The sequence below is a fragment of the Ranitomeya imitator genome, chromosome 2 (genome assembly GCF_032444005.1).
Source record: "Ranitomeya imitator isolate aRanImi1 chromosome 2, aRanImi1.pri, whole genome shotgun sequence".
In the NCBI taxonomy this organism is placed as follows: Eukaryota; Metazoa; Chordata; class Amphibia; order Anura; family Dendrobatidae; genus Ranitomeya; species Ranitomeya imitator.
In genome coordinates, this window is record NC_091283.1 from 838,888,443 (window position 1) to 839,032,621 (window position 144,179).

The 144,179-nt window shown below is 44.2% G+C and overlaps 1 protein-coding gene and 1 long non-coding RNA gene across 2 annotated transcripts; both read right to left on the reverse strand.

The window, feature by feature from the left end:
• Nucleotides 1–43,547: 43,547 nt before the first annotated feature.
• LOC138667840 (uncharacterized) lies at nucleotides 43,548–93,196 on the reverse strand. The gene is made up of 3 exons (XR_011318950.1): nucleotides 93,057–93,196; nucleotides 51,395–51,451; nucleotides 43,548–45,632 (listed from the first exon to the last, which is right to left on the reverse strand). It is a non-coding gene; the product is annotated as an uncharacterized lncRNA (long non-coding RNA).
• Nucleotides 93,197–97,286: 4,090 nt separating this feature from the next.
• LOC138666875 (axoneme-associated protein mst101(1)-like) lies at nucleotides 97,287–98,941 on the reverse strand. The gene is made up of 2 exons (XM_069755053.1): nucleotides 98,910–98,941; nucleotides 97,287–98,394 (listed from the first exon to the last, which is right to left on the reverse strand). The coding sequence occupies exons 1-2, from the start codon at nucleotides 98,939–98,941 to the stop codon at nucleotides 97,287–97,289; spliced, it is 1,140 nt and encodes a 379-aa protein (XP_069611154.1).
• Between the last annotated feature and the right edge of the window lie 45,238 nt (nucleotides 98,942–144,179).

Genomic DNA, 144,179 nt, shown 5'->3' on the forward strand with positions numbered 1-144,179 from the left:
GATTAGGCGATGCTGGGGAAGGTTCAAAGAACGCTGATAGGTCTGCATACGGCTGGAGTGTACGGGCGAACGGCGGATATGTGAGCAAAGTCCACGCACTTTGAGGAGCAGGTCGGATAACCCCGGATAACTTTTCAGGAAGCACTGCACCACCAGGTTTAAGGTGTGAGCCAGGCAAGGAATGTGTTTCAGTTGGGAAAGGGAGATGGCAGCCATGAAATTCCTTCCGTTATCACTCACTACCTTGCCTGCCTCAAGATCTACAGTGCCCAGCCACGACTGCGTTTCTTTCTGCAAGAACTCGGACAGAACTTCCGCGGTGTGTCTGTTGTCGCCCAAACACTTCATAGCCAATACAGCCTGCTGACGTTTGCCAGTAGCTGCCCCATAATGGGAGACCTGGTGTGGAACAGTGGCAGCTGCGGATGGAGTGGTTGTGCGACTGCGGTCTGTGGACGAGCTCTCGCTTCTGCAGGAGGACGAAGAGGAGGAGGAGGGGGTGCGAACGGCTACAGCCAATTGTTTCCTAGACCGTGGGCTAGGCAGAACTGTCCCAAACTTGCTGTCCCCTGTGGACCCTGCATCCACCACATTTACCCAGTGTGCCGTGATGGACACGTAACGTCCCTGGCCATGCCTACTGGTCCATGCATCTGTTGTCAGGTGCACCTTTGTGCTCACAGATTGCCTGAGTACATGGACGATGCGCTCTTTAACATGCTGGTGGGGGGCTGGGATGGCTTTTCTGGAAAAAAAGTGTCGACTGGGTAGCTCGTAGCGTGGTACAGCGTAGTCCATCAGGGCTTTGAAAGCTTCGCTTTCAACTAACCGGTAGGGCATCATCTCTAACGAGATTAGTCTAGCTATGTGTGCGTTCAAACCCTGTGTACGCGGATGCGAGGCTAAGTACTTCCTTTTTCTAACCATAGTCTCATGTAGGGTGAGCTGGACTGGAGAGCTGGAGATCGTGGAACTACCGGGGGTGCCGGTGGACATGGCAGACTGAGAGACGGTGGGAGATGGTATTGTTGCCACCGGTGCCCTAGATGCAGTGTTTCCTACTACGAAACTGGTGATTCCCTGACCCTGACGGCTTTGGCCTGGCAAAGAAACCTGCACAGATACTGCAGGTGGTGCGGAAAATGGTGGCCCTACACTGCCGGAAGGGATGTTGCGTTGCTGACTAGCTTCATTGGCCGAGGGTGCTACAACCTTAAGGGACGTTTGGTAGTTAGTCCAGGCTTGCAAATGCATGGTGGTTAAATGTCTATGCATGCAACTTGTATTGAGACTTTTCAGATTCTGTCCTCTGCTTAAGGTAGTTGAACATTTTTGACAGATGACTTTGCGCTGATCAATTGGATGTTGTTTAAAAAAATGCCGGACTGCACTCTTTCTAGCATCGGATACCTTTTCAGGCATTGCAGACTGAGCTTTAACCGGATGGCCACGCTGTCCTCCAACAGGTTTTAGCTTTGCCACGCGTTTTGGGCAAGATACGGGCCCGGCAGATGGAACCTGTTGCGATGTTGATGCCTGCTGCGGCCCCTCCTCCTCCGCTTCAGAACTGCTGCCGCCTGCACCCTGTTCCCCCAATGGCTGCCAATCGGGGTCAAGAACTGGGTCATCTATTACCTCTTCTTGTAGCTCGTGTGCAACTTCGTCTGTGTCACCGTGTCGGTCGGTGGTATAGCGTTCGTGATGGGGCAACATAGTCTCATCAGGGTCTGATTCTTGATCAGCACCCTGCGAGGGCAATGTTGTGGTCTGAGTCAAAGGACCAGGATAGTAGTCTGGCTGTGGCTGTGCATCAGTGCACTCCATGTCAGATTCAACTTGTAATGGGCATGGACTGTTAACTGCTTCACTTTCTAAGCCAGGGACGGTATGTGTAAAGAGCTCCATGGAGTAACCCGTTGTGTCGCCTGCTGCATTCTTCTCTGTTGTTGTTTTTGCTGAAGAGGACAAGGAAGCGACTTTCCCTGACCGTGAACATCCACTAACGACGCGCTGCTTTGACATTTACCAGTTTCACGAGAGGAGGCAAAAGAGCTAGAGGCTGAGTCAGCAAGATAAGCCAAAACTTGCTCTTGCTGCTCCGGCTTTAAAAGCGGTTTTCCTACTCCCAGAAAAGGGAGCGTTCGAGGCCTTGTGTAGCCAGACGACGAACCTGGCTCCACAGCTCCAGACTTAGGTGCAATATTTTTTTTCAAACAGTTAGTTAAAAGTGGTCAGACGTGATTAGGAACGATACGTTCTGATTTCTTTCTTTTTTCCTGCTGAATCCAATATTTTTTTTCCCACGACCAGCTGATGCTCCACCACTACCACTACCCTCATTACCAGCTGACAATGAACGCCCCCGGCCACGACCTCTTCCACCAGACTTCCTCATTGTTTTAAAAACGTTACCAAACGAACGGTATTTGTTGCTGTCACACAACTTACACGGTGAGCTATAACTTCAGTATGATTTAGCTACCCCTTTACAGGTGGGTGAGACCACAACGAAAATCAGCCACAATGTTACACACTCTGTTGTTGTTGGCAACAAATGAGATGGCACACACGCAGGACTGTCACTGAAGCGCAAATGTAAATATTTATCTCCCACTGATTTGTGTTTGTTTTTTTTTAAAGGGAGACTTCAGAAAAAAAAAAAATTAAAAAAAAATTATTTTTTACAGAAGAATTTATAAAACAAATAAAATGAAATGATTGTTTCAGGGAGAATTTAGGAAAAAAAAAAAAAAAAAGGCACACAAGCCCAGAGGCCAATATTAATCTCCCACCGATTGATTTAGTTATTTTTTTTGGTAGATTTTGGAACCCAAATCAAGCAAAAAAATTAATAGGCTTTCTATGGCCCACAATTGGGGAGAGAGAGAGAGATGGCACACCCAGGAGTCAAGACTGGCACACAAGCAGAAGGGGCAATATGAATCTCCCACAGATTTGTTTTTTTTTTTTTTTTTTCAGGGAGACTTGAGAGAAAAAAAAATACAAAAAAAAAGATTTTTTTCATGAATAATTTAGAAACCAAAGAAAATAAAATGATTGTTTCAGGGAGAATTTAGAAAACAAATAAAACAAAAAATAGGCTTTCTAGGGCCCACTGAGTGACAGATGACGCACACAGGAGTCAGGAGTGGCACACAAGCCCAGAGGCCAATATTAATCTCGCACTGATTGATTTAGTGATTTTTTTTGGTAGATTTTGGAACCCAAATCAAGCAAAAAAATTAATAGGCTTTCTATGGCCCACAATTGGGGGGAGAGAGAGAGATGGCACACCCAGGAGTCAAGACTGGCACACAAGCAGAAGGGGCAATATGAATCTCCCACAGATTTTTTTTTTTTTTTTTTTCAGGGAGACTTGAGAGAAAAAAAAATACAAAAAAAATGATTTTTTTCAAGAATAATTTAGAAACCAAAGAAAATAAAATGATTGTTTCAGGGAGAATTTAGAAAACAAATAAAACAAAAAATAGGCTTTCTAGGGCCCACTGAGTGACAGATGACGCACACAGGAGTCAGGAGTGGCACACAAGCCCAGAGGCCAATATTAATCTCCCACTGATTGATTTAGTGATTTTTTTTGGTAGATTTTGGAACCCAAATCAAGCAAAAAAATTAATAGGCTTTCTATGGCCCACAATTGGGGAGAGAGAGAGAGATGGCACACCCAGGAGTCAAGACTGGCACACAAGCAGAAGGGGCAATATGAATCTCCCACAGATTTGTTTTTTTTTTTTTTTTTCAGGGAGACTTGAGAGAAAAAAAAAATACAAAAAAAATGATTTTTTTCAGGAATAATTTAGAAACCAAAGAATATAAAATGATTGTTTCAGGGAGAATTTAGAAAACAAATAAAACAAAAAATAGGCTTTCTAGGGCCCACTGAGTGACAGATGACGCACACAGGAGTCAGGAGTGGCACACAAGCCCAGAGGCCAATATTAATCTCCCACTGATTGATTTAGTGATTTTTTTTGGTAGATTTTGGAACCCAAATCAAGCAAAAAAATTAATAGGCTTTCTATGGCCCACAATTGGGGAGAGAGAGAGAGATGGCACACCCAGGAGTCAAGACTGGCACACAAGCAGAAGGGGCAATATGAATCTCCCACAGATTTTTTTTTTTTTTTTCAGGGAGACTTGAGAGAAAAAAAAATACAAAAAAAATGATTTTTTTCAGGAATAATTTAGAAACCAAAAAAAATAAAATGATTGTTTCAGGGAGAATTTAGAAAACAAATAAAACAAAAAATAGGCTTTCTAGGGCCCACTGAGTGACAGATGACGCACACAGGAGTCAGGAGTGGCACACAAGCCCAGAGGCCAATATTAATCTCCCACTGATTGATTTAGTGATTTTTTTTGGTAGATTTTGGAACCCAAATCAAGCAAAAAAATTAATAGGCTTTCTATGGCCCACAATTGGGGAGAGAGAGAGAGATGGAACACCCAGGAGTCAAGACTGGCACACAAGCAGAAGGGGCAATATGAATCTCCCACAGATTTGTTTTTTTTTGGTTTTTTTCAGGGAGACTTGAGAGAAAAAAAAATACAAAAAAAATGATTTTTTTCAGGAATAATTTAGAAACCAAAGAAAATAAAATGATTGTTTCAGGGAGAATTTAGAAAACAAATAAAACAAAAAATAGGCTTTCTAGGGCCCACTGAGTGACAGATGACGCACACAGGAGTCAGGAGTGGCACACAAGCCCAGAGGCCAATATTAATCTCCCACTGATTGATTTAGTGATTTTTTTTGGTAGATTTTGGAACCCAAATCAAGCAAAAAAATTAATAGGCTTTCTATGGCCCACAATTGGGGAGAGAGAGAGAGATGGCACACCCAGGAGTCAAGACTGGCACACAAGCAGAAGGGGCAATATGAATCTCCCACAGATTTGTTTTTTTTTTTTTTTTTCAGGGAGACTTGAGAGAAAAAAAAATACAAAAAAAAATGATTTTTTTCAGGAATAATTTAGAAACCAAAGAAAATAAAATGATTGTTTCAGGGAGAATTTAGAAAACAAATAAAACAAAAAATAGGCTTTCTAGGGCCCACTGAGTGACAGATGACGCACACAGGAGTCAGGAGTGGCACACAAGCCCAGAGGCCAATATTAATCTCCCACTGATTGATTTAGTGATTTTTTTTGGTAGATTTTGGAACCCAAATCAAGCAAAAAAAATTAATAGGCTTTCTATGGCCCACAATTGGGGAGAGAGAGAGAGATGGCACACCCAGGAGTCAAGACTGGCACACAAGCAGAAGGGGCAATATGAATCTCCCACAGATTTTTTTTTTTTTTTTTTTTTTTTCAGGGAGACTTGAGAGAAAAAAAAATACAAAAAAAATGATTTTTTTCAGGAATAATTTAGAAACCAAAGAAAATAAAATGATTGTTTCAGGGAGAATTTAGAAAACAAGTAAAACAAAAAATAGGCTTTCTAGGGCCCACTGAGTGACAGATGACGCACACAGGAGTCAGGAGTGGCACACAAGCCCAGAGGCCAATATTAATCTCCCACTGATTGATTTAGTGATTTTTTTTTGGTAGATTTTGGAACCCAAATCAAGCAAAAAAATTAATAGGCTTTCTATGGCCCACAATTGGGGAGAGAGAGAGAGATGGCACACCCAGGAGTCAAGACTGGCACACAAGCAGAAGGGGCAATATGAATCTCCCACAGATTTGTTTTTTTTTTGTTTTTTTCAGGGAGACTTGAGAGAAAAAAAAATAAAAAAAAAATGATTTTTTTCAGGAATAATTTAGAAACCAAAGAAAATAAAATGATTGTTTCAGGGAGAATTTAGAAAACAAATAAAACAAAAAATAGGCTTTCTAGGGCCCACTGAGTGACAGATGACGCACACAGGAGTCAGGAGTGGCACACAAGCCCAGAGGCCAATATTAATCTCCCACTGATTGATTTAGTGATTTTTTTTGGTAGATTTTGGAACCCAAATCAAGCAAAAAAATTAATAGGCTTTCTATGGCCCACAATTGGGGAGAGAGAGAGAGATGGCACACCCAGGAGTCAAGACTGGCACACAAGCAGAAGGGGCAATATGAATCTCCCACAGATTTGTTTTTTTTTTTTTCAGGGAGACTTGAGAGAAAAAAAAATACAAAAAAAATGATTTTTTTCAGGAATAATTTAGAAACCAAAGAAAATAAAATGATTGTTTCAGGGAGAATTTAGAAAACAAATAAAACAAAAAATAGGCTTTCTAGGGCCCACTGAGTGACAGATGACGCACACAGGAGTCAGGAGTGGCACACAAGCCCAGAGGCCAATATTAATCTCCCACTGATTGATTTAGTGATTTTTTTTGGTAGATTTTGGAACCCAAATCAAGCAAAAAAATTAATAGGCTTTCTATGGCCCACAATTGGGGAGAGAGAGAGAGATGGCACACCCAGGAGTCAAGACTGGCACACAAGCAGAAGGGGCAATATGAATCTCCCACAGATTTGTTTTTTTTTTGTTTTTTTCAGGGAGACTTGAGAGAAAAAAAAATACAAAAAAAATGATTTTTTTCAGGAATAATTTAGAAACCAAAGAAAATAAAATGATTGTTTCAGGGAGAATTTAGAAAACAAATAAAACAAAAAATAGGCTTTCTAGGGCCCACTGAGTGACAGATGACGCACACAGGAGTCAGGAGTGGCACACAAGCCCAGAGGCCAATATTAATCTCCCACTGATTGATTTAGTGATTTTTTTTGGTAGATTTTGGAACCCAAATCAAGCAAAAAAATTAATAGGCTTTCTATGGCCCACAATTGGGGAGAGAGAGAGAGATGGCACACCCAGGAGTCAAGACTGGCACACAAGCAGAAGGGGCAATATGAATCTCCCACAGATTTGTTTTTTTTTTTTTTTTCAGGGAGACTTGAGAGAAAAAAAAATACAAAAAAAATGATTTTTTTCAGGAATAATTTAGAAACCAAAGAAAATAAAATGATTGTTTCAGGGAGAATTTAGAAAACAAATAAAACAAAAAATAGGCTTTCTAGGGCCCACTGAGTGACAGATGACGCACACAGGAGTCAGGAGTGGCACACAAGCCCAGAGGCCAATATTAATCTCCCACTGATTGATTTAGTGATTTTTTTTGGTAGATTTTGGAACCCAAATCAAGCAAAAAAATTAATAGGCTTTCTATGGCCCACTGAGTGAGAGATGGCACACACAGGAGTAAGGAGTGGCACACAAGCCCTGAGGCCAATATTTTTCTCCCACTGATTGATTGATTGATTTTTTCAGGTAGAATTATGAACCCAAATCAACCAAAAAAATAAATAGGCTTTCTATGGCCCACTATTTGTGAGAGAGATGGCACGCTCAGGACTGGCACACAAGCCCAGAGGCCAATATTAATCTCCCATTTTTTTTTTCCAGGGAAAATTTATAAACCCAATAAAAAAAATAATAATAAATAGGCTTTCTATGGCCCACTATCTGAGAGAGAGAGATGGCACGCTTAGGACTGGCACACAAGCCCAAAGGCCAATATTAATCTCCCACTGATTGATTGATTGATTTTTTCAGGTAGAATTATGAACCCAAATCAACCAAAAAAATAAATAGGCTTTCTATGGCCCACTATTTGTGAGAGAGATGGCACGCTCAGGACTGGCACACAAGCCCAGAGGCCAATATTAATCTCCCACTTTTTTTTTTTTTCCAGGGAAAATTTATAAACCCAATAAAATAATAAAAAAATAGGCTTTCTATGGCCCACTATCTGAGAGAGAGAGAGATGGCACGCTTAGGACTGGCACACAAGCCCAAAGGCCAATATTAATCTCCCACTGATTGATTTATTGATTTTTTCAGGTAGAATTTAGAACCCAAATCAAGCAAAAAAATTAATAGGCTTTCTATGGCCCACTGAGTGAGAGATGGCACACACAGGAGTAAGGAGTGGCACACAAGCCCTGAGGCCAATATTTTTCTCCCACTGATTGATGTTGTGATTTTTTCTGGTAGATTTTGGAACCCAAATCAAGCAAAAAAATAAATAGGCTTTCTATGGCCCACTGAGTGAGAGATGACACAGACAGGGATGGCACTCTAGCAGAAATGTCAATCTTAATCTCCCACAAAAAAAAAAAAAAAAAAAAAAGGAACTGTCCTTCAATTACTATCTCCCTGCAGTAATCTCAGCCAGGTATGGCAGGCAGCAATAAGGAGTGGACTGATGCACAAATTAAATAAAAAGTGTGGACAAACAAACAAGATAGCTGTGCAGAAAGGAAGGAACAAGAGGATTTGTGCTTTGAAAAAAGCAGTTGGTTTGCACAGCGGCGTACACACAGCAATGCAGCTATCAGGGAGCCTTCTAGGGCAGCCCAATGAGCTACAGCGCTGAGGGGGGAAAAAAAAAAAAATGTAGCTTCCACTGTCCCTGCACACCGAAGGTGGTGTTGGACAGTGGAAATCGCTACAGCACAAGCGGTTTGGTGGTTAATGGACCCTGCCTAACGCTATCCCTGCTTCTGACGAAGCGGCAGCAACCTCTCCCTAAGCTCAGATCAGCAGCAGTAACATGGCGGTCGGCGGGAACTCCCCTTTATAGCCCCTTGACGCCGCAGACAGCAAGCCAATCACTGCAATGCCCTTCTCTAAGATGGTGGGGACCAGGACCTATGTCATCACGCTGCCCACACTCTGCGTTTACCTTCATTGGCTGAGAAATGGCGCTTTTCGCGTCATTGAAACGCGACTTTGGCGCGAAAGTCGCGTACCGCATGGCCGACCACGCACAGGGGTCGGATCGGGTTTCATGAAACTCGACTTCGCCAAAAGTCGGCGACTTTTGAAAATGTTCGACCCGTTTCGCTCAACCCTAGTTAGCACTGTTAGTTTGCAGCGCTGGAGTCCTGGGTTCAAATCCCACCAAGGACATATCTGCAATGAGTTTGTATGTTCTCCGCATTTTTGCGTGGGTTTGCATAGGGTTCGTGGGTTTGCATAGGTTCATAGATTCATAGGCTGCATAGGTTCTCCGCTTTCCTCCCACATTCCAAAGGCTTACTGATAAGGATTCTAGATTGTGAGGGCCAATGGGATCAGTGCCAATAATATCTGTAAAGTGCTGCGGAATTAATGGCGCTGCAGAAGTGAGTAAAATCAATCAATAAATACATTTCTTACTACAGATCACCATAAAAACATGAATCTGTCAAAGAATGTATGAAAGAAAGCTATCCGGATAACAACTATGGAAGAGATATACGTGACCAGAATCAAAACTTATGACACAAATTTGACAGAACAAGAAACGCAACAAGATGTCAAAAAGCAAGAATTTGACTTGACTTTTGAAAAATTTTAGAATGAATTTTAAAAGATTGTGAAGTGGATTCGATTTCAAACATTTAGAGGAAGAGGCCCTGTACCGCGACTACTGTGTACAGTGAATCTGCGAATGAACATTAAAGAGTTAATTTTGCCTGCTTTGATGAATTCCTGACCACAAATCAGCGTAAAAAATCATGACTGCGTATTCCAAGATGGGACCTCCGAGATACCAGGCCTCTCTTACCACATTGATCCTTATACCCCCAGAACTAATTAATACCCCTAAATTAAAACACAACAATTATTTTCTTTTGGATAATTTGGCCACAGCGGCCATTTTATTAAATAACAAACATAAAAAACTATTTATACATTTGTATAAAACTTGAGGGGAGGGTTCTTGGAGCTAATAAATCTGGCACCTAATAGGCAAAGCCCAAAACCAACATGGAAAAACCCTTCTTTACCCTCATAGTAACATAGTAACATAGTTAGTAAGGCCGAAAAAAGACATTTGTCCATCCAGTTCAGCCTATATTCCATCATAATAAATCCCCAGATCTACGTCCTTCTACAGAACCTAATTGTATGATACAATATTGTTCTGCTCCAGGAAGACATCCAGGCCTCTCTTGAACCCCTCGACTGAGTTCGCCATCACCACCTCCTCAGGCAAGCAATTCCAGATTCTCACTGCCCTAACAGTAAAGAATCCTCTTCTATGTTGGTGGAAAAACCTTCTCTCCTCCAGACGCAAAGAATGCCCCCTTGTGCCCGTCACCTTCCTTGGTATAAACAGATCCTCAGCGAGATATTTGTATTGTCCCCTTATATACTTATACATGGTTATTAGATCGCCCCTCAGTCGTCTTTTTTCTGGACTAAATAAACCTAATTTCGCTAATCTATCTGGGTATTGTAGTTCTCCCATCCCCTTTATTAATTTTGTTGCCCTCCTTTGTACTCTCTCTAGTTCCATTATATCCTTCCTGAGCACCGGTGCCCAAAACTGGACACAGTACTCCATGTGCGGTCTAACTAGGGATTTGTACAGAGGCAAACCACCAGCTCGAGGGCACCATGTAACCCGTTTACCGGGCAAACCAACCCCAAAGCTCCCGAGGTCAAATCCCCGTCCAGAGCCAGTAAACCAAAGCCAGATCAGCCCCATGAAACCAACTCCAAGAACCCCACCCCCCGCCAACCACGAGCAGCACTGAACACCTCAGGCTCGCGAGTGCCCCACCACCGCCATGGCCCTCTCCACCCCTTCTTGTATTGCCAACATCCACAAATCCAAATCAATATCGTTCAAATGAACGCCATCGCTCCTCCAGTAATTTCCAACACCAGCTTCCAACTCAAAGTGGCGAACCGCCATCCCCCCGTTACGAGAAACAAAACTCGCCACAGCCCTGTTTAGCTTAACCCGGGCCCTATTGATACCCTTCATAGAGCGTGCTGCCCTCCACGTTTTTCTGGGCACAATGTCGGACCACACCGTAACCATCCCTGGGAAGGATACCCACAATCGCAAAAGATCATACCGTATATCCCGAATTAATTCTCTCACCGGCTTAGACCCCAAATCGTTACCACCCAAATGTACAACAACGATATCTGGGGAACGATCCAAACTAGCCGATCGGGAAAATTCGGTCAAAAACCCGCGCCACGACATGCCCCGAAAGCCCAACCAACGGACCACCACCGCCTCCCTCTGAAATCCCAATTGCCTACCATCTTGTCTAACATCGGCACGAATCGCCCCCCAATGCACGAAAGAATGTCCGAAAATCCACGCCAGAAGTGGGGTCCGTCCTGCAAAATACAATGATAATTAATACCCCCACTAAACCAGTAACAAATCAATTACGCACATAAGATAAATAACGATTCGACGGCCACCTGCCAATACGACGAATAACCTCCGGACCCAGCCCCAAACCAGCAGCCTCAGATGCTGCCCCAATTCGAAATGAATGCGTCCCAAATGACAACGGATCCAGGCCTAAAATTGTCAACGCTTGTCTCAGAACTGCCGTAAACTGGAACCGCGATAAAAATTCACCCTGACGGTGCCGCAAAAGTGGGCCAGACCTATCTGGATCCAATCCCCAATAATCTTCCAAACACCTATGAGGGCACATCGCCCCCCCAATCACTTTTCCTAAAACCACACGCCTTCCTTTTCCCAACTGATCAGTCTTCGACCGCCGAATCCAAAAAGCAACCCCACCTGACCAAAATTCAATATCCTCCGCCAACAAACACCCAGCTGTGAACCTGCTAGGGGAAACCAGCTCCCCTATTCTCAAGGCCCCGAAAAAGGCTAGCAAAAACGCCAGTCGAAACAGAACAGCCTCATAATCAGAACTACAAACTTCCCCCAATGCCACCCCCAAACGCTCCAACATCCCGAAAGATATGGGCCGCCGAGTATCACAAGTTGAAAAACCCCTCCTAAAACCTTTTTAATGCCTGCCGAATCAAGAAATCCTTAGTGACATCAACGGAACCCTGGAGCTTAAAACCAAAAGCAACACCAGCTATAAATTTATTCAATTTCGACACGGACCAACCCCATTCCTCCGCCGATCCAATTAAAAGCAACAACGCCATCACCCTGTCACCATCCGATTCAACTGAACCCAACTGTTCCAACCACCCTTCCCACAAATGCCATGACGCCTCATAACCTGACCACGTTCTTCCAGACACTGACGACTGTATCAGCCGACCTCCTCGTCCGCAACAACCTGCCACAAATGAAAAGGGCATGTCGTTCCTGCATCTTCCGCTTCTGGAGCCAACTCCCGGAAACGCTCCCACTGCAAACGAGACAGAGCATCGGCTATAGAGTTTTGCACACCGGGAACATGTACAGCTGAAATCCATGTATTCAACTCCAGGCACCGCAAAACTAACTCCCGAACCAATTTGATTACCGGAGGGGATGAAGAAGACAGACTATTGATCACCGACACCACACTCGAATTGTCGCAATGGAAACGTATCCGCCTATCCTTAAAAGTACTGCCCCAAATGAACACCGAAACCACGATTGGAAACAACTCCAACAACGCCAAATTTTTTGTCAACCCCGCTTCGCGCCACCAATCAGGCCATCCCCCAACGCTCCACTTTCCAGCACAATAAGCCCCGTATCCAACACTACCAGCCGCGTCCGTAAAAATTTCACAATCAAAATCGTTCAAATCCTCCTGTTGGATCAGGGCCCTACCATTATAATTGTCCAAAAAACGCCTCCAAACCGCCAAATCCTCCCTGTGCTCTTTGTTCAAGCGTACAAAATGATGCGCAGACCGCACTCCGGCCGTAGCTCTCGACAATCTCCTACAAAATATCCTGCCCATCGGCATAATACGGCACGCAAAGTTCAACCGCCCCAACAGTGACTGAAGCTCTTTCAACGTAACCTTGCGCAGCTTCTCGCATCTCATCACCTCTTGCCGTAAAGCCAACAGCTTCTCCTCAGGCAAGCGACACTCCATCTTCTCCGAATCTATGAGAATTCCTAAAAAACTCAACACCGTGACAGGTCCCTCCGTTTTATCACGCGCTAAGGGCACCCCAAACTGTCCTGCCACCCATTCCATCGTAGCCAACAAATTACCACACAACAAAGAATCCGGGGGGGCCAACAAACAAAAAATCGTCTAAGTAATGAATAACCGACGGAACCTGAGAAACATCCCGAACGACCCACTCCAGAAAAGTACTAAAGGCTTCAAACAGCGAGCAGGAAATCGAACAACCCATCGGCAAACACCTATCCAAATAGAACCCCCCATTCCAAAAACATCCCAATAGCGGGATACTATCGGGGTGAACCGGAAGCAGACGAAAAGCCGATTCAAGATCTGTCTTAGCCATTAGCGCACCTGTGCCATACCTACGCACCCATTGCACTGCAGCATCAAAAGAGGTATAAACCACAGAGCAAAGCTCATCCGCTAACCCGTCATTAACTGACTGGCCCTTCGGATAAGACAAATGCTGAATAAGGCGAAACTTGTTGGGCTCTTTTTTAGGGACAACCCCAAGAGGCGAAACAACCACCCCCTCTACAGGTAAATCACTAAACGGCCCCGCCATGCGCCCCAGTTCAACCTCCTTTGCCAATTTTGCCGTAACCACATCCGGCTGCAGGTTAGCCGACCTCAGGTTCTTTTTTGAAAAGGGGATAGCATGCGCCGGATGAGGAATTCTAAAACCCTCAGAAAAACCATCCCACAACAACCTAGCCTTTTCCCTATCTGGATACATAGTAACATAGTAACATAGTAACATAGTAACATAGTTAGTAAGGCCGAAAAAAGACATTGGTCCATCCAGTTCAGCCTATATTCCATCATAATAAATCCCCAGATCTACGTCCTTCTACAGAACCTAATTGTATGATACAATATTGTTCTGCTCCAGGAAGACATCCAGGCCTCTCTTGAACCCCTCGACTGAGTTCGCCATCACCACCTCCTCAGGCAAGCAATTCCAGATTCTCACTGCCCTAACAGTAAAGAATCCTCTTCTATGTTGGTGGAAAAACCTTCTCTCCTCCAGACGCAAAGAATGCCCCCTTGTGCCCGTCACCTTCCTTGGTATAAACAGATCCTCAGCGAGATATTTGTATTGTCCCCTTATATACTTATACATGGTTATTAGATCGCCCCTCAGTCGTCTTTTTTCTAGACTAAATAATCCTAATTTCGCTAATCTATCTGGGTATTGTAGTTCTCCCATCCCCTTTATTAATTTTGTTGCCCTCCTTTGTACTCTCTCTAGTTCCATTATATCCTTCCTGAGCACCGGTGCCCAAAACTGGACACAGTACTCCATGTGCGGTCTAACTAGGGATTTGTACAGAGGCAGTATAATGCTCTCATCATGTGTATCCAGACCTCTTTTAATGCACCCCATGATCCTGTTTGCCTTGGCAGCTGCTGCCTGGCACTGGCTGCTCCAGGTAAGTTTATCATTAACTAGGATCCCCGAGTCCTTCTCCCTGTCAGATTTACCCAGTGGTTTCCCATTAAGTGTGTAATGGTGATATTGATTCCTTCTTCCCATGTGTATAACCTTACATTTATCATTGTTAAACCTCATCTGCCACCTTTCAGCCCAAGTTTCCAACTTATCCAGATCCATCTGTAGCAGAATACTATCTTCTCTTGTATTAACTGCTTTACATAGTTTTGTATCATCTGCAAATATCGATATTTTACTGTGTAAACCTTCTACCAGATCATTAATGAATATGTTGAAGAGAACAGGTCCCAATACTGACCCCTGCGGTACCCCACTGGTCACAGCGACCCAGTTAGAGACTATACCATTTATAACCACCCTCTGCTTTCTATCACTAAGCCAGTTACTAACCCATTTACACACATTTTCCCCCAGACCAAGCATTCTCATTTTGTGTACCAACCTCTTGTGCGGCACGGTATCAAACGCTTTGGAAAAATCGAGATATACCACGTCCAATGACTCACCGTGGTCCAGCCTATAGCTTACCTCTTCATAAAAACTGATTAGATTGGTTTGACAGGAGCGATTTCTCATAAACCCATGCTGATATGGAGTTAAACAGTTATTCTCATTGAGATAATCCAGAATAACATCCCTCAGAAACCCTTCAAATATTTTACCAACAATAGAGGTTAGACTTACTGGCCTATAATTTCCAGGTTCACTTTTAGAGCCCTTTTTGAATATTGGCACCACATTTGCTATGCGCCAATCCTGCGGAACAGACCCTGTCGCTATAGAGTCCCTAAAAATAAGAAATAATGGTTTATCTATTACATTACTTAGTTCTCTTAGTACTCGTGGGTGTATGCCATCCGGACCCGGAGATTTATCTATTTTAATCTTATTTAGCCGGTTTTGCACCTCTTCTTGGGTTAGATTGGTGACCCTTAATATAGGGTTTTCATTGTTTCTTGGGATTTCACCTAGTATTTCATTTTCCACCGTGAATACCGTGGAGAAGAAGGTGTTTAATATGTTAGCTTTTTCCTCGTCATCTACAACCATTCTTTCCTCACTATTTTTTAAGGGGCCTACATTTTCAGTTTTTATTCTTTTACTATTGATATAGTTGAAGAACAGTTTGGGATTAGTTTTAATCTCCTTAGCAATGTGCTTCTCTGTTTCCTTTTTGGCAGCTTTAATTAGTTTTTTAGATAAAGTATTTTTCTCCCTATAGTTTTTTAGAGCTTCAATGGTGCCATCCTTAGAACCTTCACCGGTGTCACCCCCATGACCGCCTCCCACTCCTGGTTTACCCCTCGCTTTCTTAAAACACTTGGCCACTCCATGTGAGGCCCCTCCACAGTGGGAACAGACATGCTTGAACTTGCATGTACTGCCATATTTGCATTGGCCATCATTGAACTGCCAACACGTCCCTGTTTTGTCCTTAGCCCCTTGTGACCCCTGTCCCCCACTTCCTTGTCCTGACTGCTGACCGCTACTCCCTCCACCCCCATGAAAGGACTGCCCAAACCTCGTCGGAGCCATCACCTTCAACCTCAAACCTATGTCTTTTTGCTCCCACTTTATCTCGGATCTAATCGCCTTCTTTTGCCGAAACTGCTCGTCATAGCGTAACCACGCCTGGCCCCCATACGCCCTGTATGCTTCCCCTATCATAGTAACATAGTAACATAGTAACATAGTTAGTAAGGCCGAAAAAAGACATTTGTCCATCCAGTTCAGCCTATATTCCATCATAATAAATCCCCAGATCTACGTCCTTCTACAGAACCTAATAATTGTATGATACAATATTGTTCTGCTCCAGGAAGACATCCAGGCCTCTCTTGAACCCCTCGACTGAGTTCGCCATCACCACCTCCTCAGGCAAGCAATTCCAGATTCTCGCTGCCCTAACAGTAAAGAATCCTCTTCTATGTTGGTGGAAAAACCTTCTCTCCTCCAGATGCAAAGAATGCCCCCTTGTGCCCGTCACCTTCCTTGGTATAAACAGATCCTCAGCGAGATATTTGTATTGTCCCCTTATATACTTATACATGGTTATTAGATCGCCCCTCAGTCGTCTTTTTTCTAGACTAAATAATCCTAATTTCGCTAATCTATCTGGGTATTGTAGTTCTCCCATCCCCTTTATTAATTTTGTTGCCCTCCTTTGTACTCTCTCTAGTTCCATTATATCCTTCCTGAGCACCGGTGCCCAAAACTGGACACAGTACTCCATGTGCGGTCTAACTAGGGATTTGTACAGAGGCAGTATAATGCTCTCATCATGTGTATCCAGACCTCTTTTAATGCACCCCATGATCCTGTTTGCCTTGGCAGCTGCTGCCTGGCACTGGCTGCTCCAGGTAAGTTTATCATTAACTAGGATCCCCAAGTCCTTCTCCCTGTCAGATTTACCCAGTGGTTTCCCATTAAGTGTGTAATGGTGATATTGATTCCTTCTTCCCATGTGTATAACCTTACATTTATCATTGTTAAACCTCATCTGCCACCTTTCAGCCCAAGTTTCCAACTTATCCAGATCCATCTGTAGCAGAATACTATCTTCTCTTGTATTAACTGCTTTACATAGTTTTGTATCATCTGCAAATATCGATATTTTACTGTGTAAACCTTCTACCAGATCATTAATGAATATGTTGAAGAGAACAGGTCCCAATACCGACCCCTGCGGTACCCCACTGGTCACAGCGACCCAGTTAGAGACTATACCATTTATAACCACCCTCTGCTTTCTATCACTAAGCCAGTTACTAACCCATTTACACACATTTTCCCCCAGACCAAGCATTCTCATTTTGTGTACCAACCTCTTGTGCGGCACGGTATCAAACGCTTTGGAAAAATCGAGATATACCACGTCCAATGACTCACCGTGGTCCAGTCTATAGCTTACCTCTTCATAAAAACTGATTAGATTGGTTTGACAGGAGCGATTTCTCATAAACCCATGCTGATATGGAGTTAAACAGTTATTCTCATTGAGATAATCCAGAATAACATCCCTCAGAAACCCTTCAAATATTTTACCAACAATAGAGGTTAGACTTACTGGCCTATAATTTCCAGGTTCACTTTTAGAGCCCTTTTTGAATATTGGCACCACATTTGCTATGCGCCAGTCCTGCGGAACAGATCCTGCCGCTATAGAGTCACTAAAAATAAGAAATAATGGTTTATCTATTACATTACTTAGTTCTCTTAGTACTATCACATCGACATAGCAGAACAAACCTGTACAGTTCTCCGGAAACTTCTCGCCTATAACTCCTGCCAAAATAAAAAACGCCTGCTGCCAATTCGCAAACGTCTGTGGTATCAATCGCCAACGCCTCTTCTCCTCCTCCTCCTTTTTACTATCCTCTTTCTTACCCTTATCCAGATTAAACTTCTCCAGGGGCAACAGGGAAAAAATCTCTACATATTCATCTTTCCATATTTTTTCCTTAACCTCTTTCTTTAAATGAGCCCCCAACGGCCCCTCAAAACACACATAAACCTCCCCCTTAGCTCTATCATCCAACTTGATCCTATCCCCTTTTTCCTTGTCAGTCTGTACCGACACCGACACCCCCGCCGATGACGCCTGTTCCACACCACTCGCCCTACCGGACCCGACTCCCACTCCCGAACCCGTACCAGAAACCGGCAACCAAGCCCCTAACGGAGACGACCGCACACTATCCCGGCCCTCCCCATCCAATCTCCTCAAAATCTGGGACATACCCGCCAAAAGCTCTCTGACCCCCGGGACCCCCGCGGTGCTGGGCCCCCCACTCCCCAAATCAACCCCACCATACCAACTATCCCCAACCCGAGCACCACTATCCCACCCCGCAACAGAATCATTTTCATACTCACCAAGCTGCGCGGGTGCTGTGTCCCCGCCAGCCGGGCTATCACCGAACTCCCGCGGGTCGCTCCTGGAACCGGAATCCTCTGCGCTGCTGTGTTGCTCCAGGCCCGCGCCCCTGGCCTCCACATCACCAGGGGGGACCGGAGCAGGAGAACTGGAACTTTCCCTGGACCTTCTGGGTGACCTGGACCTGGCCGCCGCCAGCCCGACTCCGGACCTGTCTTCTTGCTGGGCTCTCCCACGAGCCCCAGCAGCTGCCAACGTTCGCCCCCGCCGTGCTGGGCCAGGCTGTGGGGTTGAGGTACGCCTGCCCGTCGCTCTGCCTCTTGCCGCGCCGCCTCTGCCAGGCCCCCGGGGTGATCCAAACCCCGAGGTACCCGCCGCCACTCCGCTGCTGCTCACTTGTCCCACCGCTCCCTGCGTTCTGCTCCTCGTCGCCGGTGACGTCGCCGGCGCCGCAGACACCGCCGCTGCTCGCCGGGTACCGCTCCTACTGGGCGCCGCCATGTTGGAGCCGCGACCCGGAAGTCCTCCAGGCACTTCCGGTGCGGCCTGTGCTCCTCTCTGGGCCTGCGACGCCGCTGCTCCCAACCGCCGTCCAGCGCCAGCAACGCCGGCCTGTGGATTCTTGCCGGAGGACGGGCCGGGGGGAGTAGGTGACCGCTGGCCCGCACGCTCCACAGGGTCCCGAGAGGGGCTCCGTGGCCGGCGGTTGCCGTGCCCTCCGATCTCCGGCGAAAGTCGCTCCGGAGGACGGGTCCTCCTGGATCTGGTCCCCTGGGCTCCCGGACTGCCCAGCAAAGACGACAGCTGGTCCTCCAGCCAGCCTCCCCGCCGCGACCTCGCCATCTCCCTCAGCTGCCCCAGGATATCGTCGACAGAGGACATCCTGCACGTCTTCTCAGGTCAGATATTCCAGCAGTAATGGCCCCTTTCCCGCACTTTTCCCATGACTTGCCCCCCCCCCCACTAGACCACCCCTCTACTCCTCCCCATCCCCAGAACCAATCCCTTCTCCCTGCATTAATATTTAAAAATTGCTCCCCTGCGTTCCCTTGGCAACGCAGTCATGGGGGGCTTTCCTTAACTCCGTTCCTACAGCCCCCCCTCTTGAATATGTCAATGAACGAAACAAAAGAAGCAATCATGTTGTGGACTGTGGAAGACATGTACAGTATGTGACCAGAATGAACACTCGTTTCCAGCAGTTGATACAAATATGAAACAATAAAAAACACAACAAGATGTCAAAAAGCAAGAACTGGATGCCCACATCCCTTATTTGATGCTCTCCTCAAATTTTTAAGTGGTCTTTAGGCAAAGTAGGCTTACAAACAAGTAGATTACAATTGTTCGATTTTACGCACAATACCATCACAGACTTGGGTGCGTAAGAGTAGAAAAATTTGTACGCACAGTACAATCACTGACATGGGTGCATAAGAGTAGAAAATGTGTTTGTACGCACATTACTAACACTGACATGGATGCATAAGAGTTTAAAAATTTGTTTTGACACACATTACTCCCACAGACATAGCTGCAGATTACACAAATGTTTGTTTACGCACAGTGCTATCACTGACATGGGTGCATAAGAGTAGAAAAATGTGTTTGTATGCACAGTACTATCACTGACATGGATGCATAAGAGTTGAAAATGTGTTTGTACGCAGATTACTATCACTGACATGGATGCATAAGAGTTGAAAAATTCGTTTTTGCCCAATGTACTATCAGAGACATGGGAGCATAAAAGTAAAAAAATGTGTTTGTACGCACAGTACTATCACTGATATGGGTGCATAAGAGTTGAACATTTTGTTTTGACGCACATTACTCCCACAGACATAGCTGCAGATTAGACAAATGTTTGTTTACGCACAGTACTATCACTGACATGGGTGCATAACAATAGAAAAATGTGTTTGTATGTACAGTACTATCACTGACATGGGTGCATAAGAGTTGAAAAATTAGTTTTTGCCCAATGTACTATCAGCGACATGGAAGCATAAGAGTAAAAAAATGTGTTTGTATGCACATTACTATCACTGACATAGGTGCATAAGAGTTGAAAATTTTGTTTTGACGCACATTACTCCCACAGACATAGCTGCAGATTAGAAAAATGTTTGTTTACGCGCAGTACTGTCACAGACTTGGGTGAAGAAACAAGAGCAGGGAGCGCACATGAGCAGGACTAGTGAGACCATGAACAGTATAATGGCTGTGACAGACGAGAGACCACTGACCTTCTAGGGTTATGCACCCCAGTATAGAGTGAGGAGGGAGGGCTGTAACACCTTGAAATCGTGGTTCAGTCTGCTGTGAGCACGGTGGTGTGGAATTCTGCCAACATCAGGTATTACCGAGGTGCACACTGGGAGTCACGTGATCGCAGGTCCTGAAGACACGTGACCGCAGGTCCTTTAACTGTGATCAGTGGTGTGTACTTCTGAATGTCTCAGCTGGAGCTACTCCTGCCGCGCACCCTCATAGTGTGAAGGAGAAAGGGAAACAGAGCGGTCTGAACTGACTTGGGTGAAGAGTACACATAGAGTGTTTTTAGAAAACTGCGCACACATATAAACCTAATACCGTCCCTCACTACAGCTGCGTTCTGTCCCTACGCTAAGCAGAGCAGAAATAAAAATAATAACAGCTTTGAACCAGGAGGAACAGGTCCAAGTGGAGGAGGAGGTGGATGTAGCAGTGTGGGTGGAAGAGACAGGGGAGGAGGAATACAACACTATTTATATACTACTTGTTTTTTTTTGTTTGCTTGTTTATTTTTTCCTTAGTGTGTTCCTATTTTTGTTTCTTTTTTACATTTTTTCATGGAACAAGACGTCAAAAGAACCGAGAATGAAAACTAAAACTAGCAATCTAGAACCAGGAGGCGTAGGTATAATTGGAGGAAAAGGAAGACATGGCGATGCAGGTCGAAGAGGCAAGGGAGGAGCAATCCAACATAGTTTGTGTTTTTTTCAGTTTTTTTTAAGAAACTGAATTAAAAGAACATAGAATCAACCCCCAGGAAACTAACAAGTTAGAACCAAGGGGTGGAGGACCAACTCAAGGAGAAGGTGGAAGAGGTTGACATGGCGAAGTAAGTGGAAGAAGAGGAGCTAACCAACACAGTTTTTTGTTTTTTTTATTTGGGGGAGCCACTCAAATTAAATGAATGGCAAATAGAGTTGAACACTGGCTGGGTGCGGCTGGTATAGTTTTCTAGTCAGCCAAAGGTATGGAGAAGTCCTGTGGGATCCATGTCTGGTTCATTTTAATGAACACTAGCTGAAGAGCCTGGAGTTGCCCGGCATAGTAAATAACTGTGGTAAGTTATAACAAATTATATTGATTATCCTCCATCTCATAGTCCTGTGCCCATATACCCATCATACATATCCTCCATCCCATAGTCCAATGCCCATATACCTATCATACACATCCTCCATCCCATAGTCCCGTGCCCATATACCCCTCATACATAACCTCCATCCCATAGTCCCATCTATATATATAATTGTCTAAGGGTTTTTCCGTCTGTCTGTCTGTCTGTCTTTCTGTCTGTCTGTCTGTCCTGGAAATCCCGCGTCTCTGATTGGTCGAGGCCGCAAGGCCTCGACCAATCAGCAACGGGCACAGCGACGATGATGTCATAAAGGATGTAGAAATCCCACGTTTCTGATTCAGCGACGGGCACAGTATCGACGTAGATGTCATAATGGTTGCCATGGCGACGATGTTGTCATAAAGGTTGCCTCGACCAATCAGCGACGGGCACAGTCTGCCGCGAATTCTGGAATCATCATTGTCCATATACTACGGGGACATGCATATTCTAGAATACCCGATGCGTTAGAATCGGGCCACAATCTAGTGCCCATATATCCATCATACATCCTCCATTCCATAGTCCCTTGTCCATATTCCCATCATACATATCCTCCATCCCACAGTCCCATGCCCATATACCTATCATACACATCCTCCATCCCATAGTCCCGTGCCCATATACCCCTCATACATAACCTCCATCCCATAGTCCCATGCCCATATATCCATCATACATCCTCCATTCCATAGTCCCTTGTCCATATTCCCATCATACATATCATCCATCCCATAGTCCCGTGCCCATATTCCCATCATACATATCCTCCATCCCATAGTCCCTTGCACATATACCCATCACACATCCTCCCTCCCATAGTTCCGTGCCCATATACCCATTATGACATCATCTTTGCCATGGCAACCATTCTGACATCATTGTTGCCATGGCAACCTATTTGTGACATCACCATGGCAACCAATATGACATAACCGTCACCATTGCAACCTATTATGACATCATCATCGCCGTGGCAACCTTTATAATATCATCTTCATCATGGCAACATTTATGATGTCGTCGTCACCATGGCGACCATTATGACATCATCGTCGATACACACATACATACACACATACACTCGTTTTTATATATATATATATATATATATATATATATACATATATATATATATAGATAGATTAGTTTCCCCACGTTGGCTGTGGACAGGTGGAAGCATCTGTCTGTGATGACCCCTCGCCGTGCTAAACACACGTTCTGACAGTACAGTTGCCGCAGGGCAGGCCAACACCTCCAAGGCATAAAGGCAAGCTCAGACCGTGTGTGCAATTTAGAGACCCAGAAGTGAAATGGGGCAGACCCATCAGTTAATATGTGGAGACATGTAAGCAGGTAGTCTTCCACCATGTTGTTGTAATGCTGCCTCCTGCTAATACGGACCATATCAGATTGTGGTGCCAGATGTTGTTGTGTGCTCATAAAGTATTGCCACATTTCGGGCCATGCTAACTCTGCCTTCCGAGGAGGTGGTGGTGGTGCCCCAGCTGCATTGGCGACTTTCTCCTCTGCCTCTACCAGCGTGCTCTTGTATTCACACATTTTGCAATCCCGTTCCAATGTCGGAAGTAATGATGGTACGTTGTCCTAATAGCGGGGATCTAGAAGGGTGGCCACCCAGTAATGTGCACTGGCAACAATACGGGCAAGTCAGCTTTAATTGCGCAGGCACAGCAGCATGTATTGGCTCATGTGTGCCAGGTTGTCCAGAGGCAATGACAAGCTGTACTCGGTGAGAGGTGCATTGTCTGGGTACGCTCCAGTGATGCCCGTGAGCTGCTTTGAGTGCCACCCTGCGGTGAACACGGTTGTTCTTCCTCCTCCTTCTGCCCCACAAGGTTGTTAGTATTTGAAAAAACACAGTCACCAGATAAGTATAGCGTTGATGACCAGGTCTGGTTCCAAGTCACCGTGGTCACTTAATTTTCCCTTTTGGATTTGGATTCGCACTTTCACTGATTCACAGAACATTGATCATTGCATTTTATACTGCTCTCTGGGCCCCTAGATCTAATTTTGGGGCAGGGAAATGCAAATCATGAAAGAGATGGTGTCTCGCTGGTGAAGGGTCCATTCAGTGTAGGCCCAACTCGATGGCACTGACGTCATAGCCACCCAGATGTCATCGCTCATCTTGGCTCCTCGTTTGTGTCAAGACTTTGATGTAACAGGGTTCAGTAGGGGTCATTATAGTAGAGTAACGTGTAGCCTGTGGGCCCCAATACGAAATCTCAATGGGGCCCGCAATTAACACAGGTCTTTAATAGTAATGGTCTTTTCATACTGAGGAAAGGGACGTTTGGGGCCCCCCTTGTGTCCAGGGCCCGGGTGGGATTTCTTCCCCTACACTTACAATATGTTACACCCTAGGGTACTTACATTTAATTTATAGGAAATCAAACGGTTAAAACACCAAAATAGCTAAAGTCAAGGTAACAAATCCAATGCAATAGAAACTTTCTAATATTTATGATAACTAAAAAAAATAACATTTGCTTTTATTACTATTATTTTTATTTTTCCATCAAAATCTTTTTTTTTTTTTTTTTTCAAAATGAAACGTCTCCAAGAAAAAAATGTTAACAAGCCAGAAAGACTATTTCTGCCTCCCTCGCATTTATCTGAATCCGAGCCAAGTCTTAATAGCAATTGCAAACCTGTAATGCGGTATTTTTTCATGCAGACATTGATCTCGGCTTTACATTATTTCAGCAGATAATTTTTTTTGTCACACGGGTGATAGGTTGTCGGCTGTGTTCCCCGGCTGCGGAGCTTTAGGGATCACATGCACTGAATCAATAACCCCCTCTTTATAAATTCTTGTATTGACCTTTCCTTAATTGAAATATCACTCAATGCTCTTTATGTTTGGAGATAAAATATTTTAATGCATTATCTTAATTCTTGCAAGATGGGAACGGTTGTTGGATGGTTTTCTTAGACCTCTCGGAATAAATTACGCAAGATCCGCGAGATGGATTTGATCTTTTGATTTTTTTTCGAACATGGTAACGCAATATATCTCATGACTCATGAGCAATGTTACAAGTCTGACATGTCATTGATTAACAGAAACGTATCGTGAGTAAATGAATCAGACGCTGGAACAAACACGGAATTGGATGACGTTTCTTGTTTTATCCTCTGACCAGATCGGTTGTTCAAAAAGATGAGTCAGTAGCGCGGATAATATCCACAGACATCCCGTAATTCTGTTACTGACACGGTCACTTGCTGACCCGTGGATCGGCTGCAGCTCACATTCCTATATGTACATTGTCGCCCTAACAAAGGATTAATCGGGTTAGTATAATCTGTGAAATAAACTAATCTGGCCATCGGATAAGACCCTGATTTCTCCTACACCTTCGTTTACTGTGCTGTACAGATACACATACAGGTGCTCCTCACAAAATTATCACAATATCATCAAAAAGTGAATTTATTTTAGTTCTTCAATACAAAAAGTGAATTTCGTATATTCTATAGAGTCATTACACACAGAGTGATCTATTCCACGTGTTTATTTCTGTTAATGTTGATGATTATGGCTTACAGCCAATGAAAACCCAAAAGTCATTATCTCAGTAAGTTAGAATAATTAACTATAAACACATGTAAAGGCTCCTAAGCGTTTATAAAGGTCCCTTAGTCTGTTTCAGTAGCTCCACAATCATGGGGAAGACTGCTGACTGACAGATGTCCAGAAGGCAGTCACTGACACACGGGGAAGCCACAAAAGGTCATTGGTAAAGAAGCCGGCTGTTCACACAGTGCTGTATCCAAGCATATTAATGGAAAGTTGAGTGGAAGGAAAAAGTGTGGTAGAAAAAGGTGCACAAGCAACCGGGATAACCGCAGCCTGGAAAGGATTGTTAAGAAAACGCCATTCAGTAATGTGGGGAGATTCACAAGGAGCGGACTGCTGCTGGAGTCATTGCTTCACCACACACAGACGTCTCCAGGACATGGGCGACAAGTGTCACATTCCTTGTGTCCGGCCACTCGTGACCAATGGACAACGCCAGAAGCGTCTTACCTGGGCCAAGGAGAAAAAGAACCGGACTGTTGCTCAGTGGTCCAAGGTGTTGTTTTGAGATTAAAGTAAATTTCGCATTTAATTTGGAAATCAAGGTCCCAGAGTCTGGAGGATGAGTAGAGAGGCCACAATCCAAGCTGCTGGAGTCTCCACCATCAGTGATGGTTTGGGGAGCCATGTCATCTGCTGGTGTAGGTCCACTGTGTTTTATCAAGATCAAAGTCAGCGCAGCCGTCTACCAAGAATCACTGGGCTTGATTGGCAGCAAACTAGCCTGACCTTAACCCCATAGAGAATCTATGGAGTATTGTCAAGAGGAAGATGAGACACCAGACCCAACAATGCAGGCGAGCTGAAGGCTGCTATCAAAGCAACCTGGGCTTCCATAACCCCTCAGCAGTGCCACAGGTTGATCGCCTCCATGCCACGCCACATTAATACAGTAATTGATGCAAAAGGAGCCCGACCAAGTATTGAGGGCATTTACTGAACATACATTTCAGTAGGACAACATTTTGAATTTTAAAATAATTTTTCAAGCTGGTGATAAAGTATTCTAATTTACTGAGATAATGACTTTTGGGTTTTCATTCGCTGTAAGCCATAATCATTAACATTAACAGAAATAAACACGTGAAATAGATCACTCTGTAATGACTCTATATAATATATGAGTTTCACTTTTTGTATTGAAGAACTGAAATAAAGTAACTTTTTGATAATATTCTAATTTTGTGAGAAGTACCTGTATACGGTATTTCTGAAACTGCCCCATAAAAGTGCATTGTGCCCTACTGGTTCATCTGACAAACTCCATATGCTGATTTCTCAAACTGTATTTGTTGGATTCATATGGAACCCAACAGAAAAACGTTGAAGTTATTATATGTCCTGCGGTAAGAGAAGAACTCTGTAATACGGAGCTTCACGGAAAATCATACGGCAACCCTCCGACTTTAATGATTCTGACTCCATCCATTCAGTCATGTCTGACCCTCAGATATTCTGTAGGCCAGGTCTCCCCTGTTTCCCAAGACTTCTTTAAAATTGCATAATGTTCATTCTTGATGGCATCCAACCAAGGGCCTTTGGTCTCCTGTGTTTCCTTGTACCACTGATTATTCTGACTACCATCTCCTTTCCTAATTGATTTGCCCTCATCTGAGGCCTCATATTAATTTAACAGAATTTACAATTGAAAACATGAATTTTTATTGCTTGTTAAAGTCTCCGTTTTTTACGCTTTGATACCTTCAGTGGACAATTCATCATGTCGTTTAATCTCTCTATGCCAGTTTTCTGGAGTCAAAAATTAAAACAAATTGGGTTAGGCATTAATTGTGCAAATGATTGAGGCTTTTTACTCTTTTACACTAGCACAGGGACTTTTCTAAAAAGTAGGCAGAGCTTAATAATGGGGGAGGACTTAGTGCCTCTCTACAGATTTGCAAATAATCGATGTCTTGACGACGTGCACTTTACTCCAGAATGAAAACTGAAAAGTCAGTCTTGGTAAATGTAGTGGTATATTATTTCTAGACATGAGCAACCTGAACCGTAAAGTTTGGGGTTTGTACCAAGAAGGAGAGTGATGGGGTGCTACGCCAGATCACCTGGCCTCCACAGTCACCAGACCTGAACCCAATCGAGATGGTTTGGGGTGAGCTGGACCACAGAGTGAAGGCAAAAGGGCCAACAAGTGCTAAGCATCTCTGGGAACTCCTTCAAGATTGTTGGAAGACCATTCCCGGTGACTACCTCTTGAAGCTCATCAAGAGAATGCCAAGAGTGTGCAAAGCAGTCATCAAAGCAAAAGGTGGCTACTTTGAAGAGCCTAGAATATAAGACATAATTTTAGTTGTTTCACACTTTTTTTGTTAAGTTTATAATTCCACATGTGTTAATTCATAGTTTTGATGCCTTCAGTGTGAATTTACAATTTTTATAGTCATGAAAATACAGAAAAATATTTAAATGAAAAGGTGTGTCCAAACTTTCGGTCTGTACTGTAGATTGAGAGTGACAGAGAGAGACACTTTGGCAGCCACATAGTCCTTACTACGATCATTTTACAGCCCGTTTATAGCATCAAAGTACGGGTCACCCTTGACTTATATGGGGTTCGGGTTCAGATTCCAATTTGAGTAGCGTTCTGGTACCCAAACTGAACTTTGGATTAAAGTTCGGTCGAATTTAACAAACCTGAACATCTGCTAGTACACTCATCCCTAATTATTACACACCAGCGACTGAATGACCCGCCCATGCGGAACTGCAAATGTCAGATAACTTCTTTAAACCTTGAGGTCTGAAATTAAGGAAATATTTTCAATATACTAAGACCTAAATATAATAGAGCTCAATTGTTCACGACCAAATTAAAGCTTTCCATAAACTCCAGAGTGCACAAAACTCTCAAAAGAAGTTCTTGGAGCCCTTCTGTTCTTATTTCCGTATGGCGGTTTCTCCTGTTGACTTCCACATGAATCCAAGTTAAAAATATGTTGCATTGGAGGCCACATTATGTAGACATTATCCCATAAAATATTTAAAAAAACCTGTAATACGGACCTTCATGGAAATTCATAAAGACCCACTGATGCATTACCCAGCACTTATTCTGTAGAATGCAGAAATAAAAAGATGATGCGCGTTGATACATTTAGTAATCTGATGGATAACTTCACACGAGTCTTACTTCTGAAATCCTACAAGGTTCTTTTAGTTGAAAACCTGTGATGCCACCAAAGAATTAGAGTAACCACAAACTGCCCTGCAACAATAAAGGATACAGATAACAAGTTTATTAGGAAAAAATGAACATTAAAATTACATATACAATATGTGTGAACCATGGCGTATCACGTAGGGGCTTTCCCTTTGAGAAATCAGCTATGCGAAACGCGCGTCGGGGTTATCTGTGATCCACGGATAAAAACATGTTAGCATTAGTCATTTCTACTTTGAACTTTACATTCACTATTGTCTATTTGACTAGTTGTTAGGGGCCCTTATTAGTATTGTGATTGTTCCTTTGACTTTCTTATGTACTCTTGTTGTTACTGACATAGATGTTGCGGCTCCCTTTGTTGCTCCCCTATCCCATATTGAATTTTGCCTATCCTTGCACGATTTTCCTGTTTCCTCCTTACCAATACCGTTATACTACATACAGTTTACACACAAATATATATATATTGTATATATTTAATGTTAATTTTGTTCCTAACAAACTTGTTATTTTTTTTGGTGGTTTGTGGTTTCTCCAATTCCTTGGTGGCATCACAGGTTTTCAATGTGTCGGGGAGTACTCCACCGTTTTATTCTTTCTTTTAATATAGGGTTAACACCATAAACTATTTGGATATTTTCTCAACCTTGATATCCAAGTTGTTCAATATGAATATTGTTAGAAGGGGCCTTTAAGAAGACTTCTCCAGCTGTGTCCTCTCCGTGCCGCCCTTCACTTTTGCCTTCGCTGGATCTATATAAAGTCGTTTTTCTCGTCAGACTACGAGTGAAATTTTCCGGCACAAATTACAACCATCATATCCCGTCTTGGAGAAGTGTTTTCTGTTTCCAACTTTGAGACAAGTTTGAAGAGATTCGCGTGATCTGCCCTTGACGAATATTCCCAGTTGACTTTCCCAACACGCTGACCCAATAGAGGAAGTCATGTCTTTAAACGTCGAGCATTCTCCAACGCCCGGGGGCGCCTGCCTCTCTCTCGCCTGCGGTTTCAAAGCAGTTAAGCATTAAATTCCGTGCAGCGCACAGCGACCCGGAACATACAGGGTTTTTTATTTTATTTTTAATTAATTGGAAATGTTACTATTTTTTTTTTACTTGGAAACACAAGTGTGTTTTTTGGATTTTTATTTTAACCATTATAAAATGCATTGTAAAAAATCTAACAAATCGCATCGGAAGTTTTGTAATTTTTGCTCTAGTTACACAAAAAAGGAAAAGAATAGTTTAAAAAAAAAATCTTCCTCTATTTTGTAATTAGATCATTTGAGGGTTAAGCAGAGATTTTCCTTCTTTTCATTGCCTCGAAGGCTGAGACTGTCACATATCGGCTCCGCGTGTCAATCACTGATGTGTTATAAATGTTTTATACTGTGAACTCGGTAACACACAATGTGATGTTATTTATAGTTTTGCTGACCTGCAACCATCATCTATATGGAAAAAGCCAATACCATGATTCTGGAGAAGCCAGATTTACTATTTGAGATATTGGTAATATATATGTATATATATATATATATATATATATATATATATATATATATATATATATATATATATATAAAGATGGCAAATAAAAAGGATAAAATAAAATAAAAATGGATGAAAATAGAAAACTGAAATAATTATTATTATTTATTATTATTTATTGTTGTAGCGCCATTTATTCCATGGCGCTTTACATGTGGGGAGGGGTATACATACTAAAAACAAGTACAATGATCATAAACAATACAAGTCATAACTGGTACAGGAGGAGAGAGGACCCTGCCCGCGAGGGCTCACAATCTACAAGGGATGGGAAATAAAATATTACTAAACAAAATCATCTATTTTTTACAGTAAAAGTGTTGTCCCATTATATATTCACTGTAAGTATCCAGTTTCATGTATATGGGTTCAGTTCATTGCTGAAACAAAAAACACGTTAATTTTTGGATTGTAACTTTTATGCATAATTTTTATGTATTTTTAAATACATAACAAAAATAACAAAATGTTAAAACAATAACGACATGCTGCGCTGCTACATTGTTGCACACAAATCATCAGCTTTAACATCGGTGCCTGTTATTATCATCTCATTTTCGTTTCTAACTGTGTTTGGGGGAACACTAGAAAAGTCAACGTAAACCCGAGGAACACAGAGAGAAAATTCACATTTTCTGGAAATATTAGAATGTTCCTTTTAATGGTCTAAATTCCGCTCAGATCGTCGAGTTATGTTGTCTTTCCACCAAAACACCCTGGGTGGTCATCTGCACAGGTTTTTCCATTTTTTTCTTAATTGCCCCTCAACGTCTTTTTCCATTCTGCTCCCCGTCTTCTGGCGCCAAGCACGTCTCTCACATCACTACGTGCATTACCCAAGGTGCTGGATAGGACTCGGATGATGTATGTCATGACGCCACAGGCCTACTTGGGACTGGATGTCCCGGTGCAGAGTACAGAGGAAAGAAAACTCTTCATAGGAGAGGTTGTGGTGTGTGGCTCCATAGCTCCTACAGACTTCAGTGGGGTGTGCTTGAATTTACCTATATGGTTGTAACAGGGACTCAGGTATAGTCTATGTTCCATATATAAGATGTTGTGCACAACAAACCCGAGTTATATCCCACTGGAAAATCAATTGTACACAGTGCAGATTGTAGAGATAATCAAATCTTTTGAAATTTGAATTCATCTGGTTCAGTTCATTCTTTCCAAAAATTCCGCACAAATTGAAGATACTCCAACTGCCTTGAAAATATGTATATAACACAGGTCTCCTAGGACTGAATAAAACCCATTTCAATCTTTTTAATACAAACAAAACTCAAGAGCCCATTTATTAACACAGCACAAGTACTGCACAAAAATCGGTCCAAAAATTATCCCTCTCAGTCTATTATGATCACAGACTGTTCGGAGCAAAACACTGACTGATGGTGTCACCGTCAGAGGTAACATCCTGCCTTGATAAGTAATGAGACAAGTGATGTGTCCTTTATTCCATACTGTATGTTAATATGCTTGCTGGAGCCAAAGAAGATCATTTGTGACCTTCAGTTAGTAGCATTACTGCCCAGATGGATGGTGTCTGTGGTGTGGTGGTACTGCTAGAAGTTCCCACAGTCTTAGCTGTCATATCTTGTTTTGTTTTTTAATACCACCGTGTCCATTGACACGTTTTCATTTCCATAAATTTTATATAGCAATATAATTAGCTTTTTACAATCTTTTCAATCTCAATTATTCAACCCTTGCCAAAACAGACTTAACAAGAAGTTCATGTCTGGAGTATGTGTTCAATGTTTCAGGGCTTCCTCTTGCCATTTCTAATACTGAGCTGTGATGTAATCTCACTATGTTAAATCCTCCTAAATTGGCTGCTGCATTTCCTTCTTCAGCTTTCATACTGGCTATGACAATCCATCCTGATTGGCCTCTCTATATCATGTGATTTCATTGCTACAATGCATTATGGGGAAAACAATGCATTCACACCTGCGGTCATGTTAGTCTTTTGTGACTGATGCAATCTTCTGTAATGAGTAAATAGGCAGACAGCATTTTTTGCGGTGATTTGACCACATCTAATTGCAAATTGTCTGAGTTTACCAGGACCTGCAAATTGCATGAAATTTGACTCAAATTTGATTTGCATCTAATCAATTCGATCATGTCTAGAACATTAATGTCTATATGCAAATTTTCTACTTTACATGAACTTGCACCGAAAGGCGGGGAAGGGGCATACAAATGTCGTTTTTTCTCTGTGATTTACAATGTTACAATGTTGAATTTTCTTTTAATTTAATTGGAAGGTGAATGTAAAATTGTGATCATAGAACAGCAGATTGGTAGCTGGATAGTTAATTCCAGCAGCGCAACTCTAAAAAGCCAAAACCAGCTAGGAGAAAAGGAAAGGACCACATGAAATATTTATTGCGGTGATGCATTTGCAGGTTTATAAGGGATGCAGTTAAGTAGCGAGGGAGAAATGGCTCCAAAACATTCTTTATTGAAATTCACAATTGAAACTTTAATGATTCGAGTGATAAAATCCATTGGAATTCAAGCACATAACAGGATTTGCTCTACAGCTCGGTCATTTCACAACGGTCTGAAATGGAAAATATGCCGGAAAACACTAATATATATTCCGATGTGTCCAAACTCTCAGGACGTCCTTTTTGTTTCCTACTGAACATAATTTGCCTTTAATGAGAATTTTGTATGTGAAGATTGGATTATTTGAATGCAAGCAATCCATGTGGAAATCCGACTTCTGTGGTATATCGACACCATGCGGCACGGCCCCAATCACCAGCGAGCACCTGCTATGAACTTTACAAATACACAGCGTCAAGACTGCAGCCTGATCGAAAAGTAATTGCCAATATACTGTTATTAACATCAGGCCCTTCAAGAAGAAGTGCAGGACTTATTTACAGGCAGAGAACAACACACAATCTCATTTTTATCAGCAATTATCAGGACAAAGAGATCTGCAAAAATTTCTGTACAGCCATGGGAAAGCGTGACACTGCTATAAAGTAACTCCTGCTGGGTGCATGGTCTGCTGGAGCCTGGAGTAGTCTGAAATTCTCCTACTGTCTTATCAGGGGCTGAGTCTGCTGATCTAGCCCTCCTCACGTGCTCTGGCCCCGCTCACACACTCTGGCCTTCACCCTCCTCACACACTCTGGCCCTCCTCACACACTCTGGCCCTCCTCACACACTCTGGCCCCGCTCACACACTCTGGCCCTCCTCACACACTCTGGCCCCGCTCACACACTCTGGCCTTCACCCTCCTCACACACTCTGGCCCTCCTCACACACTCTGGCCCTCCTCACACTCCCAGATATAATACCAGGCACAAAGCCCCCATATATAGTGCCAGATACAGAGCCCCCACATACTGGACCAGATACAAAGACCAAATTCTGTGCCAGATAGAGGGCCCCCAAACACTGTACCAGATGCAGAACCTGCACATACTTTGCCAGATGCAAAGCTCCCAAATACTGTACCAGATACAGAACCTCCACATACTGTACCAGATACAGAGCCCCCAAATACCGTGTCTGATAGAGCCCCCAAATACTGTACCAGATACAGAGCCACCAAATACTGTACCAGATACAGAGCCCCAAATACCGTGTCTGATACAGAGCCCCCGAATACTGTACCAGATACAGAACCTGCACATACTTTGCCAGATGCAAAGCTCCCAAATACTGTACCAGATACAGAACCTTCACATACTGTACCAGATACAGAGCCCACAAATACTGTGTCTGATACAGAGCCCCCAAATACTGCGCCAAATACAGAGTCCCCAAATAATGTGCCAGATACAGAGCCCCCAAATACTGCACCAGATACAGAGCCCCCAAATACTGCACCAAATACAGAGTCCCCAAATAATGTGCCAGATACAGAGTCCCCAAATACTGCACCAGATACAGAGCCCCCAAATAATGTGCCAGATACAGAGCCACCAAATACTGTACCGGATACAGAGCCCCACATACTGTACAAGATACAGGGTCCCCAAATTCTGTTCCAGATACAGGGCCCCAAATACTGTACAGATACGGAGACCCCCAAATACTGTGCCAGATACAGAGCCCTCACATACTCGACCAGATACAAAGACCAAATTCTGTGCCAGATAGAGGGCCCCCAAACACTGTACCAGATGCAGAACCTGCACATACTTTGCCAGATGCAAAGCTCCCAAATACTATACCAGATACAGAGCCCCCAAATACTGCACCAAATACAGAGTCCCCAAATACTGTGCCAGATACAGAGCCATCAAATACTGTGCCAGATACAGAGACACCAGATACAGTACCAGATACAGAGCCCCCACATACTGTGCCAGATACAGAGCCCCCCACATACTGTGCCAGATACAGAGCCCCCAAACACTGCACCAGATACAGAGCCCCCAAATAATGTGCCAGACACAGAGCCACCAAATACTGTACCGGATACAGAGCCCCCACATACTGTACCAGATACAGAGCCCTCAAATACTGTACAAGATACAGAGTCCCCAAATTCTGTGCCAGATACAGGGCCCCAAATACTGTACAGATACAGAGCCCCCAAATACTGTACCAGATACAAAGCCCCCAAATACTGTACCAGATAGAGTACCTCCACATACTGTACCAGATACAGAGCCCTCAAATACCGTACCAGATACAGAGCCCCCAAATACTGTACCAGATACAGAGCCCCCAAATTCTGTGCCAGAAACAGAGCCCCCAAATACTGTGCCAGATACAAAGCCCCCAAATACTGTACCAGATAGAGTACCTCCACATACTGTACCAGATACAGAGCCCTCAAATACCGTACCAGATACAGAGCCCCCAAATACTGTACAAGATACAGAGCCCCCACATACTGGACCAGATACAAAGACCCCAAATTCTGTACCAGATACAGAGCCCTCAAATACCGTACCAGATACAGAGCCCCCAAATACCGTGTCTGATACAGAGCCCCCAAATACTGTGCCAGATACAGAGCCCCCAAATACTGTGCCAGATACAGAGCCCCCAAATACTGTGCCAGAAACAGAACCTCCACATACTGTACCAGGTACAGAGTCTCCAAATTCTGTGCCATATACAGAGCCCTTAAATACTGTACAAGATACAGAGTCCCCAAATTCTGTGCAGATACACAGCCCCAAAATACTGTACCAGATATAGAGCCCCCAAATACTGTACCAGATACAGAGCCCCCAAATACTGTACCAGATACAGAACCTCCACATAGTGTACTAGACACAAAGCCTCCAAATTCTGTGCCAGAGACAGGGCCCCCAAATACCGAACCAGATACACAGCCCCCAAATACTGTACCAGATATAGAGCCCCCAAATACCGAACCAGATACAGAGCCCCCAAATACTGTGCCAGATACAGAACCTCCACATACTGTATCAGATACAGAGCCCCCAAATACTGTACCAGATACAGAGACCCAAAATACTGTGCAGGTACAGAGCCCCCAAATACTGTACCAGATACAGAACCTCCACATTCTGTACCAGATACAGAGCCCCCAAATACTGTGCCAGATACAGAGCCCCCAAATACTGTACCAGATACAGAACCTCCACATACTGTACCAGACACAAAGCCCCCAAATACTGTACCAGATACAGGGCCCAAAATACTGTACCAGATACAAAGCCCCCAAATTCTGTGCCAGATACAGGGCCCCCAAATACTGTGTGGAATACGCAGCCACTAGAGAGAGTGTAAATAACAAATGTGACCCAGCTTACACTTAATAAGGCTCCACAATCCTCGGCACACAGGAAACCACCGCTATCCCGTGTGGTGAAACCTTCCAGGTCTGATTCGGATTAGGATATGGCAAACTTTATTGCACCATGATCATTGATTACCCTTCACATTACAGGGTGGGGTTTGGCTGCCATTTGCCTGGATTTATTCTTTAAAATCCTGATTCTGTTCCAGTTTAATCTTTTGTGTGAAACTTTATGAAAACCAGATTTGTCTTGAAGTGACTCATATTTTGTGGCCATGTTGAAATCATCCCATTCGGCAGATTCCGGCACTTTTAGTCCAAGACTCTAATTTCTTCACATTTTCAACTTTTTCCACCATTTTTATAAAGAGCATTTATCACCTGCCATGAAAGAATATCTGCAGTCAGCATTTTAATTATGTTATTGGTTAGCGATAATTAATCGCATGCATTAAAACGTTTAAACACTTTGGACGCTCTACAAATCTACTTGAGGAGAAATTTATGAATGAAAATATATATTGATCTGATGAAGCTGCAGAAGTCTGAAACACTATTAAATCGGCATAAAATGTTCAGATTGTCTCATAGATTATTCACCATCAGGTTATTTTACTTTATCTGATGCAGCCAAATGCCAATGAGTCTTGTCGGGTGTATATTAAACCGTGTAAACTGGAATCCGTGATATAACGCCCTTCATGTTACACTCACATACAATTTACATTTCTATAAAGGGCATCAAATATAGGAAAAAAGTATCTAATGTCTCATATCTGAGGGCAGGAAAGGAAAGAAGACAAGGTGCTGAGCTCAGGGATATATAGTTTATGATATGGGTCGGTAATTTAAAGGAAAAAGCCTGTGAGTCCAGCATTGCCCACCCACAAATAGCAAAAGCCTGTGAGTCCAGCAATCCCCACTCATCTATAGCAAAAGTCTGTGAGTCCAACAATCTCCATTCACATATAGCAAAAGCCAGTGAGTCCAGCATTCCCCATCCATCTATAGCAAAAGCCTGTAAGTCCAGCAATCTCTATCCATCTATAGCAAAAGCCTGTGAGTCCAGCAATCTCTATCCATCTATAGCAAAAGCCTGTGAGTCCAGCAATCTCTATCCATCTATAGCAAAAGCCTGTGTGGGTCGCCCCGTCTGGGCAGTGGGGTATTCGGAACCGGGTCCGGTGTTCACAGGGGGATGTCACGGTGGCTGCGACCCGGTCCATGGCCCTGGGCGCCCATGTAAAAGGGGAAGGTCTTTAAAGGGATAAAGTTTATGTTCGTGACGCCACCTGTGGTATTCGGTCAGGGTGACTGACGCTGCTTTAAGGGGTCCGCAGGGGTGATGTTATGGCAGAGAGATGGTATAACTACCCACAGGTGAAGTGTATCCCCAGGGTTTCCCGGTGTATAGATGGTGAATGGTGAGTGGCGCAGAGAAGAACGAGGACACAAGGTTGCAGTCTCTTTACCTTTACTGAAGACTTCCACATCCACAGTCCAGAGCACCAGACCACATGGCAGGCAGGGTCTGGCCGGTTTGGAGGCAAGTCCAGAGTCCTCTTGTCCAGGTGGAGAATAAAAGCCTTTCCTCTAGCACCGTGGTGGTGTAGTCCCTTACTGCTAAGCTTCTCATAAGGTCCTCACAGATGTTATCTCTCTCTGTCCCCCAGATTGGATAGGACATACCCGTATGACTGGTGACTTTTATGCGGTTTATAGGGACTCTAGCACCCCCCAGCCTCTATGGTTGTCACCGTGCCTCCTGGGTGTTAGATCGGACAGGTAACGTGCAATTAGCTGTCCTGCCGGTCTCTGATGTAAGTCATAGAGGTCCTTACAACCTCGGTGTTCCGGCTACCGGTCTCTGCACCTCAGAAGGAGGCAGCCTGCTTGGGGCTGGTCCCCTTCTAATATCTTCTCCTGTGCTCCTTCTCCTGAACGCTCGCTGCGAATAATTTGGCCTTTAAAATGTCTCTTTCTGGGAGCTGCAACTCTGTGGGCATGCACAGCTCCGTGGACCCTCTGTCCTCCTCAGACGGCTGTCTGGAACTTTCTACCTTTCCCTACAGACTACCAGTTACATATACAGTTAGGTCCATATATATTTGGACAGAGACAACATTTTTCTAATTTTGGTTATAGACATTATCACAATGAATTTTAAACAAAACAATTCAGATGCAGTTGAAGTTCAGACTTTCAGCTTTCATTTGAGGGTATCCACATTATAATTGGATGAAGGGGTTAGGAGTTTCAGCTCCTTAACATGTGCTACCCTGTTTTTAAAGGGACAAAAAGTAATTGGATAATTGACTCCAAGGCTATTTCATGGACCGGTGTGGATAATCCCTTTGTTATGTCATTCTCAATTAAGCAGATAAAAGGCCTGGAGTTGATTTGAGGTGTGGTGCTGCATTTGGAAGGTTTTGCTGTGAAGTAAACATGCGGTCAAAGGAGGTCTCCATGCAGGTGAAACAAGCAATCCTTAAAACAGAAAAACCCCATCCGAGAAATTGCTACAATATTAGGAGTGGCAAAATCTACAGTTTGGTCCATCCTGAGAAAGAAAGCACTGGTGAACTCATCAATGCAAAAAGACCTGGGCGCCCACGGAAGACAACAGTGGTGGATGATCGCAGAATAATCTCCATGGTGAAGAGAAACCCCCTCAAAACAGCCGACCAAGTGACCAACACTCTCCAGGAGGTCGGCGTATCAATATCCAAATCTACCATAAAGAGAAGACTGCCTGAAAGTAACTACAGAGGGTTCACTGCACGGTGCAGCCACTCATAAGCATCAAGAATAAAAAAGCTAAAAGACATCTAAAAAAGCCGCACAGTTCTGGAAGAACATTCTATGGACAGATGAAACCAAGATCAACCTCTACCAGAATGATTCAAAGAGAAAAGTATGGCAAAGGCGTGGTACAGCTCATGATCCAAAGCATACCCCATCATCTGTAAAACACGGCGGAGGCAGTGTGATGGCGCGGGCATGTATAAACCCGGCGGAGGCAGTGTGATGGCGCGGGCATGCATGGCTGCCAGTGGCACTGGGTCATTGATGGTCATTGTTTATTGATGATGTGACACAGGACAGAAGCAGCCGAATGAATTCTGAGGTATTCAGAGACATACTGTGTGCTCAGATCCAGCCAAATGCAGCCAAACTGATTGGTCGTCATTTCATACTACAGATGGACAATGACCCAAAACATAAAGCCAAAGCAACCCAGGAGTTTATTAAAGCAAAGAAGTGGAATATTCTTGAATGGCCAAGTCAGTCACCAGATCTCAACCCAATTGAGCAGCATTTCACTTGTTAAAGACTAAACTTCAGACAAAAAAGGCCCACAAACAAACAGTAACTGAAAACCACCGCAGTGAAGGCCTGGCAGAGCATCAAAAAGGAGGAAACACAGCGTCTGCTGATGTTCATGAGTTCAAGACTTCAGGCAGTCATTGCCAACAAAGGGTTTTCAACCAAGTACTGAAAATGAACATTTTATTTAAAATTATTGAATCTGTCCAATTTCTTTTGGTCCCTTTAAAAACAGGGTGGCACATGTTAAGGAGCTGAAACTCCTAAACCCTTCATCCAATATTAATGTGGATACGCTCAAATGAAAGCTGAAAGTCTGAGCTTCATCTGCATCTGAACAGTTTTGTTTAAAATTCGTTGTGATAATGTCTATAACCAAAATTAGAAAAATGTTGTCTCTGTCCAAATATATATGGACCTAACTGTATATGGGGAGTCACCTAGTTAATAGGATCAGAAGCTCCCCCTGGTGGCCTGGAGTGTGAAGTGTTGCATGTTTGTGGTACCTGGATGCAGTTATCCTTCCTTGCCTCCAAACGTAGCATCACTCTCCTGAGGAGGAAAGCGACACTACTGCAACGACCAGGACCCTGGGACGCCGCATGTGAGTCCAGCAATCCCCACCCACATATAGCAAAAGCAGATGATTCCAGCAATCCCCACCCATATATAGCAAAAGCCTGTGAGTCCAGCAATCCCCATCCATCTATAGCAAAAGCCTGTGAGTCCAGCATTGCCCACCCACATATAGAAAAAGCCTGTGAGTCCAGCATTCCCCATCCACATATAGTGGAGCGCCCCCAGACACAGGGCCGCGGGGTACTCGGTCCGGGGTTGTCACGGTGGCTAGACCCGGTCCGTGACCCTGCTAAGGGGCGTCCAATGAAAGGTGATGGTGCGTGGTGTAAGGTGCGAGGAATAACAAGGACGCAAGGTTGCAGTCTCTTTACCTTTTTTACTAAAGGCTTCGGGGTCCTCAATCCAGAGCACTGCTAACAGGGCTGGCTGAGACCGGCCGGTCCAAAGGCACATCCAGAGTTCCCTTTGCAGGTAGGAATCAGTGTCTACCTTCTAGCTCCTGTGTGTTGTAGTCCTTCCCTGCTGAGCACCACGGGATAGTCCTCACAACTGTCGTATCTGTTCTTTCTCTCTCCGTCCCCCAGATAATATGGCTAGGACGCACCCGTATGGCAGGTAGGCCTGGAGTTATTCTGGGACCCTAGAGACGCCCCTCTCCCACGATTGCCTCCTATGTCCGTTTAGGTGATTTAAGTCAGACATCCAACCTGTAATTAACTGTCCTGCCGCTGTTTGAAGTAATGCGTGGAGTCTGTTACTTCCTCGGTGCTCCGGCCACCGGCTACGCGCCTCAGAAGGATGTTGCCACAGTCTTAGGGACACAACTCCTTCTGGTTCTATCTCCTTCGTACTATGATCCCACTTCTCACTTCTCCACAATATCCTTCGCTTCGTGTCCTTCCTTGAGATGCCGCCGCAAGGTAGTGCAGGCGCGGCTCCGTAACAATCTCTCCTTTCTGCTAGGTACCTGCCAGATTCCCACTTCTGACAGGTCCTCCCTGGAGCTCTCCCAGGCTTCCTGTCCAACCCCCAGTTTTACCAGAGTGTGAGGAGTGGCCTAATACATAGAGCCTTTTGCTCCCCCTGGTGGCCGGAGTGTGAAGTGTAATGTGTGACTGTGATACCTGGTCAGGTGAACTCCTTTAGTGCCATCAGACATAACATCACTCCCCTTAGTGGCAGAGTGACATTACTGCAACGACCAGGATTCTGGGGCGCTGCAATAGCAAAAGCAGGTGAGTCCAGCAATCGCCACCCATGTATAGCAAAAACCTGTGAGTCCAGCATTCCCCACCCAACTATAGCAAAAGCCGTTGAGTCCAACATTCCCCTGTGATGGTGTGATATGGTGAACAGCAATGTTCACATTGTTCCATACAGCACAGCCCATATTGTCTTGACCAGTTATAACAGGTCCGCCATGAAGTGCAGCTGCACCATTACTTTCAGATAAAAGTCTACTGTTCTGCTTAGGAGCACGTTATGCTTGGAATTGTGGGCCATGCCTGAAGAAACTACAAGTCTTCGTTATTGCTGCTCCTCAACACTTACTGGTTCTCTCCTGTACAAATTTACTCCTTCAAAAGGGATCCAAAAAGTATTGTTTCTCCTTGCAGAGAGTTACATGTTAAGCATGCCAAGATGAGGAGACTTAAAGCCGCAATGCTCCTCTGGAAAATATGCAAATGGTCTCTTTAGAGAGGAAGAGGACTAGAACTCTAGTGCCACCTATAGGAAGTATGCTTGACATGTCACATGTTACGGGTCGAGTTCCCACCTCTGCACAGGGAGAATCTCGACCATCTCTGCTGCGGTCTCCCATTCCTCTCCAGCCGCAGTGAAGCCTGCTCAGCGGAGACGTCGGTACAAGCGTCTGACTCAGCCTGATACTGTGCAGATGGTTACTGCTGCCTTTCCAGGCTCAGCCATTGTAGCCAGTACTGGTGAGCGGCAAGCAGACGTCTCTGGGACTAAGTCCTGCTTTTCCCCTTCTGAGCATGCCCAAGGTAAGACCTCTCATTGGAGGTCAGGGGTCACATACTGCAGCAGCTACCATTGGTCCTCTAGGAAGGTCCTGAAGTTGCTCAGGTTCTGTAGCAACTCCCATTGGTCCTCTAGTAAGGTCCTAAAGTTGCTGCAGCTATAAAAGGTTCGCATGGGGCACTGCCATGCGCTAGTATCAACTAAAGTTATGTGCTCTGCGCCAGTGTGGTCTTATGCATGTGGATCCATGGTTTGGCTGTAATAAGCCCTTAGAATACCGGCACCTCTGGTGAGGAGTTTGTGTGTGTGGATTCAGGGCCCGGCTGAAATAAGCCCCTAGAATACCGGCACCTCCGGTGAGGAGTTGTGTATAAGCTTTGCTGACTGCATGACCACTGTTGACTCTATTTGCTAGCTCTTCCCCTGTGAGGTTAACAGGGCACAGCGTTGTCTTTTCTCAAGTGTCTCTGTGAAGTAAGAGTTCGCTTATACCGCCATATAGTACCGCCATCAACTAGAAGCAGGTTTCTCTCCTGCACGGTGGACCCCGGGTTGCGAACGCACCTACTATTCAATATATATTTACTCGGTGCATTCCGCCAACCCTAACATCACGCTCCTCAAGGAGAAATGATACTTCTTGGATTCCGGTCAGACGCCTCTCATACAGCCAAACCAGACCTCACACTTTGCCCTGACGAGGGGCAGTACCTCGAAACACAGTGTCTGCAAATTGAGATTCAGGTTTGGCTTTTACCCTAAGTCATGTGATAAGGCTCGTTAAAGGATCAACATTGACTTCTAGGATTGCTACTTCCTATAGGTGGCACTAGAGTTCTAGTCCTCTTCTTCTCCTTCAAAAGTGAAACTCACTGGCTGCAATATCGGTCTTGCATGGGACTGCTGCGCACTGCTTACAGGATGATCTTGCACAGGTTCAGTTTTCTTGCCTCTTGTTCCTGGCACAAGTCTCTGCTGCTTCTGACCTGCAGCTGCTAATGGTGGGTCAGACTCTCTAGATTGGAGTCATGGTCCCAGTGCGGCACCCTGAAGCCTCTGATGCTTCTTCCTTGGTCTTTACAGCGTTCTGGTTGCTCCCAGAACGCATACAGTTGGCCATTATCGCCACGCTGTGCTGCAGGTTCTCCTGCATGGTCTTCTTCTCCAGAGAAACTCTCCTCTGCCTGCACAGGGAAGCCTTCACTGATTGCTGCTGCTCCTTTCACCAAACCTATACTTTTTGCTGGCACAGTTACTTCATTCTTTACTGCAATCATTTTCTTTCCATCATCACTTCTCATCAGACAGGATCCGCTGCCAGAACGTTCCCTCTGTCCTTCCAAATCCACTTTAGGATTTTCATCCATAAACTGAGACTGGGAGTTAGTTCCCAATGTAGGCCCGGAAGCCTGGGCCTTGCTTGAGGAGCTCCCCACACAGGATGGCCCCTACCTGGGCTTTCTCCAGACATCAGGAGAGCTACGAACACACAACCTCTCAGGAAGCAATTTAGATTGTCAAAACCTTATAAGCAAAATAAACAGAGGTCCAACATTAACGCCGTACTGACCAAGCCAAATTTTACAATTCTGACCACTGTCACTTTATGAGGTAATAACTCTGGAACGCTTCACCAGATCCCACTGATTCTGAGATTTTTTTTCATGACACATTGTACTTTATGTTAGTGGTAAAATGTCTTTGATATGATTTGTGTTTATTTGTGTAAAAAACAACAACAGAAATTTAGAGAACATTTCGAAAATGTCACAATTTTCACAATTTTTAATCTTATGCCTTGAAAAAAAGTTTTGTCACACAAAATATAATAATAATAATAATAATAATTTTTATTTATATAGCGCCAACATATTCCGCAGCGCTTTACAAATTATAGAGGGGACTTGTACATACAATAGACATTACAGCATAACAGAAATACAGTTCAAAACAGATACCAAGAGGAGTGAGGGCCCTGCTCGTAAGCTTACAAACTATGAGGAAAAGGGGAGACACGAGAGGTGGATGGTAACAATTGCTATAGTTATTCGGACCAGCCATAGTGTAAGGCTTGGGTGTTCATGTAAAGCTGCATGAACCAGTTAATTAATTTTTTTTTTTTTTTTTTAATATAGGCCACACAGGGATCGTTAGGTTAATGCATTGAGGCGGTAGGCCAGTCTGAACAAATGAGTTTTTAGGGCACGCTTAAAACTGTGGGGATTGGGGATTAATCGTATTATCCTAGGTAGTGCATTCCAAAGAATCGGCGCAGCACGTGTAAAGTCTTGGAGACGGGAGTGGGAGGTTCTGATTATTGAGGATGCTAACCTGAGGTCATCAGCGGAGCGGAGGGCACGGGTAGGGTGGTAGACTGAGACCAGAGAGGAGATGTAGGGTGGTGCTGAGCCATGGAGTGCTTTGTGGATGAGGGTAGTAGTTTTGTGCTGGATTCTTGAGTGGATGGGTAACCAGTGTAATGACTGGCACAAGGTAGAGGCATCGGTGTAACGGTTGGTGAGGAATATGATCCTGGCAGCAGCATTCAGGACAGATTGGAGCGGGGAGAGTTTGGTAAGAGGGAGGCCGATTAGTAGAGAGTTACAATAGTCCAGACGAGAATGAATAAGTGAAACAGTAAGAGTTTTTGCAGAGTCGAAAGTAAGAAAAGGGCGAATTCTAGAAATGTTTTTGAGATGCAGGTAAGAAGAGCGAGCCAGTGATCGGATGTGGGGGGTGAATGAAAGGTCAGAATCAAGGATGACCCCAAGGCAGCGGGCATGTTGCTTTGGAGTAATGGTGGAACCGCACACGGAGATGGCAATGTCAGGCAAAGGTAGGTTAGTAGAGGGAGAAAACACGAGGAGTTCAGTTTTTGACAGGTTTAGTTTCAGATAGAGGGAGGACATGATATAGTGAAATAGTTAATAACTAGTAATATTTCCCTTATGTCTACTTTACATCAGTACAATTTTGGAAACTTAAAGGGTTAAAAGCTTTTTAAAGGGACCACCTCACATTTGAAGTGACTTTGAGGGGCCTATATGACAGAAAATACCCAAAATTGACATCGTTCTAAAAATTGCACCCCTCAAGGTGCTCAAAACCACATAAAAGACACACAGGACCTGAAGCAACGTGGAAGGAAAAAATGAACAGATTCTTTAGCATTTTATGGTTTTCTCACGCTATACCTACGGCCAAGCTGTAAACTCTGACTGTCCGGACTCTCCACACAATGGCTGCTGCATGCCCTGCCTCTGCTTTCACTCTGGCTATAGTAGTCCATTCAGATTGTCTATATTGTACCATATGATATGATTGCTGCAAGTTTTTGTTCCTTTTTTGAATGACGCTATCTTCTGCAATGTGTAAAATGGTAGTATCTACTTATGTCGATTCGCACAAAGCGTGGTTTATTGTTTGGATTAATCAATTACAAGTAACTCTTAATAGCTTTCTAAACATAGGTTTCGATTAGAATTATTAATAATAATAATAATAATAATATGTTTATTAATTCTCTCATCTCTAGTTTTGAGGTGAATTGCAGCTTATTGTGGGTTTTTCTACCATATCAAAATATTATATTAAATTTATATCATGAGATATCTACGAAAATGTAAAAGGAACACATCTGTCGAATGTTCTTTCAGGCAGCGTTGCCTAGAGAGGAATGAGAAATGTATTTTCAAAAATGGCTTAAGCTAGAAAGACAAGTGCATGTATTCGTCATCTGTACATAAGCAGCTGTTATAAGCAGAGAGCACAGAAAATATGTAAATTTCAACAGACATTTCGTAGAAATCCATATGAGCATTGATAGTAACGGCGTGTGTTATCCGGCCGGGTGCATTAATGCATTAGACTTCTTCTCACTTCTCTATTGTATCGATTCCCCATTGTTAACCTTTATTTATTGCTTGTTTGGGTTCCTTACACATCAATAAGAGGCTTTTCAGAGAAGGCAGAAGCAACAAACAGCAGCGCTGGCGAAAGGTCAGGAATCAAAGAAGGAGGTGGCATCTTGCCGGGAGCCGTCTGTAATGAATACACACATGGCATGGAAAGGTTACAGGTTTACATGCCAGGTAGAGTCACAACAAAACCAACGAGGCTCAGGATAATTGTGTAATTGTCTGATTTATGACATAATTTATCCTGTCACTTTAAGTTTCAATAACTAAATTACTCATCAGTCACTCAATGTAATTATTCTAATTCTGGAGACAGTGTAATAATAATGGTATACTTGTATGTTATAGCCTTATTATAGTAGTTATATTCTTGTACATAGGAGCAGTATTATACACTGTTCAAAAAAAATAAAGGGAACACTAAAATCCCACATCCTAGATATCACTGAATGAAATATTCCAGTTGCAAATGTTTATTCATTGCATAGTGGAATGTGTTCAGAACAATAAAACATAATAATTATCAATGTAAATCAAAATGAATATCCCACGGAGGTCTGGAGTTGGAATGATACTCAAAATCAAAGTAGAAAATCAAATTACAGGCTGATCCAACTGCAGTGGAAATGTCTCATGACAAGGAAAAGATGCTCAGTAGTGTGTGTGGCCTCCATGTACCTGTATGACCTCCCAACTGTACAACGCCTGGGCATGCTCCTGAGGCAGCGGATGGTCTCCTGAGGGATCTCCTCCCTGACCTGGACTAAAGCATCCGCCAACTCCTGGACAGTCTGTGGTGCAACATGATGTTGGTGGATGGAGCGAGACATGATGCCCCAGATGTGCTTAACTGGATTCAGTTCTGGGGAATGGGCGGCCAGTCCATAGCTTCAATGCCTTCATCTTGTAGGAACTGCTGACACACTCCAGCCACATGAGGTCTGGCATTGTCCTGCATTAGGAGGAACCCAGGGCCAACCGCACCAGCATATGGTCTCACAAGGGGTCCGAGGATCTCATCTCAGTACCTAATGGCAGTCAGGCTCCTCTGGCGAGCACATGGAGGGCTGTGCGGCCCTCCAAAGAAATGCCACCCCACACCATTACTGATCCTTTGCCAAACCAGTCATGCTGAAGGATGTTGCAGGCAGCAGATCGCTCTCCACGGCGTCTTCAGACTGTCACGTCTGTCACATGTGCTCAGTATGAACCTGCTTTCATCTGTGAACAGCACAAGGCGCCAGTGGCGAATTTGCCAATCCTGGTGTTCTGTGGCAAATGCCAAGTGTCCTGCACGGTGTTGGGCTGTGAGCACAACCCCCATCTATGGACAGGCCTCGGGCAGTGCTTCTCCTGTTTCTCCATGCACAAAGGCGGAGGTAGCAGTCCTGCTGCTGGGTTGTTGCCCTCCTACGGCCCCCTTCACATCTCCTGGTGTACTGGCCTGTCTCCTGGTAGCGCCTCCAGCCTCTGGACACTACGCTGACAGACACAGCAAACCTTCCTGCCACAGCTCACATTGATGTGCCACCCTGGATGAGCTGCACTACCTGAGCCACTTGTGTGGGTTGTAGAGTCCGTCTCATGCTACCACGAGTGTGAAAGCACAACCAGCATTCAAAAGTGACCACAACATCAGCCTGAAAGCATTGGTACTGAGATGTGGTCTGTGGTCCCCACCTGCAGAACCACTCCTTTATCGAGGGTGTCTTGATAATTGCCAATAATTTCCATCTGTTATCTATTCCATTTGCACAACAACATGTGAAATTGATTGTCAATCAGTGTTGCTTCCTAAGTGAACAGTTTGATTTCACAGAAGTTTGATTTTCTTGGATTTATATTCTTTTGTTTAAGTGTACCCTTTATTTTTTGAGCAGTGTAGTAGTTATATTCTTGTACATAGGGGCAGTATAATAGTAGTTATATTCTTGTACATAGGTGGCAGTATTATAGTAGTTATATTCTTGTACATAGGGGCAATAGTATAGTAGTTATATTCTTGTACATAGTGGCAGTATTATAGTAGTTATATTCTTGTACATAGGAGCAGTATTATAGTAGTTATATTCTTGTACATAGGAGCAGTAGTATAGTAGTTATATTCTTGTACATAGGGGCAGTATTATAGTAGTTATATTCTTGTACATAGTGGCAGTATTATAGTAGTTATATTCTTGTACATAGGGGCAGTATTATAGTAGTTATATTCTTGTACATAGGTGGCAGTATTATAGTAGTTATATTCTTGTACATAGGGGCAATAGTATAGTAGTTATATTCTTGTACATAGTGGCAGTATTATAGTAGTTATATTCTTGTACATAGGAGCAGTATTATAGTAGCTATATTCTTGTACATAGGAGCAGTAGTATAGTAGTTATATTCTTGTACATAGGGGCAGTATTATAGTAGTTATATTCTTGTACATAGTGGCAGTATTATAGTAGTTATATTCTTGTACATAGGGGCAGTATTATAGTAGTTATATTCTTGTACATAGTGGCAGTACTCTAGTAGTTATATTCTTGTGCATAGGAGCAGTATTATAGTAGTTATATTCTTGTACACAGGGATCAGTATTATAGTAGTTATATTCTTGTACATAGGAGCAGTATTATAGTAGTTATATTCTTGTACATAGTGGCAGTATTATAGTAGTTATATTCTTGTGCATAGGAGCAGTATTATAGTAGTTATATTCTTGTACACAGGGATCAGTATTATAGTAGTTATATTCTTGTACATAGGAGCAGTATTATAGTAGTTATATTCTTGTACATAGGAGCAGTATTATAGTAGTTATATTCTTGTACATAGGAGCAGTATTATAGTAGTTATATTCTTGTACATAGGAGCAGTAGTATAGTAGTTATATTCTTTTACAAAGAGCAGTATTATAGTAGTTATATTCTTGTACATAGGGGCAGTATTACAGTAGTTATATTCTTGTACATAGTGGCAGTATTATAGTAGTTATATTCTTGTGCATAGGAGCAGTATTATAGTAGTTATATTCTTGTACATAGGGGCAGTATTATAGTTGTTATATTCTTGTACATAGTGGCAGTATTATAGTAGTTATATTCTTGTGCATAGGAGCAGTATTATAGTAGTTATATTCTTGTACACAGGGATCAGTATTATAGTAGTTATATTCTTGTACATAGGAGCAGTATTATAGTAGTTATATTCTTGTACATAGGAGCAGTATTATAGTAGTTATATTCTTGTACATAGGAGCAGTATTATAGTAGTTATATTCTTGTACATAGGAGCAGTAGTATAGTAGTTATATTCTTTTACAAAGAGCAGTATTATAGTAGTTATATTCTTGTACATAGGGGCAGTATTACAGTAGTTATATTCTTGTACATAGGAGCAGTATTATAGTAGTTATATTCTTGTACATAGGAGCAGTAGTATAGTAGTTATATTCTTTTACAAAGAGCAGTATTATAGTAGTTATATTCTTGTACATAGGGGCAGTATTACAGTAGTTATATTCTTGTACATAGGAGCAGTATTATAGTAGTTATATTCTTGTACATAGAAGCAGTATTATAGTGATTATATTCTTGTACATAGGAGCAGTAGTATAGTAGTTATATTCTTTTACAAAGAGCAGTATTATAGTAGTTATATTCTTGTACATAGGGGCAGTATTACAGTAGTTATATTCCTGTACATAGGGGCAGTATTATAGCAGTTATATTCTTGTATATAGGAGCAGTATTATAGTAGTTATATTCTTGTACATAGGGGCAGTATTATAGTAGTTATATTCTTGTACATAGGGGCAGTATTATAGTAGTTATATTCTTGTACATAGGGACAGTATTACAGTAGTTATATTCTTGTATATAGGGAGCAGTATTATAGTAGTTATATTCTTGTACATAGGGGCAGTATTATAGTAGTTATATTCTTGTACATAGGGGCAGTATTATAGTAGTTATATTCTTGTACATAGGGGCAGTATTACAGTAGTTATATTCTTGTACATAGGGGGCAGTATTATAGTAGTTATATTCCTGTACATAGGAGCAGTATTATAGTAGTTATATTCTTGTACATAGGGGCAGTATTATAGTAGTTATATTCTTGTACATAGGGACAGTATTACAGTAGTTATATTCTTGTATATAGGGAGCAGTATTATAGTAGTTATATTCTTGTACATAGGGGCAGTATTATAGTAGTTATATTCTTGTACATAGGAGCAGTAGTATAGTAGTTATATTCTTTTACAAAGAGCAGTATTATAGTAGTTATATTCTTGTACATAGGGGCAGTATTACAGTAGTTATATTCTTGTACATAGGAGCAGTATTATAGTAGTTATATTCTTGTACATAGAAGCAGTATTATAGTGATTATATTCTTGTACATAGGAGCAGTAGTATAGTAGTTATATTCTTTTACAAAGAGCAGTATTATAGTAGTTATATTCTTGTACATAGGGGCAGTATTACAGTAGTTATATTCCTGTACATAGGGGCAGTATTATAGCAGTTATATTCTTGTATATAGGAGCAGTATTATAGTAGTTATATTCTTGTACATAGGGGCAGTATTATAGTAGTTATATTCTTGTACATAGGGGCAGTATTATAGTAGTTATATTCTTGTACATAGGGACAGTATTACAGTAGTTATATTCTTGTATATAGGGAGCAGTATTATAGTAGTTATATTCTTGTACATAGGGGCAGTATTATAGTAGTTATATTCTTGTACATAGGGGCAGTATTATAGTAGTTATATTCTTGTACATAGGGGCAGTATTACAGTAGTTATATTCTTGTACATAGGGGGCAGTATTATAGTAGTTATATTCCTGTACATAGGAGCAGTATTATAGTAGTTATATTTTTGTACATAGGGGCAGTATTATAGTAGTTATATTCTTGTACATAGGGACAGTATTACAGTAGTTATATTCTTGTATATAGGGAGCAGTATTATAGTAGTTATATTCTTGTACATAGGGGCAGTATTATAGTAGTTATATTCTTGTACATAGGGGCAGTATTATAGTAGTTATATTCTTGTACATAGGGGCAGTATTACAGTAGTTATATTCTTGTACATAGGAGCAGTATTATAGTAGTTATATTCTTGTACATAGGGGCAGTATTATAGTAGTTATATTCTTGTACATAGGAGCACTATTATAGTAGTTATATTCTTGTACATAGGGGCAGTATTACAGTAGTTATATTCTTGTACATAGGGGCAGAATTATAGTAGTTATATTCTTGTACATAAGAGCAGTATTATAGTAGTTAGTAGAGAAAAAGCGTTTGTGTAAAAGAATCTTATGATGAATCCAAACAATTGAATTGATCATGAACCCGAGTCTTGGATCTTAGACACTTTGGGCTGGAGCTGCCATCAGTTTATCTTGATTTACTGATTGACAGAGCAGACAATATATCATTTATATATCATCTGCTCCATTCCTCAGTTTCTTGACTTGTGACAAACACAAAACTCTTGTCAACATGGAAATCATGTCGTCTCAGTGAGAACAGGCTTCGCTTTTGACTTTGTAGCGCTGTAAACACTGGATCAATGTCACATTGCGAATGGTAAATGGACGTTACTTACAATGGAGGATTCATTCGGAATTGTCAGAAATGATTGTCCGTTTGTTACATGAAGCTTCTCTCCTGACACTTTCCCAGTCACCAGACTCATCCAGTAATGGCTAAGCAGGAATTTTAGGTTATATCGGGGTCCATTAATGATGGGAACAGAAGGCACACACCTCTGGGGAATGGGTTAGCGCCAGAACAGAACCAGAGATTGTTGAGGGCAACATTATTATTATCATTATTCTTATATTAGTAGACTGAAAAAGTTTTAAATGAAATTTTTTACCTTATTTCATAATACAATCTGCATGTATTACTGCTTCTGCATCACTATGCCATAAAACTGCAATCAGAAAGTGAAAAAATATATATTTTTTTAAAATCACAAAATGAAAAATTAATTAATAAAGATATATTGTACCAATAAATAAATATTATTATGAAAAAAAAAAAAACAATAAAAGTACACACGTTTGGTATCACTATGTCCGGATCGATCCTACCTATAGAATTGTACCACTATTGGCAAAAAACAATGCTTTATCATCATACCGCCAAACAAAAGTGGAATAAAACGAGATCAAAAAGACGATTGTAAAATTAATCCTATAGCTAAAAAAAGGCATTTTGTGCCGCAAAAAAAACCAACAAGCTGCCATATAGCTCCATCAGCCAAAAAGTACAAAAAGTTAAAGCTCTCAGAATAAAGTGATGCAAAAATAATTTTTTTTTCTATAAAATAGTTTTTCTTGTGCAAAAGCGCCAAAACGTAAAAAAAAGATATAACTATGGTATTTCTGTAATCGTACTGACCCGAAAAATCTGCCTTATCAATTTTACCACATACGGAATGGCATAAAACAAAAGTTCAAAATAAAAATTTTTAAATTGTTGCTTTTTGTTTATTCTATCTATGAAAAATGGGAACAGAAAGCGATCAAAAAATGTAATGAGCCTGAAAATGGTACCAATAAAAAAGTAAACTCATCCCTAAAAAAAATAAGCCCTCACATGATTCTGTTGGAATTGTAAAAATTGTCACGGTCATTAACGTGCAAACAGCGTTGGGGGTAAAGGAGCTAATATTGTCGCTGGCTGCTGGAAATGGAAACTTTCCCTGACTTTATCTTGCTCGCACACTTGCAGTTTGTCACAATGTTATCTCTGTTGCCTCCTGCTGATTATTGATTGGACGCAGTTGCTGTTCTTATGCGGCCACCATGAAATAATTGGATGCCATTGCACTGCAAGGGGTTAATACTATTAATGATACGAGTGGCCGTCATAATATAATAGTGTCATAAATTCAGTTTGGAATAAAACATATTTTGTCCAGCATTTGAATAAAAATCCCGTCTGATAATAACCTGGAATGTGATGAAACACAAATCGTTTCCACAGGTGGAGTGCGGAATTCTTAATGGGATTTTCATGGTTCATTGAACCTAAATATTATTACTTTTCAAACACATTTAAAATGAGCAAATATAAAAATTAAATTGCATATTCTGAGACCTGCTGAGAACCAGGTTGACGTGTCGTAGATTTTGGCTCCTCAGGAGGCATCCTGGATGAACATGAGCTCAGGCAAGAAGATTTACCGATCTTGTGATCTGATTACAATTTTATAAAAGTATCAATAACGTCCTGATACTGGTCGTGGCTCCTACTAGACAAGATAACAAGGCAGCACACCATCCATTATTATTATTATTACCGCCTTCCACTTCTAATAAGAATGGTAAAGTTGCCTTTTTTAACCCCCAACATTACTATTCTAGGTGGGTCTGTCCAGCCTCTGTGTGAAGACTTCCATTGAAGGAGAACTCACCACCTCTCATGACAGGCTGTTCCACTCATTGACCTTCCTCATTGTCCAAAAGTTTTTTCTAATATCTAATCTGTATCTTCTCCCTTTCAGTTTCATCCCATTGCTTCTCGCGTTTCAATGTGCAAATGAGAATAATGATGATTCCTCTACAATGTGACAGCCCTTCAGATATTTGTAGACAGCTATTAAGTCTCCTCTAAACCTTCTCGTGATTGTTGAAGGTACCACCAGTCGGACCCTCAGTGATGACACATTTATAACCTTTTCAATGGATTGAGTTAAAAATCATAATGGACACTTTGGTCTTCTACTTCTACTTCATTACTTTCTTGACACCATTCTAAATTTCAGAAGACGAGATCCTAGGACTTGATCGGCATCATCTCTTCCCCTTTCAGAAAACAAAACCGTGCTATCCTTGGACAAGTCTTCCATGCTTGCCAGTAAAGGGGGACGTAAACTCACTGATGCCACCTGTCCAGGAGGGAAATTACACCAACTAATGCAGTATTTTATCGGCCCCTCGTCTATCTGTTGATGCTTCTATTATTATTTAGTTATTTATTTATTTATTTATATAGCACCATTAATTCCATGGTGCTGTACATGAGAAGGGGTTACATCAAAATACATATATCACTTACGGTAAACAAAACTAACAATGACAGACTGATACAGAGGGAAGAGGACCCTGCCCTTGCAGGCTTACATTCTACAGGATTATGGGGAAGGAGACAGTAGGTTGAGGGTTGCAGTAGCTCCGGTGGTGTTGAGGTGGCCGCGTGGTCATAACAGGTTGTAAGCTTCCTTGAAGAGGTGGGTTTTCAGGTTTATTTTGAAGGATTCAAATGTGGTGGATAACCGGACGTGTTGGGGCACAGAATTCCAGAGGATGGGGGATATTCGGGAGAAGTCCTGGAGGCGATTGGGTGGCTATGGTTTATAGACCTTTTTTGTTATGGACGATCAACTTAGACCATGTATTCTGTTTTCATGTCTTGTACATCTAAGAAAATGTATCACATTTTTGGTATGTGGTAATCAAGAATCTAGACTGTTCCAAAAAAGTCACTTCAGTTTTGCCTCAGAGTTGGTAGGCAAATGACCTGCCGTTGTCTTTCAATGGTTAAAATGAGATAGAAGATCTCATGACCTAAGCATGGCTTCATTTTATGAGTCAGGGAAGGACTTTTGATAACCACAGTGAATAACTCTCCTGACTGAGGTCTCCAAGCAAATGATTGAAGTAACTTCCATTGCAAAAAGTCAAAAGGATTTAAAGGTTTTTTTTGCCTACATATTTTTTTCATCGATCTATTGAAGAAGTGATTAACGAGAGATCATTGGAATTCTAAATGCTGTCATTACAGCTGATCACTAAACACAGGTGACTCTAATACATGTCTGTCTCCCAAATGACCACGGTAAGAAGGAATCTGGTCCCTGCTCAAAGTCCTGTCAAGAAGAACCATAGGAAGTCTAGTTCCTGTAAAAAGTTATGGTAAGAAGGTCAACAGTAAAAAGGAGTTTGATGAATTCCAAAAACCACAGCGAGAAAGCTAATATTAATGACAGTTCCTACTTCAAGCCAGAGCAAGAAGGATTGCAAAAAGAATAAATCAGGTCTCCACTGTTGAACAATGACAGGAGGGAACAAAGCAAGAATAAGTCTGTTTTTTACCATAGGAAATGACAAGGAGCACCACAGTAAGAAGGCATCAGGTCACCCCCCCACCAAGCAAAAGAATGGAGACCAGTTCCTGCTCCAGGACACAGCAGAAGGGACTATGGCATGGCAAAAAGGAGTTTGGTCCCTGCCCTAGGCCATGGCAATGACAGTGAAGAGTTATCCTATCATTGACATTGGCCATGACGTGAAGGATGTGTCCAACCTTGCCCAGGCCATGGTGAGACAGAGTCTGGCCCCTGAGGGCAGTGCAAGAAGAAGTTTGGTCACTGCCTAAGGCCATTGCTAGAGAGAGCATGGCAAGAGGAAGTTCATTCTGTTGTTGTAAGTCATGCCAAGAATGACCACAGCAAGATGGTCCCACGCCATGGCAAGGAGCACCATAGTAAGAAGGAATCTGGCACCACTCGTGCCACAGAGAAAAGTCCAATCCTTGCCCCATGACATAGCATGAAGCACTATGGGATGACAAGAATGAGACTGGTTCCTACCCTAGGCCATGGCAAGAAGAACTACAGATAAGAGTTATCCACTCATTAAGGTACATTATGAAGGATTACAAGTCCAACCTTGCCTCAGGCCATGGCAAGAAGAAGTCTGATCGCTCCCTCAGGCCATTGGCAAGAGGAATCACAGCAAGAAGAAGTTCAGACTTTGCCAAGAAGGACCACAGTAAGAAGGCCCCAGGCCATGGCAAGGGACACCAAAGCAACACATTTTGTGCTGGCTGCTCTGGACCACTGCAAGAAGGAGCACATCAAGACCTGTTCCTGCCCTAGGTCAAGACACGAAAGACCATAGCAAGACCTGTTCTGGCCCCTGCTTTAGGCCACAGCTACGAGGATCAAAGTGACCTGCAATCCTGTCCTTGCCCCAGGCCACAGAAAGAAGAGCCAAGACAAGAAGCATCCCATTCTATATCCCAGGCAATGACAATGCTGCTACGCTAAAACCTTTATGAGCCACAGTCAATTTATCACCTATCCAACAAGTTGATTCTATAAGCGTTAGATCATGATACACCTTTAAATGTAACAACTGTAACAAGTGCTACACGGTCACGTCTGGCGGTAAAATGGTAGATGAATAATATCTACAGTAGAACGATATGAAATCGCCATGTACAATGCTTTAATAGCCGCATAAGAAAATATATAAGAGAGCAGTTCAAGGCTAATGATCCATTTTAGCTGGCACATTCATTGCAAGTTCTGAATATGAATTACAATCATATTAGGACTGCAGCAAAGACCTTGTAAGAATGAAGAATGTGACTTCTTATGGAATAATACAAAGTTCCATTACTTAAAGTGTTATTTAGTCATCTCCTAAAATCACAGGTATTACAGGGGAGCGCATTTACACCCGGCACCAGAAACAAACAATATTTTTTCTTTATTAGCTGAATATTATCCTGAATTGTGTTCTTTCCAGTAAAAAAATCTTAATGTTGGAACATATTTAGGTTTGGCTTATGCAGTCGGCCAGGAGCGTTTTATGCTCCCAGGAAAGGAAAAGTGCAAATCGAGAGATAGAGTAATACAAGAAGAGGGGGAAAAGCTTGCACGTACAACGTACATGGATGGAACATAATGGCCTGAAAAGAACAGAGGTAATAGGCAAGATCTACGTGAAGATCTCCCAACTAGAAAACCAAAATGCTAGCACTCTTCTTGGACTAGGTCGTGATTGAATCATAGTAACATAGTAACATAGTAACATAGTTAGTAAGGCCGAAAAAAGACATTTGTCCATCCAGTTCAGCCTATATTCCATCATAATAAATACCCAGATCTACGTCCTTCTACAGAACCTAATAATTGTATGATACAATATTGTTCTGCTCCAGGAAGACATCCAGGCCTCTCTTGAACCCCTCGACTGAGTTCGCCATCACCACCTCCTCAGGCAAGCAATTCCAGATTCTCACTGCCCTAACAGTAAAGAATCCTCTTCTATGTTGGTGGAAAAACCTTCTCTCCTCCAGACGCAAAGAATGCCCCCTTGTGCCCGTCACCTTCCTTGGTATAAACAGATCCTCAGCGAGATATTTGTATTGTCCCCTTATATACTTATACATGGTTATTAGATCGCCCCTCAGTCGTCTTTTTTCTAGACTAAATAATCCTAATTTCGCTAATCTATCTGGGTATTGTAGTTCTCCCATCCCCTTTATTAATTTTGTTGCCCTCCTTTGTACTCTCTCTAGTTCCATTATATCCTTCATGAGCACCGGTGCCCAAAACTGGACACAGTACTCCATGTGCGGTCTAACTAGGGATTTGTACAGAGGCAGTATAATGCTCTCATCATGTGTATCCAGACCTCTTTTAATGCACCCCATGATCCTGTTTGCCTTGGCAGCTGCTGCCTGGCACTGGCTGCTCCAGGTAAGTTTATCATTAACTAGGATCCCCAAGTCCTTCTCCCTGTCAGATTTACCCAGTGGTTTCCCATTCAGTGTGTAATGGTGATATTGATTCCTTCTTCCCATGTGTATAACCTTACATTTATCATTGTTAAACCTCATCTGCCACCTTTCAGCCCAAGTTTCCAACTTATCCAGATCCATCTGTAGCAGAATACTATCTTCTCTTGTATTAACTGCTTTACATAGTTTTGTATCATCTGCAAATATCGATATTTTACTGTGTAAACCTTCTACCAGATCATTAATATGTTGAAGAGAACAGGTCCCAATACTGACCCCTGCGGTACCCCACTGGTCACAGCGACCCAGTTAGAGACTATACCATTTATAACCACCCTCTGCTTTCTATCACTTAGCCAGTTACTAACCCATTTACACACATTTTCCCCCAGACCAAGCATTCTCATTTTGTGTACCAACCTCTTGTGCGGCACGGTATCAAACGCTTTGGAAAAATCGAGATATACCACGTCCAATGACTCACCGTGGTCCAGCCTATAGCTTACCTCTTCATAAAAACTGATTAGATTGGTTTGACAGGAGCGATTTCTCATAAACCCATGCTGATATGGAGTTAAACAGTTATTCTCATTGAGATAATCCAGAATAACATCCCTCAGAAACCCTTCAAATATTTTACCAACAATAGAGGTTAGACTTACTGGCCTATAATTTCCAGGTTCACTTTTAGAGCCCTTTTTGAATATTGGCACCACATTTGCTATGCGCCAGTCCTGCGGAACAGATCCTGTCGCTATAGAGTCCCTAAAAATAAGAAATAATGGTTTATCTATTACATTACTTAGTTCTCTTAGTACTCGTGGGTGTATGCCATCCGGACCCGGAGATTTATCTATTTTAATCTTATTTAGCCGATTTCGCACCTCTTCTTGGGTTAGATTGGTGACCCTTAATATAGGGTTTTCATTGTTTCTTGGGATTTCACCTAGCATTTCATTTTCCACCGTGAATACCGTGGAGAAGAAGGTGTTTAATATGTTAGCTTTTTCCTCGTCATCTACAACCATTCTTTCCTCACTATGTTTTAAGGGGCCTACATTTTCAGTTTTTATTCTTTTACTATTGATATAGTTGAAGAACAGTTTGGGATTAGTTTTACTCTCCTTAGCAATGTGCTTCTCTGTTTCCTTTTTGGCAGCTTTAATTAGTTTTTTAGATAAAGTATTTTTCTCCCTATAGTTTTTTAGAGCTTCAATGGTGCCATCCTGCTTTAGTAGTGCAAATGCTTTCTTTTTACTGTTAATTGCCTGTCTTACTTCTTTGTTTAGCCACATTGGGTTTTTCCTATTTCTAGTCCTTTTATTCCCACAAGGTATAAACCGCTTACACTGCCTATTTAGGATGTTCTTAAACATTTCCCATTTATTATCTGTATTCTTATTTCTGAGGATATTGTCCCAGTCTACCAGATTAAGGGCATCTCTAAGCTGGTCAAACTTTGCCTTCCTAAAGTTCAGTGTTTTTGTGACTCCCTGACAAGTCCCCCTAGTGAAAGACAGGTGAAACTGTACAATATTGTGGTCGCTATTTCCTAGATGCCCAACCACCTGCAGATTTGTTATTCTGTCAGGTCTATTAGATAGTATTAGGTCTAAAAGTGCTGCTCCTCTGGTTGGATTCTGCACCAATTGTGAAAGATAATTTTTCTTGGTTATTAGCAGAAACCTGTTGCCTTTATGGGTTTCACAGGTTTCTGTTTCCCAGTTAATATCCGGGTAGTTAAAGTCCCCCATAACCAGGACCTCATTATGGGTTGCAGCTTCATCTATCTGCTTTAGAAGTAGACTTTCCATGGTTTCTGTTATATTTGGGGGTTTGTAACAGACCCCAATGAGAATTTTGTTACCATTTTTCCCTCCATGAATATCGACCCATATGGACTCGACATCCTCATTTCCTTCGCTAATATCCTCCCTTAAAGTGGACTTTAGACAAGACTTTACATAGAGACAAACCCCTCCTCCTCTCCGATTTTTACGATCCTTTCTAAACAGACTCATCAGGAGGGCGTTAAACTAGAAGAAGAGGGGACGGGAAGAAAAACATTAGACTTGAACAAAGAAGACCCAGGAAAACATACTCAGATGGGAGGTAAGAACATTTCTAAAGCAATCCACAGCGAGGAGATTGGAACAAAACAAAATCCTCTAAACTGCATGCTCGCAAACGCCAGAAGCCTGACAAACAAGATGGAAGAACTAGAAGCAGAAATATCTACAGGTAACTTTGACATAGTGGGAATAATCAGTCTAGCCAACACTCAAATCTCCTCCAACCTTAAACTTTGGCATCTCTCCAGACCCCAGAGCTTAAAAAACATGAAAAAAAAAAATCTCGACACTCACCCATCTAATATATAAAGCTGAACGTGTGTGTGTATGTGTATGTATGTATGTATGTATGTATGTATGTGTGTATGTCCGGGATTGGCATCTGGACATTCGCAGCTACAGCCACATTTTGCACAGTCACACATCTGGACCCCGAGAGCGTCATAGGCTAGGTTGTGAGGCGAAATTTTAACCCCGCGCGTTCCAATTCATCAAACAATTTTGCCCTTATCTACATAATGGGGAAAAAGTGAAAGGAAAAGTGTTGGAGGCAAATTGACAGCTGCCAGATGTGAACAAGGGGGACTTAAAGAGTGAGAGCGATGGTGCCAAAGAGTACCACGTGCTTGAACAAATATACCACCCTCAGCACACATTTCACCACACATACACCAATCTCGTCACATAAAAGTCGAAACACAAAAGTCGCCACTCAAAACTCTCCGCGAGCAAAATTTGCCACATGCAAAACTTGCCACATGCAAAACTAGGCTCACGCAAAGCTCGCCACACGTGCAAAACTCACCTCATGGAAAACTCATCACACGCAAAACTTGCACACGAGGAAAAATTGCCACATGCACAAAAGTTGCAACACATGTGAAAGTTGCCTGACACAAAACTTGCACATACTAAAAACGCACCATACATAAAACTCGCCACGCGCAAAACTCGCCATGCGCAAAACTTGCTGCACACAACTTTATACAATAACCTGTCACATGCAACTCGACACACAAAAAGTTGACAGCCCCATGTGTAATATTGCCAAGGGATCAGGACTGGCCAAATTGCTTCAAAAATGCAGTGCCATCATTTGGGATGAATGCACCATATCACACAAAAGGGCTCTGGAAGCAGTGGACAGACTGCTGGAAGACCTGCGTAGCAACAAACATATCATGGGAGGAGTAGTTGTTGTTTTGCCAGGAGACTTCCGCCAAACACTCCCTGTTATTCCAAGATCAACCCATGCAGACGAACTCAATGTCTGTCTCAAAGCATCGTACCTTTGGAGAAAAGGAAAGAAAATGTCACTGAACACAAACATGAGGGTCTACATGACAGGCAATGTTTCTGCTGGACTGTTTTCGAGCCAGCTGTAGACTATTGGAGATGGCAAGGCACCAGTAAACTCAACCACTGGACAGATCACCTTCCCAAGCAACGTTTGTTGCATTGTGACTTCCATTGAGGAGTTGAAAGCAAAGGTTTTTCCAAACATTCAACTCCACTTCAAAAATTCTGGCTGGCTGTGTGAAAGGGCTATTCCCAAAAATGACAGCGTCAACAAGATCAATCTTCAAATTCTAAATCCCCTTCCAGGTGTGTGCACAACCTACAAGTCAGGGAATATAGTAATAGACCCTGCTTAAGCATTATTTTATCCAACTGAGTTCCTCAATTCCTTGGAGCTATAAGTACTTCCTTCTCACAACCTCTTTCTAAAACCTGGAGCACCTATTCGGATATTGAGAAATTTGGATCTACCAAAGCTGTGTAATGGAACAAGACTCTTGATTAGGAACCTGTTTCCACATGTAATTGAGGCAACCATTTTGACAGGATGTGCCACAGGAGAAGATGTTTTCATTCCAACAATTCCTCTCATTCCATCTGATTTGCCTTTTGATTTTAAACGCCTCCAGTTTCCTGATCCACTGGCATTTGCTATGTCCATGAAGAAGGCTCAGGGACAGTCCTTGAAAGTAGTTGGAATCGATTTACAATCTCCATGCTTTTCTCATGGTCAACTTTATGTGGCCTGTTCAAGAGTTGGAACAGCCAAAAATCTGCACCTGAAGGAAAAACTAAGAATGCCGTTTATCAAAAGGCTCTCGAAAAAATAGTAGATTACTTCACATTACTTGGCCAATTTAGTTAAATCTGTGTGGAATATCTCTGGTGTTGAAATATATGTTGTGAAATGCTTCTATTAGCTTAGTTTTTGCCTTTTAATAATTATATTTCTATCTATTTGTTTTGTGGTTTTTGAGTGCAGAATACATTTTTGTTAACACATTCTATTTTGCTAACAGCAGTTATTAACCCGGGCGAAGCCGGGTAGTACAGCTAGTCTTCTATACAGCTCCTGTTCTCTATGTGTTTCCATGGCTACAGACTACAAACAAACAGTGTAGTCTGATTTTGCAGTCACGTATTACTAGTCTACAGTGTAAAGATTAGTAGACAGAAGGGATTGAGGAACACAAGACTGCAGAAAATGCTTTGGGGTTTTTGCGGCTTTTCAAAAGTAGATTTTTAATGAAAACCATTTGCAAAGTTGTTTAGTTTCTAAAACAATAAAAATGTATTAACCTTTTTAAAATGATTGTACATGAGGTCAGATTTAATAATAAAGAGAAAATGCGAAAAAATACTTTATACTCATGATCTGTCCTTGGTCCTCATCTGATTGTTTTGTGCCACTCCTGTCTCAGAGAGGACAGTGGTCTGTTCGATTTTGCTTTGGGGTCTGGAGAGAACTCTGAACATATTAAACGTCTATTCATTACAATCAGGGCACCTTCAATTGAGAGCAAATCAAATCTGCTAAACAATGTAAGCGAATCTGCCCAAAACAAATAATCGGGAGAATCTCACATGTCTAATGAGAACACTCCAATGGAATCATAACTTAGAGCTCTCGGGCCCCAATTCAAAAAGAAAAAGTGTCTTTTACAACTGTAAGAGGACACAAATGCTACTTTTGTTCCTCATTTTGCTTCGTCTTTTGCAGTGACTCTCCCACATTTGCAGTGGCTCTCCCAGCGATTATCTAATCTTTTGAAATTTGAATTTCCAAGCTTCAGTGAATTTTTCCTAACAAGTACTCCATATGCCCTGAAAATATGTCTATAACATTCCGAGGTCTCCTAGGACTGTATCCAAAATCCATTTTAAGATCTTTAGGGCAATGTCAAAGTAATTTCAGCATACGTGGCTATGAGAAACTGGATGGTAGCTGTTCATCACTGCTGTGCTGTTACACACTATATGCCATATTTATTCAGTGTTTTATGACTTCTCTATTGTTAAGTCGTGACGTCCTTTCACTATCCAGATTCACCCAAGAAATGGCTGCTGTATTTCCTGCCATGGCTTTTATACTGGCTATGATAATGTTTTTTGATTAGCTGCATTATATCATATGATATGATGGCTGCAAAGCATTATAGGGAAGTCTGCCCGGCTGCCCCTGAAGTCACGTGAGTCGTTTCTCGCTGATGCAATATTCTGTAATGACAATCCAGTTGCAAATTTGTCAGTTTCATTGAATTCCTAAAAATTCAACACACATTTGATTCTCATTACATCAATTCACTCTTCTCTAGTGGATACGTGACTCATCCTTCCCTCTCAGCTCAAAATATCCATCTAAGTCTTTAAAGGGGGCTGACTGATGTAGTCATCCCCCCATAAGTGCTTGATACTTGATTTAACCTGGCTTCTTGGAAGATGAGACATCCGATTAGGAACCTCACCGGCAATCAAAGCGCTCGGTAAAAGTTTTGTCTACTGAAAACTTTGCTCTTGATACAGTAAAACTATAAGAGGCGATTGATTTGTGGGAGATTTCTGCCGCCAGCTGATGCATATTAAAGCAAGACGAAAATGTCACTTTGACATAAGAAGTACAGACAAATTCACATCTGGAAAAAGAAGCTAAATTGGATGCTATGGATTCCGTTCCTCGATATAAATTCTCAGCCCTTGCTCAAAGCGTCACCTATTTGATGTTCATGGTCTGTCAGAGAGGGATCACCGTGCTGTACGCCAGAGATGAATACTTTCAGAGGGATAAGATGGTTTAAAGGAACACGAAAACTCCGCACGCACAAAGTTTCAGCGGGCAGAAAAAGTATTTTCATGGTAAAGGCTATTTTACGGTTACTTTGTATGAAGCAGTAGTCTATTAATGCATGTGCCTCTGAATATTCCATATTTTGGGGGTGGTTTTACTGGAAATTTTTCCTGCAGGTTCCCAATCATCTGTATCAGTAATTTCTCGATTAATGATCCCCAACCTGCGGTTGCAAAACTCCAACTCCCAGCATGTAGCAACAGCATGTGGCTCCAACTGCTGGAGAACTACAGGTCAGACATTAATGAGATAAAGTATCTTATACTCTAAGGCTATGTGTGCGCGTTGAGTATTTGCTTGCAGAAATTTCTGCAAGGTATCTTCATCTCTTGGCAGCAAAAACACTGTGACAAAAACACGCATTTTGCCCGATTTTTTTGTGCGTTTTGCCGTGGTTTTATATGCATTTTTTGCATGCGTTTTTGTACAGCTTTGAAGGGTTTTTTATAGCTAAATAAATATATTTAAAAAAAAAGTTTTGTGATGTAATTTCTTGGTTCAACACCTTCTTTTTCATTCTGATGCTACTGCATCAGAATAATGGGATTAAGTATTGGTGTCAGCAGCTCTCATTGACATCAAGACCTAGGCTTAGTAATGAAAAGGTGTCAGCTGGTAAGTAAACACAAACAAACACACACATTGTCAGCAGCCTATGTAAGAGTGTTAACAGAATGAACCTACATAGACTGTAACCAAATAGTAACTGTTAAAGAAAAAAACAAATGAAAAAAAAAAGTGTGTGGGGTCACGGAAAATTTTCATAACCAGCAGAGGGAAAGCTGACAACTGAAGGTCAATGTTAATATTCTGGGAAGGAGCCAAAAGCCACAAAGGTTCCCAGGCTATTAATATCAGCTCACATATGTTTGCTTAGCCTTTACTGGCAAGTTTATAGAGGGGACCCCAGAAAAAAATTGACATAGGGTGCGCCTATAAAATCTAACCAGCAAGGGCTAGGCAGACAGCCGTGGGCTGATATTAATAGCCTAGGAAGGGGCCATAGATATTGCCCTCCAGGCTAAAAACATCAGCTCTCAGCCATCCCAGAAAAGGCGTATCTATAAGATGTTCCAAATCTGGCGCTTAGCATCACTCTTCCCAGTTGTCCTGTAGCAGTGTCAAGTGGGGTGATGGTTGGATGGATTGATGTCACCTTTGTATTGTCAGATGACATCAAGCCCCGAGGTTTGTAATGGAGATGCATCTATATGACGCCCCCATTACTAACTCCATGTTGATATTGTAAAAACATAGACACTCAGAATAAAGTCCTTTATTTGAAATAATGACACAGACCTTTAATAAATCTAAATTAAACCATACTCACTGAATGCCTAATCCACTGACACCCTCGTCTTCTGCAACAAAAATAAAATAATAATCCACAATATTCCTCACCTGTCTGCAGGGAAGATAATCCATAATGTCCCACGACAATCCTGATGATCCTGATGACTTTGAGGGCAGTCACTGATGTGACTGCTTTCAAAGACAGTCAGTGATACACTGACAGGAGGTAAACGCTCCTGCAGTGTATCACTGAGCTGCCGTGAGAAAGTTCTCTTGCAGCAGTGGTGCCATGAGAGCACCAGAGCTGATCAGCTGATGAACTTCGGTGAACTCTCTCAAGGCAGCTCAGTGATACTCTGCAGGGGTGCTTACCTCCTCTCAGTGTATGGCCGGTGGCTGGGTAGAGTGGTCACATCTCCCGATGTGACTGTTCTACACGTAACATCGCCGTGGGGCACTCGGGATTATGTGGACTGTGGCGGACAGGTGAGTATATGGTGGTTTATTGTTTTTGATTTTTTTTCTAGGAGACGAGGGCATCGGGGATTGGGCATTAAGGTGAGTATAATGTGTTTTTTATTTGAATTTGTTTGCAATTATTTAACATTTTGTGTTTTTTTAACTGTGAGCACAGGGGCCGACTGATGATACTACGTGTCCCATCAGCGGCTCCTGCCATCATTGTTTTCAGTGACAGCAGACATAGGCTGATGGGAGGAGTAGTCTCATCGGCCCATGCCTGCTGACCTACAGTAAGCGTTTTACTGTTGGTCACCTCTGACAGACAGTCTAACCATTAGCATTATCACGGGTGACAGTTACAGCTGTGGGATCACGCTGAGATCTGACAGCATGACCCCGAAGCACTCTGACTGACGGTCTTACCGGCGGTAGCATTATTGCCGATACAACCACAGCGCTGGTGTTTCGCACGCTGTCACCTAGATGACAGCATGGGAAACACCATAGGAAGACGGTAAAAATGCAAACAAAAACTCAGCAAATCCGCAAACTTTTTGCTGCGGATTTGACTGACTCAATTGAAGTCAATGTGTTGAAAACGCTTCAGAAGCGCAAAAAGAATTGACTTGCTGGAGAAAAAACGCACTTCAAATACTCAAAGGAAATTTACTGATCATGTGCACAGCACTTCAGGATTGTCATTGAATTAGCTTGCATAAGGTTTCCATAGCGTTTTTGGCCCATTTCCACTCAGAAAAAACGTAGCGAAAATGAGTTAAAAAGCACCATGTGCACATAGCCTAATACAATCTGCAACAAAATCTGCACAACAACAGGTTTCATCACAGATTTCATATCGCAGAAGATTCTGCTTCTGAAAGAGAGCCTCTCACCCATTTTATACCTTAAAACCATACCCATCACCTTCTAAAGCAGGTAAATGAGGTTCCTACAGTTGTTAAAAAGGGATGAGCAAGCACCAAAAAGGTTTGGGTGCTAGTTACTTGAACCGAGCAATTTCTAATGCTAGGGTGTTTGTTTTGAGTAACAAATATAATGTGTGTCAATGGGAAATCTGAGCATTTTTCTGCAGACCCTACAAGGAATGTTCAAATGGATGGGGAAAGTGCTGAATGGAAGGAAAACCTGCATGGGGAAGACCCTTCGAAGCATCTCAGACTCACAGATCACTGCTGAGAACAATGGTGTCAATATTGGTTTACAGGAAAAAAAAAATTTCAGAAATATTTTGTCCTGTATATAATGACTTGTATATAAGGCAAAATTTAAAAAGGATTTCAAAAATAATAATTTAGGTAAACCAAAATTTAATTTTGTATCAATTTTTATTACTTTTATTATTTTTTTTATTAAAACATTGGAAATGTCAGTGTAATTTATGAAGGAAGCAAGAACTACCAAAAATTAGATGGAAGAGGGACTTAGTCAGGTTGTGGGATGTTCTTTGCCCTTCAGGATTTTATGAAATTACCAGCTTCAGGAGGCTAATTTGCATATTCCAGGTGCCTTCTGGGAGAAGCGAAGTCTCCCTAAGCTAGAAGATCGTTGGGTACAGCCGGGACCAGCTGCTTCGAAAGCATCACCAAACCAGGGATTCAAGCTTCAGGAGGCTAATTTGCATATTCCAGGTGCCTTCTGGGAGAAGCGAAGTCTCCCTAAGCTAGAAGATCGTTGGGTACAGCCGGGACCAGCTGCTTCGAAAGCATCACCAAACCAGGGATTCAAGCTTCAGGAGGCTAATTTGCATATTCCAGGTGCCTTCTGGGAGAAGCGAAGTCTCCCTAAGCTAGAAGATCGTTGGGTACAGCCGGGACCAGCTGCTTCGAAAGCATCACCAAACCAGGGATTCAAGCTTCAGGAGGCTAATTTGCATATTCCAGGTGCCTTCTGGGAGAAGCGAAGTCTCCCTAAGCTAGAAGATCGTTGGGTACAGCCGGGACCAGCTGCTTGGAAAGAATCACCAAACCGAATTTTTGCCTGTAGGACATTATTGCAAGAGAGCTTGGCTGAGTAGATTACACAAGAAGGAAAACACACATCAAGTCAGCAGGATCTAGGAGCAACATGGCAGATGTGACAACCTACATGGTGAGCTGCAGCATGTGCTACATGTTCACAGATCGACCAGAAGAAGAATCCAATTTCACCTGTCAGAAGTGTAGACTAGTGGCCCTTTTAGAAGAAAAGGTGCGGGGTCTGGAAGAAAGAATAGCAACTTTGAAACTCATCAAAGAGAATGAAGACTTTCTAGACAGAACAGAAGCATCTCTACTGGTCACAGAAGGTGCAAAAAGTGTCAGAGAACCTCCAAAAGCAGATGAGTGGAAGCATGTGACCAAAAGAAGCAAGAAGACCATGGAGAAATCACCAACCACACAACTGAAGAACCGATATCAAATCTTTGTAGAGGATGAAGATGGCACACCTAAGAATGAAGCAATACCAGCAAGCAAAAAAGAAAAGGGCACACAGCAACAAGTGACAGCAAAAAGTACAGCCAAGAAGCAACGAAGAGTGGTGGTGGTGGGAGACTCACTACTGAGAGGCACAGAAGCAGCCATCTGCAGACCGGACATAACTGCAAGAGAAGTATGCTGCCTTCCAGGCAGCATACTTCCAGAAGTATGCTGCCTTCCAGGCAGGTTAAGGATGTGACCGATAGGATACCAAAGCTCTTCAGCTCCAAGGACGTCCACCCATTTCTTCTGATACATGTTGGCACCAATGACACGGCAAGGAAGGACCTACCGACAATCTGCAAGGACTTTGAAGAGTTGGGGAAGAAAGTAAAGGAACTGGATGCACAGGTAGTTTTTTCTTCTATCCTTCCAGTAGACGGGCATGGCACCAGGAGATGGAACAGGATCCTTGATGCAAACAACTGGCTAAGACGATGGTGCAGACAACAAGGATTTGGATTCCTGGACCACGGTGTGAATTACTGGTATGATGGACTCCTCGCCAGAGACGGACTACACCTCAACAAACCTGGGAAACACACATTCGCCAGAAGACTCGCTACACTCATCAGGAGGGCGTTAAACTAGAAGAAGAGGGGACGGGAAGAAAAACATTAGACTCGAACAAAGACGACCCAGGAAAACATACTCAGAAGGGAGGTAAGAACATTTCTAAAACAATCCACAGTGAGGAGATTGGAACAAAACAAAATCCTCTAAACTGCATGCTCGCAAACGCCAGAAGCCTGACAAACAAGATGGAAGAACTAGAAGCAGAAATATCTACAGGTAACTTTGACATAGTGGGAATAACCGAGACATGGTTAGATGAAAGCTATGACTGGGCAGTTAACTTACAGGGTTACAGTCTGTTTAGAAAGGATCGTAAAAATCGGAGAGGAGGAGGGGTTTGTCTCTATGTAAAGTCTTGTCTAAAGTCCACTTTAAGGGAGGATATTAGCGAAGGGAATGAGGATGTCGAGTCCATATGGGTTGAAATTCATGGAGGGAAAAATGGTAACAAAATTCTCATTGGGGTCTGTTACAAACCCCCAAATATAACAGAAACCATGGAAAGTCTACTTCTAAAGCAGATAGATGAAGCTGCAACCCATAATGAGGTCCTGGTTATGGGGGACTTTAACTACCCGGATATTAACTGGGAAACAGAAACCTGTGAAACCCATAAAGGCAACAGGTTTCTGCTAATAACCAAGAAAAATTATCTTTCACAATTGGTGCAGAATCCAACCAGAGGAGCAGCACTTTTAGACCTAATACTATCTAATAGACCTGACAGAATAACAAATCTGCAGGTGGTTGGGCATCTAGGAAATAGCGACCACAATATTGTACAGTTTCACCTGTCTTTCACTAGGGGGACTTGTCAGGGAGTCACAAAAACATTGAACTTTAGGAAGGCAAAGTTTGAACAGCTTAGAGATGCCCTTAATCTGGTAGACTGGGACAATATCCTCAGAAATAAGAATACAGATAATAAATGGGAAATGTTTAAGAACATCCTAAATAGGCAGTGTAAGCGGTTTATACCTTGTGGGAATAAAAGGACTAGAAATAGGAAAAACCCAATGTGGCTAAACAAAGAAGTAAGACAGGCAATTAACAGTAAAAAGAAAGCATTTGCACTACTAAAGCAGGATGGCACCATTGAAGCTCTAAAAAACTATAGGGAGAAAAATACTTTATCTAAAAAACTAATTAAAGCTGCCAAAAAGGAAACAGAGAAGCACATTGCTAAGGAGAGTAAAACTAATCCCAAACTGTTCTTCAACTATATCAATAGTAAAAGAATAAAAACTGAAAATGTAGGCCCCTTAAAAAATAGTGAGGAAAGAATGGTTGTAGATGACGAGGAAAAAGCTAACATATTAAACACCTTCTTCTCCACGGTATTCACGGTGGAAAATGAAATGCTAGGTGAAATCCCAAGAAACAATGAAAACCCTATATTAAGGGTCACCAATCTAACCCAAGAAGAGGTGCGAAACCGGCTAAATAAGATTAAAATAGATAAATCTCCGGGTCCGGATGGCATACACCCACGAGTACTAAGAGAACTAAGTAATGTAATAGATAAACCATTATTTCTTATTTTTAGTGACTCTATAGCGACAGGGTCTGTTCCGCAGGACTGGCGCATAGCAAATGTGGTGCCAATATTCAAAAAGGGCTCTAAAAGTGAACCTGGAAATTATAGGCCAGTAAGTCTAACCTCTATTGTTGGTAAAATATTTGAAGGGTTTCTGAGGGATGTTATTCTGGATTATCTCAATGAGAATAACTGTTTAACTCCATATCAGCATGGGTTTATGAGAAATCGCTCCTGTCAAACCAATCTAATCAGTTTTTATGAAGAGGTAAGCTATAGGCTGGACCACGGTGAGTCATTGGACGTGGTATATCTCGATTTTTCCAAAGCGTTTGATACCGTGCCGCACAAGAGGTTGGTACACAAAATGAGAATGCTTGGTCTGGGGGAAAATGTGTGTAAATGGGTTAGTAACTGGCTTAGTGATAGAAAGCAGAGGGTGGTTATAAATGGTATAGTCTCTAACTGGGTCGCTGTGACCAGTGGGGTACCGCAGGGGTCAGTATTGGGACCTGTTCTCTTCAACATATTCATTAATGATCTGGTAGAAGGTTTACACAGTAAAATATCGATATTTGCAGATGATACAAAACTATGTAAAGCAGTTAATACAAGAGAAGATAGTATTCTGCTACAGATGGATCTGGATAAGTTGGAAACTTGGGCTGAAAGGTGGCAGATGAGGTTTAACAATGATAAATGTAAGGTTATACACATGATGGCGAACTCAGTCGAGGGGTTCAAGAGAGGCCTGGATGTCTTCCTGGAGCAGAACAATATTGTATCATACAATTATTAGGTTCTGTAGAAGGACGTAGATCTGGGTATTTATTATGATGGAATATAGGCTGAACTGGATGGACAAATGTCTTTTTTCGGCCTTACTAACTATGTTACTATGTTACTTCACTCCTGAAGATTGCAGAAGTTGGAGATCGCCGCCATATTTTTTATCATGATTTCACCATTCTACAGACACCAAACATGACATAGCTGCTCACAGATATCTGCCCACTATTGATTTGTGGCTTACAATCTGGGGTTACAGTTATGATAAAATATGCATCATCTTCCTTGATTTGTCCTGATGCTAAAAATGCATGTCCCATCACTATCAGATCTATAGAAACTCCAATATTCATAATTTTCTTTCATAGACATAAGTCTATTGTCAATGTATAATATTTCCCCTGAAGGGACAAAGTATTTCTTGTGGACAAAAGAGTCTCTGTCACTTCTCTATCTATGTGTAAACAGATGTACATTTGTTATCCAGCCCTCCGAAAAGACCTTTCCTGCCTTAATTACCTTTCCAATCTATATACCTTTGTCTACAAACAATAGACATTCTTGTTGGTACTGCCAAGATCTCTTAGTTCATAAAAGAGCTGCCTGCATGCTAATTAAGATTGTCACTTCTCTTCCTCTCCAATCAATAAATCCCAGTCTTACTAATTTGCCGTATATGTTAATCTGTGTGAATCAACTACTAAAACAGATTTGTAGATTGTTAACCCTTTTTCCTGCTGCCATTCCATTCCGTTTGAGAAAGGAGGAGTGGGAGTGAATGTCCCTTTCACTAATGGTTTAGCGATTTTAATATCTTCTAAGACATTGGCCATCTTTAAAAACGTTTCCCTCCTTATCAAAAATACCCGGTCATTAGGCCTGAATGCTGGAAGGGTGTAAGGAAATTGGCCCAGGCCTTTGATAGTGTACCCCTGACTCTGCTGTACCTGTTGTGCGCCTCCCTGGCCTCTCCTCCTTGGTTTGGCAAGGAAGCTTGCCCATGCCGCTAACATTATCTGATTTGAATTTTTTCAACATATTTTCCACAATGCCCTTCTGTTATAGCACCATTTTACAAGACCTCTCCACCTCAGGAAGAAGACATGCAAAGTTCTCCTTGTAGCATGAGTCTAGCAGGGTGAACAACCAGTACTCTTTTTTTGCCAAGATTAATGTAACGCGAGAGTCAAGGGAAAGGCAGCAGTCCATAAAGTCGGCCATATGGGCCAAGCTCAATACAGTTAACATTTCCCTGTCTCCACAATGATGACTACTCTCCTTCTCCTCCTCCCTCTCTTGATCTCCATTCCCCTCCTCAGCCCGTTCACGTAAAAGAGATGGGTCACAGCTTGTGTGGGTACTAACCTTTATTGTGCCAGCCAGCTCCTGTTCCTCCTCCTTTTCCTCAGCCTACACCTCATCATTGTTAAGCAAAACCACGCTGCGCAGTTTAGATGAGGCTGGGTAGTTTCTCCATGCCTTATGTCTTCCTCTATCTCCACCTGGTCCGCAGGCAAAGCTTCATGTTTAATTGTTAGCAGGGACTGTTTAAGTAGACACAGAAGTGGAATCTTTGGGTCATTGTTGCTCACCATCTTTGTGCAGTCCTCAAAGTCTCGGAGAACTGCACAAATGTCAAACATCCACCTGAGGCTAAGGAAAATACTGATGGCGTGTTGGAGCTGGTATTCCATAACTGGCCTCTGCTGCTCACAAAGCCTTGAAAATCCTGATAGGAGTAGGGCCAGCAATCCTCTGCATCGGTAGCAGATATGATATGCAAGGGTGGGACTTGGCCACAGCCTCCACAATGTTCCCCCAGTGTGCCGTCAGAAAAATGTAGCGTCATTGGCCTCAAGTAGGGATGAGCAAGCACTAAAATCCTCGGGTGCCCGTTGCTCGAACCAAACAATTCCTAATACTCGCATGCTCGTTTCGAGTAATGACTATGAGACTCAATAGGAAAACCAAGCTTTTTTTGGCACATCCTATCACAAGGTCTGGGGGACAGTGAAAATGTTCGAATGGATGGAAAAAGTGCTGAATGGAAGGAGGGCAGCATGGGGAAGACCCCTGAAAGCCTCTCTGACTCTCAGATCGTTGCTGACAACAATAGTGTCATACTTTTACTCAACTTTAAGGATTAATGAAACATTCCAAACCAACAAGAAATTGCATTTTGCAGGGAAAAAAATGTTAAGAAACATTGTTTCCTGTATAACGACTTGTATATAAGGCAACATTTAAAAAGGATTTTAAAAAAATATATAATTTAAGTAAAACCAAAATTTTTCTTATTTTTACTAAAAATAGGAAATTGTAGTTAAATTTGGGATGGAAGCAAGAACTGCCAAAAATTAGGGACTGAGATACACCCTGCGTTAGACATAAAGTAGGGCCTCATACACATTCTGTTCACATTGTCAATTATTGGTACACCTAGATTCAAAAAGACTATGCACTTTTGATGGTTATATACCCTGAAAATGTACTCCCGACCATGGAATAGTCAATGGGTGAGTATGACTATGCCCCATCTCCTCCCTTCCCTTCATCCTCATTCCCATCCTTAGCCCATCCACGTAGGAAACACGAGACGAAGGTTGGGTGGCCACTAGCCTCTTTTGCACTAGCAACCAGCTCCTGTTCCTTCTCTTTCTCCTCCTCAGCATCTACCTCCTCATTGTTACCCAATCCACAGTGAGCAGATGAGATGAGGCTGGGCTACCTACAATCGCTCTGTGTTAGGTCTTCCTCCATCCCCACCTAATCCACATGCAAAGCTTCATGTTTAATTGTGAGCAGTGACTGTTTAAGTAGGCAGAGAGGCAGGATAGTTGCACTGACTATGGCATCATCGCCACTCACCATGTGGAAAACGTGCTCTGAGATATCACATCGGAGATGGAGGATGAAGAGGAGCAGAAGGGGGTGAAAGAACTGCTGTAGGAGGTTGAAGAAACCCTTATAGACGTAGGGCCAGCAATCCTTGGCGTTGGGAGCACATGCGCCATGCCGGGGTGTGACTCAGCCCGAGCCTCCACAATGTTGACTCTGTGTGCCATCAGAGAAATTTAGTGTCCCTGCCCACAAGCATTTATCCACATGTCGGTCGTTAAGTGGACAATGCTAGTAAGTGCAATGGTAAGGGCATGGGTGATGATCCTGGACGCGTGATGGAACAAGGAGAGGATGCCACTCCGGGAGAAAAAGTGGAGGCTGGAGAACGAGTACAGAGGAATGGCTGCTGCCATGAATTGGCGGAAATCCTCCCTGTCTACTAGCCTAATTGACAACATTTCCACAGCAAGCAGCCTGGTAATGTGCCTGTTTAGCATTTGGTTCCGTGTCTGGGTGGCTGGGAACTTTATTTTTTATTCCAAGGCCTGGAATAGTGACAGCTGTACGCTGTGCTGGGACAAGGATTTGGAAATCCCTGATAATGGTAATTCAAAATGTGCAAGGATAGTTGAAGTACAGGAGGCATCTGAGCCAGTGCTTAGGACAGGAGATTGGAGAGCACTGAGCATAGGGGAAGAGGCAGTGGTGTAGGGGATTGGAGAGCACCTAGCACAAGGGAAGAGGCAGTGGTGTCACCCGATGGCACCCATCGTGTACCCAAGTGTTCTGCCCACCGAGTCAGATTCTTAGATGACATGTGCCTGGTCATGCTGGTGGTGGTTAGGTTCTTAGTGGTCAAGCCCCTGCTGAACTTTGCATAATACAGGTTGCAAATAGCCAATATGCATGTAACATAAACATAGTAACACAGTAACATAGTAACATAGTTAGTAAGGCCGAAAAAGACATTTGTCCATCCAGTTCAGCCTATATTTCATCATAATAAATCCCCAGATCTATGTCCTTCTACAGAACCTAATAATTGTATGATACAATATTGTTCTGCTCCAGGAAGACATCCAGGCTGTTATGGCTGGCAATCAGGCAACACAGCGTGCAGTAATCAGAGCACATACAGAGATCTGGCAATAACCAAAAACAATAGGACGAGCTCTGAGACGTGGAATCTCTGTAGACTGCAGTACCTGATCTATCCTCACACAACTATAAGCAGCAGTGGATTGCGCCTATCACTACCTATGCAACTCGGCACTGCCTCAGGAGCTGACTAGCCTGAAGATAGAAATACAAGCCTGACTTACCTCAGAGAAATACCCCAAAGGAATAGGCAGCCCCCCACATATAATGACTGTTAGCAAGATGAAAAGACAAACGTAGGAATGAAATAGATTCAGCAAAGTGAGGCCCGATATTCTAGACAGAGCGAGGATAGCAAAGAGAACTATGCAGTCTACAAAAAACCCTAAAACGAAAACCACGCAAAGGGGCAAAAAAGACCCACCGTGCCGAACTAACAGCACGGCGGTGCACCCCTTTGCTTCTCAGAGCTTCCAGCAAAAGTTAATAGCAAGCTGGACAGAAAAAGCAGAAAACAAACTAGAAGCACTTATCTAGCAGAGCAGCAGGCCCAAGGAAAGATGCAGTAGCTCAGATCCAACACTGGAACATTGACAAGGAGCAAGGAAGACAGACTCAGGTGGAGCTAAATAGCAAGGCAGCCAACGAGCTCACCAAAACACCTGAGGGAGGAAGCCCAGAGACTGCAATACCACTTGTGACCACAGAAGTGAACTCAGCCACATAATTCACAACACCAGGCCTCTCTTGAACCCCTCGACTGAGTTCGCCATCACCACCTCCTCAGGCAAGCAATTCCAGATTCTCACTGCCCTAACAGTAAAGAATCCTCTTCTATGTTGGTGGAAAAACCTTCTCTCCTCCAGACGCAAAGAATGCCCCCTTGTGCCCGTCACCTTCCTTGGTATAAACAGATCCTCAGCGAGATATTTGTATTGTCCCCTTATATACTTATACATGGTTATTAGATCGCCTCTCAGTCGTCTTTTTTCTAGACTAAATAATCCTAATTTCGCTAATCTATCTGGGTATTGTAGTTCTCCCATCCCCTTTATTAATTTTGTTGCCCTCCTTTGTACTCTCTCTAGTTCCATTATATCCTTCCTGAGCACCGGTGCCCAAAACTGGACACAGTACTCCATGTGCGGTCTAACTAGGGATTTGTACAGAGACAGTATAATGCTCTCATCATGTGTATCCAGACCTCTTTTAATGCACCCCATGATCCTGTTTGCCTTGGCAAACAACATGTCTCAGAAATCTCTTTAAAAAAGTCCCAGACTGGGGAATACCTAACTTTTTGACAGAAAAATTCAGTACTGACAGTGATCTGCTGAACAGTTGCCCACCATCTCCCTTTGGTCATCCTATTGCCTCTTTCTGTCTGTTTGTGTGCCGCCAATCTCTCCACCTCAGCGCTGCTGGCCTCTCTCTGCATGCCAGCTTCCCAGGTTGGGTTGGTGACTTTGTCATCCACCACCTCATCTTCTACCACTGCACCCTGGTCCTCCTGACTTTGTGACTTAGCAACAAGACTTAACGGCAACTGTGTCTCAATATCATCTTCCTCCTTATCCAAAATTTGCCATTCCCTACCATAATATTCTTGGGGCTGTGGCTGCTCATAGTTTTGTGCATAACTAAACAGCATATTGTTCTGTCCCTCTTGGAGTATGTAAGTTGAGTGGCCACAATCAAGAAATGTTGTGGTAAACAGCTCCTTGGATTGTCCTGTTGTGGGATCACTAGTATACTGGAATTCAACAATGTGGGTGGAAGAAGTATCAGGATGAGGATTAAGTGATCCAGACTTTAGGCTGGTGAGATTGGACCACACTGAAGACTGTGTGGTGCGGCAAGGCATGCTTGAAACATCTGCTATCCAACCGACCACCTATTTGCGCTGCTCTGGCTTCAGAAGTGGTGTACCGTGCCTCCCTGTAAAATGGTACAGGAACCTATGTGTTGTGGATGGGCATTTTTTTGTTGCACCTGCCTTACATCCTTGGCATCTGCGTGCACCATCATCAGAACTTCCACTTGCTACTGTTTTAGGCTGTTGGGGGCAAATATTTATGGCCCCTTAGCATCCTGAGAATACGAGCCCCCAGATGTCTGCTTTAGCTTGGCTAGTTGTCAGACATGGAAGGGATCCCACACCATTTTTTAATATTATTTATTTAAATAATTTAAAAAAAACGCCATAGGAAACCCTCTATTCTTGATAACCAGCCATGATAAAGCTGAGGGTTGCAGCCCGTAGCTCTCAGTTTTGCCTGGCTGGTTATCAAAATAGAACAGACGCCATGTAATTTTTTAAGGTGCCGGCTGATGAATACTCCCATCAGCGGCACCTGCTCATGCTGATATTAGCGCCAGCAGTTTTAGGCTGATAGGAGTAGAACTCTCTCATCAGCCGACGCCTCTGTGACCAGAGGTAAACTTTTTAATGCCAGTCACAGCTGCTGGCTCATGCTTTCATCTGACAGTGTGGGAACTGCAGCTTTCTGACTGCTGGTAATAATCTTACGGGCAATCAGAGGCAGTGTATGCTGTGCAATCATGCAAATGATAGTGTGGCAAACAATTCATGTGAATATGGTCCAGGGTTCAGGTACTGTTCTGGTATTCGAACTGAACTTTTTTTTAATTGTTCGGCTGAGCCTGCCAGACCCGAACATTCAGGGATTTACCCATCAATAATAATCACCTGTGATATTGATTTCGGCAAATTTTTAAAGTATAGTTCTCGCTTAATGACTTTTTTGTAATGGGTAGTCGTCAGAATTGGAAGCGTTCATAGGCTCAAATAGACTGCCTTGGACAGCCTTTGCACAACTTCTTCCATCTGGCAGACTCCACATTTGTCTTACAACATGGTCCAGTAGATTGCTTGCCAAGAGGTCAGAAACAGAATCGTAAGACAAGAGGATAGTCAAAATTCCCACCGAGGTCAGAAAACAGGAGACTCATGAAACCAGCAGAAAGCAAGGACTAGAGCACAAGTCATGTAGCAAAACTAAATGACTGGCAGTGGAAGTCAGACACCCAGGGGATTAAAGAGCAGGCAGCCCCGACCAAGGCTCTGAGAAAGAAGTAAAAAAATAAACCAGGCAAGTAACCCCATAGCTCCTTTATCTAGCGGCACCAAAAGTTCCAGCAATTTAACAGGAATGATGCTCTCAGCATTACCCGCAACAAAGTTGCGGCGCCGCCTATAGGCTGAAGGGACAACAACCGACACAAGTGTTTCAATAGTCACGTAAAGGAAAAATCACATTTTATAATACACGTCTTAAGATATATAATGTTTTGCTAAGATGTTTTTACCCTTTGTTACCTTTTGGATGACAATAATACATTTCTAAGTGTCGCTGACAATGACACCAAAGTGCATTTTGAAGGTATGTAAAAAATTCTTCAAAATTTAGACTAGTTTCCACTGACTAATGTCCGCTTACAAGTCCTCGAGCTTGTACAACAATTACCGAATGCCTGTCTTCCCTAAATCTAGCCGCGTTCTATAGCTGCCAGATGTATTTCTTGCGCATACGGGATTGATTTGTGCAGCCAAGCAAATAATTGTTGGTAGAAAACTTATAATCAGTATTCTAACACGCACTGTATCCAATTACTTACCATCTTTACAAAACGCACTTTTTTTTTCCTGCCGCTGAATGTAAGTCTATAATGCTCTAAGTGTTCGATTTAACTCAAAGTGAGAATAAATGCGCAGTAAATCAACACCAGTGGTGAAAATGACTTCCGATATATTTCTATCAATAAGGGTGTAAAATACATTGTAATTTAGTGTAACTTCTCCATAGTCTAGCGACCCATAAAAACGGCAATTCATTAAAGCACAAACGCTGTCACCGGTTTTCGCTTGCTTAGAATGAGTTAGGCTGTAATAAAATATCACAATTCATCAACCATCGATGAGGAATCTATGGGAATTATTTTCTTTTTATGATGTTTAAACTAAACAGGAGTTTTTGATCATTTCTAGGAGAGAATTTAATTCTTAAAAAGGAATATACCGTATATATGGTTTGTACTGTAATATACAGTAGCATCGAAAAGTTTGGGCACCCCTTGTCAAAATTACGGTTATTGTGGATAGTTAAGTAAATTGAAGATGAAATGAAAAGTTTCCTTTGTATTTTAGACAACTGGTCACAGTTATCTGAGCCCACAAATCTTCAAGGGTGCCCAAGTTTTTGCAATGGCCCACTTGGGATTATTTCAAAAACTTGGGCACCCTTGGAGATTTGTGGGCTCAGATAACTGTGACCAAGATTTCAGACCTTAATTAGCCTTTTAGGGTTATGGCTTGTTAACTATCATCGTTAGGAAAGGTCAGGAGATGCAAATTTCTCAGCTTTCTAAAAACCCAGCCAAAAATCAGCAGCCATGGGTTCTTCGAGCAGATGCCTAGCACTTGAAAATGAAAATGGTGGATGCCCACAAAGTAGGAGAAGGCTACAAGAAGCTTTTCCAAGTTGCCCTTTCCTCAGTTGTAATTAAGAAATGGCAGTGATCAAGAACAGTAGAAGTCAAGATAAGGTCTGGATGCATTCTGGAAAAGAACATCTCACCAACAATCAAGCATGGTGGTGGATCAATTATGCTTTGGGGTTGAGTTGCAGCCAATGTCACATAAAACATTCTACAGGTAATATATAAATATAATATAATAATAATATATAAAATATATATATTTTTTTGCATAAAATGCAAAGGAAATGTGTCATCTTTACCTTTAGGCCTTCTAGAGAATATTTCATCTTCAACTTGTTTAACTGTTCACAATCACAGTCATTTTGACCAGGGGTGCCCAAACGTTTACATGCCACTGCAATACTTATATACCTAACATGACTGTTTATCTTACCCTATCAGTTTATATTTTAATAATGAGATGACTCTGCAGGTTTTGTCCCAGTCTACTCAGCAAAGCTGAAATCTGATTACGGGGAAACAGTAAACATTAGCCAATTGGCTGTCCTCCAATTGGAGCACTGAAATATTTAAGGATTTTTTTTAAAGTAGATTTTTCATAATTTATAAGAGCACTAGAAAAAAAAATTATACAAACATATTTGTTTTGTCCAAAAGTAAGAGAAAACCCATAAAAGAAAATTGTACCTTTCAGAGCCAGGACGCCATCATACTTCTGATTATGCCTATATAAGATGCGTTTTTCTTTTCCTTATTTTGTTCTCTGTGATCATTTTCACATTAATGTAGATTTTTGTGGTTTCCTCTGAACTCGATGGAGATAATGGATATCTACGAAACCTAATGATCATGCTAAATATCCGCTCATTACTGCATATGACTGACGTCTTATAGACTACAGTAAACATTATAGACAAAATGCCTTGCTTGAAAAAATGGGAGCCATGCCCTTTTTGTACCAAGGTAAAAAAAAAGAAAGCAAAAACAAAGAAATGAGCCGGAACATATGTTGGTATAAGCCATCCCACCGCATCAAGGTGTACCCAATTGGGACAGCTCAATCTCTGATATTAAATCTCCCTTAATATTAAAGGTAGGACCGTCCAGATAGCTGAACAGTTGGGTCTGGGTCCTGCTCTGCCCCATCTATTTTGAGATCTGCTGACACATAAAAGAATACTAAAGATAGGACCTTTCCGATTGGGTACACCTTGTCTCGGTGAAATGACTTTTATGCTTTGTTAATCGGAATGGTGTTAACTATTTATTTACTTACTGCATGGTATTTGCTCATTTTGTTTTTGTCTTAGATTTTGGCCGTTAAATGGCCACAGTGTGAACATGCACCTACACATTGCACTTACACGAACGTGTTCAGGCTCATTTGTTTGGTGTTTCTTTTTGCTATTTTGTAACTTTGATCAACAGAACTACCTTTTTTTTATCTTATTTTTATCTTATTTTTTAAAACTTTTTTGACATAGACTATTTTTAGCTCCATTGAAGTCCTTACCAGTTAAGGGATGAAGCTGGAAATGAGCATGAACCATTCTGTGCTGCACATACTCACTTTCTCATAAGAAAGAAAAGCATGGCTTATTCGCATGAATTAAGTCCTACCGAAAGTGAGAACTGTATTGCAGCTTGTTATCCTAGTTGCCCATTTATACAAAGCCTAATATTGGAAAGTTCCACCTACTTTAGTTCAAGAAATATTTTCAAAATTCAATTTTTTTTGTTATTGGCATAAATAACAATAAATGCATAATAAACGCAAACATTAGAGATTACTATTGCTTGTTTTTGTGCAGAAAAGACTGGAAAAAAAGCATAATTTCTATACAAAGTAACATGGCGTAAGTCTTCCAATTTTTTTTTCTTTTTGCTTCCCTTAATTCGAGTTTGCCTCTCAGAAAACAAATTGAATAAAAATCTTTGTTTAAAAGAAAAAAAGTTTTAATGTTAATATTTTGGTGTATACACAGTTGGTTAAGAAGATTCCATTAATAATTTAGTGCATTTTAAATTTACTGCAAATATTTTATTTGATATTAAGGTTAATATTTGCTTTTCCTTACATTTAACATTTTGGGTTTGATTCTGCATAAAGAAAATATAATTTGAATATATTTACCAATTTGGTAATTATCTCTAAAAATTGAATTTTGTAGAATGTATAGACACTTTTGGATTATCTGTATATAAAGTTTGTATTTATTTCAGATATTTCCTTGCTTGATATAGGTTTGGATAAAGAGTATATCTACAGAACAATGGAAGAACTTCCAGGGAATACGTCCGTGTAGACAAATGTCAACTCTAAGGTCATAATTCAGTATAAATAAAAAAAGCGAGATGTATGTTTCCCAGTCTGACATTGAACTCTTCCGAAAGACATTGAGTTCCTCTTGTATCAAAGTGTCCTGAAACTTTCCGAGCAAGTGTCATTAATTAGCTGTCACTCTATGAAATGACCAAAAGTGTTCCAGATCCGAGTCCACTCCCTGGTGTCGAGCCGAGGGCAGTGAGCTGTGTGACCTGCACTTTCAATACCACAAAAAAAAAACTTTCAGGAATCCCCGTGGCCCACGTTAGCTGGCAGACCATGGAAGGCTATTAAACAAGAAGGAATCGAGATGTTCCGGGGACCCGTATTGCATCAGAATGTTACATGTTCACAAGGGGTATAAGGAACATACCGGCAACTATCTCAGAAAGTCACATTTATTCAGTGCTATGAAGGGATTTTTCCCATGTTTAAAGGATTCTAGGAAAGTTCAGAATTCGAGTCTCTTTAAAAGGGTTAGTTGGTTACAAAACCCCACTTATAAATACTTTATTCATGCGTTAGGACTCCCTCATTTGAGGTTATTATGAATTAGACGATCAATGATAAAGAGTCTCTCTACGGTGCCTTTCATATGGGCATTGCATGGGGAGCACTTTGATTTAAAGCACATCTGTTGTTTCCGGTGACTTTTTTTAGTACATGACGACAATCTCTATGCATGGCGACTACACAACATGTTCTGTGTTTTTTTTTTATTTGGTTATTGGTTTATGTGGTTATTTGGTCAGACTTTGCATCCCTCAAACCACAATTAATAGAAACATATTGCTTATAAAACAGAATAGGTGGTAATATATATACAGTACAGACCAAATGTTTGGACACACCTTCTCATTTAAAGATTTTTCTGTATTTTCATGGCTATTATCATTCTCTTGATGAGCTTCAAGAGGTAGTCACCGGGAATGGTCTTCCAACAATCTTGAAGGAGTTCCCATGATGCTTAGCACTTGTTGGCCCTTTTGCCTTCACTCTGCGGTCCAGCTCACCCCAAACCATCTCGATTGGGTTCAGGTCTGGTGACTGTGGAGGCCAGGTCATCTGGTGTAGCACCCCATCACTCTCCTTCTTGGTCAAATAGCCCTTACACAGCCTGGAGGTGTGTTTGGGGTCATTGTCCTGTTGAAAAATAAATGATGGTCCAACTAAACGCAAACCGGATGGAATAGCATGCCGCTGCAAGATGCTGTGGTAGCCATGCTGGTTCAGTATGCCTTCAATATTGAATAAATCTCCAACAGTTCACCAGCAAAGCACCCCCACAACATCACACGTCCTCCTCCATGCTTCACGGTGGGAACCAGGCATGTAGAGTCCATCCGTTCACCTTTTCTGCGTCGCACAAAGACACGGTGGTTGGAACCAAAGATCTCAAATTTGGACTCATCAGACCAAAGCACAGATTTCCACTGGTCTAAAGTCCATTCCTTGTGTTCTTTAGCCCAAACAAGTCTCTTCTGCTTGTTGCCTGTCCTTAGCAGTGGTTTCCTAGCAGCTATTTTACCATGAAGGCCTGCTTCACAAAGTCTCCTCTTAACAGTTGTTGTAGAGATGTGTCTGCTGCTAGAACTCTGTGTGGCATTGACCTGATCGCTAATCTGAGCTGCTGTTAACCTGCGATTTCTGAGGCTGGTGACTCAGATAAACTTATCCTCAGAAGCAGAGGTGACTCTTGGTCTTCCTTTCCTGGGGCGGTCCTCATGTGAGCCAGTTTCTTTGTAGCGCTTGATGGTTTTTGCCACTGCACTTGGGGACACTTTCAAAGTTTTCCAAATTTTTCAGACTGACTGACATTCATTCTTAAAGTAATGATGGCCACTAATTTTTCTTTACTTAGCTACTTTTTTCTTGCCATAATACAAATTCTAACAGTCTATTCAGTAGGACTCTCATCTGTGTATCCACCAAACTTCTGCTCAACACAACTGATGGTCCCAACCCCATTTATAAGGCAAGAAATCCCACTTATTAAACCTGATAGGGCACACCTGTGAAGTGAAAACCATTCCCGGTGACTACCTCTTGAAGCTCATCAAGAGAATGCCAAGAGTATGCAAAGCAATCATCAAAGCAAAAGGTGGCTACTTTGAAGAACCTAGAATATAAGACATATTTTCAGTTGTTTCACACTTTTTTGTTAAGTATATAATTCCACATGTGTTAATTCATAGTTTTGATGCCTTCAGTGTGAATTTACAATTTTCAGTCATGAAAATACAGAAAAATCTTTAAATGAGAAGGTGTGTGCAAACTTTTGGTATGTACTGTATATATATACAGTTGTGGCCAAAAGTATTGACACCCCTGCAATTCTGTCACATAATACTCAGTTTCTTCCTGAAAATGATTGCAAACACAAATTCTTTGTTATTATTATCTTCATTTAATTTGTCTTTAATGAAAAAACACAAAAAGAATTGTCCTAAAGCCAAATTGGATATAATTGCACACCAAACATAAATAAGGGGGTGGACAAAAGTATTGGCACTGTTCGAAAAATCAGGTGATGCTTCTCTAATTTGTGTAATTAACAGCACCTGTAACTTACCTGTGGCACCTAACAGGTGTGGGCAATAACTAAATCACACTTGCAGCCAGTTGACATGGATTAAAGTTGACTCATCTCTGTCCTGTGTCCTTGTCAGAGGCGTAGCTAGAGCTTTTGCCGCCCGGGGCTGATCCCGAGTTTGGCGCCCCCCCCCCCCCCAGCTCAATACACACAAAGGTTACCAAAAATGGTTTTCCTGTTTTGTAGAACTTAAACTGGGCCTAATGGTGTCACCCCCACATGCCACACCTGTGACTTAATACCACCACACCATGACCAGGCCACATAGTGACCGAATAATACTACATACAAGGGACAAATACCACCGCACCATTTCCAGACCACATATTACCACCACATAGTGACTGAATACTACAATACTGATCAGTAATAAAAAAAAAACCACAATACTATCACCATAAGTGCCAGTATTCACAGGAGATCTGTACTTAGTATGCAGTGTCTGTGTAGAGGTAATACAGAGATCACTGGTGACATTATACACAGGACCTCTATATAGTATACAGTGTATAGTGTCAGTGTATAGGTAACACTGACTCACCAGTGACGTCTCTAGGTGAAGTCTTTCATCTTTCATCCAGCACAGACCGCCATCATTCCTTCCAGCCAGGACTCGTTTCTGCAGGAAATAACACAGTTATCTCGAGCTCCGCTTGCAGAACACATTACTTAATTTTTCACAACTTCTACATTACATCACATGAAGAAAAAAAGGTGATATAGTGTCACTCTGCACAGTAACAGGACCGCCCCCCCATTTAAAACAGTATACTCAAAAAATAAAATAAATACATCACTGCAGTAATAATATCCCTTAATTATCCCCTATGGTAATAATATTCCCCACCCTGGCCCCGTTTATCTCATTCCTGGCTCCAGCCATATGTTGTCGTATCCTGCCCTCATGAGTATCCATTCTACCCCATATGATCTCCCCATCCTGCCCCACCAGCCTCCATCGTATCCGTCCTGCCCCATGATCCAATCCTGCCCCGTGTCTCCAATCATGCCCCGTATCTACATTCTGCCCATGCCTCAAGTCCTGCCCCCAGTGTGTCCAGCATATTACCCCCATGTTGTCCAGCAATCTGCCCCAGTGTGTCCAGCATATTACCCCCATGTTGTCCAGCAATCTGCCCCAGTGTGTCCAGCATATTACCCCCAGTGTGTCCAGCAATCTGCCCCAGTATGTCCAGCATATTACCCCCAGTGTGTCCAGCAATCTGCCCCATGGTCTCCTGTATTGCCCCAGTGTGTCCAGCAATCTGCCCCATGGTCTCCTGTATTGCCCCAGTGTGTCCAGCAATCTGCCCCATAGTCTCCTGTATTGCCCCAGTGTGTCCAGCAATCTGCCCCATGGTCTCCTGTATTGCCCCAGTGTGTCCAGCATTCTGCCCCATGGTCTCCAGTACTGCCCCAGTGTGTCCAGCAATCTGCCCCATGGTCTCCAGTACTGCCCCAGTGTGTCCAGCAATCTGCCCCATGGTCTCCAGTATTGCCCCAGTGTGTCCAGCATTGCCCCAGCCCCAGACAGTCAGACATAAAGAAAAAAAAAAAAAAAGTAAAATCCTCACCTCTCCCGTTCCCAGCGCAGGTCCGGTGCAGTCAGCGTCTCTCCGGCTCTGCGACGCTCAGGACAGAGAGGCAGAGCGGCGCGCACAGTAGTGACGTCATCGCGCCCTCTGCTCTGAGACGTCGCAGAGTCAGAGGACGCTGCAGCTGCCGGCGCCGCAGGAACCAGGAGAGGTGAGTATAGAGCGGGGGGCGGGGGCGGGACCCGGGGGTGGGGGGAGCTGGCCCTGGTCGTGGCGGCGGACGGCGCCGCCCGAAGATTTAAAGGGGCGTCTTTTTTTTTTTTTTTTTCATCTTCTTCTCCTGCAGCGCCGGCCGCCCCCAGCATTGTGCCGCCCGGGGCGGACCGCCCCCCCCCGCACCCCCCTTCCTACGCCACTGGTCCTTGTGTGACCACATTGAGCATGGAGAAAAGAAAGAAGCCCAAAGAACTGTCTGAGGACTTGAGAAACCAAATTGTGAGGAAGCATGAGCAATCTCAAGGCTACAAGTCCATCTCCAAAGACCTGAATGTTCCTGTGTCTACCGTGCGCAGTGTCATCAAGAAGTGTAAAGCCCATGGCACTGTGGCTAACCTCCCTAGATGTGGACGGAAAAGAAAAATTGACAAGAGATTTCAGCGCAAGATTGTGCGGATGTTGGATAAAGAACCTCGACTTAAGGTACCGTCACACTTAGCGACGCTGCAGCGATACCGACAACGATCCAGATCGCTGCAGAGTCGCTGTTTGGTCGCTGGAGAGCTGTCACACAGACCGCTCTCCAGCGACCAACGATGCCGGTAACCAGGGTAAACATCGGGTAACTAAGCGCAGGGCCGCGCTTAGTAACCCGATGTTTACCCTGGTTACCATCCTAAAAGTAATAAAAACAAACAGTACATACTTACCTACAGCCGTCTGTCCTCCAGCGCTGTGCTCTGCACTCCTCCTGTACTGTCTGTGTGAGCACAGCGGCCGGAAAGCAGAGCGGTGACGTCACCGCTCTGCTTTCCGGCTGACCGACGCTCACAGCCAGTACAGGAGGAGTGCAGAGCACAGCGCTGGAGGACAGACGGCTGTAGGTAAGTATGTTCTGTTTGTTTTTTTTACTTTTAGGATGGTAACCAGGGTAAACATCGGGTTACTAAGCGCGGCCCTGCGCTTAGTTACCCGATGTTTACCCTGGTTACCAGTGAAGACATCGCTGAATCGGTGTCACACACGCCGATCCAGCGATGTCAGCGGGAGATCCAGCGACGAAATAAAGTTCTGGACTTTCTTCCCCGACCAGCGACAGCACAGCAGGGGCCTGATCGCTGCTGCCTGTCACACTGGACGATATCGCTAGCGAGGACGCTGCAACGTCACGGATCGCTAGCGATATCGTCTAGTGTGACGGTACCTTAAGATCCAAACAAGTTCAAGCTGCCCTGCAGTCCGAGGGTACAACAGTGTCAACCCGTACTATCCGTCAGTGTCTGAATGAAAAGGGACTGTATGGTAGGAGACCCAGGAAGACCCCACTTCTTACCCCGAGACATAAAAAAGCCAGGCTGGAGTTTGCCAAAACTTACCTGAAAAAGCCTAAAATGTTTTGGAAGAATGTTCTCTGGTCAGATGATACAAAAGTAGAGCTTTTTGGGAAAAGGCATCAACAAAGAGTTTACAGGAGAAAAAAAGAGGCATTCAAAGAAAAGAACACGGTCCCTACAGTCAAACATGGCGGAGGTTCCCTGATGTTTTGGGGTTGCTTTGCTGCCTCTGGCACTGGACTGCTGGACTGTGTGCATGGCATTATGAAGTCTGAAGACTACCAACAAATTTTGCAGCATAATGTAGGGCCCAGTGTGAGAAAGCTGGGTCTCCCTCAGAGGTCATGGGTCTTCCAGCAGGACAATGACCCAAAACACACTTCAAAAAGCACTAGAAAATGGTCTGAGAGAAGGCACTGGAGACTTCTAAGGTGGCCAGCAATGAGTCCAGACCTGAATCCCATAGAACACCTGTGGAGAGATCTAAAAATGGCAGTTTGGAGAAGGCACCCTTCAAATATCAGGGATCTGGAGCAGTTTGCCAAAGAAGAATGGTCTAAAATTCCAGCAGAGCATTGTAAGAAACTCATTGATGGTTACCGGAAGCGGTTGGTCGCAGTTATTTTGGCTAAAGGTTGTGCAACCAAGTATTAGGCTGAGGGTGCCAATACTTTTGTCTGGCCCATTTTTGGAGTTTTGTGTGAAATGATCAATGTTTTGCTTTTTGCTTCATTCTCTTTTGTGTTTTTTCATTTAAGACAAATTAAATGAAGATAATAATACCAAATAATTTGTGTTAGCAATCATTTTCAGGAAGAAACTGAGTATTATCTGACAGAATTGCAGGGTGTCAATACTTTTGGCCACAACTGTATACTATTTTTTAGTGATAGTTTTGTTCTGCATTGTATTTTTGGTATAGTGATAATGTTAGTTTTTTTATGTAGAGGAGCATCATCCCGCCGGTTGCACCCTCCGCGCCCGCTCTCTGGGCTGGTAGGAGTTAAGGCTCTCTATATGCGCACTGCTCTCTCTCTCACACACATGACTTCTCTCTATCTCCCCGGGGATCATCTCACAATGTCGGTGATGAGTCTGACAGCAGTTCCCGCACCACTAGGCATTGACTGTTGGTGTTGGACTTTTGTAGCTGTAGCAAATGAGTAATTCTGACAGATTAAAAGATCGAGCACTTTAAACAACCAGGAATAAAAGAGCTGCGGAGGAAAAAACGGCAAACGGAACAGAAGACGAGTCTGGACTCTAATTAAGGCGATATTGTTAATTACCATGTATCTGCAGAAAGGAAACAATTGATGTAATGTGATTTTAGTGTAAAAATGGTATGATGGCGCACACGAGAACGTACAGGAATATAGAGTGCGTCACATATTCCGAAATACAGCAGATTCTGTAAATAATTATACATCCGAAGAAGCCGAGAAACAACAAACATGGACAGGCCAAGAAAATATCAAGCAGGAAATAATTATAAAAATGACTTTATAAGGTAAAATAGCAAAAAAATTAAAAATAAAATACAATTGTGCGCGTACCAGGACAAAAAAAAAAGTCACATATAAAATATATAAAAAAGCCAGATCATAACGGCAGACCCAAAAATTCATGAATATGTTCCTCCATTGTGAAACAAAATTGATAAACTGTGCAGATAATATCAAAAGTTAATTCAATCAATGTGGTTTAGTATGTGGAATAAAAATCACACAAATGTGTCCTAAGGAAAGAGCAAAGTGCCAGGCAGAATACTGCCAACCACATCCAAATAGACCGATAACAAAATTGTATTTTATTATTAATTTTTTTTACCATTTTACCTAATAAAGACATTTTTATAATTATTTCCTTCTTGATATTTTTTTGGCCTGTCCATGTTCTTTGTTGTTTTGGTGGCTTCTTCGAGTTTGGTGCGTGCCCACTGTCTTTCACAAAACACCATCACTATTGATTTTATTATATATGCACAGCTTCTTTTAATATTATAATTGAACAGTGTCTATGGTGTATTTGTGGTTTATAACAAATAATTATATACTGTATGTACAGCTGGTATAACCTGGGCAGCTTCTGTGTATAATTATATATGTACAGCTGGTATAACCTGGGCAGCTTCTGTGTATAATTATATATGTACAGCCGGTATAACCTGGGCATCTCCTGTGTATAATTATATATGTACAGCTGGTATAACCTGGGCATCTCCTCTGTATAATTATATATGTACAGCCAGTGTCGGACTGGAGTAGCTTGGGCCCACCAGAGAACATCATTCTAAGGGCCCACCATGCTTAAAGGTACCGTCACACTAAGCGACGCTGCAGCGATACCGACAACGATGTCGATCGCTGCAGCGTCGCTGTTTGGTCGCTGGAGAGCTGTCACACAGACCGCTCTCCAGCGACCAACGATGCCGAAGTCCCCGGGTAACCAGGGTAAACATCGGGTTACTAAGCGCAGGGCCGCGCTTAGTAACCCGATGTTTACCCTGGTTACCGTTGTAAATGTAAAAAAACACTACTTACTTACATTCCCGCAGCAGCCAGGGTCGTCCATCTGGCTAATCGTTACTCGGACGCGTCCGCTGTTCGCCAGTCGTTACACTGGCTGCCCATTCATTACAGGATACAATTCAAAGTACTTGTTCTCACCCACAAAGCTCTCCACAGTGCGGCCCCCCTTAAATCTCCTCCCTCATTTCTGTCTATCGGCCTAACAGACCACTGCGCTCTGCAAATGACTTTCGACTAACCTCTGCGCTAATCCGTACCTCCCACTCCCGACTCCAAGACTTCTCCCGTGCTGCGCCAATCCTCTGGAATGCTCTACCCCAAGATATTAGGACCATCCATAATTTGCATAGTTTTAGGTGCTCGCTCAAAACTCATTTGTTCAGAGCGGCCTATCACGTTCACTAATCAAAGTCATTTTATGTTTGTGTGTGTGTAGCCCATTCACTATCTCCATCTATCCCCCACCCCCTGAAGATGGCTGGACCATGATTGTAAATACATCATTGTAAATACACACCTGTACTTTGCATCTCCCTCACCTCATTGTAGATTGTAAGCTCTCACGAGCAGGGGCGGCTTGTTTTGCTTTAATTATTGTATTGTTAACGTTGTTACTTATGACTTTTGTGTTTGAAACTGTTAAACTGTAAAGCGCTGCGGAATATGTTGGCGCTATATAAATAAAGATTATTATTATTATTATATTCCCGGTGTCTGGTCATGTCCCTCGCCGTCAGCTTCCCGCACTGAGCGCCGGCCGTAAAGTACAGTGGTGACGTCACCGCTGTACTTTACGGCCGGCCGGCGCTCACCAGTCAGTGCGGGAAGCTGACGGCGGGGGGACATGACCAGACACCGGGAATGCAAGTATGTAGTGTTTTTTTTTTTTTACATTTACAACGGTAACCAGGGTAACCATTGGGTTACTAAGCGCTGCCCTGCGCTTAGTAACCCGATATTTACCCTGGTTACCAGTGAAGACATCGCTGGATCGGTGTCACACACGCCGATCCAGCGATGTCAGCAGGAGATCCAGCGATGAAATAAAGTTCTGGACTTTCCCCAGCGGCCAATGATCTCCCAACAGGGGCCTGATCGTTGGTCGCTGTCACACATAACGATTTTGTTAACTATATCGTTGCTACGTCACAAAAAGCAATGATATCGTTAACGATATCGTTATGTGTGACGGTACCTTAAGGGGTACTAGCTGCAGAGTCTTCCCTTAGCTTCCATCTAGTCAAGCACCCTTATCTGCAGCAGATAATTATGGGTAAACAAGACAAGTGCTGCCGAACACAATGATATTCTATAAGAACAAAGATTTTATTATTTAGACATGTGCCACATACACACACTAGACATGACACATACGCACAAGTCACACCCTAGACACAGGATACATACACGTGATACACACCAGTCACACCCTAGACACAGGATACATACACGTGATACACACCAGTCACACACTAAACACAGGATACATACACGTGATACACACCAGTCACACACTAAACACAGGATACATACACGTGATACACACCAGTCACACACTAAACACAGGATACATACACGTGATACACACCAGTCACACACTAAACACAGGATACATACACGTGATACACACCAGTCACACACTAAACACAGGATACATACACGTGATACACACCAGTCACACCCTAGACACAGGATACATACACGTGATACACACCAGTCACACACTAAACACAGGATACATACACGTGATACACACCAGTCACACCCTAGACACAGGATACATACACGTGATACACACCAGTCACACACTAAACACAGGATACATACACGTGATACAGACCAGTCACACACTAAACACAGGATACATACACGTGATACACACCAGTCACACACTAAACACAGGATACATACACGTGATACACACCAGTCACACACTAAACACAGGATACATACACGTGATACAGACCAGTCACACACTAAACACAGGATACATACACGTGATACACACCAGTCACACACTAAACACAGGATACATACACGTGATACAGACCAGTCACACACTAAACACAGGATACATACACGTGATACACACCAGTCACACACTAAACACAGGATACATACACGTGATACACACCAGTCACACACTAAACACAGGATACATACACGTGATACACACCAGTCACACACTAAACACAGGAAACATACACGTGATACAGACCAGTCACACACTAAACACAGGATACATACACGTGATACACACCAGTCACACACTAAACACAGGATACATACACGTGATACACACCAGTCACACACTAAACACAGGATACATACACGTGATACAGACCAGTCACACACTAAACACAGGATACATACACGTGATACACACCAGTCACACACTAAACACAGGATACATACACGTGATACACACCAGTCACACCCTAGACACAGGATACATACACGTGATACACACCAGTCACACACTAAACACAGGATACATACACGTGATACACACCAGTCACACACTAAACACAGGATACATACACGTGATACACACCAGTCACACACTAAACACAGGATACATACACGTGATACACACCAGTCACACACTAAACACAAGATACTAACACATGACACACACCAGTCACACGCTAGACACATGACACACTTACACAGCATACAAACACCAGTCACACACTAGACACAGGATTAGAGATGAGCAGACCCTTGGATGTTCGGGTCCAGCCGAACAGTTACAAAAAAAAGTCCAGGTTTGGGTACAGAACAGTACCCGGACCCCATTCACTTGAATGGGGGGCCCGAACTACCAGTGTTTAGCACTCTGTGAGTTGCAAGACAGAGTGGCAAACACTGCTTCTGATCGGTGGTAAAATCATCCCCGCCAGTCAGACAGCTGAGGTCCACACGCTGTCAAATGATCTGAACCCGCAGCTGTTATCGGAGGTATAGTTTACCTCTGGTTACTGGCAACGGCTAACCTCATCGAGGTTACGGCAGGTCACTGAGGCTGTGTTCCCAGCTGGGCCCCTGAACTGCAGTGGCCCTCGTCATCATCTCTCCTTCTCCACACAGCCTCATCATCCGCCCTTCTCCACACGCCCCTCATCATCCCTCCTTCTCCACACAGCCCCTCGTCATCCCTCCTTCTCCACACAGCCCCTCGTCATCCCTCCTTCTCCACACAGCCCCTCGTCATCCCTCCTTCTCCACACAGCCCCTCGTCATCCCTCCTTCTCCACACGCCCCTCGTCATCCCTCCTTCTCCACACAGCCCCTCATCATCCCTCCTTCTCCACACAGCCCCTCATCATCCCTCCTTCTCCACACAGCCCCTCGTCATCCCTCCTTCTCCACACAGTCACCTCGTCATCCCTCCTCCATACAGTCACCTCGTCATCCCTCCTTCTCCATACAGCCCCCTCGTCATCCCTCCTTTTCCATACAGCCCCCTCGTCATCCCTCCTTCTCCATACAGCCCCCTGATCATCCCTCCTTCTCCATACAGCCCCCTGATCATCCTTCCTTCTCCATACAGCCCCCTGATCATCCCTCCTTCTCCACACAGCCCCTCATCATGACCCTTTTTTCATGCAGCCCGTCATTATCATCTCCACTTCTCCACACAGCCTCTCATCATCTTCCCTATACAAACCCCAGTCTAGTTACATCAACCCTTTCCAAAAACCATCCTCTCACCACTCACTGAATCCTGGGTCTTCATTCCTATTTGTTCAAGGGTTCATTGCGCAGCCCCTTGGTCCTCTCCTCACGGGGCTCCATGGTGCAGCCTCTCATTTCATTCCTCTCCAGCAGCCTGAGCCTCAGAACAACGCTGCTTCCTGGTCACTGGTCTGATGGAGGCCCCGCCCCTTCCGGTGACATCATGCCATTGCCCTCAGGTGCTAAAAAAAATCTTCACCTCCGCTCTAGAGGCTGTGTGCTGTACAGTGCAGTCTCACAGCCTGTGGCTCTGCGCTGTGCGGGTTATTCCACACCCAGTGCCGGCCGTCTGCACTGCTCAGCAACAAGTGATGTGAGGTGAGCGCTTTCTCATCACCTGCTGCTGCCGCTTCTATTGATCTCATTCAGCACACCACAGCTGATAGAGCGGTGAGTGCCACTAGATCAGCAGAAGCCGCAGCAAATGATGACAAAGCGCTCACATCACTTGTTACTGAGCAGTGCAGACGGGTGTGGAATAAAGAACTCACCGCTGGGTGCAGGCACTAATAATGAATGAGGCAGGAGTCTGCTGGTGAGGGGGAGGGCCCACTGGAGGATTCTCCGATATCCCGGTGGGCCAGTCCGAGCCTGTGTACAGCTGGTATAACCTGGGCATCTCCTGTATATAATTATATATGTACAGCTGGTATAACCTGGGCATCTCCTGTATATAATTATATATGTACAGCTGGTATAACCTGGGCATCTCCTGTATATAATTATATATGTACAGCTGGTATAACCTGGGCAGCTCCTGTATATAATTATATATGTACAGCTGGTATAACCTGGACATCTCCTGTATATAATTATATATGTACAGCTGGTATAACCTGGGCATATTCTGTATATAATTATATATGTACAGCTGGTATAACCTGGGCATCTCCTGTATATAATTATATATATACAGCTGGTATAACCTGGGCATCTCCTGTATATAATTATATATGTACAGCTAGTATAACCTGGGCAGCTCCTGTATATAATTATATATGTACAGCTGGTATAACCTGGACATCTCCTGTATATAATTATATATGTACAGCTGGTATAACCTGGGCATATTCTGTATATAATTATATATGTACAGCTGGTATAACCTGGGCATCTCCTGTATATAATTATATATGTACAGCTGGTATAACCTGGGCATCTCCTGTATATAATTATATATGTACAGCTGGTATAACCTGGGCATCTTCTGTATATAATTATATATGTACAGCTGGTATAACCTGGGCATCTCCTGTATATAATTATATATGTACAGCTGCTATAACCTGGGCATCTCCTGTATATAATTATATAAGTACAGCTGGTATAACCTGGGCTTCTCCTGTATATAATTATATATGTACAGCTGGTATAACCTGGGCATCTCCTGTATATAATTATATATGTACAGCTGGTATAACCTGGGCATCTCCTGTATATAATTATATAAGTACAGCTGGTATAACCTGGGCATCTCCTGTATATAATTATATAAGTACAGCTGGTATAACCTGGGCATCTCCTGTATATAATTATATATGTACAGCTGGTATAACCTGGGCATCTCCTGTATATAATTATATATGTACAGCCGGTATAACCTGGGCATCTCCTGTATATAATTATATATGTACAGCTGGTATAACCTGGGCATCTCCTGTATATAATTATATATGTACAGCTGGTATAACCTGGGCATCTCCTGTATATAATTATATATGTACAGCTGGTATAACCTGGGTATCTCCTGTATATAATTATATATGTACAGGTGGTATAACCTGGGCATCTCCTGTATATAATTATATATGTACAGCTGGTATAACCCGGGCATCTCCTGTGTATAATTATATATGTACAGCAGGTATAACCTGGGCATCTCCTGTATATAATTATATATGTACAGCTGGTATAACCTGGGTATCTCCTGTATATAATTATAAGGCCAGCTAACCAAAAGAAGAACCACGGATGTGGACAAAGTAAGAGAAGATTCTCATGTCTCCCGGCCGGGGGCTACAGATTACTGAGGTGGCCAATGTATAATCAATTTGCAACAATTCTTTTGCATATCAAACAGGCGATGTACTAGCTTCTGCCTTAGGTTTCGCCTTTTGGCTTCTTCCTAAGTCATGGTCATTTTCAGCAGTGCTGTGTATTGAGGGTTCCAGAGCACAGGATCTCTGTACAATTTAAATCTTACTAGCGCGCCAGGAAGCAAGAGCCATTTACCAGCTGTGGCATGAAAGACATAGGTTGCTGACCCTTGGACTAATACATCATAAGTGACAAAGGAGCAAGAGGTGGAGTTAAGGAATATTATGTGAAGAGCTGCAAGATTCAGACACAAGGTGGTGAGGAATAACTAGTATACAAGGAAAAGAGCTGCGAGAGGACTCATATTCTTCCATGATCTCCACTAGGTGCGGGAACTTCCGCCACTCACAAGTCATAGTGAGACATAGTGAGCGCCATAACATCTAATGTCCGCTGAGTGACAAAAGCCCACCGCCGAGTGGAGATTGTGGGAGATGCCAGAAAGCCACGACTGGACAGCAGACTGCAGCGGGAGGACACAGGGGGCGTCACAAGTATTTATTTATTTTTCTTATTTTATTTATTTGCCATTTTGCTTAATTTGCACAAAGCGAATCATAAAGATCTGAATTTTGGAGAATTCTAATTCTTGTAAAATTTTGCCTCACACAAATCTTCTCATCTCTGGTCACCAGTTACTGTCATGGCTGAGCAATTTCCATATATTGGTGCAACTGAAACCAAGAGGCAGCGTTTGAGTTTTTCATTATTAGTCCAGAAATTTGCACATGAGTTACAGTCGCAGTCAGTAGCTTCAGGTTAGATTCCAGTCTTGTGATGATTTACACATAATTGTTGGCTCCGACCAGTCACCATATGGCGTTTCTGTTTTGTTGGATGCTCTGGTTTGTCAGTGACACGCAGATTGCAGCTCAGGATATGCTACACACTGTGCGGCTCTCGCATTCTCTGTACATATTGCCACCATCTTCTGGAACCCCCTTCTTCTGGAGCCCCCTTCTTCTAGAGCGCCCTTCTTCTCAAGCCCCCTTCTTGTCAAGTGCCCTGCTTCTGGAGCCCCCTTCTTCTCGAGCCACCATCTTCTGGAGCCCCTTCTTCTGGAGCCCCCTTCTTCTCAAGCCCCATTCTTCTGGAGCCACCTTCTTCTCGAGCCAACTTTTTTCTTGAGCTCCCTTCTTCTCAAGCCCCCTTCTTGTCAAGTGCCCTGCTTCTGGAGCCCCCTTCTTCTCGAGCCACCATCTTCTGGAGCCCCTTCTTCTGGAGCCCCCTTCTTCTCAAGCCCCATTCTTCTGGAGCCACCTTCTTCTCGAGCCAACTTTTTTCTTGAGCTCCCTTCTTCTCAAGCCCCCTTCTTCTCGAGCCCCCTTCTTCTCAAGCATCCTTCTTCTCGAGCCCCCTTCTTCTCGAGCCCCTTTCTTCTTGAGCACCCTTCTTCTCGAGCACCCTTCTTCTCGAGCCCCCTTCTTCTCGAGCCCCTTTCTTCTCGAGCACCCTTCTTCTCGAGCCCCCTTCTTCTCGAGCACCCTTCTTCTTGAGCACCCTTCTTCTCGAGCCCCCTTTTTCTTGCGCTCCCTTCTTCTCGAACCCCCTTCTTCTCGAGCACCCTTCTTCTCGAGCACCCTTCTTCTCGAGCACCCTTCTTCTCGATGCTCTGGTTTGTCAGTGACACGCAGATTGCAGCTCAGGATATGCTACACACTGTGCGGCTCTCGCATTCTCTGTACATATTGTACTAACAAGCCGAAATTTAAGTCTCGGTAGTGACCAAATGGAGAACATTTGGAAAGACCACAGGGGGCTTTGTACAATGTTGCTTTTTCCAGAAAGAGAGCTGCAATACCATACACAACCTGTAATAAGGTGTGGCGCTGTTTTTGGAGGAAAGCAGCATTTTCTTTATAACTGTGTAAACATATTTAAGTTCTCATAATTCATTGAGAACCTGCATATGACCAAATGGAGCCCCCTTCATCTGGAGCCCCCTTCATCTGGAGCCCCCTTCATCTGGAGCCCCCTTCTTCTCGAGCCCCCTTCTTCTCGAGCGCCCTTCTTCTGGAGCCCTCTTCTTCTGGAGCCCCCTTCTTCAGAGCCACCATCTTCTGGAACCCCCTTCTTCTGGAGCCCCCTTCTTCTAGAGCGCCCTTCTTCTCAAGCCCCCTTCTTGTCAAGTGCCCTGCTTCTGGAGCCCCCTTCTTCTCGAGCCACCATCTTCTGGAGCCCCTTCTTCTGGAGCCCCCTTCTTCTCAAGCCCCATTCTTCTGGAGCCACCTTCTTCTCGAGCCAACTTTTTTCTTGAGCTCCCTTCTTCTCAAGCCCCCTTCTTCTGGATCCCCCTTCTTCTGGAGCACACTTTTTCTCGAGCACCCTTCTTCTCGAGCCCCCTTCTTCTCGAGCCCCCTTCTTCTCAAGCATCCTTCTTCTCGAGCCCCCTTCTTCTCGAGCCCCTTTCTTCTTGAGCACCCTTCTTCTCGAGCACCCTTCTTCCTGAGCCCCCTTCTTCTCGAGCCCCTTTCTTCTTGAGCACCCTTCTTCTTGAGCACCCTTCTTCTCGAGCACCCTTCTTCTCAAGCATCCTTCTTCTCGAGCCCCCTTCTTCTCGAGCCCCTTTCTTCTCGAGCACCCTTCTTCTCGAGCCCCCTTCTTCTCGAGCACCCTTCTTCTTGAGCACCCTTCTTCTCGAGCCCCCTTCTTCTCGAGCACCCTTCTTCCTGAGCCCCCTTCTTCTCGAGCCCCTTTCTTCTTGAGCACCCTTCTTCTTGAGCACCCTTCTTCTCGAGCCCCCTTCTTCTCGAGCACCCTTCTTCTCAAGCATCCTTCTTCTCGAGCCCCCTTCTTCTCGAGCCCCTTTCTTCTCGAGCACCCTTCTTCTCGAGCCCCCTTCTTCTCGAGCACCCTTCTTCTTGAGCACCCTTCTTCTCGAGCCCCCTTTTTCTTGCGCTCCCTTCTTCTCGAACCCCCTTCTTCTCGAGCACCCTTCTTCTCGAGCACCCTTCTTCTCGAGCACCCTTCTTCTCGAGCACCCTTCTTCTGGAGCCCCCTTCTTCTCGAGCACTCTTCTTCTCGAGCTCCCTTCTTCTTGAGCTCCCTTCTTCTGGAGCCCCCTTCTTCTCGAGCACCCTTCTTCTCAAGCACCCTTCTTCTCGAGCCCCCTTCTTCTTGAGCCCCCTTTTTCTCGAGCACCCTTCTTCTCGAGCCCCCTTCTTCTTGAGCACCCTTCTTCTCGAGCCCCCTTCTTCTTGCGCTCCCCAATAACTTCCTGCTCTACCTCTTTGCTAGATATTTCTTTATGTCACATTTATCTTGCTCATTAATAACTTTCATAGTAATGTGTCATTGACGATGACTGTGCACCATAAAGCTGTGCAGCCCATAAACTACGTACAAGACTACAAGACCGCGTGGATTTCACGTCTTTATGGTGACATTAGTAGTGAAGACTCCCCACTCTGATAATCTCAACACTTAAACAAGGGAACGGAAAATTGCCAAGACCAGAAGTCAGAAGTAATTTAACAAAGAGATTAACGCAGCTGGAACGGGAGTGGATTAAAAAAAAGTGAGATTCCAGAGGAAGATGAAGTTAAGGGATTTATTCTAGAACTTAAGGCTAAGGGTGTTTTAATTAAGGAGGATGAAAAACAGCAGAAGAAAATTCATCCCTCAAGGAATTGTAAAGTTTGGAAGGAACATTTTATTTGCGCCTAAAATGATTGATGGACTCAATATGTTAAGCCGCAGTTTGGATTCTTGGTGCTCACTGCGTCCTCTCACCTGCAATGTACGTAGAAGAGTGATGTGGGCATGCTCTGTGACCTGTGCGAAGGTCACTGTACAGGAGGGAGAGGAGGTGAGATGTGACTGTAACCTATAGGTGAATGCTGTGGCCTTGATCTGTGACCTATGCAGAAGCCTTTATACAGCGAAAGGGAAAAGGTGAGATATGACATCACCTATTGTGATTGGTGGATCCTGTGTAATCAGCTGTATATAGAGGTATTATCAGTCATTGTACAGGAGGAGGAGGTGAGCTGTGACATCACCTATTGTGAATGATGGATCCTGTGTTATCTACTGTATATAGAAGTGCTATCAGTCATTGTACAGGAGGAGGAGGAGGTAAGCTGTGACATCACCTATTGTGAATGGTGGCTCCTGTGTTATCTACTGTATATAGAGGTGCTATCAGTCATTGTACAGGAGGAGGAGGTGAGCTGTGACATCACCTATTGTGAATGATGGATCCTGTGTTATCTACTGTATATAGAAGTGCTATCAGTCATTGTACAGGAGGAGGAGGTGAGCTCTGACATCACCTATTGTGAATGATGGATCCTGTGTTATCTACTGTATATAGAAGTGCTATCAGTCATTGTACAGGAGGAGGAGGTGAGCTCTGACATCACCTATAGTGAATGGTGGATCCTGTGTTATCTGCTGTATATAGAGGTGCTATCAGTCATTGTACAGGAGGAGCAGGTGAGCTGTGACATCTCCTATTGTGAATAATGGATCCTGTGTTATCTACTGTATATAGAAGTGCTATCAGTCATTGTACAGGAGGAGGAGGTGAGCTCTGACATCACCTATTGTGAATGGTGGATCCTGTGTTATCTACTGTATACAGAGGTGTTATCAGTCATTGTACAGGAGGAGGAGGAGAGCTGTGATATCACCTATTGTGATTGGTGGATCCTGTGTTATCTACTGTATATAGATGTGTTATCAGTCATTGTACAGGAGGAGGAGGTGAGCTGTGACATCACCTATTGTGATTGGTGGATCCTGTGTGATCAGCTGTATATAAAGGTGTTATCAGTCATTGTACAGGAGGGGGGGGGGGGCTGTGACCTCACCTATTGTGATTGGTGGATCCTGTGTGATCACCTGTATATAGAGATGTTAGCAGTCATTGTACAGGAGGAGGAGGTGAGCTGTGACATCACCTATTGTGAATGATGGATCCTGTATTATCTACTGTATATAGAAGTGCTATCAGTCATTGTACAGGAGGAGGAGGAGAGCTGTGACATCACCTATTGTGAATGATGGATCCTGTGTTATCTACTGTATATAGAAGTGCTATCAAGTCATTGTACAGGAGGAGGAGGTGAGCTGTGACATCACCTACTGTGAATGGTGGATCCTGTGTTATCTACTGTATATAGAGGTGTTATCAGTCATTGTACAGGAGGAGGAGGTGAGCTGTGACATCATCTATTGTGAATGGTGGATCCTGTGTTATCTGCTGTATATAGAGGTGTTATCAGTCATTGTACAGGAGGAGGAGGTGAGCTCTGACATCACCTATTGTGAATGGTGGATCCTGTGTTATCTACTGTATACAGAGGTGTTATCAGTCATTGTACAGGAGGAGGAGGAGAGCTGTGATATCACCTATTGTGATTGGTGGATCCTGTGTTATCTACTGTATATAGAAGTGCTATCAGTCATTGTACAGGAGGAGGAGGTGAGCTGTGACATCACCTATTGTGATTGGTGGATCCTGTGTGATCAGCTGTATATAGAGGTGTTATCAGTCATTGTACAGGAGGGGGGGGGGGCTGTGACCTCACCTATTGTGATTGGTGGATCCTGTGTGATCAGCTGTATATAGAGATGTTAGCAGTCATTGTACAGGAGGAGGAGGTGAGCTGTGACATCACCTATTGTGAATGATGGATCCTGTATTATCTACTGTATATAGAAGTGCTATCAGTCATTGTACAGGAGGAGGAGGAGAGCTGTGACATCACCTATTGTGAATGATGGATCCTGTGTTATCTACTGTATATAGAAGTGCTATCAGTCATTGTACAGGAGGAGGAGGTGAGCTGTGACATCACCTACTGTGAATGGTGGATCCTGTGTTATCTACTGTATATAGAGGTGTTATCAGTCATTGTACAGGAGGAGGAGGTGAGCTGTGACATCATCTATTGTAACATAGTAACATAGTAACATAGTTAGTAAGGCCGAAAAAAGACATTTGTCCATCCAGTTCAGCCTATATTCCATCATAATAAATCCCCAGATCTACGTCCTTCTACAGAACCTAATTGTATGATACAATATTGTTCTGCTCCAGGAAGACATCCAGGCCTCTCTTGAACCCCTCGACTGAGTTCGCCATCACCACCTCCTCAGGCAAGCAATTCCAGATTCTCACTGCCCTAACAGTAAAGAATCCTCTTCTATGTTGGTGGAAAAACCTTCTCTCCTCCAGACGCAAAGAATGCCCCCTTGTGCCCGTCACCTTCCTTGGTATAAACAGATCCTCAGCGAGATATTTGTATTGTCCCCTTATATACTTATACATGGTTATTAGATCGCCCCTCAGTCGTCTTTTTTCTAGACTAAATAATCCTAATTTCGCTAATCTATCTGGGTATTGTAGTTCTCCCATCCCCTTTATTAATTTTGTTGCCCTCCTTTGTACTCTCTCTAGTTCCATTATATCCTTCCTGAGCACCGGTGCCCAAAACTGGACACAGTACTCCATGTGCGGTCTAACTAGGGATTTGTACAGAGGCAGTATAATGCTCTCATCATGTGTATCCAGACCTCTTTTAATGCACCCCATGATCCTGTTTGCCTTGGCAGCTGCTGCCTGGCACTGGCTGCTCCAGGTAAGTTTATCATTAACTAGGATCCCCAAGTCCTTCTCCCTGTCAGATTTACCCAGTGGTTTCCCGTTCAGTGTGTAATGGTGATATTGATTCCCTCTTCCCATGTGTATAACCTTACATTTATCATTGTTAAACCTCATCTGCCACCTTTCAGCCCAAGTTTCCAACTTATCCAGATCCATCTGTAGCAGAATACTATCTTCTCTTGTATTAACTGCTTTACATAGTTTTGTATCATCTGCAAATATCGATATTTTACTGTGTAAACCTTCTACCAGATCATTAATGAATATGTTGAAGAGAACAGGTCCCAATACTGACCCCTGCGGTACCCCACTGGTCACAGCGACCCAGTTAGAGACTACACCATTTATAACCACCCTCTGCTTTCTATCACTAAGCCAGTTACTAACCCATTTACACACATTTTCCCCCAGACCAAGCATTCTCATTTTGTGTACCAACCTCTTGTGCGGCACGGTATCAAACGCTTTGGAAAAATCGAGATATACCACGTCCAATGACTCACCGTGGTCCAGTCTATAGCTTACCTCTTCATAAAAACTGATTAGATTGGTTTGACAGGAGCGATTTCTCATAAACCCATGCTGATATGGAGTTAAACAGTTATTCTCATTGAGATAATCCAGAATAACATCCCTCAGAAACCCTTCAAATATTTTACCAACAATAGAGGTTAGACTTACTGGCCTATAATTTCCAGGTTCACTTTTAGAGCCCTTTTTGAATATTGGCACCACATTTGCTATGCGCCAGTCCTGCGGAACAGACCCTGTCGCTATAGAGTCCCTAAAAATAAGAAATAATGGTTTATCTATTACATTACTTAGTTCTCTTAGTACTCGTGAGTGTATGCCATCCGGACCCGGAGATTTATCTATTTTAATCTTATTTAGCCGGTTTCGCACCTCTTCTTGGGTTAGATTGGTGACCCTTAATATAGGGTTTTCATTGTTTCTTGGGATTTCACCTAGCATTTCATTTTCCACCGTGAATACCGTGGAGAAGAAGGTGTTTAATATGTTAGCTTTTTCCTCGTCATCTACAACCATTCTTTCCTCACTATTTTTTAAGGGGCCTACATTTTCAGTTTTTATTCTTTTACTATTGATATAGTTGAAGAACAGTTTGGGATTAGTTTTACTCTCCTTAGCAATGTGTTTCTCTGTTTCCTTTTTGGCAGCTTTAATTAGTTTTTTAGATAAAGTATTTTTCTCCCTATAGTTTTTTAGAGCTTCAATGGTGGATCCTGTGTTATCTGCTGTATATAGAGGTGTTATCAGTCATTGTACAGGAGGAGGAGGTGAGCTGTGACATCACCTATTGTGAATGGTGGATCCTGAGTTATCTACTGTATATAGAGGTGTTATCAGTCATTGTACAGGAGGAGGAGGAGAGCTGTGACATCACCTATTGTGAATGATGGATCCTGTGTTATCTACTGTATATAGAAGTGCTATCAGTCATTGTACAGGGGGGGGGGTGAGCTGTGACCTCACCTATTGTGAATGGTGGATCCTGTGTTATCTACTGTATATAGAGGTGTTATCAGTCATTGTACAGGAGGAGGAGGTGAGCTGTGACATCACCTATTGTGACTGGTGTATCCTGTGTTATCTACTGTATATAGAGGTGTTATTTATCAGTCATTGTACAGGAGGAGGAGGTGAGCTGTGACATCACCTATTGTGAATGGTGGATTCTCTGTTATCTACTATATATAGAGGTGCTATCAGTCATTGTACAGGAGGAGGAGGTGAGCTGTGATATCACCTATTGTGAATGGTGTATCCTGTGTTATCTACTGTATATAGAGGTATTATTAGTCATTGTACAGGAGGAGGTGAGCTGTGACATCGCCTATTGTAAATGGTGGATCCTGTGTTATCTACTGTATATAGAGGTGTCATCAGTCATTGTACAGGAGGGGGAGGTGAGCTGTGACATCACCTATTGTGAATGGTGAATCCTGTGTTATCTACGGTATACAGAGGTGTTATCAGTCATTGTACAGGAGGAGGAGGTGAGCTGTGACATCACCTATTGTGATTGGTGGATCCTGTGTTATCTACTGAATAGAGGTGTTATCAGCCACTGTACAGGAAGGGTAGGAGGTGAGCCGTGACATCACCTATTGTGAATAGGGGATCCTGTGTTATCTACTGTATATAGAGGTGTTATCAGTCATTGTACAGGAGGAGGAGGTGAACTGTTATGAAAGGTAATTCAGTACCACAATGGACATAGAGGTCAGCGCACATACAGTGACCTGGCAATAACCCAAAAAACAAGAATGAGCTCTGAGACGTGGGAACTCTGTTGACCGCAATCCCTAATCCTCTCCAACCACACTAAAGGCAGCCGTGGATTGCGCCTAACGTTCCCTATGCAACTCGGCACGGCCTGAGAAAGTAGCTAGCCTGAAGATAGAAAATAAGCCTACCTTGCCTCAGAGAAATACCCCAAAGGAAAAGGCAGCCCCCACATATAATGACTGTGAGTTAAGATGAAAAGACAAACGTAGAGATGAAATAGATTTAGCAAAGTGAGGCCCAACTTTCTGAACAGAGCGAGGATAGGAAAGGTAACTTTGCGGTCAACACAAAACCCTACAAAAACCACGTAAAGGGGGCAAAAAGACCCTCCGTACCGAACTAACGGCACGGAGGTACACCCTCTGCGTCCCAGAGCTTCCAGCAAGCAGTAAAAAACAAATTGACAAGCTGGACAGAAAAAAACAGCAAACAAATAGCAAAGAGTAACTTAGCTATGCAGAGCAGCAGGCCACAGGAACGATCCAGGAGGAAACAGGTCCAATACTAGAACATTGACTGGAGGCCAGGATCAAAACACTAGGTGGAGTTAAATAGAGCAGCACCTAACGGCTTCACCACATCACCTGAGGAAGGAAACTCAGAAGCCGCAGTACCACTTTCCTCCACCAACGGAAGCTCACAGAGAGAACCAGCCGAAGTACCACTTGTGACCACAGGAGGGAGCTGTGCCACAGAATTCACAACAGTACCCCCCCCCCTTGAGGAGGGGTCACCGAACCCTCACCAGAGCTCCCAGGACGACCAGGATGAGCCATATGAAAGGCACGAACAAGATCGGGAGCATGGACATCAGAGGCAAAGACCCAGGAATTATCTTCCTGAGCATAACCCTTCCACTTAACCAGATGCTGGAGTTTCCGCCTTGAAACACGAGAATCCAAAATCTTCTCCACAATATACTCCAACTGCCCCTCCACCAAAACCGGGGCAGGAGGATCAACAGATGGAACCATAGGTGCCACGTATCTCCGCAACAATGACCTATGGAATACGTTATGGATGGAAAAAGAATCTGGAAGGGTCAGACGAAAAGACACAGGATTAAGAACCTCAGAAATCCTATACGGACCAATAAAACGAGGTTTAAACTTAGGAGAGGAAACCTTCATAGGAATATGACGAGAAGATAACCAAACCAAGTCCTCAACCCGAAGTCGGGGACCCACACAGCGTCTGTGATTAGCGAAACGTTGAGCCTTCTCCTGGGACAAAGTCAAATTGTCCACTACATGAGTCCAAATCTGCTGCAACCTGTCCACCACAGTATCTACACCAGGACAGTCCGAAGACTCAACCTGCCCTGAAGAGAAACGAGGATGGAACCCAGAGTTGCAGAAAAACGGTGAAACCAAGGTAGCCGAGCTGGCCCGATTATTAAGGGCGAACTCAGCCAAAGGCAAAAAGGACACCCAGTCATCCTGATCAGCAGAAACAAAGCATCTCAGATATGTTTCCAAGGTCTGATTGGTTCGTTCGGTCTGGCCATTAGTCTGAGGATGGAAAGCCGAGGAAAAAGACAAGTCAATGCCCATCCTATCACAAAAGGCTCGCCAAAACCTCGAAACAAACTGGGAACCTCTGTCAGAAACGATATTCTCTGGAATGCCATGTAAACGAACCACATGCTGGAAAAACAATGGCACCAAATCAGAGGAGGAAGGCAATTTAGACAAGGGTACCAAATGGACCATCTTAGAGAAGCGATCACAGACCACCCAAATGACTGACATCTTTTGAGAGACGGGAAGATCTGAAATAAAATCCATAGAGATATGTGTCCAAGGCCTCTTCGGGACCGGCAAGGGCAAAAGCAACCCACTGGCACGAGAACAGCAGGGCTTAGCCCTAGCACAAATCCCACAGGACTGCACAAAAGTACGCACATCCCGCGACAGAGATGGCCACCAAAAGGATCTAGCCACTAACTCTCTGGTACCAAAGATTCCAGGATGACCAGCCAACACCAAACAATGAACCTCAGAGATAACTTTATTCGTCCACCTATCAGGGACAAACAGTTTCTCCGCTGGGCAATGATCAGGTTTATTAGCCTGAAATTTTTGCAGCACCCGCCGCAAATCAGGGGAGATGGCAGACACAATTACTCACTCTTTGAGGATACCCGCCGGCTCAGATACACCCGGAGAGTCGGGCAAAAAACTCCTAGACAGAGCATCCGCCTTCACATTTTAAGAGCCCGGAAGGTATGAAATCACAAAGTCAAAACGGGCAAAAAACAACGACCAACGAGCTTGTCTAGGATTCAACGGCTTGGCGGACTCGAGATAAGTCAAGTTCTTATGATCAGTCAAGACCACCACGCGATGCTTAGCTCCTTCAAGCCAATGACGCCACTCCTCGAATGCCCACTTCATGGCCAGCAACTCTCGATTGCCCACATCATAATTTTGCTCAGCAGGCGAAAACTTCCTGGAAAAGAAGGCGCATGGTTTCATCACCGAGCAATCAGAACTTCTCTGCGACAAAACAGCCCCTGCTCCAATCTCAGAAGCATCAACCTCGACCTGGAAAGGAAGCAAAACATCTGGTTGACACAACACAGGGGCAGAAGAAAAACGACGCTTCAACTCTTGAAAAGCTTCCACCGCAGCAGAAGACCAGTTGACCACATCAGCACCTTTCTTGGTCAAATCGGTCAATGGTTTAGCAATACTAGAAAAATTGCAGATGAAGCGACGATAAAAATTAGCAAAGCCCAGGAACTTTTGCAGACTTCTCAGAGATGTCGGCTGAGTCCAATTATGGATGGCTTGGACCTTAACAGGGTCCATCTCGATAGTAGAAGGGGAAAAGATGAACCCCAAAAATGAAACCTTCTGAACACCAAAGAGACACTTTGATCCCTTCACAAACAAAGAATTAGCACGCAGGACCTGAAACACCGTTCTGACCTGCTTCACATGAGACTCCCAATCATCCGAGAAGATCAAAATGTCATCTAAGTACACAATCAGGAATTTATCCAGGTACTCTCGGAAGATGTCATGCATAAAGGACTGAAACACTGATGGAGCATTGGCAAGTCCGAACGGCATTACAAGATACTCAAAATGGCCCTCGGGCGTATTAAATGCAGTTTTCCACTCATCGCCTCGGTTAATACGCACAAGATTATACGCACCACGAAGATCTATCTTGGTGAACCAACTAGCTCCCTTAATCCGAGCAAACAAATCAGATAACAATGGCAAGGGTACTGAAATTTAACCGTGATCTTATTTAGAAGGCGGTAATCTATACAAGGTCTCAGTGAACCATCCTTCTTGGCTACAAAAAAGAACCCTGCTCCTAATGGCGACGATGACGGGCGAATATGCCCCTTCTCCAAAGACTCCTTCACATAACTCCGCATAGCGGCGTGCTCAGGCACAGATAAATTAAACAGTCGACCTTTTGGGAATTTACTACCAGGAATCAAATCGATAGCACAATCACAATCCCTATGCGGAGGTAGGGTATCGGACTTGGGCTCATCAAATAAATCCCGGTAATCAGACAAGAACTCAGGAACCTCAGAAGGGGTGGATGACGAAATAGTCAGAAATGGGACATCACCATGTACCCCCTGACAACCCCAGCTGGACACAGACATGGATTTCCAATCTAATACTGGATTATGGGCTTGTAGCCATGGCAACCCCAACACGACCACATCATGCAGATTATGCAACACCAGAAAGCGAATAACCTCCTGATGTGCAGGAGCCATGCACATGGTCAGCTGGGTCCAGTACTGAGGCTTATTCTTGGCCAAAGGCGTAGCATCAATTCCTCTCAATGGAATAGGACACTGCAAGGGCTCCAAAAAAAAACCACAACGCCTAGCATACTCCAAGTCCATCAAATTCAGGGCAGCGCCTGAATCCACAAATGCCATGACAGAAAAAGATGACAAAGAGCAGATCAAGGTAACGGACAAAATAAATTTTGACTGTACCGTACCAATGGTGGCAGACCTAGCGAACCGCTTAGTGCGCTTAGGACAATCAGAGATAGCATGAGTGGAATCACCACAGTAGAAACACAGACCATTCAGACGTCTGTATTCCTGCCGTTCAACTCTAGTCATAGTCCTATCGCACTGCATAGGCTCAGGTTTATGCTCAGATAATACCGCCAAATGGTGCACAGATTTAAGCTCGCGCAAGCGTCGACCGATCTGAATGGCCAAAGACATAGACTCATTCAGACCAGCAGGCATAGGAAATCCCACCATGACATCCTTAAGGGCTTCAGAGAGACCTTTTCTGAAAATAGCTGCGAGCGCACCTTCATTCCACTGAGTGAGTACGGACCACTTTCTAAATTTCTGACAATATAGCTCTATCTCATCCTGAGCCTGACACAGAGCCAGCAAATTCTTCTCTGCCTGATCCACAGAATTAGGCTCATCGTACAGTAATCCGAGCGCCAGAAAAAACGCATCGATATTACTTAATGCAGGATCTCCTGACGCAAGAGAAAATGCCCAGTCCTGAGGGTCGCCACGCAAAAAAGAAATAATGATCCTAACTTGTTGAACTGGGTCACCAGAGGAGCGAGGTTTCAAAGCCAGAAATAGTTTACAATTATTTTTGAAACTCAGAAATTTAGTTCTATCTCCAAAAAACAAATCAGGAATAGGAATTCTCGGTTCTAACATAGAATTCTGAACCACAAAGTCTTGAATACTTTGTACTCTTGCCGTGAGCTGATCCACACATGAAGACAGACCTTTAATGTCCATTGCTACACCTGTGTCCTGAACCACCCAAATGTCTAGGGGGAAAAAAAAGGCAAAACACAGTGCAGAGAAAAAAAAATGGTCTCAGAACTTCTTTTTTCCCTCTATTGAGAATCATTAGTACTTTGGGCCTCCAGTACTGTTATGATAAGGTAATTCAGTACCACAATGGACATAGAGGTCAGCGCACATACAGTGACCTGGCAATAACCCAAAAAACAAGAACGAGCTCTGAGACGTGGGAACTCTGTTGACCGCAATCTCTAATCCTCTCCAACCACACTAGAGGCAGCCGTGGATTGCGCCTAACGCTCCCTATGCAACTCGGCACGGCCTGAGAAACTAGCTATCCTGAAGATAGAAAATAAGCCTACCTTGCCTCAGAGAAATACCCCAAAGGAAAAGGCAGCCCCCACATATAATGACTGTGAGTTAAGATGAAAAGACAAACGTAGAGATGAAATAGATTTAGCAAAGTGAGGCCCAACTTTCTGAACAGAGCGAGGATAGGAAAGGTAACTTTGCGGTCAACACAAAACCCTACAAAAACCACGCAAAGGGGGCAAAAAGACCCTCCGTACCGAACTAACGGCACGGAGGTACACCCTCTGCGTCCCAGAGCTTCCAGCAAGCAGTAAAAAACAAATTGACAAGCTGGACAGAAAAAAACAGCAAACAAATAGCAAAGAGTAACTTAGCTATGCAGAGCAGCAGGCCACAGGAACGATCCAGGAGGAAACAGGTCCAATACTAGAACATTGACTGGAGGCCAGGATCAAAACACTAGGTGGAGTTAAATAGAGCAGCACCTAACGGCTTCACCACATCACCTGAAGAAGGAAACTCAGAAGCCACAGTACCACTTTCCTCCACCAACGGAAGCTCACAGAGAGAACCAGCCGAAGTACCACTTGTGACCACAGGAGGGAGCTCTGCCACAGAATTCACAACAGTGAACTGTGACATCTCCTATTGTGAATATGGGATCCTGTGTTATCTACTGTATATAGAGGTGTTATCAGTCATTGTACAGGAGGAGGAGGTGAGCTGTGACATCACCTATTGTGTATGGTGGATACTGTGTTATCTACTTTATATAGAGGAGTTATCAGTCGTTGTACAGGAGGAGGTGAGCTGTGACATCACCTATTGTGAATGGTGGATCCTGTGTTATCTACTGTATATAGAGGTGTTATCAGTCATTGTACAAGAGGAGGAGGTGAGCTGTGACATCACCTATTGTGACTGGTGGATCCTGTGTTATCTACTGTATATAGAGGTGTTATCAGTCATTGTACAGGAGGAGGAGGAGGTGAGCTGTGACATCACCTATTGTGAATGGTGGATCCTGTGTTATCTGCTGTATATAGAGGTGTTATCCGTCATTGTACAGGAGGAGGAGGTGAGCTGTGACATCAGCTATTGTGAATGGTGGATCCTGTGTTATCTACTGTATATAGAGGTGTTATCAGTCATTGTACAGGAGGAGGAGGGGAGCTGTGACGTCTCCTATTGTGAATGGTGGATCCTGTGTTATCTACTGTATATAGAGGTGTTATCAGTCATTGTACAGGGGGAGGAGGAGGTGAGCTGTGACATCACCTATTGTGAATGGTGGATCCTGTGTTATCTGCTGTATATAGAGGGGTTATCAGTCATTGTACAGGAGGAGGAGGAGGTGAGCTGTGACATCAAGTATTGTGAATGGTGGATCCTGTGTTATCTACTGTATATAGAGGTGTTATCAGTCATTGTACAGGAGGAGGAGGAGGGGAGCTGTGATATCACCTATTGTGAATGGTGGATCCTGTGTTATCTACTGTATATAGAAGTGCTATCAGTCATTGTACAGGAGGAGGAGGGGAGCTGTGACGTCTCCTATTGTGAATGGTGGATCCTGTGTTATCTACTGTATATAGAGGTGTTATCAGTCATTGTACAGGAGGAGGAGGAGGTGAGCTGTGATATCACCTATTGTGAATGGTGGATCCTGTGTTATCTGCTGTATATAGAGGTGTTATCAGTCATTGTACAGGAGGAGGAGGAGGGGAGCTGTGACATCACCTATTGTGAATGGTGGATCCTGTGTTATCTGCTGTATATAGAGGTGTTATCCGTCATTGTACAGGAGGAGGAGGTGAGCTGTGACATCAGCTATTGTGAATGGTGGATCCTGTGTTATCTACTGTATATAGAGGTGTTATCAGTCATTGTACAGGAGGAGGAGGGGAGCTGTGACGTCTCCTATTGTGAATGGTGGATCCTGTGTTATCTACTGTATATAGAGGTGTTATCAGTCATTGTACAGGGGGAGGAGGAGGTGAGCTGTGACATCACCTATTGTGAATGGTGGATCCTGTGTTATCTGCTGTATATAGAGGGGTTATCAGTCATTGTACAGGAGGAGGAGGAGGTGAGCTGTGACATCAAGTATTGTGAATGGTGGATCCTGTGTTATCTACTGTATATAGAGGTGTTATCAGTCATTGTACAGGAGGAGGGCGAGGTGAGCTGTGACATCACGTATTGTGAATGGTGGATCCTGTGTTATCTACTGTATATAGAGGTGTTATCAGTCATTGTACAGGAGGAGGAGGAGGGGAGCTGTGATATCACCTATGGTGAATGGTGGATCCTGTGTTATCTACTGTATATAGAAGTGCTATCAGTCATTGTACAGGAGGAGGAGGGGAGCTGTGACGTCTCCTATTGTGAATGGTGGATCCTGTGTTATCTACTGTATATAGAGGTGTTATCAGTCATTGTACAGGAGGAGGAGGAGGTGAGCTGTGACATCACCTATTGTGAATGGTGGATCCTGTGTTATCTGCTGTATATAGAGGTGTTATCAGTCATTGTACAGGAGGAGGAGGAGGGGAGCTGTGACATCACCTATTGTGAATGTGGATCCTGTGTTATCTACTGTATATAGTGGTGTTATCAGTCATTGTACAGGAGGAGGAGGTGAGCTGTGACATCACCTATAGTGAATGGTGGATCCTTTGTTATCTGCTGTATATAGAGGTGTTATCCGTCATTGTACAGGAGGAGGAGGTGAGCTGTGACATCAGCTATTGTGAATGGTGGATCCTGTGTTATCTACTGTATATAGAAGTGCTATCAGTCATTGTACAGGAGGAGGACGGGAGCTGTGACGTCTCCTATTGTGAATGGTGGATCCTGTGTTTGTTTATAGAGGTGTTATCAGTCATTGTACAGGGGAGGAGGAGGTGAGCTGTGACATCACCTATTGTGAATGGTGGATCCTGTGTTATCTACTGTATATAGAAGTGCTATCAGTCATTGTACAGGAGGAGGAGGGGAGCTGTGACGTCTCCTATTGTGAATGGTGGATCCTGTGTTATCTACTGTATATAGAGGTGTTATCAGTCATTGTACAGGAGGAGGAGGAGGTGAGCTGTGACATCACCTATTGTGAATGGTGGATCCTGTGTTATCTGCTGTATATAGAGGTGTTATCAGTCATTGTACAGGAGGAGGAGGAGGGGAGCTGTGACATCACCTATTGTGAATGGTGGATCCTGTGTTATCTACTGTATATAGAGGTGTTATCAGTCATTGTACAGGAGGAGGAGGTGAGCTGTGACATCACCTATAGTGAATGGTGGATCCTGTGGTATCTGCTGTATATAGAGGTGTTATCCGTCATTGTACAGGAGGAGGAGGTGAGCTGTGACATCAGCTATTGTGAATGGTGGATCCTGTGTTATCTACTGTATATAGAGGTGTTATCAGTCATTGTACAGGAGGAGGAGGGGAGCTGTGACGTCTCCTATTGTGAATGGTGGATCCTGTGTTATCTACTGTATATAGAGGTGTTATCAGTCATTGTACAGGGGGAGGAGGAGGTGAGCTGTGACATCACCTATTGTGAATGGTGGATCCTGTGTTATCTGCTGTATATAGAGGGGTTATCAGTCATTGTACAGGAGGAGGAGGAGGTGAGCTGTGACATCAAGTATTGTGAATGGTGGATCCTGTGTTATCTACTGTATATAGAGGTGTTATCAGTCATTGTACAGGAGGAGGAGGAGGGGAGCTGTGACATCACCTAACATATTAAACACCTTCTTCTCCACGGTATTCACGGTGGAAAATGAAATGCTAGGTGAAATCCCAAGAAACAATGAAAACCCTATATTAAGGGTCACCAATCTAACCCAAGAAGAGGTGCGAAACCGGCTAAATAAGATTAAAATAGATAAATCTCCGGGTCCGGATGGCATACACCCACGAGTACTAAGAGAACTAAGTAATGTAATAGATAAACCATTATTTCTTATTTTTAGGGACTCTATAGCGACAGGGTCTGTTCCGCAGGATTGGCGCATAGCAAATGTGGTGCCAATATTCAAAAAGGGCTCTAAAAGTGAACCTGGAAATTATAGGCCAGTAAGTCTAACCTCTATTGTTGGTAAAATATTTGAAGGGTTTCTGAGGGATGTTATTCTGGATTATCTCAATGAGAATAACTGTTTAACTCCATATCAGCATGGGTTTATGAGAAATCGCTCCTGTCAAACCAATCTAATCAGTTTTTATGAAGAGGTAAGCTATAGGCTGGACCACGGTGAGTCATTGGACGTGGTATATCTCGATTTTTCCAAAGCGTTTGATACCGTGCCGCACAAGAGGTTGGTACACAAAATGAGAATGCTTGGTCTGGGGGAAAATGTGTGTAAATGGGTTAGTAACTGGCTTAGTGATAGAAAGCAGAGGGTGGTTATAAATGGTATAGTCTCTAACTGGGTCGCTGTGACCAGTGGGGTACCGCAGGGGTCAGTATTGGGACCTGTTCTCTTCAACATATTCATTAATGATCTGGTAGAAGGTTTACACAGTAAAATATCGATATTTGCAGATGATACAAAACTATGTAAAGCAGTTAATACAAGAGAAGATAGTATTCTGCTACAGATGGATCTGGATAAGTTGGAAACTTGGGCTGAAAGGTGGCAGATGAGGTTTAACAATGATAAATGTAAGGTTATACACATGGGAAGAGGGAATCAATAACACCATTACACACTGAACGGGAAACCACTGGGTAAATCTGACAGGGAGAAGGACTTGGGGATCCTAGTTAATGATAAACTTACCTGGAGCAGCCAGTGCCAGGCAGCAGCTGCCAAGGCAAACAGGATCATGGGGTGCATTAAAAGAGGTCTGGATACACATGATGAGAGCATTATACTGCCTCTGTACAAATCCCTAGTTAGACCGCACATGGAGTACTGTGTCCAGTTTTGGGCACCGGTGCTCAGGAAGGATATAATGGAACTAGAGAGAGTACAAAGGAGGGCAACAAAATTAATAAAGGGGATGGGAGAACTACAATACCCAGATAGATTAGCGAAATTAGGATTATTTAGTCTAGAAAAAAGACGACTGAGGGGCGATCTAATAACCATGTATAAGTATATAAGGGGACAATACAAATATCTCGCTGAGGATCTGTTTATACCAAGGAAGGTGACGGGCACAAGGGGGCATTCTTTGCGTCTGGAGGAGAGAAGGTTTTTCCACCAACATAGAAGAGGATTCTTTACTGTTAGGGCAGTGAGAATCTGGAATTGCTTGCCTGAGGAGGTGGTGATGGCGAACTCAGTCGAGGGGTTCAAGAGAGGCCTGGATGTCTTCCTGGAGCAGAACAATATTGTATCATACAATTATTAGGTTCTGTAGAAGGACGTAGATCTGGGGATTTATTATGACGGAATATAGGCTGAACTGGATGGACAAATGTCTTTTTTCGGCCTTACTAACTATGTTACTATGTTACTATGTTACCTATTGTGAATGGTGGATCCTGTGTTATCTACTGTATATAGAAGTGCTATCAGTCATTGTACAGGAGGAGGAGGGGAGCTGTGACGTCTCCTATTGTGAATGGTGGATCCTGTGTTATCTACTGTATATAGAGGTGTTATCAGTCATTGTACAGGAGGAGGAGGAGGTGAGCTGTGACATCACCTATTGTGAATGGTGGATCCTGTGTTATCTGCTGTATATAGAGGTGTTATCAGTCATTGTACAGGAGGAGGAGGAGGGGAGCTGTGACATCACCTATTGTGAATGTGGATCCTGTGTTATCTACTGTATATAGTGGTGTTATCAGTCATTGTACAGGAGGAGGAGGTGAGCTGTGACATCACCTATAGTGAATGGTGGATCCTTTGTTATCTGCTGTATATAGAGGTGTTATCCGTCATTGTACAGGAGGAGGAGGTGAGCTGTGACATCAGCTATTGTGAATGGTGGATCCTGTGTTATCTACTGTATATAGAAGTGCTATCAGTCATTGTACAGGAGGAGGACGGGAGCTGTGACGTCTCCTATTGTGAATGGCGGATCCTGTGTTTGTTTATAGAGGTGTTATCAGTCATTGTACAGGGGAGGAGGAGGTGAGCTGTGACATCACCTATTGTGAATGGTGGATCCTGTGTTATCTGCTGTATATAGAGGTGTTATCAGTCATTGTACAGGAGGAGGAGGGGAGCTGTGACATCACCTATTGTGAATGGTGGATCCTGTGTTATCTACTGTATATAGAGGTGTTATCAGTCATTGTACAGGAGGAGGAGGTGAGCTGTGACATCACCTATTGTGAATGGTGGATCCTGTGTTATCTGCTGTATATAGAGGTGTTATCAGTCATTGTACACGAGGAGCAGGTGAGCTGTGACATCACCTATTGTGAATGGTGGATCCTGTGTTATCTGCTGTATATAGAGGTGTTAACAGTCATTGTACAGGAGGAGGAGGTGAGCTGTGACATCACCTATTGTGAATGGTGGATCCTGTGTTATCTACTGTATATAGAGGTGTTATCAGTCATTGTACAGGAGGAGGAGGTGAGCTGTGACATCACCTATTGTGAATGGTGGATTCTGTGTTATCTGCTGTATATAGAGGGGTTATCATTCATTGTACAGGAGGAGGAGGTGAGCTGTAACATCAAGTATTGTGAATGGTGGATCTTGTGTTATCTACTGTATATAGAGGTGTTATGAGTCATTGTACAGGAGGAGGAGGAGGTGAGCTGTGACATCACCTATTGTGAATGGTGGATCCTGTGTTATCTGCTGTATATAGAGGTGTTATCATTCATTGTACAGGAGGAGGAGGAGGGGAGCTGTGACATCACCTATTGTGAATGGTGGATCCTGTGTTATCTGCTGTATATAGAGGTGTTAACAGTCATTGTACAGGAGGAGGAGGTGAGCTGTGACATCACCTATTGTGAATGGTGGATCCTGTGTTATCTGCTGTATATAGAGGTGTTATCAGTCATTGTACACGAGGAGCAGGTGAGCTGTGACATCACCTATTGTGAATGGTGGATCCTGTGTTATCTGCTGTATATAGAGGTGTTAACAGTCATTGTACAGGAGGAGGAGGTGAGCTGTGACATCACCTATTGTGAATGGTGGATCCTGTGTTATCTACTGTATATAGAGGTGTTATCAGTCATTGTACAGGAGGAGGAGGTGAGCTGTGACATCACCTATTGTGAATGGTGGATTCTGTGTTATCTGCTGTATATAGAGGGGTTATCATTCATTGTACAGGAGGAGGAGGTGAGCTGTAACATCAAGTATTGTGAATGGTGGATCTTGTGTTATCTACTGTATATAGAGGTGTTATCAGTCATTGTACAGGAGGAGGAGGTGAGCTGTGACATCACCTATTGTGAATGGTGGATCCTGTGTTATCTGCTGTATATAGAGGTGTTATCAGTCATTGTACACGAGGAGCAGGTGAGCTGTGACATCACCTATTGTGAATGGTGGATCCTGTGTTATCTGCTGTATATAGAGGTGTTAACAGTCATTGTACAGGAGGAGGAGGTGAGCTGTGACATCACCTATTGTGAATGGTGGATCCTGTGTTATCTACTGTATATAGAGGTGTTATCAGTCATTGTACAGGAGGAGGAGGTGAGCTGTGACATCACCTATTGTGAATGGTGGATTCTGTGTTATCTGCTGTATATAGAGGGGTTATCATTCATTGTACAGGAGGAGAAGGTGAGCTGTAACATCAAGTATTGTGAATGGTGGATCTTGTGTTATCTACTGTATATAGAGGTGTTATGAGTCATTGTACAGGAGGAGGAGGAGGTGAGCTGTGACATCACCTATTGTGAATGGTGGATCCTGTGTTATCTGCTGTATATAGAGGTGTTATCATTCATTGTACAGGAGGAGGAGGAGGGGAGCTGTGACATCACCTATTGTGAATGGTGGATCCTGTGTTATTTACTGTATATAGAAGTGCTATCAGTCATTGTACAGGAGGAGGAGAGGAGCTGTGACGTCTCCTATTGTGAATGGTGGATCCTGTGTTATCTACTGTATATAGAGGTGTTATCAGTCATTGTACACGAGGAGGAGGTGAGCTGTGACATCACCTATTGTGAATGGTGGATCCTGTGTTATCTGCTGTATATAGAGGGGTTATCAGTCATTGTACAGGAGGAGGAGAGGAGCTGTGACGTCTCCTATTGTGAATGGTGGATCCTGTGTTATCTACTGTATATAGAGGTGTTATCAGTCATTGTACAGGAGGAGGAGAAGGTGAGCTGTGACATCACCTATTGTGAATGGTGGATCCTGTGTTATCTGCTGTATATAGAGGGGTTTTCAGTCATTGTACAGGAGGAGGAGGAGGTGAGCTGTGACATCAAGTATTGTGAATGGTGGATCCTGTGTTATCTACTGTATATAGAGGTGTTATCAGTCATTGTACAGGAGGAGGAGGAGGTGAGCTGTGTCGTCACCTATTGTGAATGGTGGATCCTGTGTTATCTGCTGTATATAGAGGTGTTATCAGTCATTGTACAGGAGGAGGAGGAGGGGAGCAGTGACATCACCTATTGTAAATGGTGGATCCTGTGTTATCTGCTGTATATAGAGGCGTTATCAGTCATTGTACAGGAGGAGGAGGAGGTGAGCTGTGACATCAAGTATTGTGAATGGTGGATCCTGTGTTATCTACTGTATATAGAGGTGTTATCAGTCATTGTACACGAGGAGGAGGTGAGCTGTGACATCACCTATTGTGAATGGTGGATCTTGTGTTATCTGCTTTATATAGAGGTGTTATCAGTCATTGTACAGGAGGAGGAGGAGGGGAGCTGTGACATCACCTATTGTGAATGGTGGATCCTGTGTTATTTACTGTATATATAGGTGTTATCAGTCATTGTACAGGAGGAGGAGGTGAGCTGTGACATCACCTATTGTGAATGGTGGATCCTGTGTTGTCTGCTGTATATAGAGGTGCTATCAGTCATTGTACAGGAGGAGAAGGTGAGCTACGACATCACCTATTGTGAATGGTGGATCCTGTGTTATCTACTGTATATAGAGGTGTTATCAGTCATTGTACACGAGGAGGAGGTGAGCTGTGACATCACCTATTGTGAATGGTGGATCCTGTGTTATCTGCTGTATATAGAGGTGTTATCAGTCATTGTACAGGAGGAGGAGGTGAGCTGTGACATCACCTATTGTGAATGGTGGATCCATTGTTATCTACTGTATATAGAGGTGTTATCAGTCATTGTACAGGAGGAGGAGGAGGTGAGCTGTGACATCACCTATTGTGAATGGTGGATCCTGTGTTATCTACTGAATATAGAGGTGTTATCAGTCATTGTACAGGAGGAGGAGGAGGTGAGCTGTGACATCACCTATTGTGAATAGTGGATTCTGTGTTATCTGCTGTATATAGAGGGGTTATCATTCATTGTACAGGAGGAGGAGGTGAGCTGTGACATCACCTATTGTGAATGGTGGATCCTGTGTTATCTACTGTATATAGAGGTGTTATCAGTCATTGTACAGGAGGAGGAGGTGAGCTGTGACATCACCTATTGTAAATGGTGGATCCTGTGTTATCTACTGTTTATAGATGTGTTATCAGTCATTGTACAGGAGGAGGAGGTGAGCTGTGACATCACCTATTGTGAATGGTGGATCCTGTGTTATCTACTGTATATAGAGGAGTTATCAGTCATTGTACAGGAGGAGGAGGGGAGCTGTGACGTCTCCTATTGTGAATGGTGGATCCTGTGTTATCTACTGTATATAGAGGTGTTATCAGTCATTGTACAGGAGGAGGAGGTGAGCTGTGACATTATCTATTGTAAATGGTGGATCCTGTGTTATCTACTGTATACAGAGGTGTTATCAGTCATTGTACAGGAGAAGGAGGTGAGCTGTGACATCACCTATTGTGAATGGTGGATCCTGTGTTATCTACTGTATATAGAGGTGTTATCAGTCATTGTACAGGAGAAGGAGGTGAGCTGTGACATCACCTATTGTGAATGGTGGATCCTGTGTTATCTACTGTATATAGAGGTGTTATCATTGTACAGGAGGAGGTGAGCTGTGACATCACCTATTGTGAATGGTGGATCCTATGTTATCTACTGTATATAGAGGTGTTATCATTGTACAGGAGTAGAATGAGGTGAAGTCAAAGAATTATAGAGGTTATACCTGTCATTGTTTTCCTGTTGAGAAGTGATCTGTACAGAAAATAAAGAGATAATTTTGTGGCCAAAATAATAATATAAAGCTTAAAATTCTATCTCCAATTTGCTTGAAATTCAGCATTTTGTATTTAATAGAAAGTGCTAAATATGGAAAAACATTCCAGCATTGTAGCTGTGACCTGAGCACCCAGCATGCAACATTCCTCCTAAAGTATACACATTAATCTGTTTTATTTTACATGTATTTTTAGACCTGATGAGTTTAATGGCTGCAAGATGTATATTTATCCATTACTTATTTTCACGCCATTGCCTACAGCACAAGCCGAGATAAAACCAATCATTTGGCCACGACGATCCACAAGTCCCCCCGAACCATTATAGTGCGGACCTCCTTCTGAGACAAGAGAAGTGTCGCTAATCACTCACATACAAGACGCAATTAAATGTGAGACATAAAGTAAATGGAGGATCATTTATGTAGCAATATAATGCTGTACGATGGTTACTATTATTAACCCCTTCACAGGGGTGAACCTAGCCTCTCTGCTGCCTAAGGCGAACTGCAAAACGGCGCCCCCCCAGTAGTAAAATCAGTACAAATAAATATGGCTTACTATTTACTAGCCTAACCTGATGCACATGTAAAATAAATACACTTTTACATATGAATATATCTGAAACATCGACCCTTATACTTGTTAACCCCTTTCCGACATTGGACGTATACAGTGGGGCAAAAAAGTATTTAGTCAGTCAGCAATAGTGCAAGTTCCACCACTTAAAAAGATGAGAGGCGTCTGTAATTTACATCATAGGTAGACCTCAACTATGGGAGACAAACTGAGAAAAAAAAATCCAGAAAATCACATTGTCTGTTTTTTTATCATTTTTTTGCATATTATGGTGGAAAATAAGTATTTGGTCAGAAACAAACAATCAAGATTTCTGGCTCTCACAGACCTGTAACTTCTTCTTTAAGTGTCTCCTCTTTCCTCCACTCATTACCTGTAGTAATGGCTCCTGTTTAAACTTGTTATCAGTATAAAAAGACACCTGTGCACACCCTCAAACAGTCTGACTCCAAACTCCACTATGGTGAAGACCAAAGAGCTGTCAAAGGACACCAGAAACAAAATTGTAGCCCTGCACCAGGCTGGGAAGACTGAATCTGCAATAGCCAACCAGCTTGGAGTGAAGAAATCAACAGTGGGAGCAATAATTAGAAAATGGAAGACATACAAGACCAGTGATAATCTCCCTCGATCTGGGGCTCCACGCAAAATCCCACCCCGTGGGGTCAGAATGATCACAAGAACGGTGAGCAAAAATCCCAGAACCACGCGGGGGGACCTAGTGAATGAACTGCAGAGAGCTGGGACCAATGTAACAAGGCCTACCATAAGTAACACACTACGCCACCATGGACTCAGATCCTGCAGTGCCAGACGTGTCCCACTGCTTAAGCCAGTACATGTCCGGGCCCATCTGAAGTTTGCTAGAGAGCATTTGGATGATCCAGAGGAGTTTTGGGAGAATGTCCTATGGTCTGATGAAACCAAACTAGAACTGTTTGGTAGAAACACAACTTGTCGTGTTTGGAGGAAAAAGAATACTGAGTTGCATCCATCAAACACCATACCTACTGTAAAGCATGGTGGTGGAAACATCATGCTTTGGGGCTGTTTCTCTGCAAAGGGGCCAGGACAACTGATCCGGGTACATGAAAGAATGAATGGGGCCATGTATCGTGAGATTTTGAGTGCAAACCTCCTTCCATCAGCAAAGGCATTGAAGATGAAATGTGGCTGGGTCTTTCAACATGACAATGATCCAAAGCACACCGCCAGGGCAACGAAGGAGTGGCTTCGTAAGAAGCATTTCAAGGTCCTGGAGTGGCCTAGCCAGTCTCCAGATCTCAACCCTATAGAAAACCTTTGGAGGGAGTTGAAAGTCCGTGTTGCCAAGCGAAAAGCCAAAAACATCACTGCTCTAGAGGAGATCTGCATGGAGGAATGGGCCAACATACCAACAACAGTGTGTGGCAACCTTGTGAAGACTTACAGAAAACGTTTGACCTCTGTCATTGCCAACAAAGGATATATTACAAAGTATTGAGATGAAATTTTGTTTCTGACCAAATACTTATTTTCCACCATAATATGCAAATAAAATGTTAAAAAAACAGACAATGTGATTTTCTGGATTTTTTTTTCTCAGTTTGTCTCCCATAGTTGAGGTCTACCTATGATGTAAATTACAGACGCCTCTCATCTTTTTAAGTGGTGGAACTTGCACTATTGCTGACTGACTAAATACTTTTTTGCCCCACTGTATTTACACCAATATTGGACCCCCTTCATTGATGAGGGCTCTGGCAATGAATGAAAAACCCGACTTGGGTTCCCCCCTATTTTCTTGAACCAACCAGGCAAAACTCCCAGCTGTGAGCTTCAGCAAGGTTGATTAGCAAGAATAGAGAGGTCCCCACACTGTCTTTTTAATTATTTATATAATTTTTGACAACCAGCCTTGCTAAAGCTCACAGCTGGGGGCTGGTATTTTTATGCTGGTAAGGGGCCATGGATATAGATCCCCCAGCCTAAAAACAGCAGCCCGCAGCTGCCCGGAAAAGGTGCATCTATTAGATGAGCCAATTCTGGTGCTTTGCCCGCCTCTCGCCACTTGCCCTGTAGCGGTGGCAAGTGGGGTAATATTTGTGGGGTTGATGTCACCTCTGTAATGTCAGGTGATATCTATAAGACACCTGTCCATTACTAGTCCTATAGTTATATGTTAAATAAAGACACAGCCAGAATAAAATTAAATCCTTTAATTGAAAAAATTGCACAGACACCTTTAATATTGTCAATTAAACCATACTGCAATGCCTAATTCCCTGAGGCCCACGATCTCCTGTAATAAAAATAAAATAAAACAACAACAATATACCATACCTGTCCGTCGTTCTGTCCCACGTCGTAATCCATGTCTGGGGGATAATTAGTTTTCAACCTGGACAGTGCCAAGATGTGACCGTCCCGGCTAAAAACCACTGGTGAATGAGTTGCTGAGAACGCTGCATCATTGACCAGCGGTGACATCATCGAGGTCGGGCTGAACTGCGGTGACCTCAGGACCGTGGGAAAATGCCAGTGATGACTTCTCCTCCAGTCACTGAGGCTGTGCTCTCAGCAGCTCATTCAGCTTTTCAGGCGGGTTGGTCGCATCTTGGCATCGTCCAGGTCGAAATCTAATTATCCTCTAGACATGGATTACGGCGAGGGACAAAACGACCGTTCAATCAATACAAAGGTGACACCAACCCCAGAGCTATTACCCCACTTGCCACCACTACTGGGCAAGTGGGAAGAGCGAGGCTAAGTGCCAGAACTGGTGCATCTTAGAGATTCGCCTTTTCTGGTGCGGCTGAGTGCTGATGTTTTTAGTCGGAGGGGGGGCAACATCCATAGCCCCTTCCTAGGCTATGAATATCAGCCTGCAGATGTCTGCATAGTCTTTGCTGGTTATTAATTATGGGGGAACCCCACGTCATTTTTTGAGGGAGTCCCCAATTTTAATAGTCAGTAAAGATCCTGCGCAGAACCCTCAAAGTCCCAGGTCTCTGGTAGAGGAGCCGAGAATGAGAAAGGACAACAAAGACCACCCCCATTTGGGGTGAGAGGGAAGTTTTTGTTATATATATATATATATATATATATATATATATATTGTATGTCTGTCTATCTATCTATATTAGAAAGATTTAGGAAAAGTAGATGCATATTTCCATTTTTTTTAGCATTGCAATATGTTGCCAAAAAAAAAAAAAATGAAGTAAAAAGGACATCTAAATTATTTCTGAAAGATCACAAAAAAAAAAAAAAAAAATAGCATGTATGAAAATAAAGCTGCTCGGTTATGAACATGAGAAAATGACCCGATTTGAAACTAGTTATAGGAAACAGAAGCAGAGGGAGGGAATTACCCTAAATTTGCAGGTCACACGCATTTCTGCCTGCGTTACATGTAATCCACATCTACAGCTGCCTAATGTCATTTCTGCTTTTGCAGCCATAATGTGGTAAAATATAGCCTTGTAAATCAGCATAAAGCATAGGATGTTGTTTAAATAGCTTTTACAATATATCACTTTACAGAAAGAACCGTGCAAGTTCCAGAGTAATAATGGAATCAATTAACCTGCAGAAGACGTGCGGCTGCCTCCACAAGGCGATGTGTAGGCTGCGACACAAAGGAACATTCCCAGGCAGCTCGTACAATGCGGGTTCAGCTGGTGTAAGTGCAGGTAATAAAGAGAAAGTGGTAAATTGTTAGGTTTCAGTCGACTCCTGTTCCAGACTCCCCATTTCATGCTCCATTGTTGCTCCATTAGGTTCACGTGTCGCATCTCTTATCTCCTACAAAGGATGCAAACGTTATGAGGCTGTGTGCTGTCCCGACCTCGGATTGTACGTCTCACACACCTACCATATACGGCCTCGGATTGTACGTCTCACACACCTACCATATACGGCCTCGGATTGTACGTCTCACACACCTACCATATACGGCCTCGGATTGTACGTCTCACTCACCTACCATATACAGCCTCGGATTGTGCGTCTCACACACCTACCATATACGGCCTCGGATTGTACGTCTCACACACCTACCATATACTGCCTCGGATTGTACATCTCACACACCTACCATATACAGCCTCGGATTGTACGTCTCACACACCTACCATATACCGCCTCGGATTGTACGTCTCACACACCTACCATATACGGCCTCGGATTGTGCGTCTCACACACCTACCATATACGGCCTCGGATTGTACATCTCACACACCTACCATATACAGCCTCGGATTGTACGTCTCACACACCTACCATATACGGCCTCGGATTGTACGTCTCGCACACCTACCATATACCGCCTCGGATTGTACGTCTCACACACCTACCATATACTGCCTCGGATTGTACATCTCACACACCTACCATATACAGCCTCGGATTGTACGTCTCACACACCTACCATATACCGCCTCGGATTGTACGTCTCACACACCTACCATATACGGCCTCGGATTGTGCGTCTCACACACCTACCATATACGGCCTCGGATTGTACATCTCACACACCTACCATATACAGCCTCGGATTGTACGTCTCACACACCTACCATATACCGCCTCGGATTGTACGTCTCACACACCTACCATATACGGCCTCGGATTGTACGTCTCGCACACCTACCATATACGGCCTTGGATTGTACGTCTCACACACCTACCATATACTGCCTCGGATTGTACATCTCACACACCTACCATATACAGCCTCGGATTGTACGTCTCACACACCTACCATATACGGCCTCGGATTGTACGTCTCACACACCTACCATATACGGCCTCGGATTGTACGTCTCACACACCTACCATATACGGCCTCGGATTGTACGTCTCACACACCTACCATATACTGCCTCGGATTGTACGTCTCACTCACCTACCATATACAGCCTCGGATTGTACATCTCACACACCTACCATATACAGCCTCGGATTGTACGTCTCACACACCTACCATATACAGCCTCGGATTGTACGTCTCACACACCTACCATATACGACCTCGGATTGTACGTCTCACACACCTACCATATACAGCCTCGGATTGTACGTCTCACACACCTACCATATACGGCCTCGGATTGTGCGTCTCGCACACCTACCATATACGGCCTCGGATTGTACGTCTCACACACCTACCATATACGGCCTCGGATTGTACGTCTCACACACCTACCATATACGGCCTCGGATTGTACGTCTCACACACCTACCATATACGGCCTCGGATTGTACGTCTCACACACCTACCATATACTGCCTCGGATTGTACGTCTCACTCACCTACCATATACAGCCTCGGATTGTACATCTCACACACCTACCATATACGGCCTCGGATTGTACGTCTCACTCACCTACCATATACAGCCTCGGATTGTACGTCTCACACACCTACCATATACAGCCTCGGATTGTACGTCTCACACACCTACCATATACGGCCTCGGATTGTACGTCTCACACACCTACCATATACGGCCTCGGATTGTACGTCTCACACACCTACCATATACTGCCTCGGATTGTACGTCTCACACACCTACCATATACCGCCTCGGATTGTACGTCTCACACACCTACCATATACTGCCTCGGATTGTACGTCTCACACACCTACCATATACGACCTCGGATTGTACGTCTCACTCACCTACCATATACGACCTCGGATTGTACGTCTCACTCACCTACCATATACAGCCTCGGATTGTACGTCTCGCACACCTACCATATACGACCTCGGATTGTACGTCTCACTCACCTACCATATACAGCCTCGGATTGTACGTCTCGCACACCTACCATATACGGCCTCGGATTGTGCGTCTCACACACCTACCATATACAGCCTCGGATTGTACGTCTCACACACCTACCATATACAGCCTCGGATTGTACGTCTCACACACCTACCATATACGGCCTCGGATTGTGCGTCTCACACACCTACCATATACCGCCTCGGATTGTACGTCTCACACACCTACCATATACGGCCTCGGATTGTACGTCTCACACACCTACCATATACGGCCTCGGATTGTGCGTCTCACACACCTACCATATACCGCCTCGGATTGTACGTCTCACACACCTACCATATACGGCCTCGGATTGTACGTCTCACACACCTACCATATACGGCCTCGGATTGTGCGTCTCACACACCTACCATATACAGCCTCGGATTGTACGTCTCACACACCTACCATATACGGCCTCGGATTGTGCGTCTCACACACCTACCATATACCGCCTCGGATTGTACATCTCACACACCTACCATATACTGCCTCGGATTGTACATCTCACACACCTACCATATACGGCCTCGGATTGTGCGTCTCACACACCTACCATATACGACCTCGGATTGTACGTCTCACACACCTACCATATACAGCCTCGGATTGTACGTCTCACACACCTACCATATACGGCCTCGGATTGTGCGTCTCACACACCTACCATATACAGCCTCGGATTGTACGTCTCACACACCTACCATATACGGCCTCGGATTGTACGTCTCACACACCTACCATATACAGCCTCGGATTGTGCGTCTCGCACACCTACCATATACCGCCTCGGATTGTACGTCTCACACACCTACCATATACCGCCTCGGATTGTACGTCTCACACACCTACCATATACAGCCTCGGATTGTGCGTCTCACCCACCTACCATATACGGCCTCGGATTGTGCGTCTCGCACACCTACCATATACGGCCTCGGATTGTACGTCTCACACACCTACCATATACCGCCTCGGATTGTACGTCTCACACACCTACCATATACAGCCTCGGATTGTACGTCTCACACATCTACCATATACCGCCTCGGATTGTACGTCTCACACACCTACCATATACGACCTCGGATTGTGCGTCTCACCCACCTACCATATACGGCCTCGGATTGTGCGTCTCGCACACCTACCATATACAGCCTCGGATTGTACGTCTCACACATCTACCATATACAGCCTCGGATTGTGCGTCTCACACACCTACCATATACAGCCTCGGATTGTACGTCTCACACACCTACCATATACGGCCTCGGATTGTGCGTCACACACCTACCATATACAGCCTCGGATTGTGCGTCTCACACACCTACCATATACCGCCTCGGATTGTACGTCTCGCACACCTACCATATACCGCCTCGGATTGTACGTCTCACACACCTACCATATACCGCCTCGGATTGTACGTCTCGCACACCTACCATATACAGCCTCGGATTGTACGTCTCACACACCTACCATATACAGCCTCGGATTGTACGTCTCACACACCTACCATATACCGCCTCGGATTGTACGTCTCGCACACCTACCATATACAGCCTCGGATTGTACGTCTCACACACCTACCATATACAGCCTCGGATTGTACGTCTCACACACCTACCATATACGGCCTCGGATTGTACGTCTCACACACCTACCATATACGGCCTCGGATTGTACATCTCACACACCTACCATATACGACCTCGGATTGTACGTCTCACACACCTACCATATACAGCCTCGGATTGTACGTCTCACACACCTACCATATACGGCCTCGGATTGTGCGTCTCACACACCTACCATATACAGCCTCGGATTGTACGTCTCACACACCTACCATATACGGCCTCGGATTGTACGTCTCACACACCTACCATATACAGCCTCGGATTGTGCGTCTCGCACACCTACCATATACCGCCTCGGATTGTACGTCTCACACACCTACCATATACCGCCTCGGATTGTACGTCTCACACACCTACCATATACAGCCTCGGATTGTGCGTCTCACCCACCTACCATATACGGCCTCGGATTGTGCGTCTCGCACACCTACCATATACGGCCTCGGATTGTACGTCTCACACACCTACCATATACCGCCTCGGATTGTACGTCTCACACACCTACCATATACAGCCTCGGATTGTACGTCTCACACATCTACCATATACCGCCTCGGATTGTACGTCTCACACACCTACCATATACGACCTCGGATTGTGCGTCTCACCCACCTACCATATACGGCCTCGGATTGTGCGTCTCGCACACCTACCATATACAGCCTCGGATTGTACGTCTCACACATCTACCATATACAGCCTCGGATTGTGCGTCTCACACATCTACCATATACGGCCTCGGATTGTACGTCTCACACACCTACCATATACGGCCTCGGATTGTGCGTCACACACCTACCATATACAGCCTCGGATTGTGCGTCTCACACACCTACCATATACCGCCTCGGATTGTACGTCTCGCACACCTACCATATACCGCCTCGGATTGTACGTCTCACACACCTACCATATACCGCCTCGGATTGTACGTCTCGCACACCTACCATATACAGCCTCGGATTGTACGTCTCACACACCTACCATATACAGCCTCGGATTGTACGTCTCACACACCTACCATATACCGCCTCGGATTGTACGTCTCGCACACCTACCATATACAGCCTCGGATTGTACGTCTCACACACCTACCATATACTGCCTCGGATTGTGCGTCTCACACACCTACCATATACAGCCTCGGATTGTACGTCTCACACACCTACCATATACAGCCTCGGATTGTGCGTCTCACACCTCTACCATATACGGCCTCGGATTGTACGTCTCGCACACCTACCATATACAGCCTCGGATTGTGCGTCTCACACACCTACCATATACTGCCTCGGATTGTGCGTCTCACACACCTACCATATACAGCCTCGGATTGTGCGTCTCACACACCTACCATATACAGCCTCGGATTGTACGTCTCACACACCTACCATATACGGCCTCGGATTGTACGTCTCACACACCTACCATATACGGCCTCGGATTGTACATCTCACACACCTACCATATACGGCCTCGGATTGTACGTCTCACACACCTACCATATACGGCCTCGGATTGTGCGTCTCACACACCTACCATATACAGCCTCGGATTGTACATCTCACACACCTACCATATACAGCCTCGGATTGTACGTCTCACACACCTACCATATACGGCCTCGGATTGTACGTCTCACACACCTACCATATACGGCCTCGGATTGTGCGTCTCACACACCTACCATATACGGCCTCGGATTGTACGTCTCACACACCTACCATATACGGCCTCGGATTGTACGTCTCACACACCTACCATATACAGCCTCGGATTGTACGTCTCACACACCTACCATATACAGCCTCGGATTGTACGTCTCACACACCTACCATATACGGCCTCGGATTGTGCGTCTCACACACCTACCATATACAGCCTCGGATTGTACGTCTCTCACACCTACCATATACGGCCTCGGATTGTACGTCTCACACACCTACCATATACAGCCTCGGATTGTACGTCTCTCACACCTACCATATACGGCCTCGGATTGTACGTCTCACACACCTACCATATACAGCCTCGGATTGTACGTCTCACACACCTACCATATACGGCCTCGGATTGTGCGTCTCACACACCTACCATATACGACCTCGGATTGTACGTCTCTCACACCTACCATATACGGCCTCGGATTGTACGTCTCACACACCTACCATATACGGCCTCGGATTGTACGTCTCACACACCTACCATATACGGCCTCGGATTGTACGTCTCACACACCTACCATATACGGCCTCGGATTGTACGTCTCACACACCTACCATATACGGCCTCGGATTGTACGTCTCACACACCTACCATATACGGCCTCGGATTGTACGTCTCACACACCTACCATATACGGCCTCGGATTGTACGTCTCACACCTCTACCATATACAGCCTCGGATTGTACATCTCACACACCTACCATATACGGCCTCGGATTGTACGTCTCACACATCTACCATATACGGCCTCGGATTGTACGTCTCACACACCTACCATATACGGCCTCGGATTGTACGTCTCACACACCTACCATATACGGCCTCGGATTGTACGTCTCACACACCTACCATATACGGCCTCGGATTGTACGTCTCACACACCTACCATATACGGCCTCGGATTGTACGTCTCACACACCTACCATATACGGCCTCGGATTGTGCGTCTCACACACCTACCATATACAGCCTCGGATTGTACATCTCACACACCTACCATATACGGCCTCGGATTGTGCGTCTCACACATCTACCATATACGGCCTCGGATTGTGCGTCTCACACACCTACCATATACAGCCTCGGATTGTACATCTCACACCTCTACCATATACAGCCTCGGATTGTACATCTCACACACCTACCATATACGGCCTCGGATTGTACGTCTCGCACACCTACCATATACAGCCTCGGATTGTACATCTCACACACCTACCATATACAGCCTCGGATTGTACGTCTCGCACACCTACCATATACCGCCTCGGATTGTACGTCTCGCACACCTACCATATACAGCCTCGGATTGTACGTCTCACACACCTACCATATACAGCCTCGGATTGTACGTCTCACACACCTACCATATACGGCCTCGGATTGTACATCTCACACCTCTACAATATACGACCTCGGATTGTACGTCTCACACACCTACCATATACGGCCTCGGATTGTACGTCTCACACACCTACCATATACGGCCTCGGATTGTGCGTCTCACACACCTACCATATACAGCCTCGGATTGTACGTCTCACACACCTACCATATACAGCATCGGAGTGTGCGTCTCGCACACCTACCATATACAGCCTCAGATTGTGCGTCTCACACACCTACCATATACAGCCTCGGATTGTACATCTCACACACCTACCATATACGGCCTCGGATTGTACGTCTCACACACCTACCATATACGGCCTCGGATTGTGCGTCTCACACACCTACCATATACGGCCTCGGATTGTACGTCTCACACACCTACCATATACGGCCTCGGATTGTGCGTCTCACACATCTACCATATACGGCCTCGGATTGTGCGTCTCACACACCTACCATATACGGCCTCGGATTGTACGTCTCGCACACCTACCATATACAGCCTCGGATTGTACATCTCACACACCTACCATATACAGCCTCGGATTGTACGTCTCGCACACCTACCATATACCGCCTCGGATTGTACGTCTCGCACACCTACCATATACAGCCTCGGATTGTACGTCTCACACACCTACCATATACAGCCTCGGATTGTACGTCTCACACACCTACCATATACGGCCTCGGATTGTACATCTCACACCTCTACAATATACGACCTCGGATTGTACGTCTCACACACCTACCATATACGGCCTCGGATTGTACGTCTCACACACCTACCATATACGGCCTCGGATTGTGCGTCTCACACACCTACCATATACAGCCTCGGATTGTACGTCTCACACACCTACCATATACAGCATCGGAGTGTGCGTCTCGCACACCTACCATATACAGCCTCAGATTGTGCGTCTCACACACCTACCATATACAGCCTCGGATTGTACATCTCACACACCTACCATATACGGCCTCGGATTGTACGTCTCACACACCTACCATATACGGCCTCGGATTGTGCGTCTCACACACCTACCATATACGGCCTCGGATTGTACGTCTCACACACCTACCATATACAGCCTCGGATTGTGCGTCTCACACACCTACCATATAAAGCCTCGGATTGTACGTCTCGCACACCTACCATATACGGCCTCGGATTGTACGTCTCACACACCTACCATATACGGCCTCGGATTGTGCGTCTCACACACCTACCATATACGGCCTCGGATTGTACGTCTCACACACCTACCATATACGGCCTCGGATTGTGCGTCTCACACACCTACCATATACGGCCTCGGATTGTACGTCTCACACACCTACCATATACAGCCTCGGATTGTACGTCTCACACACCTACCATATACAGCCTCGGATTGTGCGTCTCACACACCTACCATATACAGCCTCGGATTGTACGTCTCGCACACCTACCATATACGGCCTCGGATTGTACGTCTCGCACACCTACCATATACGGCCTCGGATTGTACGTCTCACACACCTACCATATACAGCCTCGGATTGTGCGTCTCACACACCTACCATATACAGCCTCGGATTGTACGTTTCACACACCTACCATATACGGCCTCGGATTGTGCGTCTCACACACCTACCATATACGGCCTCGGATTGTACGTCTCACACACCTACCATATACGGCCTCGGATTGTACGTCTCACACACCTACCATATACAGCCTCGGATTGTACGTCTCACCCACCTACCATATACGGCCTCGGATTGTGCGTCTCACACACCTACCATATACAGCCTCGGATTGTGCGTCTCACACACCTACCATATACAGCCTCGGATTGTGCGTCTCACACACCTACCATATACAGCCTCGGATTGTACGTCTCACACACCTACCATATACGGCCTCGGATTGTACGTCTCACACACCTACCATATACAGCCTCGGATTGTGCGTCTCACACACCTACCATATACAGCCTCGGATTGTGCGTCTCACACACCTACCATATACGGCCTCGGATTGTACGTCTCACACACCTACCATATACGGCCTCGGATTGTACGTCTCACCCACCTACCATATACGGCCTCGGATTGTGCGTCTCACACACCTACCATATACAGCCTCGGATTGTGCGTCTCACACACCTACCATATACAGCCTCGGATTGTGCGTCTCACACACCTACCATATACCGCCTCGGATTGTACGTCTCACACACCTACCATATACGGCCTCGGATTGTGCGTCTCACACACCTACCATATACGGCCTCGGATTGTGCGTCTCGCACACCTACCATATACGGCCTCGGATTGTGCGTCTCACACACCTACCATATACAGCCTCGGATTGTACATCTCACACACCTACCATATACGGCCTCGGATTGTGCGTCTCACACATCTACCATATACGGCCTCGGATTGTGCGTCTCACACACCTACCATATACAGCCTCGGATTGTACATCTCACACACCTACCATATACGGCCTCGGATTGTGCGTCTCACACACCTACCATATACAGCCTCGGATTGTGCGTCTCACACACCTACCATATACGGCCTCGGATTGTGCGTCTCGCACACCTACCATATACAGCCTCGGATTGTACGTCTCACACACCTACCATATACGGCCTCGGATTGTGCGTCTCACACACCTACCATATACGGCCTCGGATTGTGCGTCTCGCACACCTACCATATACGGCCTCGGATTGTGCGTCTCCACACCTACCATATACGGCCTCGGATTGTACGTCTCACACACCTACCATATACCGCCTCGGATTGTACATCTCACACACCTACCATATACCGCCTCGGATTGTACATCTCACACTCCTACCATATACGGCCTCGGATTGTACATCTCACACACCTACCATATACAGCCTCGGATTGTACATCTCACACACCTACCATATACGGCCTCGGATTGTGCGTCTCGCACACCTACCATATACAGCCTCGGATTGTACGTCTCACACACCTACCATATACGGCCTCGGATTGTGCGTCTCACACACCTACCATATACGGCCTCGGATTGTGCGTCTCGCACACCTACCATATACGGCCTCGGATTGTGCGTCTCCACACCTACCATATACGGCCTCGGATTGTACGTCTCACACACCTACCATATACCGCCTCGGATTGTACATCTCACACACCTACCATATACCGCCTCGGATTGTACATCTCACACTCCTACCATATACGGCCTCGGATTGTGCGTCTCACACACCTACCATATACGGCCTCGGATTGTGCGTCTCGCACACCTACCATATACGGCCTCGGATTGTGCGTCTCACACACCTACCATATACGGCCTCGGATTGTACATCTCACACACCTACCATATACGGCCTCGGATTGTACGTCTCACACACCTACCATATACAGCCTCGGATTGTACGTCTCACACACCTACCATATACGGCCTCGGATTGTGCGTCTCACACACCTACCATATACGGCCTCGGATTGTGCGTCTCGCACACCTACCATATACGGCCTCGGATTGTGCGTCTCCACACCTACCATATACGGCCTCGGATTGTACGTCTCACACACCTACCATATACGGCCTCGGATTGTGCGTCTCACACACCTACCATATACCGCCTCGGATTGTACATCTCACACACCTACCATATACCGCCTCGGATTGTACATCTCACACTCCTACCATATACGGCCTCGGATTGTGCGTCTCACACACCTACCATATACGGCCTCGGATTGTGCGTCTCGCACACCTACCATATACGGCCTCGGATTGTGCGTCTCACACACCTACCATATACGGCCTCGGATTGTACGTCTCACACATCTACCATATACGGCCTCGGATTGTACGTCTCACACACCTACCATATACGGCCTCGGATTGTACGTCTCACACACCTACCATATACGGCCTCGGATTGTGCGTCTCACACACCTACCATATACGGCCTCGGATTGTACGTCTCACTCAACTACCATATACGGCCTCGGATTGTACGTCTCACACACCTACCATATACGGCCTCGGATTGTACATCTCACACACCTACCATATACGGCCTCGGATTGTACGTCTCACACACCTACCATATACGGCCTCGGATTGTGCGTCTCACACACCTACCATATACAGCCTCGGATTGTACGTCTCACACACCTACCATATACCGCCTCGGATTGTGCGTCTCACACACCTACCATATACGGCCTCGGATTGTACGTCTCACACACCTACCATATACGGCCTCGGATTGTACGTCTCGCACACCTACCATATACGACCTCGGATTGTACGTCTCACACACCTACCATATACGACCTCGGATTGTACGTCTCACACACCTACCATATACGGCCTCGGATTGTACGTCTCACACACCTACCATATACGGCCTCGGATTGTACGTCTCACACACCTACCATACACGGCCTCGGATTGTGCGTCTCACACACCTACCATATACAGCCTCGGATTGTACGTCTCACTCAACTACCATATACGGCCTCGGATTGTACGTCTCACACACCTACCATATACGGCCTCGGATTGTACGTCTCACACACCTACCATATACGGCCTCGGATTGTACGTCTCGCACACCTACCATATACGACCTCGGATTGTACGTCTCACACACCTACCATATACGACCTCGGATTGTACGTCTCACACACCTACCATATACGGCCTCGGATTGTGCGTCTCACCCACCTACCATATACGGCCTCGGATTGTACGTCTCACACACCTACCATATACGGCCTCGGATTGTACGTCTCACACACCTACCATATACGGCCTCGGATTGTACGTCTCGCACACCTACCATATACGACCTCGGATTGTACGTCTCACACACCTACCATATACTGCCTCGGATTGTACGTCTCACACACCTACCATATACGGCCTCGGATTGTACGTCTCACACACCTACCATATACGGCCTCGGATTGTACGTCTCACACACCTACCATATACGGCCTCGGATTGTACGTCTCACACACCTACCATATACGGCCTCGGATTGTACGTCTCGCACACCTACCATATACGACCTCGGATTGTACGTCTCACACACCTACCATATACGGCCTCGGATTGTACGTCTCACACACCTACCATATACGGCCTCGGATTGTACGTCTCACACACCTACCATATACGGCCTCGGATTGTGCGTCTCACACACCTACCATATACGGCCTCGGATTGTACGTCTCACACACCTACCATATACGACCTCGGATTGTACGTCTCACACACCTACCATATACGACCTCGGATTGTACGTCTCACACACCTACCATATACGGCCTCGGATTGTGCATCTCACACACCTACCATATACCGCCTCGGATTGTACGTCTCACACACCTACCATATACCGCCTCGGATTGTGCGTCTCACACACCTACCATATACGGCCTCGGATTGTACGTCTCACACACCTACCATATACGGCCTCGGATTGTACATCTCACACACCTACCATATACCGCCTCGGATTGTACGTCTCACACACCTACCATATACAGCCTCGGATTGTGCGTCTCGCACATCTACCATATACCGCCTCGGATTGTGCGTCTCACACACCTACCATATACAGCCTCGGATTGTACGTCTCACACACCTACCATATACAGCCTCGGATTGTACGTCTCACACATCTACCATATACGACCTCGGATTGTACGTCTCACACATCTACCATATACGGCCTCGGATTGTACGTCTCGCACACCTACCATATACGGCCTCGGATTGTGCATCTCACACATCTACCATATACGACCTCGGATTGTACGTCTCGCACACCTACCATATACGGCCTCGGATTGTGCATCTCACACATCTACCATATACGACCTCGGATTGTACGTCTCACACACCTACCATATACGGCCTCGGATTGTGCGTCTCACAAATCTACCATATACGGCCTCGGATTGTGCGTCTCACACACCTACCATATACCACCTCGGATTGTACATCTCACACACCTACCATATACGGCCTCGGATTGTACGTCTCACACACCTACCATATACAGCTTCGGCTTGTGCGTCTCACACACCTACCATATACGGCCTCGGATTGTACGTCTCACACACCTACCATATACGGCCTCGGATTGTGCGTCTCACACACCTACCATATACGGCCTCGGATTGTACGTCTCACACACCTACCATATACGGCCTCGGATTGTACGTCTCACACACCTACCATATACGGCCTCGGATTGTGCGTCTCACACATCTACCATATACGGCCTCGGATTGTACGTCTCACACACCTACCATATACGGCCTCGGATTGTACGTCTCACACACCTACCATATACAGCCTCGGATTGTACGTCTCACACACCTACCATATACAGCCTCGGATTGTGCGTCTCACACACCTACCATATACAGCCTCGGATTGTACGTCTCACACACCTACCATATACGGCCTCGGATTGTGCGTCTCACACACCTACCATATACAGCCTCGGATTGTGCGTCTCACCCACCTACCATATACGGCCTCGGATTGTACGTCTCACTCAACTACCATATACGGCCTCGGATTGTACGTCTCACACACCTACCATATACGGCCTCGGATTGTACGTCTCACACATCTACCATATACGGCCTCGGATTGTACGTCTCACACACCTACCATATACGGCCTCGGATTGTACGTCTCGCACATCTACCATATACCGCCTCGGATTGTACGTCTCACACACCTACCATATACGGCCTCGGATTGTACGTCTCGCACATCTACCATATACCGCCTCGGATTGTGCGTCTCACACATCTACCATATACGGCCTCGGATTGTACGTCTCACACACCTACCATATACAGCCTCGGATTGTACGTCTCACACACCTACCATATACGGCCTCGGATTGTACGTCTCGCACATCTACCATATACCGCCTCGGATTGTGCGTCTCACACACCTACCATATACAGCCTCGGATTGTACGTCTCACACACCTACCATATACGGCCTCAGATTGTACGTCTCACACATCTACCATATACGACCTCGGATTGTACGTCTCACACATCTACCATATACGGCCTCGGATTGTGCGTCTCACACATCTACCATATACGGCCTCGGATTGTACGTCTCACACACCTACCATATACGGCCTCGGATTGTGCGTCTCACACATCTACCATATACGGCCTCGGATTGTACGTCTCACACACCTACCATATACGGCCTCGGATTGTACGTCTCACACACCTACCATATACAGCCTCGGATTGTACGTCTCACACACCTACCATATACAGCCTCGGATTGTACGTCTCACACATCTACCATATACTGCCTCGGATTGTACGTCTCACACACCTACCATATACAGCCTCGGATTGTGCGTCTCACACACCTACCATATACAGCCTCGGATTGTGCGTCTCACACACCTACCATATACGGCCTCGGATTGTACGTCTCACACACCTACCATATACGGCCTCGGATTGTGCGTCTCACACAACTACCATATACGGCCTCGGATTGTGCGTCTCACACACCTACCATATACCGCCTCGGATTGTACGTCTCACACACCTACCATATACAGCCTCGGATTGTACGTCTCACACACCTACCATATACGGCCTCGGATTGTGCGTCTCACACACCTACCATATACAGCCTCGGATTGTGCGTCTCACCCACCTACCATATACGGCCTCGGATTGTACGTCTCGCACATCTACCATATACCGCCTCGGATTGTACGTCTCACACACCTACCATATACGGCCTCGGATTGTACGTCTCGCACATCTACCATATACCGCCTCGGATTGTGCGTCTCACACATCTACCATATACGGCCTCGGATTGTACGTCTCACACACCTACCATATACAGCCTCGGATTGTACGTCTCACACACCTACCATATACGGCCTCGGATTGTACGTCTCGCACATCTACCATATACCGCCTCGGATTGTGCGTCTCACACACCTACCATATACAGCCTCGGATTGTACGTCTCACACACCTACCATATACTGCCTCGGATTGTACGTCTCACACATCTACCATATACGACCTCGGATTGTACGTCTCACACATCTACCATATACGGCCTCGGATTGTACGTCTCGCACACCTACCATATACGGCCTCGGATTGTGCATCTCACACATCTACCATATACGACCTCGGATTGTACGTCTCACACACCTACCATATACGGCCTCGGATTGTGCGTCTCACACACCTACCATATACGGCCTCGGATTGTGCGTCTCACACATCTACCATATACGGCCTCGGATTGTACGTCTCACACACCTACCATATACGGCCTCGGATTGTGCGTCTCACACACCTACCATATACAGCCTCGGATTGTGCGTCTCACTCACCTACCATATACGGCCTCGGATTGTACGTCTCACACCTCTACCATATACAGCCTCGGATTGTACGTCTCACACACCTACCATATACGACCTCGGATTGTACGTCTCACACACCTACCATATACGGCCTCGGATTGTACGTCTCACCCACCTACCATATACGGCCTCGGATTGTACGTCTCACACACCTACCATATACGGCCTCGGATTGTACGTCTCACACACCTACCATATACGGCCTCGGATTGTGCGTCTCACACATCTACCATATACGGCCTCGGATTGTACGTCTCACACACCTACCATATACGGCCTCGGATTGTACGTCTCACACACCTACCATATACAGCCTCGGATTGTACGTCTCACACACCTACCATATACAGCCTCGGATTGTGCGTCTCACACACCTACCATATACCGCCTCGGATTGTACGTCTCACACACCTACCATATACCGCCTCGGATTGTGCGTCTCACACACCTACCATATACGGCCTCGGATTGTACGTCTCACACACCTACCATATACGGCCTCGGATTGTACGTCTCGCACATCTACCATATACCGCCTCGGATTGTGCGTCTCACACACCTACCATATACAGCCTCGGATTGTACGTCTCACACACCTACCATATACGACCTCGGATTGTACGTCTCACACATCTACCATATACAGCCTCGGATTGTACGTCTCGCACACCTACCATATACCGCCTCGGATTGTACGTCTCACACACCTACCATATACGGCCTCGGATTGTACGTCTCACACACCTACCATATACGGCCTCGGATTGTACGTCTCACACATCTACCATATACGGCCTCGGATTGTGCGTCTCACACACCTACCATATACGGCCTCGGATTGTGCGTCTCACACACCTACCATATACGGCCTCGGATTGTACGTCTCACACATCTACCATATACGGCCTCGGATTGTACGTCTCACACATCTACCATATACGGCCTCGGATTGTACGTCTCACACACCTACCATATACAGCCTCGGATTGTACATCTCACACACCTACCATATACGGCCTCGGATTGTACGTCTCACACACCTACCATATACGGCCTCGGATTGTGCGTCTCACACACCTACCATATACAGCCTCGGATTGTACGTCTCACACACCTACCATATACGACCTCGGATTGTACATCTCACACACCTACCATATACAGCCTCGGATTGTACGTCTCACACACCTACCATATACAGCCTCGGATTGTACGTCTCACACACCTACCATATACAGCCTCGGATTGTACGTCTCACACACCTACCATATACAGCCTCGGATTGTGCGTCTCACACACCTACCATATACGGCCTCGGATTGTGCGTCTCACACACCTACCATATACAGCCTCGGATTGTACGTCTCACACACCTACCATATACGGCCTCGGATTGTACGTCTCACACACCTACCATATACGACCTCGGATTGTACGTCTCACACATCTACCATATACGGCCTCGGATTGTACGTCTCACACACCTACCATATACGGCCTCGGATTGTACGTCTCACACACCTACCATATACGGCCTCGGATTGTACGTCTCACACATCTACCATATACGGCCTCGGATTGTACGTCTCACACACCTACCATATACGGCCTCGGATTGTACGTCTCACACACCTACCATATACGACCTCGGATTGTACGTCTCACTCAACTACCATATACGACCTCGGATTGTACGTCTCACACATCTACCATATACGGCCTCGGATTGTACGTCTCACACACCTACCATATACGGCCTCGGATTGTACATCTCACACATCTACCATATACGGCCTCGGATTGTACGTCTCACACATCTACCATATACGGCCTCGGATTGTACGTCTCACACACCTACCATATACGGCCTCGGATTGTACATCTCACACATCTACCATATACCGCCTCGGATTGTACGTCTCGCACATCTACCATATACCGCCTCGGATTGTGCGTCTCACACACCTACCATATACAGCCTCGGATTGTACGTCTCACACATCTACCATATACGGCCTCGGATTGTACGTCTCACACACCTACCATATACGGCCTCGGATTGTACGTCTCACACACCTACCATATACGGCCTCGGATTGTACGTCTCACACACCTACCATATACGGCCTCGGATTGTACGTCTCACACACCTACCATATACGGCCTCGGATTGTACGTCTCACACATCTACCATATACCGCCTCGGATTGTACGTCTCACACACCTACCATATACGGCCTCGGATTGTACGTCTCGCACACCTACCATATACGGCCTCGGATTGTACGTCTCACACACCTACCATATACAGCCTCGGATTGTACGTCTCACACACCTACCATATACAGCCTCGGATTGTACGTCTCACACACCTACCATATATGGCCTCGGATTGTACGTCTCACACATCTACCATATACGGCCTCGGATTGTGCGTCTCACACATCTACCATATACAGCCTCGGATTGTGCGTCTCACACACCTACCATATACGGCCTCGGATTGTACGTCTCACACACCTACCATATACGGCCTCGGATTGTACGTCTCACACACCTACAATATACCGCCTCGGATTGTACGTCTCACACACCTACCATATACGGCCTCGGATTGTGCGTCTCACACACCTACCATATACGGCCTCGGATTGTGCGTCTCACACACCTACCATATACGGCCTCGGATTGTGCGTCTCACACATCTACCATATACGGCCTCGGATTGTGCGTCTCACACACCTACCATATACAGCCTCGGATTGTGCGTCTCACACACCTACCATATACAGCCTCGGATTGTACGTCTCACACACCTAACATATACAGCCTCGGATTGTACGTCTAGCACACCTACCATATACAGCCTCGGATTGTGCGTCTCACACACCTACCATATACAGCCTCGGATTGTACGTCTCACACACCTACCATATACCGCCTCGGATTGTACGTCTCGCACATCTACCATATACGGCCTCGGATTGTGCGTCTCACACACCTACCATATACAGCCTCGGATTGTGCGTCTCACACACCTACCATGTACAGCCTCGGATTGTACGTCTCACACATCTACCATATACGGCCTCGGATTGTACGTCTCACACACCTACCATATACAGCCTCGGATTGTACGTCTCACACACCTACCATATACGGCCTCGGATTGTGCGTCTCACACACCTACCATATACAGCCTCGGATTGTGCGTCTCACACACCTACCATATACAGCCTCGGATTGTACGTCTCACACACCTACCATATACGGCCTCGGATTGTGCGTCTCACACATCTACCATATACGACCTCGGATTGTACGTCTCACACATCTACCATATACAGCCTCGGATTGTACGTCTCACACATCTACCATATACGACCTCGGATTGTACGTCTCACACATCTACCATATACGGCCTCGGATTGTGCGTCTCACACACCTACCATATACAGCCTCGGATTGTACGTCTCACACACCTACCATATACGGCCTCGGATTGTGCGTCTCACACACCTACCATATACGGCCTCGGATTGTGCGTCTCACACACCTACCATATACGGCCTCGGATTGTGCGTCTCACACACCTACCATATACGGCCTCGGATTGTACGTCTCACACATCTACCATATACCGCCTCGGATTGTGCGTCTCACACACCTACCATATACCGCCTCGGATTGTACGTCTCACACCTCTACCATATACGACCTCGGATTGTACGTCTCACACACCTACCATATACCGCCTCGGATTGTACGTCTCACACACCTACCATATACGGCCTCGGATTGTACGTCTGACACACCTACCATATACAGCCTCGGATTGTACGTCTCGCACACCTACCATATACCGCCTCGGATTGTGCGTCTCACACACCTACCATATACGACCTCGGATTGTACGTCTCACACATCTACCATATACGGCCTCGGATTGTACGTCTCACACACCTACCATATACGGCCTCGGATTGTACGTCTCGCACATCTACCATATACCGCCTCGGATTGTGCGTCTCACACACCTACCATATACCGCCTCGGATTGTGCGTCTCACACACCTACCATATACGACCTCGGATTGTGCGTCTCACACACCTACCATATACGGCCTCGGATTGTGCGTCTCACACACCTACCATATACGACCTCGGATTGTGCGTCTCACACACCTACCATATACGGCCTCGGATTGTGCGTCTCACACACCTACCATATACGGCCTCGGATTGTACGTCTCACACACCTACCATATACGACCTCGGATTGTACGTCTCACACACCTACCATATACGGCCTCGGATTGTACGTCTCGCACACCTACCATATACAGCCTCGGATTGTACGTCTCACACACCTACCATATACGGCCTCGGATTGTGCGTCTCACACACCTACCATATACGACCTCGGATTGTGCGTCTCACACACCTACCATATACAGCCTCGGATTGTGCGTCTCACACACCTACCATATACAGCCTCGGATTGTACGTCTCACACATCTACCATATACGACCTCGGATTGTACGTCTCACACATCTACCATATACGGCCTCGGATTGTACGTCTCGCACACCTACCATATACGGCCTCGGATTGTGCGTCTCACACACACACCATATACAGCCTCGGATTGTACGTCTCGCACACCTACCATATACCGCCTCGGATTGTGCGTCTCACACACCTACCATATACAGCCTCGGATTGTACGTCTCGCACACCTACCATATACCGCCTCGGATTGTGCGTCTCACACACACACCATATACAGCCTCGGATTGTACGTCTCACACACCTACCATATACGACCTCGGATTGTACGTCTCACACACCTACCATATACAGCCTCGGATTGTGCGTCTCACACACCTACCATATACAGCCTCGGATTGTACGTCTCACACACCTACCATATACTGCCTCGGATTGTACGTCTCACACACCTACCATATACGACCTCGGATTGTACGTCTCACACACCTACCATATACCGCCTCGGATTGTACGTCTCGCACACCTACCATATACGGCCTCGGATTGTACGTCTCACACACCTACCATATACGGCCTCGGATTGTACGTCT

Coding starts and splice junctions, on each gene's coding strand:
- LOC138666875 (XM_069755053.1), bottom strand. CDS start 98,941: ATGCCCACATCACTCTTCTACGTACATTGCAG. Junction 98,395..98,909: donor CTCTTCTACGTACATTGCAG/GTGAGAGGACGC, acceptor GAGGTAGAGCAG/GAAGTTATTGGGGAGCGCAA.